Source organism: Sapajus apella, unplaced genomic scaffold, assembly GCF_009761245.1.
Source record: "Sapajus apella isolate SASKATOON/1434 unplaced genomic scaffold, GSC_monkey_1.0 scaffold107, whole genome shotgun sequence".
NCBI lineage: Eukaryota > Metazoa > Chordata > Mammalia > Primates > Cebidae > Sapajus > Sapajus apella.
Genome location: NW_022437047.1, coordinates 2191467 through 2316873, shown reverse-complemented (window position 1 = coordinate 2316873; position 125407 = coordinate 2191467). Strand labels below are relative to the sequence as shown.

General features: G+C 52.1%; 2 protein-coding genes and 1 long non-coding RNA gene across 4 annotated transcripts; 2 read left to right on the top strand and 1 right to left on the bottom strand.

Annotated features, from left to right (window-relative positions):
• Nucleotides 1-14426: 14426 nt before the first annotated feature.
• On the top strand, nucleotides 14427-78021 carry ZCCHC24 (zinc finger CCHC-type containing 24). 2 transcript variants are annotated; one of them, XM_032259213.1, is made up of 4 exons: nucleotides 14427-14852; nucleotides 27354-27554; nucleotides 65577-65741; nucleotides 73886-78021. In XM_032259213.1, the coding sequence occupies exons 1-4, from the start codon at nucleotides 14607-14609 to the stop codon at nucleotides 73997-73999; spliced, it is 726 nt and encodes a 241-aa protein (XP_032115104.1). In that variant the 5' UTR covers nucleotides 14427-14606; the 3' UTR covers nucleotides 74000-78021. The 2 variants fall into 2 exon arrangements, 1 of the variants encoding a protein (XP_032115104.1); XR_004263000.1 differs by lacking the exons at nucleotides 14427-14852; nucleotides 27354-27554; nucleotides 73886-78021 and adding an exon at nucleotides 57348-61165 and having other exon boundaries at nucleotides 65577-65659.
• Nucleotides 39532-56226, top strand: LOC116537173. The gene is made up of 3 exons (XR_004263001.1): nucleotides 39532-39930; nucleotides 39982-40173; nucleotides 40375-56226. It is a non-coding gene; the product is annotated as an uncharacterized LOC116537173 (long non-coding RNA).
• Nucleotides 78022-93824: 15803 nt separating the features above from the next.
• PPIF (peptidylprolyl isomerase F) lies at nucleotides 93825-101160 on the bottom strand. The gene is made up of 6 exons (XM_032259212.1): nucleotides 100838-101160; nucleotides 99387-99417; nucleotides 98733-98821; nucleotides 96924-97020; nucleotides 96126-96201; nucleotides 93825-94835 (listed from the first exon to the last, which is right to left on the bottom strand). Exons 1-6 carry the CDS (start codon nucleotides 101030-101032, stop codon nucleotides 94700-94702), a joined length of 624 nt encoding a protein of 207 aa, XP_032115103.1. The 5' UTR covers nucleotides 101033-101160; the 3' UTR covers nucleotides 93825-94699.
• Nucleotides 101161-125407: the final 24247 nt, after the last annotated feature.

Sequence of the window (125407 nt, the reverse complement as noted above, 5' to 3'; positions counted from 1 at the left end):
AAAAAAAAAAAAAAAAAAAACCTTCTATGTTGTTTAAGATATAATTAGTTTAAGGTTTTCTCCTACTTGCAAATGGACCTATTTATAATTGACAGGGGAGTTATAGTAGGCCCCTTCAAAAGATATCCACATAAAATCCCTGGAACCTTTCTGGCTGCCATCAAATCCCTGGAAAGGTTCTTTGTAGATATAATTAAGTTCAGGCTCTTAAGATGAGATCATCCTGGATTATCTGGGTGGGCCCTAAATCCAATAACAAATGTCCTTTTAAAAGACACATAAAGGAGAACAGACATACAGAGGAAGAGGTGACGTGGCTACAGAGGCAGACTGATGAGGTCACGAGGCCGCACGTCAAGTAATGTCAATGGCCACCAAGAATCTAGAAGGGACAAGGAATGGATTCTCCTCTGGAGCTTCTGCTGGGCAGCCCTGCCAACACCTTGGTTTCCATTTATTATAGCAGCTGCAGAACACCAATACAGGATTCACCAACACAAAGGTCATTGGGACAATGAAAGTGGATGAGGCACCTCTGAGAGACTTCAGCATCCTGGAGAACCATCATTTAAGGCTGGGAAGAACAGGGCCTGCAAACGATATTGCCAGGCAGTGGTCAGAGAGGAGGCAACTGTGTTAGTCTGTTTGCGTTGCTATAAAGTAACACTAGGGACTGGGTCATTTGTGAATAAAAGAGGTTTATTTGGCTCACAGTTCTGCAGGCTGTACAAGAAGCGCAAAGCCAGCATCTGCTTCTGGTGGGGCCTCAGGAAGCTCAAAATTATGGCGGAAGGCAAATGGGAGACAGTGTGTCACATGGGAAGAGAGAGAAGGGGAGGGAGCAAGAGAGTAGGGAAGGTGCTGGGCTTTTTGAAACCACCAGATCTCATGTAAACCAACTGAATGAGAACTCACTCATTAGCACAAAGATGGGACACAGCCATTCAGGAGGGATTCGCCCCCTTGGTCCAAAGGAGGCTCTGCCTCCAACATCAGGGATTATATTTCCACATGCAATTTGGAGGGGACAAACATTCAAACTGTATCAGAGGCCAAGGCAGTTCCAGGCTGAGTGAACAGCGGTGTCAAATGCTGCTCTGGTCGGAGCTGGTGTGGCCAGCGAACTGGGAAATTCAACATCAGAGAGGGCAATCCTGACTTTCATCAAAGCATCCTCAGTGGAGTGGTGGGAGTAGGAGTGAGGTCCAGAAGATCTGGGGATGAGTGAGTGGCTGAGATGGGAAAACAGCAAGTATAGAAAACTCGTATAAGTTTGGTTGTGAAGTGACAGAAAGAGTGCTAGAGAAGTGGAAGGATTTTCCTTAGCTGTTTGAGACCCGGGCATGTTTCACTGCTTACGAGGGGACAGGGAAGATAGGAGGGTTGAAGATATGGGATGATTGACAAGGAAGTAAAGGGAAGTAAGCACTCCCAAATGCAAGAGGAGGTCCCCTAGAATGGAGCCTGACACAGGTGAGTGGAAAGGTTTGTGGCAGAATGTTGAGAAACCATCCACTCAATGACTTCTCTTTAGTCGCTGATATGAAAGACAAGGTCACCTGCCCAGTTGGATGAAAAGATAGTGGGATAGAAAATTGTTTTAAAAGAAGTGAAAAAGGTTTGAAATCGCCTTTGAGAAGCATGAAGAGAGAGCTGGAGGCTTGCTTAACTCTGCTGAGAGCCAGTGGAAGCTGGAGACCAATAATTTAATGGCCCCAGCCTGCATGATTGGGCGAGGTTCTCCAGCATCCCTTGACAGTCAAGACCAGTGTGGAGAAGGCAGAGAATGGATAAGTCTACACTGGATGTTTTCTAAGCAAGCGGGGTGCTCTTCTAAGCCAGGCCAATGGGATTAATGAGATGCTGAGAAAAGTAATTGACAAAATGTACCAAGACACGTAAGATAAATGTGAAAACAATTTTTAAACGGAAATAAGAGGAGTTGGAAGGAGAGGAGTTATGATCAAAGAGAGATGTTTGCATTTTTCAGTGTCAGAGGTGGGGCAGTTCTCTGCGAGGCCAGGGACAGTTTGAGGACTGGAGTACAGTGGAAGTAACAGTCCCTAGAGATGAGGTAGTTAAGGAACTAAGAGGGCAAAGTGGCGATAGGTCATCATATAATTTATTGTCCACTTTTGAAAGTGAAAGCAGGCATTATTAATTTATCATCCACCCCAGAATAACAGGCATGAGTCTGGACTGTCCTAAACACGGTCATCCTAATGCTTAGCCATTCAGGCTGATTGCAAGCCTCAAGGTGGAAAACACAACAGTGCCCTTGTGCAGAACCATAAGAGACTGACAGGGCTTGCAGGCAGTTGAGTGCAGGGTGTATGAAAGTGGTGTGGCCAATGGCAAGAGGCTGGCCAAGCAGGGGTTCTTCAGGAGGACAGAGGAGCTTAGGTGGCAGCTTTGCTGGGGAGGGTGGAGGACACAGGTCCCATCTCCACATCTCTTGGGGGTTGTTAAACTGCAGAATGAGAGTTGCCCAACCTCATGCGTGTATCACATTTTTTCCTACTTTCCCAAGCACTTTTTTTTAGCCTCCTAACTTTCTTGAGCATTATCTACTGTGCTTCTTGTTTTCAGAAACTGAAATTAAGGCTGAGGATGGTTTAGGTGATGACCAAGGCAAACTGAGGAAACTTCAGAAGTAGGGCTGCGAGACCAAATACGGGACAGCCCGTTAAAATGTAATTTCAGATCAACAACAAATAACTTTTTTTTGTATAAGAGTATATTGCATGGGACATGCTTATACCAAAACGGTTGTCCGTTGTTGATCTGAAACTCACAGTTAGCTGGGCATCTTTGGTTTTTGCTTTTTGATTTGTTGTTGCTTTGCTAAATCTGACAATCCAAAAAGAAAGGGGACAGGTCAGAGTGGCTGAATAAATCAGAGTGCCTTCTTAGTGGCCTAGGAGGCTAGGAGGGCAGGGCCAGGTCTGAGCACAGCTGAGAGAAGCCTTGAATGGCTTTCTTTATTTTATTATTTTTTATGTTTTCTTTTTATGAGTCCATAGTTGACGTATATATTTGCCAGGTACATGAGATACTTCGCTATAGGCACACAGTGCATAATTATCACATCAGGGTAAATAGGGTATCCATCCCCTCAAGCATTTATCATGTCTTCGTGTTACAAACCTTCCAATTACGCTCTTTTAGTTATTTTTAAATGTACAATAAAGGATTATTGACTGTGGTCACTCTGTTGAGTTGTCAAATACTAGATTTTATTCATTCTAATTATAATTTTGTACCAATTAACCATCTCCATGCCCCCTAGCACGGCTTTCTGCTCATGGCCATGTGCACTTGCAGGTGGGCAGATAGAGCCTTACAGCCAACAACGAAAGTCCACATCCTCTATTTTAATTAGATACTCATTAAGCCCTGGGAAGTAGGCATAGCATAGACCCCTGTACCCAAAAGATCCGGGAGCGATTTGTTGAACTTCTAGAGTCAGAGCCTACCAAGGAAGGAGCCTTATGGAAGGACACCTGTTCATGCATGGTGGGTGAAGGTGCAAACCCTGGAGCCCACCCAGCAGGCCCCATGGAGCATGGTGCCAAGACTGAGCCCTGGCACGGGATCAGCAAGATTGGCCTTCTCCTTGGTAGTGAGAGTGATGGGGAGCTGCTGCAAATACAAATCAAGCTTCACTTGCTCTCCTGCCACTCCCCTCTTGCTGCGTGGCCCCGTTTCTAACAGGCCACTGATCGGTACTGGTCCATGGTTTGGGGGCTGGGGCCTCTGGCTTAAGAAATACATCTTATATTATGATCAGACATACTAAATATGCATACAAGTGAATATTTTTTAAAATGACACAAAAGTATCACAAAACAATACTTTGCATGATGTATTCTGATAGATTCAATTCTTCTACTTCATTCAAATAAAAATCGGATCATGACCCATTAAGTTGATTTCACAATCCACCAATCAGTCATAACCTACAGATGGTACTGCTTTAAAGATATTATTCTGGCTGTTGGGTATAAAATACATTGTGGGGGACGTGGGGGCAGTAGAAAGAAGAGGCATGAAGCTCAATGAGGAGGACATTGCACAAACTCGGGCACAAGCGGATAGTGGATTGGAGCAGGATATTGGTGGTGAGGGCAGAGGCCAGTGGGCACTGTGTATTTTAGAAGCAGAATATACAGGATTTGTGAATGAATCATATGTAAGGGAAGCAAGAAGGAGGAATTAGTGATGACTTCGTTTTTGTTTTGGGTTGCTGGGGGGAACAGCAGTGCTGATTACTGAAGTGGGTTAGCCTGAGGAAAGGAGTAGATTTGCAGGTAATTGAGAGTTCTGTTTGGGCTGTGTCAATTTCAGTGCAAGTTCATCCATTTTAATTGTTTCTGCTCTAATCTTAGAGTCAGCTGGAGAAAGTATATAGCAGGTAGAGAAAAGCCTCTCAGTGAAATGTAAAGGAGAACAGAAAACTTAGTTAACATCCACTCAGGGCTTACTATGTACCAGGCAGCGTTAAACGCATTACACATTTCATTTAATTCTCAGGATAATGCAATGAAATAGGTGCTATTGTTGTCTATGTTTTACAGAAGAAGCACAGAAAGGTTATTTTCCTTGTCTTCAGTCACTCAGCAAATACATGAGCTGAGACGTGAACCAAGTCTTCCTGATGACAAAATGATATTGCTCTGTCAGAGAAAGAGGTACTCAATCTCTTGGAGTAAGATGAATCTTTTCTTATGAATTTTAACGTGGAAAGATGTTCACATTATATTGCAGAATTGAAACACAAAAGCCAGATTCAAATCAGAAACAGTACATGCAGCTTCTGCTCTGTTTTTACAGTAAAAGTTAAAAATATGTCTATGCATAGATAAAAGATGGGAATTATATATATTACAAAGTTAACTTGGGTTCTCACTCACTGATGGGATTACGGGTAGTTTAAATGTTTGACAGTGATCATATATAGCCATTGTAAAATAATTTCTTTTAAGATAGAGGAAGAAATGGAAACAGTGTTCTGCATATCTAGCCTGTATGTGACACAGACTCATGATAAGAAAGTGCCTCAGAGGACAAGTGTGCATTGTGGTGGAGGCCTCCGAGGATGTGGGCTGTCATCCTGGTACTCCTTATCTGCAGATCACTGTGTGGCCTTGGGACCACAGGATCCTCAGAGGGGGATCTCAGGGAAAGTACGTGCAGCAGTGATGTCTTGGTAAATGTTTAACCACCAGCTCTCCAAAAAAGAAAACATCCTTGAGATTTCTACAGCATAAAAACTCCTAACAGTTTCAAACGCAAATTGAGAAAAGATGAACAGTACACAAGTATATGGTATTTCCACCATGTAAATACAACATGTAAATTCCTCCCAAGGATAGTTAACAGTAAAATGCAATAAAGGAAATAGGACACGATGAGTTGGGAGTGTTTTTTACCTTTTTAAAAACATAAATTATTTAGTTGCAATATCATATCATCTAATTTTTAATAATGACTGGGTTTAACAATTGGCTTACAAAATTCCCTGAAATTTAGCAATTGGCTCTAGTGAGTCAGTATGAGTCTGCTCTAGCACACAACAGCCTCGGAGCCCTTTGGGCTTCGTCCAAGATCAGAAGGAGCCATGTGCGTGCTGAGGCAACTGAAGGAGGGAACCTCACCCCCAGCTTCCTGGCCCCACAAGGCATCTCGGCTTGAATCTCAGTCCGGAAGGAGAGAGAGGAAGGAGCATAGGAGAGGACTTCAACCAGGAAGGCGAGTGGCAGGAAGGGCTGGCAGCGTCAATGTTATCATGGGAGCTGTTTATCTCTGTCTTATCAATGGCAGAGACCAGGGAAAACAATATCCCTGACTTGATATCACTGTGCAAGCCAACAGGAAAACCCCAGAAACATGGGTCTGTGATGGCTTGGCCAGTCTGGGTGGGCCAGGATTCCTTTCCCAGCTCTGAGCTCTTGCCTTCTGCCTGGCTCTGCTTTCTGTGTTCTAGTACGCTGATTACATAACTCCAAGCTCAGCTTCTCCTCTCTCAAATGGCCCAACTTGGCAGATCCCGGAGAATTCAGGGGCATAGCTGCCTGTCTCTCACTATGAAGACTGGCAGAAGCAGGGTAAACATTTCTGCTCCTTAGCTCTGTGTGACCAGCCTGGACATCACCCAGTCTCCATATCATCTTCACTTTGGGAGCTGTGTAGGCACTGAAAACATCATCCTCCATCAGCAGATTTGGAAACTGAGGTCCAGGGAGGTCAGGGAGCCTGTTAAAGTGGCAAAAGAACCAAGTGCACACACATTTCATAAAATTAAAAAGTGGGAGATCAGGTGTTGCAGAGGGTGTGGACCTATAGGATTTCTTGTGTGTTACTGGAGAACATTAGCAATATCTTAGAAAGGTGAATTCTACAATGTTGCACCTACCCTGAACAGCTGTTCTTGCAAACCGTAGGGTAATAAGAGTTATAGCAGCACCATTCACAGTTGCAAGAACCATCAACAGGAGAGTAGTTGAAAAAACAGTGGCTGAGTCACACAGTGGATGGAGTACAGAAAGCTAAATCTAAATGAATGAACGAATGAATTACAGTGGCATGCCTCAATATGACTACAATTTAGTAGCATGGCCAGTCATGGGGGTACATACCTATAGTCCCAGCTACTCAGGAAACAGGTGAGATTGCTTGAAGCCACGACGGTAGTGCACTGTGATTGTACTTGTGAATAGCCACTGCACTCCAGCCTGGGCAAGATCCTGTCTCTAATTTAAAAAAAAAAATAGCAATATAACATTAAGTGAAATAAGTAAGTCATAAAGATTTTATGCAGCATGATACTCTTTGAAGAAAGTTAAATAACAAATCGAAAGTATCTATTTTTAGAATACATTCAGATTAGATGCAATTAAATAAATATGAAAGCAGGAGAGTGAGTCGATATGGTGACTATGTCAGGTTGGGAGAACCTAGGAGATAGGCTAGGGATAGATCTCATACGTAGATATAAGTTACTGTCAGCGTTCTCATTTTTATGGTGGCTGGTTTGTACAGGGACTATAGGCAAACAATTAAATAAAAGATAATATTATGAAGGAAGGATTATGGTAAACTCCCTTCTGTGCCCCTGGGCAGTGGCGAAGAAGAAGGTTGGCATTGAGAATAGAAGACTTGGTTGCTGCCACTATCTGGTTTTGGGGGGAAAACTTTGAAAATCAGAGAACCAGAAGTCATGTGCTTCCCCCTCCAGCCCTCAGTTTTCACATCAGCAAAATCAGGTTTGGGGATCAGATCATCTTTGTGCTCCTCTATTAGCTGAGATAGAGCAGGCTCTGCTGCAGCAACAGATAAGCCTCCCTATCTCAGGGGCTGAACACATCACAGTCTGGGAGGCCACCCTGGTCAGCTCACCTACAACACTCATTTAGGGGTCTGGCCTCTTCTCTCTTAGAGGTTTTCACCTTATGGATGGGAGAGAGAAATCGTGGAGAGCCCACACCCACTCTTGCTGATGCCCAAGAGACACACTTCTCCTACTCACCTTCCTGCTGAGAAAACACGGCCCTCACCCCACTGCAAGGGAAGCTGAGTGAGAAGGGAGGAGGACATGCCTGATCAGGGAACACTGACCCTCCCTGCACAAGCTCCCTGCATGTCTGTAATCCTCAGAGTCTCCGGGATGTTCCAGCCCAGAGTCGACAATCTCCTGTTTCTGAGTCTACAAACCACAAACGCTTTCTGAGTTTATTCATTCTTTCCTTAAGTAAACAGAAGGCCTACTCTGATCCAGCACTGGGTTAGGCCAAGGAGCTATCACTTCTTAAGGAGCTCATAGTTCGGGGGTACGTGCTGATAGGAATGGAGGGAAAGGGAAGACTGAGCATTTTACAAATGTCATCCTATTGTGTGAACTCCCCATAGTCAAAGATATAAGACAGAATATCTAATGAGCGTGTGTGATGGGGAGGAGGTTGTGATCACAAAAGGCTTCTTTGAGAAAGTCAGTTTTTCAGCTGGGTGTCTAAGGGTGAGAGGAGACCGCCAGAAAGACTAAAAGAGGGGGGTCTTCTCAGTAGGGGAACAGCACGTGCAAAGGCATGGAGGCAAGGAAGGCCTTGCATGCTGGGGAAAGGCCAGTTATCGCATTTTGCCACAGATGGGGTAGACATGGTGTAAGGATTGGGGGGGAGGCCGTACCAGCCATTAGGGTAGAGGGGTGATCAGGAGTCAGATGCGGAAAGGCCACGAATGTCGTACCCAGCAGTAGGTGTTTGAATTTTATTCAGTGGGCTACCATGGAAAGGTTCCAAGTAGGCAAGGAAGGCCAAGGGGTGGCTGGAGTGGCAGCTTCAGCCCCTCCTAAAGTCTCCATTAGCCAACTTCCCTTCCATTGTTTGACGTAAACAATGCTTTTCTCAGAATAACGTAGACACTCAACTTCACAGCGAGTGTCTTGATCCCCATCTCCCAAACAGATGTTCCACTAACCTAAATACATAGAAATTCCAGAGCCCTTCTCCTCGTCACCCACAAGAGGACAAGCTCACATTGTGATCACTGGCTGTGACTCACTAGGCCTCACGTGGAGTGACCAGTTACCCCTGGAGGCCTGGGGTCTCTCTGCAGGTTGAAGTTTGGTCAGAGGCCACTGATAAAACGTACAGTAGTTCCCCCTTGTCTGTAGTTTTGCTTTTCGTGGTTTCAGTTCCCTACAGTCAACTGTGGTCCAAAAATATGAAATGGAAAATTCCAGAAATATACAATTCATGAGTTTGAAATTGTGCGCCATTCTGAGCAGTGTGATGAAACCTTGTGCCATTCCACCTGGGATGTGAATCATCCCTTTGTCCAGTGATCCACCACGTCCAGTGATGGACGCTGCCTGCTTGTAGACGTTGACCTCAACAGCGCTCAATGCTCCAGGGTCACCAGAAGCAGATAAGCCTCCTTCCGAAATGTAGTCAGAAGGTCAAGAGCAGCCTGATGCAATGTCCTAATGCCCATCGCTCCCCTCACTTCACCTCATCATGCAGGCGTTTCAACATCTCACAGCAGCACAAGAAGGGTGACACAGTACAATAAGACCTTTAGAGAAAGAGAGAACACGTTCACATAACTTTTATTACAGTATATTACTATAATTGTTCTATTTTATTATTGTTAATCTCTGCCCCCACTTTTTTTTAGATGGAGTCTCATTCTGTCACCTAGGCCAGAGTACAGTGGTGCAATCTCAACTCACTGCAACCTCCTGCTCCCAGGCTCGAGAGGTCCTTCCACCTCAGCCTTCTGAGTAGCTGGGACAACAGATGCACACCACCATGCCTGACTACTTTTTTGTATTTTTTGCAGAGACGGTGGTTTCACCATGTTGCCAGGCTGTTCTTGAACTCCTGGCCTCAAGCGGTCTTCCTGCCTCAGCCTCCCAAAGTGCTGAGATTACAGTTATGAGCCACCACATCCCACCTGTTAATCTCTTAATGTATCTAGCTTATCATTTCAACTTTATCGTGGGCATGTATGTAGGTATAGGCCAAAAATGTGTATGTGTGTGTGTGTGTGTGTGCGTGTGTGTGTGTGTGTGTGTGTGTGTGTGTGTGTGTGTTTCAGAGCTACCTGCAATTTCAGGCATCCACTGGGGGCCTTGGAATGTATCTCCCATGGATAACAGGGGACTACTGTGTGATTGCTGCCCATAGCTCCTATGTGACACTAGACACCACTTTTCTAAGGACAGTTCCTCTGGAAGCAGGAAGCCCAGTAACTTCTAGGAACCAGAGGTCCAGTGTGTTCTGCTCGTTTTCCCAGGCCACACACAAACCCTAGGCCCCTGACACCCAGGCTGGGACCCCTCACACCCACATCATACTGTCCAGCCATGAAACCAAGCAAGCACTCCCTTAGGGCTTCCAGAGGCCAGAGCCCTCAAAGCATCTCCTGCCTCCCTGTGTCATCTGGGATTCCAGCGGCAGTGGGAAGATTTAATACACTAGCAAATGGTCCAGAGGAGGAGACTCAACTTGCCAGTGTCACGCAGCCCAGGAAGTGACAGCCTCCAAAGCTCCAGGCACTTTCCACAACTCAGAACCTGCAAAGAGCCGTAGGCTGAGTTTAAGATTCAAGGACCTACCCACCCTCTGCTGCTCAAGATAATCTTAAAGGCTGCTCAGGAGCCTGAGGGTGGGGCCTGGAGTGGTCAGGCTGCCCTCATGGTTTTACCATCTGTGCATTGCACAGAGATGTAGGGGGCTATCGGGGGCTGAAATCTGGTTAGTGTAAACAGCAGGGCTGCATCCATGGAAGGAGAACGTAGTGTGTGTGTGTGTGTGTGTGTGTGTGTGTACGTAAAGGTGCCTTGAAACACAGATTTCAGCCCACTGGGCTGAAATGGCAACAATTACTATGGCAAAAGCAGCAATTACTTTTGCACCAACCTAATAATTCTACGCAGTCACCATAAGGATTAGAGAGTGGCCTGGAAGGGTGGATTTATAAAGTCAGCATGGCAAATAATTTGCATCTGCAGGGCCAATTCCAGCGTCTCATTAGTGGTGACATGGGGTGCTGTATTGAGCAGGAACCTGAAATCTTGCCTGGGAAGGGGATCTGCACTCAGCAAGGTCTGTCCTGGGTGGAGGATGGGACGGTGGTGCCTGTAAGGGGAGTGTTTGCCATTTTGCCATCTCTGCTGTAAACTGACACCTTCTGTGTCAACACACAGTCCAAAGGAACCCAGTGCCCAGCCCTGGCCTAGAGGAGAGGCAAATCTTAGCTTTGCCAGTGTGTGCTTTGCTGTTTATTCCTGGCACATGGAGTGTGGGAGAGTTGAAGAGGATTTGGGGTTCCTTCGCAGGATAAATCACCATGGGGTGTTTTTTTACAGAAATAAGAAGCATCGATATGCACAGGATTGTGATGCTCCATCTTCATCCCCTGCTCATCTCTTCTTGCCTCCTGGACCCAATTTGAAGGCTGACTCCCTCATAAAGATCAACTGCTTCCGCTTCCTGCCCAGGTTTCTCTGGCTTCTCTGAGCTCAGAGCTCTTGGTTTGAAGCTCCACCAAATCTTATCAGACCTGTTACCTGAGTAACTTTAGGAGCAGACTTTTTCTTACTTGTCCCCTCCTGCCCGCATTTCTCCAGATAAACTGAATATGACTGCTATTGAAATAATCAATGTCACCCTCCACTCCTGCATGACTGCCTCCTCACTCAAAGAACAGCAAAGCTCCTTCCTGTTTGCATCCTCCCTGGATTCTGTCAGTCACTGTAGAAGTTGGTAAGGATGGGATCAACATTCCCACTTGATACCTGGAAAAATTGAGGTTTATAGAGAGGGCAGGCCTAGCCAAGGACACTGGGCCAGGTTTCTTTCCTCCAAATCCTGTATTCACCCCACTGACCCATTCTAGAGACCCATTCTGGTGGCTGGAGCCACCAGATAGGAAGGGGACACAGATATGGGCCTCACCTGGGCATTCCCTCCTTCTTTCTGGTCTGAGGACAGTACATGGGGCCAGAGCTGCCACACCTGGATGCTGCCACATTGGGATAAATGAAGAGAGAACTAGGAGGTAGCAGTGGGTTAGGAGAAGGTGACTGAGCACCCAGGTTTACTGAATGACCCTGGGATGGTTCTTCCCTTCTCTGGGCCATGGTACCTCCTCCTCTGTAAAGTGAGGGCTTGGAACCTCTGACATTTTAAATGCAGGGCTCCTTAGTGTGCACATGTTAGGGTGAGGAGGTGCAGAGTTTGGCCATGGCCCAGTCTTCTGGCCTGGTACCTGGGCCTCTGATACCCATCTGGCCACTCACACCTATTACCCTCTCCCACAGTACGTGTTGTCCCAGGGGATCCTGGAGCATGCATTCCCAGCAGCTGGCTGAGGGCTGACCTTATGTCAATCAGTTGCCATCCAGGCAAACTGCCCATAGGGTGCTCATATTTATTAATCACCTGCTAGGTACAGAGCCCACATGTTGAGCAGGTGTCCGGTGGGCAAGGAGAGGGAGAAAAGTACAAAACCAACGAAGCCATTCAGACTTCAAAGAGGAGCAAAATCTGAGCATCCATCCATCCATCCATCCATCCATCTCTCCATCTCTCCATCCATCCATCCATCCATCCATCCATCCATCCATCTCTCCATCTCTCCATCCATCCATCCATCCATCCATCCATCTCTCCACCCATTCATCCAATCATCAACCCAGCAACAATTTCCTGATTATCCACTATCCATGCTCCAGGCTCTGGGTAGAAACTGTGTCTGAGAGAAAGAGGCAGAGGCCATCAGTGTGGTCACCGGGTGTGATAAACACCCTCTTGGCATCAAATCACTCTGAAGGACACAGGAAAGGGCCAGAGGTTTCTCTAAGCAGGTGTCGGATTCCTAGTTATGTCCCCTCCCTGAACAGCAGTTTTCTTTATATATATATATATATATCTTCAGCTGACTACAGCCTGAGATCATGGGCTCCTGGGCTCAAGTGATCCTCCCATCTCTGCCTCCTGAGTAACTGGGACCACAGGCATGCGCCACCATGCCCAGCTAATTTTTGTATTTTTTGTAGAGATGAGGTTTTGCCATGTTCTCAAGGCTGGTCTGGAACTCCTGGGCTCAAGCAATCTGTCCGCTTTGGCCTCCCAAGGTGCTGGGATTACAGGTGAGCCACCATACCCAGCTCCAAATATTTCTAAGAATAAAATGGTTATCACATGTATTTGCCACAACCGTATACCTACTCTTCGAACAAATAGATTTAATACTGTTTAAATATATAAAGGCTACTGTATGGATGTGTTCTTGATGAATGAAAATATTAAGATGTGATTGATATATGTGCTGTCCTTTGTATTAATAACTGCAAATTGATAGACAAGATGGAGATCGGAGATCCAAGGGGCTCTTGAGGTTGGTGAGAAAGGGCAGCATTCGGTCATCACTGAGGCCTTTCTGGTGCGAGCGTCCATAGATGTGCAAAGGTGCCCTGCAGGTGACCGGAGTAACTCGGTGAGTGGGTGGCAGGAAGAGCTGTCCTTTATGGAGTGTCTTCCGTTTACCAAGCCCAAGCTGGGAAGCACACAAACGTCTCCGGCGGCGGGGGGGTGACTGCTCCCATTTTACAGAGGAGAAAGCAGGCTTGCTCGCAGAGGTTAGGCATCACGCACAGGTCACTCCGCTGGACGGTGGCCGAGCTGTCACTCAACTCTGGGCGGAATGGCTCCAGAGCCAGACTGAAGGTGGGAGAGGTGACTCAGTCCCAGCCAGGTGGTGAGCTCCTCTGGGCCAGGTCCCGGGCGCTGCGCAGCGAAGCACCCCGAGAAGGAGACGGTAAAGGCCTCGGAGCTTCTTGGGGCGTCCGGCGGAGACGGAGGCGGGGGTCCCTCCAGGCAGTCTTGGACTAGCTGAGTTGTCCCAGGGAGATGGGTGACAGCCGCTTTCCCGAGCTCCCCCGGCCCAGGCTGGGGTCCTGGCGACTCGCCAAGGCACCAGGGCGGGCGGCTCCAGCCGGGGCGAGAAGAGGGGCGAGAAGCCAGGCGGGCCCAGAGCAGAAATAGGAGAAGGGAGAGGGGGAGGGGGCGGGGAGCCTTTCCTGGGGCAGGAACCCGGGCCCCCCTCGGCGCAGCCGGCCCGCAGAGTGATTCTGCAGATGGAAGGAATTAAGTAGGAGGGGAGGGTCTGACGGTGATAGCGAGAGGAGGGGGTTAGAAATGTGTGTCTGTGTCCGCGCGTCCGAGAGAGGAGGGGGAGAGACGGAGAGAAACATCAGACAGACGGAAATAGAAGAGAGGAGACAAGAGAGAGAAAGAGTGAGAGAAAGAGAGAGAGAAGGGGACACACACACACACACACACGCGCACACACACACACACACACACACACACGGAGCGCGCCGCACAGAACCACGACTGACACAAGAGACACTAGTCTAAGAGAAAGAGAAAGAAGGAGTATAGAAAGGACGGAAAACAGGAAAGGAAAAGTGAGTGAAAATTAAATAATTGCGGAGGATTTGGACAGAACAAGCCAGAAGAGAACTGACAGCAGAGGGAGACGAGATTGATTAGGCCGGGGCCGCCCTGAGCTCGCTACAGCTCAGGGAGCTGGGTTGGCGGGGCCGGGGCGAGGCGGGGCTAGGGCGGGGCGGTCCATATGCAGATAAGCCTCAGTCCCCTCTCGCCCCGCCCCTGACGGGTTTTATTAAACGAGACAGCCAATCCGGGGCGAGGACGGTGCCAGGCGGGGCAGGGGGTGGGCGGGGCATCGTCGACCCCACCCCCGGAGCCTCCGCCGGAGGGGCCAGCAGCGAGGCAGATAGCGGATCGCCGGGCGGGGCGGGACGCAATGGGCGGGGCGGAGGGGGCGGGGCCAAAAGTTTCCTGCCCAACTTTCGCTGCCTTCTTCCACCGCCCGCGCGCGCCGGGGCTGCAGTCGGGGGGAGGCGGCGGCGGTGGCAGCGGCTGGGGGCAGCGCTCGGGGCGCAGGGCGCGGGGCGATCGCCGTCGGGGCTCGGGAGGCGGGCAGTGGGCGCAGGCTCCCCGGTGCCCGCCCCTCCGCTGCGGAGGGGGGGCGCGAGCGGGCGGCCGGGGAGGGGCCGGCACCGCCGCCGCAAAATGAGCCTGCTGTCGGCCATCGACACGAGCGCCGCCTCGGTGTACCAGCCCGCCCAGCTGCTCAACTGGGTCTACCTGTCGCTGCAGGACACGCACCAGGCTAGCGCCTTCGATGCCTTCCGGCCCGAGCCGACCGCCGGCGCCGCGCCCCCGGAGCTGGCCTTCGGCAAGGGCCGCCCGGAGCAGCTGGGCTCTCCCCTGCACTCCAGCTATCTCAACAGCTTCTTCCAGCTGCAGCGCGGAGAGGTGGGTGCCCCCGCGCGCCCCAGCCTACCGCCCCCCGCGGCGGACCGTTCCCTGTTGCACCCGCACTTCCTGGCCTGGCGCAGCCCGGCTCCGCATTGCCCGGCCCGGCTTGGCTTGGCTTCGCTCAACTCTGCCAAACTCGCCGCCCGAAGTCCCCGGGGTGCCGGGAGCGCGTCACCTCCCGGCTGAGCCTGGGCTGGAGCAGCGCAGGCCGGGGCGGGGCTCTCCCGCCCCCTCTCCCAGCCCGGGCAGCCCTTCTCCAAGGGGTTGGGGGAGGGAGTTGAGGAGGGTTTGTCTCCGGATTCTGTCCAGACAGCTGGGGTGCGGCCTGGGCGGGGAGCCCCTTCCAAGTGTCCTTACGTCCAACCCTGTCCTCGTTCTGGACACGGCGGGCTGGGACCGAGAGTGCAGATTCTGTTCGGAGCTCCTCTGGAAGGGCCTAAAATCTCTCCTCCGACCTCTGTCGTCCCCGACCCGAAGGGCACCCTGGTAAGCAGTGACTGCCCAGAGGGCTTCTCCTGCTGTTCTCACACGGGGACCCCAGTTACGTCCCCCAGCTGCTGGCCCTCCCTCAGCCACATAGGAAGTGGTTTCTGAGGGCTTGACCCCACAGACTGCGCTGTCCCCAGCCCTCCCAGCCTGGAAGGAAATGAAAGGGAAATCCTCTTGAGCTCTGGAGAGGGGGGCTAGAAACGGGGAGAGGTTCCAGCTGCCCAGTGCCTTCTGCAGAAACCTGGGCCGTCTGTGTTGCATAGTCTGCCTGTTTGGTAGATTCAGTTACAAAGTCGACTGGGCAGCGCCTCTTTGCCAGCAAGATAAATACACAGATCGCCACCACCTCCCAGCCCCTTTTGAGGAGTCTCCAGGGCCTGCCCAGATGCCACTCCTCTCCGTAGGCTGGACTCCTCCCCTCCCTCCATTTACTCCTGCCTCATTTGAGAATTTCAGACACCCATCTGTGGCCTTCACTCCTTCCCCTTGTGGGGGCTTCCTCTGCAAAGATGCAAGAGGTGTGTTATGGGGAGGACACACATGGGGGTCACTTTCTTTCCAGACCTGGGCACACCTGTGAGTTTGAGGAGAGTCAGGGTCCGGAATGGGTTGGGGAAGAAAGCCGATGTATGCAAGGGTGTGCTGGAGATGAGCGAGGGAGGCAGAGGGTCACCCTTGAATTCAACTCTGACATTATTTACTGGGGCAACCATGGACATATAAAATGCTGGCCTAAGGCCAACACTACCCAGGCTGACCTATTGACCTGTGTGGGTAGAACAGGCATGGGAGGGTGCTGGGCAGGAGGAGGAAGATGAGTCTTGGTGCCAGGCAAAAGCATTTGTATGCCAAAGCTCTTTGTAAACTGTAAAGCATTCTCTCCACATGAGGAATTGCTCTTGGCTGGAGATCTTTCTTTCTTTCTTGTAAGAGACTTTTCTGCCTCTTCAGTGAACTGGCTTCAGGTGACCAGTGACTTTGGAGGACTATTTGTGGGGCGTTTCTTCAGTGCATGCGTCTTTTCAGTTGTTTGTTCTCTTACCAAACATTTGTTGTGCTCTGGCCAGGCCCTGGCGACTCATAGCCACAGGCTAGTGGGGACTACAGATGAGTAAACAGACAAGGTGATATAGGGTGTGAATGGTGGGTGATTTGATGGGGGCACTTGTGGGAGCCCCCAGGGAGCTTCTCACCCTGGAAGAAGGGTGAACATGACCCACAGGTCAAGTGTGGACCCCTAATCAGCCTTGTCCAGCCTCCCTCTGCTCCTCCCACCATGGTGGCCTTGTTCCCCATCTGTGGTCTCCCCTGACAGGAGTTTGGGGCCATCGAGAGTACCCTATGGGAATAGGATATCGTGCTGCTTTTGAAGATTTCTGGCATCCAGGATCCCAACTGGAGCTCAATGAGACCTGCCTTCTGTTCACTGCTATGTACCTCAGTTTCCCCATGAAGGGACGCAGTGTGGACGGAGCAGGAAAAGGGTATACCGTATCGTGCAGTGGTGGGGCAGAGTCTTTCATGACCTGGCTTCAGGGAACCCTGTCTCTCTCTGGGCCTCAGCTTACCCATCTGTTACATTTAGTCTCTGCTATGCCCAGGATGGTATATCTATAGTGTCCGAGACCTGTTCAAACAAGAGAGGGCTGGGGGAGGCAAGAGGGTCTTCTCTGATGTTCACAGGCCAGTGGCTTCCTCGGAGGTGATGGAGGCCTGTGCCTGCCTGCTGACTTCCAGAAGGCTCTCTTGGCTTCAGGCTCACTCATCCTCACCCCCCACCCACTTTGCCTCTTAAACCCTCTCAAAGCCTCAGCTGTGTTCCTGGGGACGGGCCTTTCCTGCACCCAGGGCTTAGCTGGTGACCTAATATGGCTCCAAAATAGCAACTGGCTGAGAAGGCAAGAAAAAACAACCCCCACCTCAATGCCACCAAGGGGCTGGTCAGAGAGGAAGCAAGTTGTGTGTGGGCCGGAGGGGACTCTTCGGAGGGACCCAGGGGGCCCAGGAGCATCGCCATTCTGTGCGAGGCCTGGCAGGCCCGGTGGCACTGCCTGTGGATGTGACTTGCATGCTGACCACTGACCACGGCCTGTCTACGCCAGCCCCTGTGCCAAGAGCCCACCCCCTCCTGCACCACCCCCAGGCTGCTCCCACCACAATAGCAAAACCGCATGAATGCAGCTGGGATTTGGGGGGGGGGGGTGAGGACAAGGGGGCACAGAAGCCTATTGTGCCCCTGGAACCTCAGCTCTGGAAGCTGAAGATAAGCCAACGGTTCTGAGTGGCACACTGGCCCTGAGAGCAGAGAGAGAGATGGCAGAGTTCACACCAGAGTTCCTGGTGCAAGAGCAAGCACCAGGAGGTGACTTGGATTCTTGTGGGGACTTCCCAGCTTGTAGTGAGGGTGCCAGGCCAAAGCGGTCACAGGCACCTGGCACAGTTTCTTAAAAGGCCTCTGGGTCTAAAATCTAGGCCCTGTGAAACCCAGTTTCAAAAACCTGATCTATGGCAACAATGATACATTTTTGGAAAGGGAATCCTAAGGCCCTTAGCTGAGCCCCTTCTCTCTCTCCAGATACCCAAGGAAGGCAGTTCTGAGATGGAGTGGGGGCTGGGATCCATGGGGTCTTCTCTGCCAAGTCTTGTTTGAAATTTCAATTCACAGCCGTGAAGGGGCTGTGAACGTCGTCTCTGGAAAAGCTGAGTTACCTCTTTGTGAAGATTACCTCTTGGGCCCCTTGGAGGGCTGCCCAGAGCCCCTCCTAGGTAGTCCCTGTGCTCCCCAACCCCAGAGGAGATGTGGCTGTCTCACTCCATTCAGGTTGAATTCTTAGAGCAGCTGTTCTCTTTCCCTCTTTCTCCAGGGACAGAGGTAGCTGGGAGCTGTGGCTACTGTCAAGAGACCCCTACTTTGTGAATGTTGGGGGAAGGACTTTGGGGTCAAATACATTTGGAAGACACAGTGTCCTGCCTTTCCCTTGGAGACACACAATGCCCACCATCACAGTAAAGGCTCTGAGAAGTCCTGCAGTGCAAAACCTGTTCACCTGTCTTCAGCCTGACAGTTCCCACACCTAGTTGAGCAGAGAACATTTTTGGCTCAGGACACCCGCCAGTGTTCTTTCAAACATCTCCAGGCCCAGGGATGCTCCTTCCTGAGAGACCTCTCCATTGTGGGATAGTTCCAACATTTAGGAAGCTCTTCCTGGAGCACTGTCCTCTGCATCCATGAACCTCCTCTTTGCTGCTCAGGTCTACCCACTGGAGGTTTGTCATGAGGCTTAACAGATGGCCTTTCCCTGGGCCACAGCCCTTCTTTACGGACACAGCCCTTCTGTTACTCCCTTAGAGGAGTAACTATAGTGTCCTGCTTTAAAAGGCCCCAGACTTGACAGTTTTCCATGAGTTTGGATGTGTCACCTGTGCCCTCAACAGGTGGGGAAGAGCCCACGGGCTGCCTGACCAGTGTGGATGTGGGGAACAAAGCCCCATTTCTGCCCAAAGATAGGAGGTGCCTATGGTCGAGAGTGGACTTAAGGAGCTCGAGTGTGTTCTCAGCAGCCTTTGTGGTCTGTGTGTGTTTAGGGGGCCACCCCTGGGCCTGGGAGAAATGGTCATTCTATTCCAGCCCAGAGTTTGGGAGGATGCTCCCAGCACTCTTGCCCACCCCTGGGAAGCTAAAGTGTGACTCAGGCAAGGAAGACCGTCATTTGAGAAGCTGTTGGCTGAGGCAGCCTGACCATCCCTCTTGCATGGGCTCAGAGGGAAGACCACACCTCGTGGACCTTCTGAGTCAGGTCGGTGGGAGGAAAGCAAATGGCATTAGTAATCAGTAAGTAGCAGTGGCAGGGAGCCAGGTGCTGTCACTATCCAGAGGAGGGCTTGAGGAAGAGATGGCCCTTATGGAACAGTTCCTGGGTCTTGAGTGGTGCTCAATTCATGGTGTCTCTTTCCTCATAGCTCCCATTTTTTTTTTTTTTTTTTTCTTAATTTTGTTTCAGAAGAGAGCACAGAGGCCTGGCAGGTCACCCAGCCAGTCAGTGGGAGAGCTAGGTCTAGAATTCCTCTGTGTTCTAGCTATGGGTCGCCTCTTTGACCCGTCCTGCAGTTGGTCCCCAGGCTTGCCCTTCCCTGGATCAGCCTCCAGGTCCCAATGAGGACAGGCAGCAATCCATCTGGACAGGGGCATCCTATCAAGCCTCAACACCTCCGACATTTTGTCCTTGATCCCCAAACTTTCTGGAGTTGCGGGGTACTGGTCATGGGTACCAGATTTCCTGTCATGTCCCTGTTCCAACCCCGCATGGGGGCATGGGTCCAAGGCTGCCTGGTTTAGGAGAAGCAGAGAAGATGGGGCTGAGCCCCTCCTCCTGCTTCTGCACCCATCCCCTCGCCTGTGTGCAGCATCCCCATCGTCTGGATGGGGAAGCTAAGGCTTTTCTAAAGGAAGATGATGCATTCAGGGAATCAGTGGCAGAACCAGGACTCCAGCCTAGGTATCAGTTTCTCGATCTGTTCTGTGTGTCTGTGCGTGTGTGTGTGTGTGTTTGTGTGAGTTTGTGTGTGTGTGTCTGTGTGTGTGTGTTTGTGTATCTGTGTGTGTGTATGTGTGTGTCTGTGTGTGTTTGCGTGTTTGTGTGTGTGTTTTTGTGTGTGTCTGTGCGTGTCTGTGTGTTTGTGTGTTTTTGTGTGACTGTGTGTCTGTATGTGTTTGCGTGTGTCTGTGTGTTTGTGTGTGTCTGTGTGTGTGTTTGTGTGTGTCTGTGTGTTTGTGTGTGTGTGTTTGTGTTTGTGTATCTGTGTGTGTCTGTGTCTGTGTGTGTTTGTGTGTGTGTGTGTGTGTGTGTGTGTGTGTGTGTGGTGGTGGTGGTGTTGGCATATGATTCTTTATTCAGCCCTCCTCTGGCCATACTGGTCTACTTGTGGTTTCTGAAAACATCAAGCAATCCCCCTCCTCCAAGCTCCTGCACTTGGTATTGCTCCTACCTAAAATGCCATCCCCTGCGCTTCTACATGGATACATTCCAACTGGCTTGTTTATGACACAAATGGACGTCCCTTCTCTGAGGTTTTACTTGGCTGCCATTGGGAGCAGGCCTCCCTCCAGCCGCTGTGAACCTGTGACAGATGAGTTGTCGGTGCTCCGGGAAAGCATGTCTTTTTTATTATTGTTGTTGTTAGATGGAGTTTGGCTCTGTCGCCCAGGCTGGAGTGAGGTGGCACGATCTCTGCTCACTGCAACCTCCACCTCCCGAGTTCAAGTGATTTTCCTGCCTCCGCCTCCCGCGTAGCTGGGATTACAGGCGCCCGCCACCACCCCCAGCGAATTTTTTGTAAAGCATGTCTCAATGATTGGTCTTGTCCTGTAATACCTATGTGTGTGTCTGTCTCAGTAGTTAGACTGTCAGCACCCTGAGAGTAGGAATCTTGTCTTTTCTACTTAGTAGTCCTGGCATCTAGTTCTTAGTCAGTGCCCAGGACATGCTAGCTGCTCAGTTAATGCTTGCTACAGGGTGGGTGTCTTGAATTGAAACCTCCCCTCCTCCCTTCCACCTCCAGACTTGTGAGCATGTAAGTACTCTCCTGAGCCTCTTAGCCTTTTGTTTTGTCTCACAGAAAAAAATATCGATGGATTGCTTGATTAATTGGAATGAGCTGACTTGGGAGACAGTGAAACCTTGTCCCCTACGAGTGTTTCAGCAGAGGCTGATGAATGGTCCTTGACCTTCCTTGGTTAGGGACCTCTTTGACAATCTGAAGACAGCTAGAGTTAATGCTGCCAGCACAATGCACAGAACGTAAGCATGTGTGCACATGCACGTACACGTTTGCATGTGATTTCACGAGGACCATGCACACCATGCTCACAGTGGATGTCAGATCAAGGCCCCCTGCCAGAGAGGCTGCAAGCCTCAGCGGTACTCCAGACTGAGAACAGTCTAGCTAAATATGCGGGTCCTTTCCAGCCCTGGGATTCTCATATTCTTGCTGTCTGCTTTCATTCAACAAATGTGCTCTAGCAGTAAGAGGCAGCCCGGTCCCCAGTGCTTACACACTAGCTGGGCAGAGGGCATATAGCTATGAATCGTGAATACCTGTCAGGTGAGTGGTGACCCTGGGCTGGAGCTGTTGGAACCAAGGAGGAAAGGGATCTCCCCAGGTCCTCTCTGGTGTGTCCTGCTGCCACTGTCTGCTCCCCCATTCCTGGGGCCTTTCCCTATTTCTCTCTGCCCACTCCCCCACCAAAAATAACCTGCAATGGTGATTTAAATAAGAATCTTTTACTAAGCACTGACTGTGTCCCGGGCACTGTGTTTTACATTTGCTGGGTGAAAGGGCCTCCAGGAGGCAGTGGTGCCCTCTGTGGTCCTGGGTGAGGGGTTGCCATGCCTGTCCTGGCCAGCCCAGCACTGTCCTGGCCCACAGGTCAGCTTGAGACCTGGGAAACAGAAGCACAGCCAGGGGCTGAGCACAGCGGCAAACCCTCAGCCAAGGTGTGGCCATCTTTTCCCGTTGGCCCACTTCCCACGGGCTGTCTCCTTCTCTCTGAGCTGGGCTGGTGTCCACCTCTCTGTGTATCGGACACGCATGTGTTTGATTCCGGGGAGCTGGAGCCCCAGGTAGAGGCCTGGAGTCGGGGAAGTACAGATCCCCTTGGGAGCAGGGGTGGATTCATCTGCGAGATGAATGGTCTCTTGTCCCAAACAGAGGAGTGTGGGTGCATGTGTGTGCACGCGTGTCTGTGGGGTGGAATAGGGGTGGTTTTGGGATAAGAAAGCCATTGTTCAACTGATGAAAGGAGCCCCTACAGGGCTGGGGACTCGAATCAGAGCTCCTCCTCTGGTGCCTTCGCAGGCCTGGGGAGCAGGACTTAGCAGTTGCTTCTGCCTTGCCTGGCGGCCTGGCCCAGACGCTACCTTCTCCATGGCCTCACCGCGGCCATGTCCTTCCCGGCGCCTGCTGCTCCCCATCCTGCCTGCTGTCACTGCCTCTCCTGTCTGTCTCTTGTGCTGTCTCTGTGCCCTCTCTTCTCCCTCTGGGTTGTCCTCTGCAGCTCCTGCCCCCTGCCCTAACTCCTGCTACCCCTCTCCCACTGTGCCTACCTACTCTCCTGCAGGGAGGGAAGAAAAGAGAAGTCCTGCTTGGCAGGCCTGCTCTAGGGAGAACTGGCATCAGCCTTGGAAATCTCTGCATCTGCACCCCCATTCCACAGCAGAGCCACCATCCCCAGGGTCCACACCCCTCACGCAGCCCAGAGACTCTGGTCCCTCATCTTGCCAGGGCTGAGGGGCCTAGCATATGATGTCACAGGGCCTCTGTGCCAAGAAGAGTGGTCCGCAACTGGCATTTTCCTCTGACTCCCTTCCTACAGGGGAAGTCAAGCCTTGGAGGCCGTGTAGAGGCTGAAATATAGTAGGGCAACAACCACTGGCTGTGTTACCTTGGGCAAATCGCTCAGCTTCTCTGAGCCTCAGTTTCTAGCTCTATAAAATGGGGCCAATAATGCCTATTTGAATAGTATTCTTGCCTGGTATGAGGGAACTAAGAAGGGTAAAGGTTCTAGTCAGATACATGACATGCTGCACAATCAGAGTCAACCACAGTCCGGGCACAGTGGCTCAAGCCTGTAATCCCAGCATTTTGGGAGGCTGAGGCAGGCAGATGCTTTCAGCCAGGAGTTTGTGACCTGCCTGTGCAACATGGTGAAATCTCATCTCTAGAAAGAATAAATACAAAAAGTCAGCCAGGGGTGGTGTCACACACCGGTAGTCTTAGCTACTCAAGTGACTGAGGTGGGAGAATCACCTGAGCGCAGGAAATCAAGGCCGTAGTAAGCCGTGATTGCGCCACTGCACTCCAGCCTGGGTGACAAAGTAAAAACAGCGGACCCTGTCTCAAAAAAAAGTAAACTATAGTCTCTTCCCACCTACCTTTCCCCAACAGCCAACCAAAAACCTTGGAGAAGTTCCAGAACTGGGCAGGCAGGAGTGTGATGCACGGCCCCCCAGATGCAGTGTGAGGGTCACATGCTTCCTGCTAGCTGCTGGGGTCCCTGACCCAGGGAGGAAAGAGAGGTGGCATCTTCCTAAGGCTGTTGATTTGGGCCTAGATGACCCAAGGCTTCCACTCACTGCATAAGTGGGTCTGCCTTGCACCAGTGCCGGGAGCAGCCTCATCTAAGGTGGGAGTGCCCCTCCACTCAGCCCATGGAAATGAGGGGACCGCTAGGGCATCTATTACCCTTCCCTGCCTTGACCATCTGCACCTAGGGCAGGCAGTGGGGCAACGGAGGGCTGCAGAACCTTTACCTTCAGGGATGTCCGGCCTTGTGGGAGAGATGAGGAGGCCTCATGCACAGAGAGATTAGAGAGCGACTTCAGAGCTCCACCGGTCGCTCAGGTGGGGCTGCGCTGTGGTCCCTACCCCTCACCCTGCCAACTGCATTACTGGACTGGGCTACAGTGGGGTGGGGGTCAGCGAGGCCTCTGGTGGGGGACAGGGCCTCTATGGGCAGTGGGGCTTCAGAAGCACCTGGATCTGTGCTTTCCGTACTTTTCCTTGGAGCCTGAGGCCTGAGTAAGCAGAAGGGATGGGGTCAAGGCCACAACCCTGGAGTTACAGCCCAATCTGGAGCCAGGCCCTGGAGGGGTTCTTGTTGGACATAGAGAAGGGCATTCCCACGTGAGGCAGCAAGGGCGGGCTGGCGGGAGAAAGGCAGAGCTGCTCGGGGGGCATGGTGAGAGGAGCAGGGTTAGCCCTGGCAGATGAGGCCTTCTGGGGCCGCCTTGCACTCCAGCCAGACAAGGAAGGCCATGGCACAGATGGTGCCAGTGTTGGCCTCTGCATTCCAGGCTCCAGGGGCATCTCTCAGGACCGGGTGTCTGGATCCTGAGAAAGCCAGACCTCAGGGATCAGCAGGTCGCCCTCCTTTCCCGCTCCATTTTACGCTGTACAGATGGGAAACTCAAGAGCAGGAGGGGATAGAGCTCTGTGTCCTGGCCTCTGTTCCATCTAATCCCCACAGGCCGTGAAAACAGCCAGGAGGCTGACTTGCCTTTCACCTCCCTGGCCCAAGCTCAAACAGGGCTTTGGAGAGGAAGCCACTCACTGCCCCACCCACCCTTCACACCGGCCCGCCAAGCAGGACTTCTGGCCCTGGGGCCTGGCTGGGTGCCCTGGTCTGTGTCCCTGTGCCCCTGTGGGCCTCAGTTTCCCCATCTGTCATGTGGGAATGAGGTGGGGTCAGCTGACAATCTCTGCTCTTTCAGCTCTGAGGTAGTGGAATTGGGGCTGGGAGAAGGAGCCTAATTCCCTGGAGACAGGCTGGAGGGCACTAGAGGTGGGAAGGCTATCAGGAGGGAAGCTCTGGCCTCGAGCTGCTGGGGCAGGGGCAAGGCTGCAGCCCTCCAGAGGGTGGGGTGTCAGCTGCCAGGGAGAGGGCACCCGCTCAGAGGCCTCTGGCTGCCCAGGGATGCCTGTGGGGCCGTCCGTGGGCAGGAGAGCGTGGCCACAAGATGGGGGAGAGGTTTTTCAGGGTGTGATTAGTGCACTTTCTGGCACAACTGAACTTCCCCTTCCTCTTGACAATTTGCTGCCAGAACAGCCTGATTCCTGTGGACTTGCTTAAATCTTATCCGGGGGGTTAAAAAAAAAAAAAAAGAAAGGAAGAAAAAGAAAAAAAAAATAAGAGGGTTGTTATTTGTGAAATTGTGTTTCCCAGCCATGAGGGTGAGTCACACCATTTGGGGCTTCAAGTTTCTTGTTTGGATGAACTTTTCTCTGGGAGGCTAGGGCGGATTTGGAGGGGGAGGGGGGCTGCTGGTCTGGGCAGAGTCTTAGAGTCAAGATAAGGCGACACCCCGATGGCTGGGAAGTCCAGGTGCTCCATGGCTGGGTGGGCAGGGCTGGTGGTACCTGAATTGCCTGGGGGAGCTTGAAAAATACTGATTGGGCTGTGGTGGGCGGAGGGTGGTGTTGTTTCTTGGTGACGGAGTTTCAGTTTGGGAAGATGAAAAAGCTCTGGACGGTGGTGATGAATGCTCTTAATCCCACTGAACTGTACACGCAAACATCACTAAAATAGTAAATTGTGTTGTGTATATTTTGCCACGCCCCTAAAAATACAGATTTCGGGTCCTCGATTCCAGGTGGCTGCTTTGGTAGGTCTGAGATGGGGCCCAGTTTGGGCACAGTCATGTAATCTGTTAAATGGGATAGTGACTCAGAGAGTTGTGGGGAGAATCAGCTATCTCAATAAGTGTAAAATTTCCAGTGCCGGAGTCACAGTAAGAGCTTGGTCTATGTCACTGTTATCCTCTGATCTGGTTTTCCTGGGAGCCCTCCCCACGCCCTGGAAGGCCGCCCTCCATTGGCTCCCACAGCTCCAGGGATGGGGGACCCTCTGCTTCTCAGGGTGGACTGCTCCATCTTGGGCTCGTCTGAGAGCCGGAGTGCCCCTCAGGCTGAACGCATGTCTGTGTGCAATCTTCCATTGGTCCTGGCTTTGGCAGTCGGGCGGAGCAGTGATGGAGAAGATACAGTCAGTAGGACCCATTGAGATCCTTCCCAGCCACTCTAGCACTCTAGGCGACTGGGTGCTGGGCTGGCCTGCCCCAGAGGTGGTGTCTGTGTCTTTCCTTCCACATCCCAGGTTCTGGTCCAGATGCACATGAGAGGGAACAGAGGCCCAGAAGGAAAGGGCTGTGGTCACACCAAGAACGGCAGTGGCACCCAGATGCTGAGGACTATGTCACTAGGAGGGGAGTGGCAGATGCTTGCAGATGGAAACAGTCGGGAGCTGCGACGCACACTTGTGCGGGTGGGATCTGTCTTGGCTGGGGGAGACAAGGCAGTGCTCTATGCCCTGGGCCAGCTCATAGCTCCCTGCTCCCTTTCCTATGCTCAGGGGACACAGAAAGGGCTGCCCCCAGCCTGGGCTCTGTCTGCCCCATCTTTGGAAGGGAGCCTGAGGCCCTCCTTTCAGGGGTCCTACTAGCCCATCAGCCTGGGGCTCCCCAAAACAAATTCCTATCTCCCCGTCAGATACAAGGGTCCCCAAGGTCTGTAGCTTATTCCTGCAGCTCTTGGGCACCTGAGCTAGGGTCGGGAGATAACCCAAGCCCAGATTTGTTGTTGAACCTCCTGAGGAGGCCGCCTCTTTCTAGCCCTGGCCTTGCTCCAGGAAAGGAGGACCCCTGGCTGCTCCCTGCCAGCCTCGCCACAGGCCCCACCTTCACTAAATTCCAGTGTACCAGGCAGCCTGGAGCCTGTGACTCCAATAAATAGAGGCTGTTATACCAGGAGGGATCCTGGGCCCTGTTGCTTTGAAGCTAAGCAAGATGTCTGGTTCCTGTCATCTGGAGGTGCGAGAGGTGGGCCACTTCCCTCCTCGGGCTTCCAGAGAGCTGGCTTGGCCGGGCTGAGGGCTCCCCACACACCGACTGCACAGGCCTCGGGCTGCAGGCCACCTGGCAAAGGGCTGGGCCTCAGCCTTCTCTAGTGTAAAGTGGGAGCAATGCCGCAAGCTGACGTTTCCCTTCCTTATGAGGTGGGGAAACTGAGTCAGCAGTGACTGGTTAAAGTCACCCCACCAGTTAGTGGCAGTGCCCCAAATCTGACAAGTTGCTTTCTACTCTGTGTTCTTACCTTGTGGCGGTATGTTAAGAACTAATGGAAATAATAATAAGAGCCATCATCATCATTGCCATTTACTGAGTGGTTCTGAAGGGCCAGGCATAGAGAAACTGCTCATTTTAGCCTCATTGAAACCCTAGGAGGAGCTGTTACTGGGCCCATTTTACAGACAGGGCCACCGAGGCCCAGGGTAGTTAACTGGCTTGTCGATGGAGACAAACTAGTTAGGATTTGAACTCAGGCTTCTGGCGGCCAGAGCCCTCGGGCAGCTGAAGGCTCAGTGTGAATCCATGCGTGTGTTTGTGTGTGGGGGGGGAGGGGGTGGAAACTCTCCCAGGGCCGCAGCTGCAGCGTGTGTGCCTCTGTCTCCCACAGGCGCTGAGCAACAGTGTGTACAAGGGTGCCTCACCCTACGGCTCCCTCAACAACATCGCCGACGGCCTCAGCTCCCTCACGGAGCACTTCTCAGACCTGACCCTCACCTCCGAGGCCCGCAAGCCCAGCAAGCGGCCCCCACCCAACTACCTGTGCCACCTGTGCTTCAACAAAGGACACTACATCAAGGACTGCCCCCAGGTGAGGCAGCCCTGGCCCCGGGGGTGCTCTGGGGCTCCCCTGCTGACCTGCAGACAGGCCCCCCTGGGTAGGGCAGGGCAGTGGCCTCCCCAGGGCCCTTTCCACCAATGGGTGGCCCCGTGGTCCTCTGGCCTCTACCCTTTTGTCCCTGCTGGGATTTCTGAGACAAGGCTGGCTAGTGTGGTCAGGACAGAGGCCCAGCTTGGGCCCACGCTGGTTAGTCAGCAATCTGGGTGGGGAATTTTTGGACCCAAACTGGGCCCCCAAAGGAGGTTCTGTGCCTTTGGGTCTCCACCAGTCTTTTTCGCAAGGCGGGGCCTGTTCCGAGGGGACAGCCTCCTCACAGCTTCCTGGAGGCCCCATCTCATCACACTCACGGGGAAAGAATGCAGGCTCTGGGCCAGGAATCCAGATGTGCACCCCCTCCCCCGGACCCCACCTCTGCCTCCTCAGCCTGTGAGGGAGGAGGGGAGGGGCCCTGCCTCGCACTCTGTGCCCCCAGGATGGGTCTGGGCGAAGGCTTCAGGCACTGCAGGGCGGAGCATCTCTTTCTTGGAGTGAGAAGGGGTGGGCAGATGGAGGCCTCCACCCCACCGATGCTTCAGGATGACAGAGCATGCCTGCCCACCCACAGGATGGTCCCTGACACACTGTAGACTGGTTTTGGGATCCTGGGAAGAGAGGGTAGCAGTCATTTTAAATACAGCATGAGATTATCAGCGATATTTTTTTCCTATTTTCCAACTTTTTTATAATGTGGCATTACTTTTATTTTACATTTGTAATGGAAATGGAATCCTGGAAACTCTGGAAATCCATGTAGTGTTCCCCTCCAGATGTTGGAAACCTACGTGTGGTTGGGTGGGGCTGGGTCCTTGCAGGACCAGTGGGAGGCCAGGATGTGCTTGTCATTCATTACATTCCCAAACTCTGCTCAGCAGCTGCCATGCCACGCTTCAGGTCCTTGCCGCTGAGGGTATGGTCCTGGCAGAGCTGCATCAGTGCCTCCAGGGAGCTATTAGAAATGCAGGGTCTCAGGCCTGCCCAGAGCAGCGTCTTAGCAGGTGATTCGTGTGCCGCCATCCCAGACTCCGCATAGTGGGAGCTGATCCACTGGCGACTTTCCTCCAGACCCCACATCCCCAGTGGGTCCTGTCTTCTCCCTCAATATATGCAGTAAGCAGGAGGCTGTTGGCACGAGTGGCTCCCAGCAGAGAGTGAGCACCCTCAGCCCCCCTGGGGTTCTCTGGTTAGAATGAAGGGCAAGCAGGTAACTGAGGATCTGGTTGGTCCTCAAGGGCAGGCTGATGGTCCATCCAGCCTATAGCATGTTGCAATCTGTCCAGCTGAGCCCCAGCACAGGGGCCCCCAGCTCATGTGCACACAGCCACCCACACAACCCTCCCTCCTCCCCTGCCTACAGCCTAGGAAGTGGGCAGAGCCGGACTGAGCTCCCTTAGGGAGACAGGCACCGTGCTGAGTGCTCCCCAAGCAGTATTTCATTTCATGAAACTACTCTGTGTTAAGTGCTCTATTTGCCTCATTTTCCATGGTGAAACAGATGCTTCAAGGGAGGAAGGGACTCATACAGGTTAACTGAGCTGTCAGTGGAAGAGCTGGGGTTTTAATCCAGGCAGACAGGTGACACTCAGACATCAACAGGGGCTTTGGGGCCTCAAAGAAGTGCATTCGCTCTGGGCTGGCAGCCTGAGAATGTCACCAGGTGAAAGGCTTGGGAGAAGGGTGGCAGGGCCTCCCCAGGGTGACCAGTCTCCAAAGGCAATGAATGTGAGCCAGAGGCCAGGGCCAGAGGCAGGTGTGTGTATGTGTGTGTGTATGTGTGCATGTGTGTGACTGTATGTGTGTATGTGTGTGTGTATGTGTGTATGTGTGTGGCTGTATGTGTGTATGTGTGTGTATGTGTATATGTATGTGTGTGTGTGTGTGTGTGCGTGCGTGCACATGCATACACTGTCCTCTCTCTTGACAGGGCCAGATCGCTTCTAAATGCTGGGACAGAGGGTCCCTGGCACTGTTCAGCACAGTGCTAACATGGGATCTTCCTTCATACACATCAGTCTCTTGTATAGGACTCTTAACTCTATGGCAGAAGGAGGAGTAGTGGCCTCATTTTAGTCTTGGGGAGGTGGAGAGGGCAGAACGTGTACGAGAACCCGTCTTGGGATCGCGTTTTTTGCCTCCTTGAGCTCCATGTCACTCCAAGCTAAGACCCGCATGTTCTGTGGGGCCGCAGTTTCTCCCTTGAGCTAATTGAGGCCTTCTCCTGGCCCCATCTCAAACTTGATTCTGTCCTGGACTTCTCTCCTCCCTTCATGAGTGTCAAGAGGACAGACAGAGGCTCACAGCCTCAGTCTCATCCCCTGTCTCATGAGGCTAAAGAGAGCACCGACACCCAGGGTATTGTGAGGGCACAGTGCAACTCTGCATGGAAGGTGCTTGCCACGGTGCCTGGCACACAGGAAGCACTTAATAAATATTGGCTAGCATTTTCTTCTTCTTTGGGTCACTGTGAAGAGCGCACCCTCCTGGCCAGGCACTAGGTTTTTGGGCAGGCTGGAGTCTAATTGGATGCAATCTAGGCCTCACCTGGCCATAGCTCCAGGAGCAGGTGTTGGGCTGGATTCATACCTGTGCTGTCACCATCTGACCACTCCGGCCCAAGGTACCTCACACATAGCGGGGCTCAGTGCAAAGCTCCCTGAAGGAAGGAGCGCGCTGATGGGGCTTTTATAAACTGCGGAAGGAAACCTGTGTCACAAATGACATAGTGTGTTAGGATCTAACTTACATAATATTTAAAATAAAATGATTTTCTTGGGAACAGTTTTGTGAGATATAATTCACTTACCATATAATTTCCCTATTTGAAGTGTACAATTCAGTGATTTTAGTATATGCATAGAGTTGTGCAACTGTCACCTTAATCAGAGAACATTGTCATCATTTAAGAAAGGGACTTCATATTCCATAGGTATCACCTCTTTTTTGTTGTTGTTATTGAGAAAGAGTCTGGCTCTATCGCCCAGGTTGGAGTGCAGTGGCATGATCTCGGCTCACTGCAACCTCCTGGGCTCAAGTGATTCTCGTGCCTCAGCCTCCTGAGTAGCTGGGATTACAGGCACTGCCACCATGCCTAGCTAATTTTTCTATTTTTAGTACAGATGGGGTTTCACCATGTTGGCCAGGCTGGTCTCGAACTCCTGGTCTCAAGTGATCCACCCGCCTCTGCCTCCCAAAGTGCTGGGATTACAGGCATGAGCCACCGTGCCCAGCCCAGGTATTGCCTCTTTATCATCCATCCCCTCGAATCCATAATCACTCATCAATTTGTCTCTCCATAGATCTGCCCATTCTGGACATTTCATATAACTGGAATCATGTAATGTGTGTTCTTTTATGACTGGCTTCTTTCACTTTGCATAATATTTTCAAGGTTCACCCATGTTATGATGGGTATCGATTCCCATAATTTAGGAGATGTTCCTTCTTGTGGTATTTTCTGGAAGAGTTTGTAAAGAATCAGGACCAGTCCTCTTTCAGATGTTTGAGAGAATTTACCTGTGATGCTATCTGAGCCCAGGCTTTCATTCGTGGGTAGACTTTTGATGACCGCTTTTAGCTCTTTACTCATTATAGACCTATTCTGATTTTTTTTTTCTTTTTGACTCAGTTACTAGAGTTTGCTTCCTCCTGGGCGTTTTCTCTAATTTGTCTGACTTACTGCCCCACAGGTGTGCACTGTATTCTCTCAGCATCCTTTCTGTTTCTGTCGGGTTGTTAATAACGTTCCTTCTTTCATTTCTGCTTCTTGTCATTCGAGTCCTCTCTTTTATCTTGGTCAATCTGGCTAAAGTTTTGTCAATCATTTTGAACTTTTTGAAGACAAACTTTTGGTTTATTTGATTTTTCTTGTTTTTCTATTCTTTATTTCATTACTTTCCACTTTAATCTTTATGTTTAAATTATGGTAAAATACATATGATATAAAATTTACCATCTTAATCATTTTTAGCTTATGGTTCAGTGGTATTAAATATTCACATTGTTGTATGACCATCACCACCTTCCAGCCACAGAACTCTTTTCATCTTGCAAAAGTGAAATGCTGTCCCCATTAAATAATAATTCTCCCTCCCTGCCCCCAGCAACTCCGTTCTATTTTCTGTCTCTACGAATTTGACTGCTCTAAGTACTTCATATAAGTGGAATCACATGGCATTTGTCCTTTTGCGACTGGCTTAGTTCATTTAGCATAATTTCCTCAAGATTCATCCACATTGTAGCATGTATCTGTTTTGTTCCTTTTTAAGGCTGAGTAATATTCCATTGTATGTACATACCATATTTTTTCATCAGTTCACCATCAATGGACAACTGGATTCCTTCCACCTTTTGGCTATTGCGAATATTGCTGCTGTGATCATGGGTTTATAAGTGTCTTTGCTTGCTTTCAATTCTTCACTCCAATCTTTGTTATTTCCTTCCTTCAGCTTGCCTTAGATTTAGTTTGCTCTTTTTCTAGTTTCTTAAGGTGGAAGGTTACATTACTGATTTTATATCCCTTCCTTCCTGCCTGCCTGCCTGCCTGCCTTCCTCCCTTCCTCTTTTTATGGAAACAGGATCCCACTCTGTCACCAAGGCTGGAGTGCAGTGATGTGATCAGAAATCATTGAAGACTCAAACTCCTGGGCTCAAGCAATCCTCCCGCCTCAGCCTCCACAAGCGCTGGGATTACAGGCATGAGCCATTGCGCCTTGGTCTTTCTCCGTTTCTTAATGTAGATGATTACAGCTATGAATTTTCCTCTGAGCCCCATCCCATAAGTTTTGGTATCCCATAAGTTTTGGTACATTGTGTCTTATTTTCATTTATCACAGCGTATTTTTTTATTTCCGTTGTGATTTCCTTTTTGACTCACTGGCTGTTTAGGAGTGTGTTGTTTAATATTCACATATTTGTGTGTTTCCCAAATATCTTTTAATGATGTCTGACCTTAATCCATTGTGATCATAGCACATATTTTATATGATATTAATCCTTCTAAATGTACTGCGGTTTGTTTCAGAACCTAGCGTTATGAGTTATTCTGGAGAATGTTTTGTGTGCACTTGAGAGAAATGTATTCTGCTGTTGTTTGGTGGAGTGTTTTATAGATGTCTGTTAGGTCTCGCTGGTTCACAGTGATGTCTATATCTGCTTTTGCTTTGCTGATATTCTGCCTAGTTCTTTTATTATGATTTTAAGTGGGGGCTATTTAAGTCTTCAGAAATTATTGTTTGTCTATTTCTTTCTTCAATTCTGTCAGTTTTTGCTTCATGCATTTGGCTGTTCTGTTATTAGGTGTACCTATGTTTATAGTTATTGTATCTTCTTGATGGATTAATCCTTTTATCATTATAAAATGTTCTTCTTTATCTCTAGTAACTTTTTTTTTTGTTTTAAAGTATGTTTTGTCTGATATTAGTATACCTAGCTTTCTAATAGTTGCTGATGATATGACAGATATTTTCCCACCCTTTTATTTTGAATCTATGCATATATTTGAATTTAAAGTGCATCGTCAGTGGATAGCATGTAATTGGATCTTCGTTTTTGTCATCCCATCTGAAAATCCTTGCCTTTTGATTGGATTGTTTAACCCACTCACATTTTATGCTATTTTTGATATAGTTAGAATTAGTCTGCCATTTTACTGCCATTTGCTTTCTAAATTACTCATGTCTTTTTTATTTCTCTATTCCTTCTAAAGAAGAATACAACAAATTGCTTTTTTGCATTAATTTTCTAAGTAACATTTTAATTTCTTTAACGATTTTTTTCCACTCTGTTTTTGAGGTATTTTCTTAGGGTTGCTCCAGGGCTTATCTTATACATCATGTCTTACCAGAATGCCTCAGATTTATAACTTAATTCTAGTAAGATGCAGAAATGTTAAGTCGCTCCTTGTTTTGGCTTTCAGCAGTTTTGCAATGCTATATCTGTTTTCGGATCTCTTTATGTTTATCCTGCTTAAAGTCTGTTGAACTGCTTAGATGTACTGTTTAAATCTTTGCATCAGATTTGGGAAGTTTTCAGCCATGATTTCTTCCAGTATTTTTCTGCCCCTTTATCTCCTCTCCGTCTGTGAGATGATTTTTAAATGATCTAAATGCTTTAAAAATCTTTAATGGTCTAATTGGGAATAGAATGTGCAGAACCCGAGGCCAACCCTGCTTAGGTCCTGAAGCTCCTCAGGGAGCCCCAGGGGTCTAGATGGGTGACAGTGAAAGCGAGCTTAAAGCATTCACTACCGCAGGAGCCAAAGGTTGGTCACTTATTAGTCGGCCCTTTCTCACTTTAAGAGTGGGATAAAGGTGTCCAGAGCTGAGCTCATCAGACTGATGGGGCCTCTCACATACCCTCAGGGCTGTGGGGGGGGATGGGCACTGGCAGGAAGACTGGGAACCCCCAGACCAGAGGCCAATGCCGAATGTCACCACAGGGCAGGCCTTCCTTGTGGGGTGAGGCTGTGCCTCGGCCGTGGTCCACCTCCAGCCAATGTCAGCGCCAAACCAAAAAGGATTAGGACTCAAGAGTGTCTATCATTTGCTTCTTGAAAAAACACCTGCTGTTGTCCCTATGCAGTGTCCCAGCCATCCAATCTAAGGGTAATGATAATATTATACCCCGTGCAATAGCAATAGCCTGTAAGCACTGAGTTTAGCACTGAGTTCCCACTGAGTTTAGGAGGTTGTATATATTAGCTAATTTAATGCTGTCAAAAATTCAGTAGGTTCTATACTGATCTCCAATTGCCAGATGATAAAACTGAGACCCAGAGAAGTTAAGTGACTTGCCCAAGGCCACACAGCTAGTGAATATCAAAGCTGGGATTGGAACTCAGGTGTTCCTGATTCTAAGCGCGTGCTTTTACAATATCATCCTGCATCAGCCTTGGCATCCAGACTGTGATCTCCACTGTCATTCCCAGAAAGTCAGGGTTCTTTAAAAAGAGAGATGATTGGAAGTAGAGAAGGACAAGGACAATGTGGGCAGAAGCCATCCCAGGCCTGGTCTGGCCAAGTTGGTGTGCCTGGTAGCTTCACCACCAGTCCACCATCAGGGTGTCTGCTGCCCCAGTGTAGTCAGGTAGGTCAGGAGTGGGTTGGGCTTGCCAGCTCTGGTGACAACAGAAAACCCACTGACGGCAGGGAGGCATGGCTGGTATCTGCTGGGCCTACCTGCAGGGTCGCCTGGTATCCCATGTTGGCCTCTGCACCTCTGCACTTGTCAGGACTAAGCAGCAGTGTCTTGCTCTGAGCCAGCTGCCCTTGCCTGCAGGGGTCTGTGGCGGGGGCCTGGCATAGTGCCACATCTGTGCCTAGGACACACAGTCTATCCAGGACAGAGCAGGGCTCAGGACATGCTCTCATCACCCAACCATTCCTGAGGGCCTCTCGTGTGCCAGGCCTGTGCTGGATAAGGCCCTTCGCCTGTCCTCAGTGGGACAGATAGAGCGTTGGCCACTCTGGGGGACCAAGGCTGTGGTGAGCCCAGCCCTGTGTGCCAGCCCAGCTCAGCCTGGAGCTTCGTGGGAGGCCTCAGAGAGGAGGAGCTTGGATTTGGAGTGGGGAAGGCTTCCAAGCGAGCGTGTAAATAACAGGAATATGCTTTCCGGGCACCGTGAGCCCTGGGCCACAGCAGGCGCTGCCGGGGGAGGAGCGGAGGTGTGGCTGGAACAGGTGATGAAGGGCTTGCGTGCCAGGCTGCACAAACTTGGACTTTATCTGGAGGCCAGGGAGAAGGGTTTTAGGTGACATGCTCAGATTGGCATTTTGAAAGATCCTGTTAGTAGCAGGTTGGAGGCCAGGCTGAGGAGGCAAGAGTGCTAAGGAAGCCAGCCCCTGAGCATGTTTAGGGGCCGATAAGACTGGACACAAGACAGCAGTGAGCAGAGGCTGAAGGGGAGGGAACGGATTCTGGAGACTATGGAAAAGTGCCATCTGTGGGGCCTGGTGCCCAGTGACGGGGAGAGGGGCAGGTGGCAAGGAGAGCTACCAGATCTTTAGGGTGGCTGCCTGGACAGATGGCTGCCAACTGAGATACAAATAAACATGCAGGAACAGGTAGACTCACCTTCATTTACCCATTCTGCAGTTATTTATTTAATGTCTACTATGCGTCAGATGCGTAGCCGGCATTAGAGGACACCACAGTGAGCAAAACAGGAAAGGCTCCCTCTGTCCAGGGACTTATGTTTCAGAGGGTGAAGTCAGGCAGTAAGTACAAATAAATGAGAACACAGGGAAATATCAGATCAGATGAAGAACACAGAAGAGTGCTTTTATGCGCACACCAGGCTGCCTTCTCCATGAGAAACAGTCGTTAGTAGCATGTATAGGCCCATGATACTTTTAGGGTCCACAGATACGTTTCTTTTTCTTTTTTTGAGATGGAATCTTGCTCTGTCACCCAGCATGGAGTGCAGTGGTGCGATTTTGGCTCACTGCAACCTCCACCTTTAGGGTTCAAGTGATTCTCCTGCCTCAGTATCCCAAGTAGCTGGGATTACAGGCATCCGCTACCACGCTCAGTTGATTTTTATATTTTTAGTAGAGACAGGCTTTCACCATGTTGGCTGAACTGGTTTCGAACTCCTGACCTCAAGTGATCTGCCTGCCTCGGCCTCCCAAAGTGCTGGAATTACAGGCGTGAGCAACCACACCCGGCCACAGATATGTTTCTATTTGTATTTATTTTATAAACAGAAGAGAAAATTAGTATAATAATGAATATATAATTATGAACTCAGCCTGGAGATTTGTGTTTACACCAATGCAGTCAGGAAAAAAAAAAAAAATATATATATATATATATATATATATTTGAGATGGAGTCTTACTCTGTCACCCAGGCTGTAGTCCAGTGGCACAATTTCAGCTCACTGTAACCTCTGCCTCCCAGGTTCAAGTATTCTCCTGCCTCAGCCTCCTGAGTAACTGGGATTACAGACGTGCACCACCACACCCAGCTAATTTTTGTATTTTTAGTAGAGACAGAGTTTCACCACATTGGCCAGGCTGGTCTCAAACTCCTGATCTCCAGTGATCTGCCTGCCTCGGCCTTCCAAAGTGTTAGAATTACAGGCATGAGACATCACACGCAGCCAGAAAATATAATTTTTAATAGGTTTTATGCAGAAAGGGGCCACAAAAGCAAAAGTGCCTAGCACCCACAGAAGTCATAACGCAGCCCTGGAGAGTGTCTGGGGGCAGCTTTCTATTGGGTGGCCACTGTAGGTCTCTCTGATGACAGGACATGAAAACTCTAGATACTACCACTCCACTAAAGCTCAGGCAGGGTGAGGGTCCTGATGCTGATGTGGGCAATACCTTGTTGAGGTCAAAGGACACAGCCTTGAATTTTTAATACGAAGACCAGAGTTCAAATTCTAGCTCTGCCATTTAACTACTGTGCAACCTTGGGCAAGCTGCCTAACCTCTCTGGGCCACCTTTTCTTATCTGTGATTTGAGGTTGCTGCCTTGATGATGTACTCAGTACCACTGTAGAAACGGAGTCTGGGGTAGTGGTGGGGGCTATGCGGCTTTTCCTAAGCTCTCCCTTTGCCCTTCACGGCTGTCAGGCCCAGCCACACCCAGCCTGGCAGCCACCCTTCAAGTGCTGACCTGGGAGCAGAAGCTCTCTAGAACCCGTTCCCATCACTTCTGAGACATTGTTGGGGGTACTAGTTACTCCTTTGAGGAGAGCTGAGGGGTGTTGTCACCTGTGCCTCTCATGTCCAACTAAGAGCCAGGCACCAAGAGAGGTCTGGGTGGGCCTGAGGGGAACTGCCATTCCTGAGTCAGCATGTCCAGGGCTGCTAATGAAATCCAGATGTCAGACAGAAAACAATCATCGCCCCCACCCATCTGGCAGCTCGGGTTTCTTGGAGATTGCAAAAGAAAAAGAAAAATAGAGCCGAGAGAGAATGGAATCCTAGAACAGCTGAGATCTTAGGGGCGGGATGTAAATAGTTTCAGGGTCTTGCTGGGGAAAAGGGCAGGAGACAAGGGAAAGAGGGGGCTGGCTCAATCCCCCTTCTCCCTCACCCAGGTCTCTGCAGCCCTCGAGGACCCCCACCCCCGCAGCCCTCTCCAGGCCAGAGCAGGCTGGTCCTTGAGGGGAGTGGGCTGTTGGAGGCAGCAGGCAGGGCCGAGGCCCCCAGCCCATGTCTGACCCTTGCCTGCAATGTCCAACCCCTCATTCCAGCCCTGACCTCACTGCAGGTCTGGGTGTCCTCTGGGGCCAGAGTGGCTAGAGCCCATAAAGGGGACAGGCTAAAAAGGACAGAGGGTAGGCAGAATTTCCCCTCCAGAACCTTGTGGGCTGACTAGAAGCTTCTCAGAGCCCCAGAGCTGGGCGGCATAGGGAGAGAGGATGAGGAGTGTGGTGGGCCAGTGGGGGACCTAGCCCCTTCCTCCCACCAGGGCTTCCTCGCACATGTCCACCTCACGTGTTAGCGCACATGGGAAGGAAAGGGCTGCCAGTCACAAAAAATGTACAGAGGCCGGCATGGTGGCTCACGCCTGTAATCCCTGCACTTTGGGACGCGGAGGTGGGCAGATCACCTGAGGCCAGGAGTTTGAGACCAGCCTGGCCAACATGGTAAAACCCCGTCTCTACTAAAAATACAAAAAAATTAGCCGGGTGTGGTGGCGCACACTTGTGATCCCAGCTACTAGGGAGGCTGAGGCAGAAGGGTCGCTTGAACTCAGGAGGTGAAGGTTGCAGTGAGCCGAGATTGCGCCACTGCACTCCAGCCTGGGCAACAAGAGCGAAAAACTCCGTCTTTAAATAAATAAATAGCATAGAGGGAGGGAGGAAGAGAAGGAGGGGCAGAAAGATAACACCACAGACAAAAAGCCCTTTAATGTTAGACAGTGGAATTAGCAAAGTGTTATACTGCCACCCACTACTCATTAACAAACATCCAGAAGGAAGGGAGAGAGGGAAGGAAAAGAAGGAAGGGAAGGGAAGGGAAGGAAGGAAGGGAGGGAGAGAGGAAGGGAAGGAAAAGAAGGAAGGGAAGGGAAGGGAAGGAGGAAAGAAGGAAGGAAGAAAGGAAGGAAGGGAGGGAGGGAGGAAGGGGGAGAAGAGGGAGGACAGACAGCATCATTCTGTGTTCCCATTGAGGAACAACTGGGCCCAGGGCAGGTGCATAGCAGGGGATGGGTGCTGCAGGTAGCCTTTCAGGGGGTTCTGGAGCCTGGGCCGGCTGGCCGAGGGGCCTCGGCTGAGGTTCTTCCAGCACTTGGCACAGAACCTGGAATGCCGTGAGCACTCAGAGAATGTCAGCTGGGATGGGTGTTGCTGGGGGTGTCATGCCTGCTGTTTGGCAGGTGGTGGCTTTGGCACAGATGCTGACTTTAGGGTAGTGCCCCAAACCCAGCATCCAGGCCTCGAGACCCCCCTCCTCCCCTGCCAAAGCCCCCTCCCTGCAGTGCTGAGCCTTCGAGCACAGTGCCGAAGCCAGCCTGCCTGCATTCTACCCCAGCGCCACCTGGTAGCAGCAGTGCTGTGTGCCTTCGGGAAAAATTCACTCAGTCTTTCTAGGCCTCAGTTTCCTCCTGTGTAAAATGACCATACTAAGACATCCTACTTCAAGAGATGTTGTGAGCCTGAGTTATTTTATCTGACGTGTTTATAAGAGTGCCTGGCACCTTGCTTGCACTGCAAGTAGGACTCTGTTAATTACTGTCATTATGATTATTATTATTTTTGAGACAGCCTTGCTCTGTCACCTAGACTAGAGTGCAGTGGCATGATCTTGGCTCACTACAGCCTCCACCTCCTGAGTTCAAGCGATTCTCCTGCCTCCTGAGTAGTTGGGACTACAGATGCGCACCACCACACTTGGCTAATTTTTGTACTTTTAGTAGAAACAGGGTTTCGCCATGTTGGCCAGGCTGGTCTCAAACTCCTGGCCTCATGTGATCCACCTGCCTCGGCCTCCCAAAGTGCTGGAATTACAGGCATGAGCCGCCAAGCCCAGGCGACTGTCATTATTATTATGCCTCAACTCCACTGTTTCAAACTCGCTTGAGACATGCCAGGGGTCTAAGAGACTGCTTCAGCACTGTGAGGATCCATAGAGGTGGCTGGAGTCCTCCCTTTCCACCTTCACCCCCTAAGAGAGGGGCTGCATCTGGGAGAGGCCACAGGGAGGCCAAGTGACAACTTTGTGTTTTCTCAGCGTCTTGGGGAGGGGATAGGGGAAATCCCAGATGACTTTGGCTTCAGGGACTGAGTCCTGGAGACTTTCCTGTGCCCAGGATGAGTGCTGTGGGAGAAGGTGATGAGGCACATCTGGAAGGTGTGGGAGGAGGCGATGAGGTACAGCTGGAAGGTGTGGGAGGAGGCGATGAGGCACAGCTGGAAGGTGTGGGAGGAGGCAATGAGGTACAGCTGGAAGGTGTGGGAGGAGGCGATGAGGCACAGCTGGAAGGTGTGGGAGAAGGTGATGAGGCACAGCTGGAAGGCGTGGGAGGAGGTGATGAGGCACAGCTGGAAGGTGTGGGAGGAGGGTGATGAGACACAGCTGGAAGGTGTGGGAGGAGGGTGATGAGACACATCTGGAAGGTGTAGGAGGAGAGTGATGGGCACAGCTGAAAGGTGAGGGAGGAGATGATGAGGCACAGCTGGAACGTGTGGGAGGAGGTGATAAGGCACAGCTGGAAGGTGTGGGGGGAGGTGATGAGGCACATCTGGAAGGTGCGGGAGGAGGATGATGAGGCACAGCTGGAAGGTGTGGGAGGAGAGTGATGAGGCACAGGTGGAAGGTGTGGGAGGAGGTGATGAGGCATAGCTGGAAGGTGTGGGAGGAGGGGTGATGTGGCACAGCTGGAATGTACCCAGTGCCACCTGTCAGTTTCCCTCTGGCCCAGGGAAGATGAATCTTTCTCCAAGTGCTTGCCCTTTCACAGACAAATGGGAGCAGCTGCTGGGGGTGGGGCAGGGGTGAGGGATTGGAGGGGTGGGTCCGGGAGTGTGAGGGTTCACGGGAAGCTACTTTTACATCCTTCCTGCTGCCTCTTGCCTGGCAGGAAAGAGCCTGGGAGGGCCAGTTTCACATCCTCAGCTGCCAGTTCTGCTTTTGGAAGAATCACAGATGATGATTAGAAGTCCCAGGAATCTTGATGTGTCCGTGGCCTCCCCTCCCCAGCCCGCTGCTTCTGAGCCTTAGGGACAGAGATGTTGGCAGAGCCTGGGAGCCAGGACCAGTCCTGGTCTTGAACTACCTGCAAGGCCTAGTGAATCAAACACTGCAGCACAGCAAGTGCATCCTTAAGCTGAATAGCTCCAAGTGTCACCTCCTTCGGGCAACCCTCTCTGATTTCTCCTTTTCTCCAAGTCCAGAGGGACTGGCCTCCTCTGAAGGCCGGAAAGACTCACTCACTCATTCACTCACTCATTTAGTCCTCACCTGCCAAGGACCTCCAGTGTGCCAGCCCCTTGGCCTGCCCCTTTCCCGTGGCTAACTTGTCTTGGAATAACTCAAGTGCCCTTTACTGTGAAGGCCCTGCGGAAGGTTCTAGCTGGGATATCTCTTGGTCCCTCAACGTCAGTAAGAACAGGAGAGCCCCAGGTACTGGAGTCTCACTGAGCTAGACTCAGAGTTCATTTCTGCTTTTTCCCAGCTGTGTGTCCTTCGCCATGTTACCCAACTTCTCCCAGGCATCTGTAAAATGGCTTCACCATCCTTGCAGGGTGTGTGGGGAAAGCGTCTGACACAGGGCCTGGCTTCCCACAAGCAGTAAGTGGCAGCCTTCGCTGTTGGGGCTTCCGGAGCCAGATCTGTCCTCATTTGTAAACTGAGGCTCATGTACCTGATGGGGGTTTGGTGTGAGGGAGATGAGAAGCAGCCTGGATGCCTGGGAAGCAACACGCACCGGACCCCTCTCCTCCTCCCTGACCCACCCCTGCAGCTGCTTAATCACAGGCACGCACATGCACACATGTGCACACATGCAAACGTGCATGCATGCACACACCCCAGGCTCTCCAGCCTCAAGGCCTTGCTCACACTGTCCCCGCGCTGCAATGCCTCCCCCAAATCTCTTTCCTCCTATCCCCCTTTCAGAGGCCAGCTTGAGCCCACCTCTCTCAGGGAGTCTTCCCCAATCATCCCAGCCCTTGGGGCTCTTCTCTGTGAACCCCAACTTGTCAGGACAGCACCCCCACCCCACAACCTGGTTTTAAGGCCCTCAAGAGGTAAGAAATCTCAGCCAGGTTTCTCACCATTCCCCCACCCCCATCTGGCCCCCAAGGACGGAGAATGCCCCTCTTTGGGTGGGCTTCACTCTGCCCTGCCCTACCTGGAATGTCTATTCCTGCCCACCCCAGGCCTTTTGACCTCTGCTCAGCCTTCTCCTCCCCACTCTGCCTAGCTATGGCCTCAGCCAGTGAATCGCTCTCATCTCGCCCAGGTTCAGCCCAAACACGTCCTCTTCCGTGGTGCAGCCCCCTATGCCCCTCTGTGCCCTGCCCCCTGGGCTGGCTCCTATCCCTGTGCTCCTGCTCTGTCTTGCTGAGCCCTGCCTAGCCCAGGGCCAATCCGGGCACAAGCCTGTCTTCTACTTCCCGAGGCCCCTTCCCAGGCAGGGTCTGTGTCTGCCTGGCTGGCAGAGGGAGCATGGCCTTGGGGTCAGAAGGCCCGAGCTCTCATCCCAGGGCCATCACTCAGTAGCTGTTCAACATTGACCAACTTGGCCTTGCCCTTGGGCACCCCCACCCCCGTGCCTGAAGTGGCATCAGCCATGAAGTCCGTCTCTCAGGGCTTCTGTGAGATCCAGAGGCGATTGGGCAGGCGAACGCACTTTGAGAACTGTGACATTGTACCATTTGCTGCGCTGCCCAGCAGGCAGCCACGCTTGCTGAGATGATCGGAGGGTGCCAGTCAGGGTCCTGAGGCTTTGGTGGCTGCTGTGAGCTGATCCCCGCCTCAGCTGCCATGGGGTCTTGGAGGCAGATTTGTGAGGGCAGCATTTTCCCTTTCCACTGTGTCTGGGGTGGCTGCCCAGGGTGGAGCCTGCATTGGGTGCCTCCTGCACCCAGTGGCTTTGTGTGGAGTGAGAGGTGGCCCAGCTGGGGCAAGTTGGCAGGTCCCAGCCTGTGGGTTAGAGGCCCTGGCACCACTGAGCTGGCCTGACTTGGAGAGTCACACAGCCCCTGGCCTGACACACAGTCCCCACCCATTCCAAGCTCAGGCCTCGGAGAAGTGGGGCAGCAGGTGCAGGGAAGAAGTGTGCATGGAATGGGGGTGAGGAGCCCGGGGACACCAGACCTCCCTCGTGCCTGGCCCATGGGGCGCCTTCATCTCATTTGCTGGCTGGGTTCTCACACTCACCTGGATGTCATCTGTGGCCCACATGCCCACTCTTCTTTCTTCGTCTGTCTGTCTCTCATCCTTTCTTCTTTTCATTTGTAACAGATGACATAACTTGCCCCTGGTCCCACAGCTGGTTAGGATCAGGCCAAGTCAGTCTGACCTCAGGCCCTGCTTTCCCACTGCCCCCTCTGCCCACAAGAACAGAGGGGGTCCGTCCTCTAGGACATGCTGAGCTCCGGCCCTGGCAGAAATCAGGCTGCAGGAGTCACCGTAAACCCAGGCCTTCCTCCCTGCTGGGCTTTCTGCAGGTTCCCTGGCTTTGTGGGAGCCCTGGGTCTCTCCCCCACAGGTTGGGGTGATGGTGAGGTGGAGGGGTGTCCCCAAGGCAGTAGGCATGATGACAAGGGGTAAAATCCAACAGAGGCCCATGCTCCTCCACGCCTTCCTGGGGACTGTGAAGCTCAAACAGGGCCTTGTGTCCCCACCTCCCACAGGCCCTCTGAGCCCTTCCCATGTGTCAGTCCTTCCTCTGTGTTCCCAAAACACCCTGCACAATCAGCTTAGTATTTTGTATTCTCCTTGACTGTGATCTCGGGGATGGAGGAAGGCTGGCAGAAAATCACTTAGCACAGCGCCGGGCACATAGTGAGTGCTCAGCAGGTGTGAGCCATTGCGTTGCTGTGGCTTCAGCGCTCCATCCAGTGTCTGCCGTGGTGCGCACTCTGAGTGGGGCCCCGGTCATCAAACAGCGCAGCAGCTATGGGCACAGGGAGCACTCGCTGTGTTCCGGGCACTGCTCTGAGCACTTTTCACCCATTGACTCATCTCTTCATGGCCCTTGTGCTGGACACTCTTCTTATCCCCATTGCACAGAGGAGGAAACTGAGGCACAGAGAGGATAAGTGACTTGCCCAGGGTCACACAGCTTGGATGTGTTTCCCAGCAGTCTTGCCTCAGAGACTGTGTTGTCATAACTATGTGCAGAGGAAAGGAAGAAATAGACAAGACTCACGATGTGGAGGTGGAAAGAAAGGCAGGGAGCTCATGTTGACTGAGCATCCTCCACGTACCAGGGATGGTGCATGTCACTGATGTCTTCAGAGACATCAGGGGATTCGCCCAGGGTCACACAGGAGCCAAGGGCATGGCTGGGATTTGAGCCCTGGCTGATTTCCAATCCCTTCCTCCCCATCCTGTCCCACCAGCTCAGGCCACAGGGAGCCAGCACCGTTCATTAAGGGCCCCCTAGCTGCCCCAGCAGCCTCATACCACATAGTTGAGTTGGAGGCAGGACAAGGAGTCGCTCAGTGAGGCCACTCATTACCAAGGCATTTGGTTCTAACCCGCCATAGAGGAGGAGTTTAGAGGAAGGAGCAGAGCCAAGTGGGTGACCTCGAATAAGCCCATTGCCCTTGGCACCCCTCAGTTTCCCCTTCTATCCCTCAGGGCTGCTGTGTAGGTCTCATGAGCTAACAAAGCTGGAAATGACGAAAGCCAAGCTGAACAAAAGTTAAGAGCTTTGTAGGAATAAAAATACTTTTACTGATGAACATCTAAAGGCTTGCCTAAAAGTGTGGACAGTGGACTGGCAGCAGTGGCGGTACCTGGAGCTTATCAGAAATGCACAGCCCGGGCCTCAGGCTCTGCCCCCGTCCTGCTGGGTCAGAATCTGCATTCTCCCAAGCTGCCCCCATCGCCCATGGGAAACTCTGGTCTGGGAATTTCTAGCTTCCAGTTCCCCATTCCTGGAGGCTGCCTCTTGGGCCTTCTCTCCATAGCCTACAAGGGGTTCTTGGCTGGAAATTCCCATCTCATTGGAGGAAACGCCGTGGCCCAGCCGGACCCCAGCCCTGCTTAACTGCTTAGGAGTTGTGAGTGCAACAGGGTTCAACTGAAGCTGGGCAGAAGCTCTGACAGCCTCTGTCCCTCCAGCAACCTCTGATGGGACCAACCTCATTTGTTGGGAATGAAACTCCCACCAGAATCAGCAAGGCCTGCCAGACCTGGGACAGGGTGTGGGGAGGAATGAGGGGGTACCCTCAGCCTGGGCTCAGGAGGGCTAGGGGTTTCTTCTGAACAAGTGAAGGGCGTTTGTACCAGGTAGTCTCCATCTTCACACAGGAGGGCTAAAGGTTGAGACCACAGTTGGAACGTTCCAGGTTAGAAATAAGCAACGTCCCAACTGATCAGGAGCAAGCCAGCCAAGGACACTGAAGCCTCCATCCCCTTAAACGTGTGGCCAGTGTGTGTGAGGTTGGTTGGGAGGTGGAACTGGAATGGATTCCTAGAGGTCCTCTTCCCCACATCCTGCCCTGAAACCATTTTAACCTCGGGAGGCCAAGGGACTCATCTAAGGTCACACAGCAAGGAGCCCTGGCTTCTGATTCTCTGTGCCTGGGGCCTGTCTTCATGTCAGGCCTCCCCGGAGGCTGGGGAATGACCTTGGTGACCTTAGTAACCTTTCTTGAAGCAGCCTGGAGGTTTGAGCACGTAAGTGGGAGGATGGGAGGGGCTGGCTTTGTGAGCCTAGCAACTCTGTGTGTCTCACTCTGTCTTAGCCTTCATGGTACTCAAGATCATTAGGAATACCGCAGGGGCAGAAGTCCTCTGAGACAGATGCAGTGAGTTAGGTCCAGAGGAAGCAAGCAGAGGCTTGGGAGGTGTGACATTGGTGAAGAGGCTAGGGACCAGCACGGCGTATCCCTGGGCCGGTTACTTGCAGTCTCTCTTTCCCTATGTGTAATGTGGAGCAGAGGTTAGACAAGATCGGTGATTCCACGCTGGGGCTTCGCGTTGGAACCAACTGAGTTTGTTTTGGTTTGGTTTTTGGTGCTAGAAATTCGGGTTCAGTAGATCCAGGGTGGGCCTGGCCACAGGCATTTTCCCAGCTCCCCAGGTGATTCTGACATGCAGCTGGGCAAAAGCACCATTACCAGGTCTGAAATGGCGGGGTGCTCTGGCAGATGTGGGGGTTGCAGGTGATCATAACCACAGTTCTCCTTCTGAGGTCCTGGGAATGCAAGATTACAAGGTTCCAGGAGACTCCCAAATGAACATTGCAGAGGTTCCCGCTTCTAACACTGTTTGATGTTCAGTCCCAGATTCCGTAGATCATATGACTGCAGCTTTGTTATTCTGGGAAGCGAGGCTTCCCAGGACGGAGGATTCTGACACTTACATGTTCTGGTTTTGCAACTTTAAGAGCATGAGACTCTCTAATAGCTCTATATACCTAAAGTACGCGCTTCTGAAACCTTCCACGTGTTTCTGTGTTCCAGCGTGCAGTATTATTCCTCTCCAAAATGAGGACTCTCCATGTCTGTAATTCTCACACTTTCATTATCCCAAATTCTAGAGACTCCAAGAACTTAAGCTATTGTGGCACTAATATTTTTTAAATTCTAAATTCAGCAGCTCTGTGACCTGTCGTTCCATCTGGGCAATTGGCTGCCAAGGCCTGGGGCCTGGCCTTTGTCTCCCTGAGACAAGGTGGTGATTGTATAAGCCTGGACGCATGCCCCCCTCACCTCCTTGGCCTGGAGGCCTGTCTTGGGGGAAGCGGGGAGGGTGGGGAGAGCAGAGACCCCACGGAGCTCTCACTTCTTTGGCTCTTCCTCCACACTGGCTGTACAGGAGTGGAAGGCAGAGCGAGTGCGAGGGGCACATGTAACCCTGCGGCAAGGAGGGCAGTGGGTGGACATGTAGCCGTGTCCCCAGATCGCTTCTTGCATCCTCCCATCTTACAGCAAAGCTGTCAATTCTGTGTCAGACTGGCTCAGACATTAGAGGCTATCACACCCAAAGCACCTCCCTAAACTTTCTCCCTCTCTCCCTCTCTCTCTCTCTCTCTCTCTCTCTCTCTCTCACACACACACACACACACACACACACACACACGGACATGCACATGCACATATATGCCTTTTCCAGACAGGAAAACTGAGGCCCAGAAGGAGGAGGTGACATGCCTGACAGAGCTGGCATCCAAACCCAGGGCCCTGACCTCCCAGCTGTCATTGTATGGTCCTTTCCAGCTAGTCCAGACCAGGTCTGGCTCTCTGCACAGAACCATCAGCTTTCTATAGCCAAACTTCGGGTCCCTCCAAGGGGACAGGGGACCAGTCCTACGACTCAGGATTACACATTTAAAGCCTGTAGCCTGGCGGATTTCAACAGGCCCAGGAGAAGCTCCCCCTGCCCCTGCATGACCTCCTGGCCGTTTCCTGCCTGCCTGACCACAGTCTTCTGTTCCACTCCCCGAGGACGGGTGCCCGCCTTGTGCCAGCACACATCAGGCTCAGAGGCCAGGAGGCAGAGGCTGGGCTGAAGAGTCAGGCATGGGGAGGGGTCCCGCCACTCGCTGTGTGACCTTGAGAAAGTTCCTCCACCTCTCCGGGCCTCTCCATGCTGGGGATCAGTGGATGGTAACTCACAGAGTTACTGTGAGGATTAAATGAGACCCCAGGGGAAATCCTGGCATGCTGGGAGGGCTGGTCACATCCACTGCTCTCACTCCGTACTGAATCCATTTCGGGCCAGCGGCTTGTGTTTGTTGAAGGTAGCTGGGTAGACTTCCTTGTAATCCTTCAGAGGGTAAAATGATGGATTTCAGAGTCTCCTGGGTTTTCAGAAGGTTGGCAGGTAGAGAAGAAAGAGTCTAAAAGCCGTAGACACCTGAAATGTAGGCAGGTATCCACATAATAATGATGATGATGGTGATGGTGGCTATTGTTAACTGAATTCCAGCCACATGCTTGGCACTCATGAGCTCCTTAAAGCTTTTTGACTGCCTGCCCAATCGACCTTATTATCCTTACTTACACGGGGAAACTAAGCCTCAGAGCATTTTAGAAACTTCCCCAAGCTGTTTCTGCCAGTAATGGCTAAGTCGGGATTTGAACCCAGGTCTCCAGGACCACACAGCCAGAGCTCTCTTTCAGTTTGAACTCAGCTAGAAGAGGGGATGCAGGGCCACATGATGGACAGTGGCATCTCCCTATGTGGCTGCAGGCAGTCCGTGGCCTTGGAAGCAGGAAGACATTTTCTAGAAGAGATGAGAGTGGTTGCATGTTCTCCTCCTTAGGTGGGATCCTCCCAATTTTCCATGTGGCTGTTTTTATCACTTTTAGAAATCTAGAGCTGCCTGTGGCAGCCCAGCCTCTGGAGATGGGTGTAGCGCACCGGGCTCTGCATGGCCACCCACACCGTGTACATACACAGGTCTGTTAAGGGGCAAGGGTGCACACGGGCATGTCTGCCCCTCACCGATATACCTATGCACACTCGCACAGAGGCCAGCCCAGGGGACCCGGGAACCTAGCAGGAAGCTCCTGAGCTGCCTCCCTTGGGGTTCTGCAGCCGTGGCTCTGCCTCGGCCACTCACTTCCTTGTCAGTTGACTTAAAACGGAGCTGGCAGGTCATGCCATGGTGCATGCCACTCTTTCCTTGTGTGCATGCATTCATGTGTGCGTGCGTGGCTGCAGACCTGTGTCCACCCAGGCCCAGTTCAGGGCACAGGCTCAGTGCCCCTGTGGAGGTAGAACAGGAAAGTCCTTGCTCCAGAGCTTCCACAAGCCAAGACTCCCCACGTGGTTCCTCCCACTCCCGAGATTCTGGCCTTCTGGACTGCTGGGAGCCAGGGAAGGGCAGGAGAGACAGCCCGGGCTCTGTACGGGGCACATGTGGGGGGCTCCAGGGACTGGGGACAGTGGACTTTCTGGGGGTACTGCCCTGGCACAGCAGGCCTCTGGGGCTGAGAAAGCTTCTCAGAGTGGTATGGCAGGGTCCCAGGGCTGAGCATGGCAGCTCCAAGAGGGGCCAGAGAGCCTTCTGGAAGTCTCCTGACCCTTCTTCTATCCCCACAGTTGATTCACACTCTCTCTGCACTGGCCTGAGATCCCAGCAGGCCTGAGCTTGGCCCAGCCACATGGGCTGTGTGGGCGGGAGTCACCTGGCCTCAGCCTCCTCCTCTGGAAAGTGCAGGGCCCGTGGGCAGTGGAACGAGACCGTGGCAGTCCTGCTCTCTGCTCATCACTTTTAGATTTCTAAAAGTGATAAAAATAGCCACACGGAAAATTGGAAGAATCGCACCAAAAGAGAACATGCAGCCACTCTCAACTCTTCTAGAAAATGTCTTTCTATGTCCCTGGTCATGGACTGCCCTCGTGCCCAGCACACTGAGCCCTGGGAGGCCGGGGCTGCCTTTCCCTCTAGACTCTGGTTCCATTCTCTCCCTCCTGGGTTTTCTTCTGCCATAGAGCCAACACCCCTTCCATTGAGTCTTCCTTTGTGGCTCTGAAGAATTGTTTTTGGGGCCCAGCAGGCAACTTAGAGCAGTGGGGAAAGCCCTGGGCTGCCACCGTGGCCTGTGTTCACGTGGTTCCTGCTCTGAGCCTATTCTCACCTGCAGGGGAGTGTGTGTGTTTAATTATGGAACCATGCCGGGGTGCCTGGCCATGCCTCCAAATCAGGTTTAAGGTGGACCGTACCCCCAGGGGCACCTTGAGCAGGCTCACGTGACAGGTTTATAGGCGACTCCTGAGGACAGGAGCCAGGGCAGACAGTTATCATGAGGCTGTGCCATCCAACACTGCTGCCTGCTGTCCAGTGACGGCCAGTCTCCTTTCATCCATCACTGCTGGTGCAGGACACAGTCATCACCTTCCCTTGCACCACCCCACCTTGTCCTCTAGTCAGAGCCAGGGCTGTCACAGCCCAAGAGGGTAGCACCTGGCTCAGCCCCCACAGCCACACGGATGATTGAGGCCACACACTTGGGAGTCGCTCTCAAGCCCTCACTCTCTTCCGCCAAGGCTAGCCTAAGTGCAGACTCAACCTCCTGTGGTCTCAGGGGTCTCTCACCCTTCTCCCTCTGCCACTCCTCAGCCCTGACAGCACCCTCACCGCCTCCCCCCAGCAATGTGGTGGCACCCCCTAACTGGTCTCCTCATGTCCAACCCCTCCCTCCACTCAACAGCCAAAGAGATCTCACCATGCCAGGCTGACTTTCACATTTTCAATGCTTCCCTGGCTCCCCATACTCCTGGGCTGACATCTAACTCTATGATATGGTCCAGGACTTTGAGGCTGGAGTGGCCTGGCCTCCAAGCCTCAATCCCTCCGTGCTTCCTGTGGTCCAGCCCTTTGCACAGGCTGCCCCAGCCCCATGGGGCCCTTTCCACTGTGATGTCACTCCTCCCTTGCCATGCTGGCCAGATGCCCCCAGCACACGGGGCTCCACGCATCCTGAGCACATCCCAGAAGGTCAGATCAGTGTTCAAGCATGCTACTTTTGTCTGCGCGGTTATTGTATGTTTATTGAGTACCTACTATGTGCCAGGCACTTCTCCAGGCACAGGACATTCCATAATGAACAAGAAAGATGGGGAAAGAATGAAGTTCTCAATCTTTTAGGATGACAAGTAGTAAAGAAATTGGCCCAATGGGTATGCTATGGTAGTAGGTCATGTTCCGAGAAGGTTGTCAGGGATGGTGTCTTTGAGGACATGACAGCTTGAGTAGGGACAAATTAAGCAGGAACAAATGGTGTGGGCAGCTGGGGGAAGGGTATTCCTGGCAGAGGGAACAGCAAATGCGAAGGCCCTCAGTGAGGCACCGATGTGCTTGGCCTGTTCGAGGAAGAGCAAGAGGGCCAGAGTGGGCCTCCTGACGGCTCCAGCTCAGAGGAGAGTTGGCTGGGAATGGAGGGGCTGAGGCATAGGGTTGAACCCATCCTCTGCCTTGCTCTCCCTTCTCCCGCCTCCTCCCCCAGCTGGGCAGCTCTTCTCTGGGGGACACAGATGGGTGCTTGTCTTGAGAGCCCCCCTTCTCCCCCTGCTCCTCCAAACACTCGCAGTGGGGACAGGAAGTGTCGGCCCTCGCCTTCCAGCTGCCCGGGTGGGACACCACTGAGCTGGGCTGGCCTGCTCAGGAAGGGACAGAGGCCCTATTGAGCCCGTTCTCTGGACCATCAGGGACAATAGCCACACTGAGGACCAGGAACAGCGACCAGCATGCTTGCCCAGGAAGTTGCCAGGCTGCTGCCTGCCCCATCCCCACCCTCCCCTGCCCTCTGGCTTTCTCCCCCCGCTACTTCTCCCAGGCTGATGGTCATGTCCAAATGTCCACTTGTCCTTCACCTGCTCCCCGGAGCCCCCTGTACTGTGCCAGATCCATGCTGGGCCCAGGGAATCAGAGGGGAGCCCTACAGGGTCTCTGTCCCTGAGGAGAGGGCAGGGAGGGAGGTGACAGACACACAGACTGAGAGGGGTGTATCCTAAGTGTTTCCTGCAGAGATCCACAAGGTACAGGGGGTCCCTGGAGGGCAGGGGAGGTGTCTGCTAGGAGTGCAGTTTGGGAAGGCTCCCTGGAGGAAGAGGCATACTTCTAAAGAGCTCCCGCAGCCAGGGTCATGCCTTGAAAGCACAGCACTGAAGTGGCCCAAGCCAGGTGAGAGCTAGCCTCTGTTTCAGGCCCAGAGGTGTGCAGAAGCAGGGGCAGGACTCAGACTCTGTCCAGCTCTCAAGCCTGTGTGCTGTCTGCTCGTGGAACTATTTGCATTGGAAGGATCTTTAGGGATCGTCTAGGCACACGTCATGTGTGCCTGCTGCCTCCGGCCATGGCAGGGCAGGCACCACGACAATCACCCCATGCTTGCCAGCTGAGCTTGGACGTAGCTGCAGAATCCTTCATACCACAGTGCTCTGGTGGCAAGTAACGGGCACACACACGGGGGGAAGTATTTGCCTTTCCTGATTTTACTTTAGCCCCCCATCATGGACAGATGGAGAAACTGAGGCCCAGGCAGGGAAAGGGCTTATCCCAGGTCACAGAGCTTGTTGCTGGCAGTGTGTTGGAGCTAGGTCAGGGGCAGGAGGAGGTGAGACACGCCCACCTTAAGGAGTTGAGGCTCTGAACCGTCAGAGACCGGGAATGGTTGACTGCCCTGAACAGAGCTGTGATGTGGCTTCCCACTCTGAAGAGGGGATCCCCTTTCTTCTCTGCCACGGCACCCCCTTTTTCATAGCTCTCATCACAGCTTTAATGATCTGAATGGGATACTTGCTTTTCTTTTCCTCCGTGCCTGGCTGTAAGTTCATGGGGGCTGGGGTTGCATCTGTCTTGTTAACCACCCTCCTCCAGCGCCTCGTGGGTGCCTAATTCATTGTTGTCACATGTGGAGGGGAAGTAAATGCACATGGTGATTGGTGCTTCAAAGCCTTCCCTGCTCCCTGGCTGGTGTTTGGCCTGCAAAGGATAAGCGGGATCCCTGGGGGCAGCTGGGATTCAGGCATCAGGCTACTCAGATATGTGCCAGTACGTGGTGAGCAGCTGGCCTTTAGCCTGGGTAGTCCCTGAGCTCCCTGCAGGGAAACTGAGGCCCAGAGTGCTACAATAATGAGCCAGGAGTCCCACAGGCAGAGCAGGGAGCTAAGCTGGGGTCACCTGGCTTCTGTCCAGGCTTCTGGGCACCCAACCTTTCCACCAGCCTCCAAGTCTGTAGCTCAGGGGCTGACTTTTCCCGACAGCTGGGCCCACTGGGAGCTATGTGTGGGTGCCAAGGCAAACATCAGTGGTGGAGGTGGGGGCAGGAGGTGCCTGCAGGCTCTGTGTTCCTTTGCCTTCCTGAACAGACGGGCCTGGAGCCCCTGAGCAGCCAGGCCTCCTGCTCCGTGATCATTGTTCCCAGTGATAGTTTCCAGATGCTGAGGAGTCACAGGTTTGGGGCTGGGCCAGGAGAGCCAGGCCAGCCCTCTCCAGCACCCCGCCGCCACCGACACCACCGTGGGTCCTGCTTTTCAAGCGATGGCTCAGGTTCTCAGGCCCTCCCCAGACCTATTGATTCTGAGCCTCTGGGGCTGGGGCAGCAGTGTGCAATGTACCAATGCCCCGATGGTCCTGTGTGTGCTCTTGAGCGTGAAGAACAGCGCATGCTCTAAAAGCAGGAGTTTGGGAGTCTGGAATCAGAAAGATGAGCACAGCTGTGTGGCTTCAGAGCAAGCCTTTGCTTCCTGCTGGGGAACGTGGACTGGCACTCCCAGCCCCGTGTGTGGTATGATTACTGTGTGACGGTCAGCCCAGCTCCCACGCCACTGAGTGCCCCTCTGGGACAGGCATTCCTTGGGGACAGGTCTGCACCCCAGCTGGTGCTCCACCCCATCAGCACTTTAAAGGCGCTGGCTCAGACCCTAGCAAAGAGGCCATGTGTGTGCATACAGGTTGCAGGGTGTGTGTCCACCTTGCCTTCAGCAGGTGTGGAGGGGGCCCTGGGGTGGCCTAAGGGCCCTGGGGCACAGAGAGTGACAAGATGAGCCCTGGGGTGAGCGGGCAGAGACCAGAAGGGTCCCTGCAGGCAGGGCAGTCAAGGAGGCTTCTAGAAGGAAGTGCAGCTTCCACTGGATTTGGTTGGGAGACAAGGTGTGCCAGGTGGTAAGACCGGGGTGTGCAAAGGTGGGTGTGAAAACAGCTACCACCAGCCAGCCCCTTCTCCTTCTCCGCCCTTCTCAGGGCACCAGCAGGATTATTGCCATGTGGGGCTGTCCACAGACAAGGGCAAGGAGAAGGTCAGAGCTCAAGGCCATGCCGGAGGCATGTGGTGTTGGCAGCAGTGGGCCAGGCCTGGGTTCGGATCCCAGCTCTGTTGTTTCCTGGCTATGTGACCTCGGGCAAATCTCTTAACCTCTCTGTGCCTTGGATTCCTCCTCTGTAGGGGTTCTAGGGAGGAAGGAATGGTTGGTGAAGGGAACCCCACACATAGCAGGAGCTGTGAGGGTTTTAGGGCCTGGGAACCTGGGGCTCAGGCAGGGGAAGTGACCATTTGAGGACACTCCATCATTCTGCTTCCTGCAGAGCTTCCTGCACAGAACAGCCTCGACTGTGGAGAAAGGTCAGTTTGGCAACATCTTTCCAGCCCCTTGGTGAAGAAGCAGGGTCAGCCAGGATGGGAAGTGTGAGGCTTCCTTCCTCCCTGTGATGCTCTGGAAAGTCACATAAGAGCAGCTCTTTCTCTGCAGAGGCCCCGCCCCCAGTTGAAGAACCCTGTGAGGTTAGTGCTGCAAGTATAGCAGCCCGCAGTGACCACAAGGGCCTCGCACATGTATGCACGTGCACAAACACATTATATGCACCTGCACCCCCTCCATACGGCTGGTTCTCTGATTTCCAACACCAACCGACAGCGTGGCACCACAGGAAGAGCTGGCAGATGCCTGCACTGGCCTCAGAAGCCCCTTAACTTCTGCTCTGCCTGGTTAAAGTTGCCACGGGTGTCCTTTGTACCTGTCCATGGCCTCCCTCAGCAATAAGGGAATTGGGTAACAGCGAGAAAGACCATGGTTCAAAGCCTGCTGCTCATTTGCTCTGTGACCTTGGACAGGTGGCTTAACCTCTCTGGGCCTCCATCTCCTCACTTGGAAGTGGGATCACAATGAAGCTACCTACAGGTTCTGTGGGTAGCCAGCCCCAGCATGGGGACACTCAGCACTCTCAGCCCCTGCCTGTGGTTGTGACCGTCTCCTAAGCACTGTGAGCTCCAGCGTTCACCCAGAGATGGAAAGTTTGCTTCTCTTTCTACCCCCAACTGGCCAGATGAGGAGATCGAACCCCAGAGAGAGGAGGTGGTTTATGTGAGGGTTTGACGAGGCTGGGAGTCAGGCCTGCAGCCTCTTGCCAGGCAGCCATGGGGGCCCCAGCCCCCGGGCTCCTGCCAGAGTGGCCCCAAACTGCTAACTTCAGCATTTCACTGGCCAGGGCAGATCAGATTTCTTTTCTGGCACTTGGCCACCCTGCACACCCTTCCCCCATCGCTATTTTGAGCTTAGCTCCCCTGTCCCCTCCTCCCAGGGTTGTGGCCCTCACACCCAAAGCCTCACTCCAGGCTGAGGCCTTCCCACCTCTTGACCCACCACTTTCCCTCCAGCCAGGAAAGGCCAGGCTGGTCATGGCCATGTTTAGCCAGGCCTTGCCAGGGACGGCTTCAGACATACAGCCAGGGGCCAGCTGCCCTATGCAAATGGCACTACAAGCTTAAGACAGGCACCCAGGATGCTCAGCACAGCCCGAGAGGACATCCTGGGAGCGGACAGAGTCCACAGCAGGATCAGCCCCGGCATTGCCACCTCCTACCCGTGCGACCTCCGCCCTGTCCTCAACTCCACTGTCCACCTGACACCTCACCCTTTGTAGGCACTGCCACTCCTGGTGTCCCCTCCACTGCTGATGGATTCTGAGCCCCAGCATGGGCCTGCTGCTCCCGGAGAAGTGAAAGGTGTACAGATCGCTCCTGACCATAGCACAGACAGGCTTGTGGGAAACAAGATGACAGTTTGGGGAATTTCTTTTAAATTTGGGATGAAATCTGAGTTTGGCAAGCTGGAGTCTGGGTCAAGGCAGGACATGGCCTAGGACAGATCATGTCTCTTGCCTCTCCTGGAGCCAAGCGAGTGGTGCAGGCCACAAAGCCCGCTGGAAGTTCGGGGAAGCGGGTCCCCTGGAAGCTTGAGGAGCAGGACGTCTCCAGGGCATGGGTTCTTGGCACCGCGCCAGCCAGCCTGCGACTCAGCAGTACGGTGAGCTCCTGAGGAGGACATTTGCCTTCTCTGGGCCAGGGAGACCAGAGTGCCCTGGAGCTTGCTCGTGAAGGGTGCATGGTCGTTCACCGGTGAAGCGTTGGGCACAGGGAGCAGCAGGATAAAGGCCCAGACAGGCAGCATGTCACTTGCAGGGAGTGACTTTTCTTTGAGTGTAAGTGCTGCTGGTGTAAGGTCAGCTGGGGCCAGAGGGGGAAGGGACCCGAATGCCTTGTGTGTTTTGTCTTAGCTCTGTGGTGAGGCCCAAATCTGAAGCAGGCCTTCCTTTAAGTATTTGGGGAGACTCCGCCTGGCCCACCTGGGGAGGTGACTGCAGCAGGAGAGAGGGGTGCAGTCAGAAGAAAGCCCTCACTGAACACATGGGACCCAAAGAGGGATGTGCCAGACCTGGCAACAAATGGTTTTCAGACTCAGGAGTCCCCTCCAGCAATGAGCGGACTACAGGCTACTTGCAAATCTTCCATCCACCCACCAGGGCAGCCAGCAATCCCTGTCTCTGCAGTGGCGGAGGAAACCTCTGTCTTTTGCAATCCCTGTGATTCGGAAGCTTTCCACCCCTCTGGACCGGCCCCTCTTCCCCTCCCGCCCCGCCGCTCTGATCCGTGTGGTTTGCTAAGGGAGGAAAGCCAGAGCAGGAAACAGATAACTTAGGGAGTGGCTGTTCATGTGATTAAAATGTCTTTGCTTTCCAAAAAGTTTTGCCTGAGATTACTTCAAATCGCCTGGCTGGGGTGAGATTTGGAGAGGGGGGTTCTGCTGCTTTTTGGGCAGCGGCTCCTCGGGGCCGGGCACAGGGCCTAGAGGCACAGGGTGTTGGGGGAACGGGTGTTGGGGGCACAGGTGTTGGGGGCACGGAGTGTGGGGGCACGGGGTGTTGGGGGGCTTGGCACCTCTCTGAGTCCTGGGGGCGCTCCTTGGTGCCTGTGGGTTCCATCACCCCACAGTTCTCTGTCCTCCCCCTTTTGGTTTGGTTCTCCATCGTGTCTGGCCTCTCCTGGGCACCCTGTTGCCCTCTCTTCCCTCATCTGCTTTGAGGGGCGCTCCCCGACTCCCCGCCCCTCATTCCTGACACCGCTCGCTCCATCTCTCCAGGGTCTCTCCTCATCCCTCTGTCCCCCGCTTGTTTTCTCCTATCTCCCTTCCCTCCTCCCCACACCCCCACTCCATGCCCCCCTCCCCAGGGTTTTCCTGAGGCCTTTTCCTGTCCCTGTGAAAGCTCCCATTGTTCCCTGCACTTTGACAAACCCTAGTGTTGTGGAATCAGGATGGCATTTTTGCGGTGGCTTTGGGCTCAGAACAGGGGTGGGAGGGGTGACAAGAGGCCAGGCCTTCTGGGCCCATGCTGGGCTGCGGCAGGAACCCAGAGGAGGGGAGGGGGCCCTGGGCAAGGAGGCCAGGACGGCTGTGCGCAGACAAGGAGGCCCTTGAGGCTCCAGAGGAAGCCCCGGGTGGCCTCTTGCCGCGTCCTTCCTCCCTCCCAGCATCCTGCAGGCCGCAGCCCAGCCCACCTGTCCCTCTGGCCGCCTGCTTCCTTTGGGGCCTCCATGGAGCCTGCAGCTGCCTGGACCAGGCTGCAGGGACACGGCCCTCCCACCTGCCTCCCCCGGCTGTGCATGTGGACATGTGAGTGTGGGGTCTTTGGCTGGTCCCTAAAGCAGTCCACAGAGCACGGAGGGGAAGGAAAGCCAGGGTCGGCACTTGGCAGACTTGCTGCCCCTGTCTCGAGCCTCAGTTTCCTCATCCGTCATGAGGGTTAAGGGTGTGCTGATTTCATGAGGCTGTGGCGATGATCAGAGATAATTTCACGTGTCGTGCGTAGGTCCCTTGCTTGTCACGTGGGAGGCCTGTAGCCTCTGCCTGAGGACATGAATCCAAGCGTGTTTTCACAGGTGTGAGTCCAACTTGGAGCCTGGGAGTGTGTGACCGGGGGAGTTCGTGACTGGTATGGGCCACAATTGGTGAAAGGGTCACAGGGCTGACCTCTTTGGAAAGCCTTGGACTGAGAGCTCCATGAAGACAGGGCATTCTTCATCTGTCTTGTTTCCACATTCCTGGAATTTTCCACAGAGCCTGGTGCAGAGTGGGTGCTCCATGAAAATTAGGTGAACAAATGAATATTGAGGTAGTGGCCGGAGTCAGAGGTCAGAGGTGGGGCTGTGTTCCTAGGAGCAGGCTTTTTCTTTAATTTTCTCTCCACCGTCTCATGGAGAGGCTGAGCTTTCAGTGGAAGGTGTCATTCTGGAATCAGCAGATTGGGTTTAAGTTTCGGCTCCACAGCTGTGTGGGCTTGAGCAGGTTGCTTGGCCTCTCTGTGCCTCAGTTTGCTCTCCTGTCAAATGAAAAGGCTCTGGAGAGTCAGGTCAGAAAGCGTGTGGTATATTATAGGTGCTCATTGAATGCTAGTGTCCCCACCTCCACCAGAACCATCCCCTCACATGGCAGATACAAAAACCGAGGCTCTGAGACAGGTGTGGGAGAGCCAGGGCCCATCCTGGGCCTCTGACCACTATCCCCAGTTTATTTCTGACTGCCCCAGGCTCAACGAAAGACACTAGGGAGAATGACAAGGGAGCTTCTGCCTCCTCTGGCAAGGGCCTCCAGGAAGGTCCTGGGCTGAGTCCGTGGTTACCCCTGTGCCCACTCTATGCACTAGTTGCCCTGCCCTGTGGCCTCTGTTTTTGCATCAGTGGAAAGTCCTTCTCGAACTCCCAGGGCCACCTCAGTGGCCAGGCTGCAGGAAAGCACTCAGACTGGGCAGACGGGGCAGGACAGGGGCCGGCAGGCAGCCCATCTGTTCTTTATTTCCTCCCCCTGCTCCTCTTGGCTCCAGCCAGAGCCTCTCAGCTGGACGCACGGTGGGGCCGGCCTTGTGCTGCATGGGAGGGTGGAGCGTGAGTGGGCTGCCAGGCACACGCTGAGTTATGGGCCTCCTGGGAGCCCAGTGACCCTGCCCAGTGGTCAGTCCCACCTCTTGTTCTGGAGATGGGAAAACTGAGGCCCAGAGATGGGGAGGGAGCCCCCAGCATGCCCGGACCCATGAGAGCAGCAGCTCCTTCCCATTTGTCTCCAGCCCAGCTTTGTGGATCTCTTCGTGCATAGCAGTTTAGAAAGAGGGCCGTTAGGTGGCTTGGGCTCAGATCTAGACTGCCCCATTTCCTGGCAGCGTAGCTTGGGCAAGCTGTGTAAGCTCTTCATGCGTCAGTGTCCTCGTCTGAAAGCTGGGACTAACCTTACTTAGCTCATGGGTGGTTGTCAGGACACAAAGCCTGCCTGACCCTGACCAGAAATGCCCAGTGATGGAGCAACAGTGATTTCTCCATCCCAGGGCTTGGCAAGACACAGGCCTGTGCCCCTGTGCAGATGGGGGTGGCAAGGCCAGGTGTGGGGGTGAGGCACATACCTGAGGCTGGGAGGCATGGAGGCCTACAGCTGGGCCCATATCCAGAGAGCAGAGTGCAGCCTGGAGTCGTGGCGTGTAGGGTACAGCCTCAGGCTCTCAGCAACCACCCTGCTCCCCTCCCGGTCCCTGTGATTCTCTGTCGCAACAACCAAAGGCCACAATGTCACCTCTGTGCAAAAGGGATTCATCGTCTGCAAGCGGTGGGGGGAATCAAACTTCACCCTAAGGGATCACTCCCTTGTGGTGGGACTTCAGGCAGCTGGGGAGGAGTGAGTCGTCGGGCTCTGGTGTCACGTGGCAGTGTATGGACACGTCTGACTTCCCTTGAAATGGAAGGAGCAGAAGGGACCCAGGGATGGGGAGTGCATTCCATGGTTGGGGGGCAGGGTAGCTCTATGGACATGAGCATGATCCAACAGAATCAGCAGCCTGTGGCCAGCCAGTGCCCAGGCCCCAGAGTCCACACCTGTAGGGGCAGGAGTGTGGCCAGAGCCACCATCTCCGTGGGGTTCCCACCACCTTGGGAAAACACAGTGCGCCCCCTAGGGGGAGGAGGGGCCTGCCGGCCAGAGAGTGGGCTGGCTACTATCTTCTTCCAAGTCATACCCATGCATTCATTAAGACAGAGCATGAGCTGCAGAAATAAGGTCATCAACAGTCCTGTCTCTGAGCCCTTGTGGCAGCTGTCCTGCCAGTCCCGTTCTTGTGCAGTGGCTGTCTTTGGTTGCTTATCCTGCTCTCTTTATAATTATTTTCCCAAACCCCTAACAAAAATCATCATAACTATTTCACTGGCTTTCTTGTCATTCCTCCAAAGGGCGCAACGTCATTTAGGGAGCCCTAAACGTAATTCATTGTCATTGAGTGTTTCACTCATTCCAGGTTTTCATTGTCCTAACTCATGCTGTAATGGACATCTTTGAACACCCCTTTGGTCCGCATGTCTGATAATTTCCTTGGGATGGTTGCCCAGAGATGGATTTGCTTTGGATAAGGAATGCACTTTTTTTTTTAAAGTTTGAAAGCTAATAGAAGTTTAAAGTTGTCCTGTAGAAGCAGTAGGAAAATATACCTGTTCAGCGCCCACCCCAGCAGCATCTCAGAGAGCCTGTCCCCACACCTGCCTGGTTGGCCTTGGCCAGCTGCAGGGCTCGGGAGAGCTGTAGAGTTACAGTTCCCCCGGAGTCACCACATCCACCTGCCTGACCAGGGCAAAGGTCCCCTCAGCAGCCTCCCTGACACTTGTTCACTTAGCCTCTGCTTGCATACCCCCAGGAAAAAGGAGCTCACCACCTCCCAGCCAACCTCAAGAGATCCCACGCAGGGATGGGAAGAAAACACTGAACCGTTCTGAAGAAACATCCAGAGAGTGTCAACCTCCTCCACATCTCTTCCGCAGCCCTTGGGTTGCCTGGGGGGCCCCTCCCACTTCCCCACAGGGCGCTGCCTTCTCTGCTCCTTGGCTTGGCTCCTCCTTCCCACCCCCACACTGCAGCTGCAGCTTCCCACTTCCCAGGCTGCCCTCCTGTGGTGGTGATCCCAGACCCAGTCTGAAAGTCAGAGGATCCATCCCTCCCCCCAGCTCAGTCAGATTTACCCTGTGTCCTTGAGTGAGTCCCCTTGCCTCTCTGGTCCCCAGAGGGCCTGTCTGTGCTACAAGGGGTGGTTTCTGAGCTCCAGTGAGCTTTGCCCAGGCTCCTGGCAGATGTGAGCCCCCAGAGGGGTACGTGCGGGGGACCTGGGTCAGGAGAGCCTGGTCAGGCCTGGCATCCTTCCCAGCCAGGCGGGTGGTGGCCCCTGCAGTGCTGTCAGCAGTTACCGTCTGTTTCTTGCTGAAGTTGATGAGAAGAGCCCGTGCCTTTCTGAGAGGACGCAGGGCGAGTGTGTGGGGGGTAGAGAAGCCTTTGTTCTGTTAGAAATTCCTTCTCCCCGTGGCCCTGCCCTCATTTGTAAGCATAAACAATGTTAGGACTGAGCCCTTCCAGGAAGTGTCTCCTCAGTGCTGAGAGCTGCCACAGTCCCCTCTCCTCCTCCATCCACTGCCCTTACCACTGCCCCGCAGGCCACCTCTACCCTCTGATCTGCAGGAGGTCACAGCCAACACCTGACACTGGACTGGGCTGAGCGGGAGGCCCTAGAGATTTTCTTATAAAATTCCTGCTAGGGGTGTCTCTCCCGACCAGCACAGGCCCCCATCATGGTGGGGACAACTTTGGGGGTGACAGACAGAAGAGGTGAGTCACATGTGGCCTTGTGGAAGGGCCTGCTGGGCCTAGCCTGCTGCCCTTCACACACTGAAGGCCTGGGAGGGATACTTTGGCAAGTCCTACCCCTTCCCTGTGCTTCGGTTTCACCATCTGTTAAATGGGTTAATAGTGTTCCCTGCCCCACAGGATTTTGGGAGAGTTGACAGGCTGTGAAGCCCTGAGCATAAAGCCCAGCACACAGGCGGTGCCATACGAATGCCATTTCTCTTTCCTCTTTCCTCTTGCCAGCAGTGCCCCCCCACCCAGAGCTTCCGCAGCGTGCTCCTTCCATGAGAATTCTAGAAAGCAAAGATGCCTAATGCTGTTTCTTCTTTTGCTTACCAGCCTGTTCCCCATTCCAGGGATAGAGAGCTACCCAGATGTCCCTCCCAGGCTTCCCTCCCATCTCTGGAACTTTCCTCCCGGGACTAATGCCCATTGACCTCAGCCCTAGCCACTGCAACACCTCAGACACCTCCCCTCCCTCTCCTAGTGCAGGCAAGGAAGGAGAGAATCATCCTGAAATAGCTAATGGTGACCGAGCACTTGCCATGTGCCAACCACTGAGCTGAGACATTTGCATGCATGAATGTGTCAAATCCCAACAGCCCCGGGACACAGGTCCTTTATCATCATCCTGGTTTCCAGATGAGGAAACCAAGGCACAGAGAGGTTGAGTAACGTGGCGAGGAACTCCCCTGGATAGTCACAGGAACTCCCCTGCAAGCATCTGGCTTTGGAGACCACAATTTGAGCCATATCCCATGTGATAGCGTGTTGGAGCCGGGCCCTCCCAGCGCCTGGCCTGACAGCAGCTGTGGGAATGGTGCTTTGAGGATGTCTGGTCCTGCAGGAGGCTGGGGCCCGTCCCTTGCCTGCCAAGCAGCTCACACGCCCTGACGGACAGTTCCAGACGGCTGCTTTTCTAATTACATGGTGTGTCCGTGCTTCCTGGCTCACCCCTTGCTCTTCTCTTTCATCTTCCTGTTCCCTTCGGTTCATACTCAGTGTCTCCTTTATCTGTGTGGGTTTCCTACCCGTTCATTTCTGAAGCAGGGGCTCTGGGAACAAATTCTCAGAGTTCACCCCACTCCCCATGCTTCGTTCTGCCCAGTGTCCTGGGTTGACTTGACCTTTGCCCCAACTGTGTGAGGCCAGGCACCAGGTCCTGTGAGCTCTCTGAGCTAAGAGGCCTGCAGAACCAGATGCAGAGTGGGCCTGGCTGGTGGCAGTCCCCAAGTTCCCGCCTTCAATCAAGGAGTGACAGACCTCAGCTTCGGGGAGGCACCCAAGCCTGACCCTCGACTCCTCTGAAGACATAGATGCTTCTGAGGATGGAGACATGGAGGAGTGAGTTCATCTGGTGCTTTATTTCAGATGATGGAAAATGGGGGGGGGTGATAGAGGGGGTGGCTTGGAAGCCACAGGCCCTAGGTGAAAGAGAAGGTGGCACCAGAAACAGTCAGAAGGACACCCACTAACTTGAGACCAACAGAGCTCAGCATGCCTTCGGAAGCACACATTGACCCCTGTTACAAACTGACCAGCCCCAGGCCCTGGCTGCCCACTGAGCCCTCCCCTGGATGTGGCTGACCCCTCTCTCTGATCTGACCAGGGCTAAGGGCAGCCCTGCCCTGGAGCTCAGGCTGAACCTTCTCCCAAGAATGTTACAGCTGCCAGGAAGGCCACCGAGGATCCAAAGACATGAGGCAGCGGGCCCAGGAGATCAGGGTGGTGTTGGTGTCCTTTCTAACTTTAGATTTGCACACTCAGCACATATGTCCCCTCTTGGTGTTTTGCCTGAAATTCTAGCAGGCTATCACCAAGTGGTAGTAATGCGCCTGGGAAAAGAGGCATGGTTGCTAAAGGAAGCAACTATGTACCAATTTCAGGTACCACTTTTTGTTCTACATTAATAATTAGTAATAATCGCACTAATATTCCTGTTTTGCCTTCTGCGTGCCAGGCACTGTTCTCAGTGTTTTGCATCTAATCCTCAGTTCGCTTAATCCTCAGAACAGTCTTATATGGTAGTTACTGTCATCATCCTTGTGAAGTAATAGGACCTGGATCCAGAGTGTGTGCCCTTAACCATTACGCACCACTTCATAAATGGGCAGTTCCCCAAGGAAAGTTACTATGGAAGCCCAGTGCTTCTTTAACGTAATGGCATATGAATTCCCTGGGGCTCTTGTTAAAATGCTGCTCTGATTCTGCAGATCCTAGGTGGGGCTTGAGACTCTACATTTCTAACAAGCTGGTGGTGCTGTCGCTGCTACGGTGACCATACTTTGAACAGCCACCATGGAGAGCTTACGTTTAAGCTTCTGCAACTCAAAGCCTGTGAGGGCCTAGGAGAGAACGTAAATTCAGCTGCAGCTGGTGGGAGCAGAGGCAACGTGGAGGAAGCACATGCACGCGAGCCCATGGGGTAGCCACTTCTCAACCTCAGCCAGCAAAGATTCCAGACCTGTGTGGTCACATTTCTGTGTGAATCTCCCATATACAAATATTAGGGTAACTCATTCAACTTTTAAAAACACTTGCAGCTTGTATGTGAATGTTCATAATAGCATTATTCATAATAGCCAAACTTGAGAAACAGCCCCAGTGTCTATCATCTGATAAAAGGGCTGAGAAAACATGGCATATCCATACAGTGGAATATTATTTGGCAATGAAAAGGAATAAAGTGCTGACATACACTGTACTGTGAACAAACCTTGAAAACATGACACTAAGTGAAGCCAGACACAGAAGGATAAATGTATGTTTCTACTTAGATGAAATACCTAGAATGGGGAAATCCAGACAGACAGTACGTTAGTGGCTGCCTAGGACTGTGTGAGGTAAGGAAGTGGGAGTAGGATGCAGAAGGACTATTACTGGGTATAGGGCTACTTTTGGGGGGCAATAAAAGTATTCTAAAATTAGACTGTGGTGATTGTAGAACTCTGTGAATATTCTTAAAACCAATTAATTTGTCCGCTTTAAATAGGCGAAATGTAGGAGGCATGAATTTTATCTCAGTAAAGCTGTTAAAATAGCACTGCATGGGAGACAGCTAGTTTCTTTCATATATAAAATGCAGTTACAAATCAACAAGAAAAATATTAGGCAACTCCAACAGGAAAAAGGAATCACAAAGAGTATGAACAAATAGTTCACAAAGGTAACACAAGTGATTCTTAAATGCATGGAAACTTCACCCTTGCTCATAATAAAAGACATACAAGTCAAAGCTTCTCTGAGATTTTCTAGCTTTTAGACTGGTAATAATGAAAACTCTGTTGATGCTGATATGGGATGTTAAGCTGGGATACCTGCAGCATGTGGGGAGGGGCACTGGCAATTTGATCTATAAAAATTAGTGGTGCCCACACTCGCTGACCCAGCAATTTCACTTTTATATTCACACATACACTCACACATGTGCAAAACGATACATGTATGAAGTTACTCATAGCATTGTTTGTAATAGTGGAAGAACAGAAACAACCTAGATGTTCTGAAATAGTGACTGGTCAGTGCACTATGGAGCTTGCATGGACTCATACTGTGTGCAGCTGTTAAACAGAATACAGTAGCTCTCTTTATATGGATGTAGGGAAAACTCGAAGATATATTATTCAGTAAAAAACAGTAGCCAGGCATGGCTGTATGCACCTGTAGTCCCCGCTACTCGGGAGGCTGAGGGAGGAGGATCCTTTGAGCCTGGGAGTTTGAGTCCAGCCTGGTCAATATATCAAGACCTTGTCTCACAACAATAAAATAAAATAAGATAATTTTTTAAAACAGAAGACGCAGAACCAGAAAGATGCAGAACCAGATGGATAATCTGTTTCCATTTTCATGAGGGAAAAGAATGTTTGTACAAATGTGTATGTCATGTGCATCTGTAAACGCAGGGCCCGCCCTGGGAGTGGTTTGAGGGAAATTGGATTGCCCCCTAGTAGGGGAGCTGGCTGCACGCGGGCAGGAGGAAGACTCATCTTCACTGCCACCAGTTTCCATGCTTGGATTGCCTCTTCAATGTCCTTTAAAGCACACTCCTAGGTGGGCCGGAGGGCCTGCGTGCAGGACCATGAGACCAGCTGCCCTTGAGGACGTGTGAGCTAAGGAAGTAATTTCCAGACTCCATTGAGTACTTTACTCCTTAAATCTAGAAGAGACGTGTGCCACCCACCACCTCCCCTGTTTTCCGTCCCCCATGTGTCTCCCAGCCTTGGGACTCCTGTCTGTGCTCTGGGTGCGACCCTAGTGTTATCTAGACTGGGGACAAAAGGTGCCTGCACACATGGACACAGGACATGAGGACAGAGGTGGAGGCCAGGGGAACCCTGTGCGGCATCATGTTGACCTCTGCACCCCAATCCTGTGTTTGCTTCCTGCCCTGTAGGCACGCCCCAAAGGTGAGGGCCTGACGCCCTACCAGGGCAAAAAACGCTGCTTCGGCGAGTACAAGTGTCCCAAGTGCAAGAGAAAATGGATGAGCGGGAACTCCTGGGCCAACATGGGGCAGGAGTGCATCAAGTGCCACATCAACGTGTACCCGCACAAGCAGGTGAGCCGGGCGGGCGGGCGGGGGCCTTCTCGGAGGGCGACTTTTCCCTTACCGGTAGGGCCTCGGTTTACTCCCTCCTACGAGGGAGATCTGTCTACATTGGCCCTTTCTTTCCCGGTCTCATCTGAAATGTGGGAGGGGGAGAGAAGGGAAGGAGGATAATGGGGAAACTGCACCAAAATCTTGAGACCGGAGAACCCCCAGGGAATTGTACAACTAGTGAACGGGGCGTGCTGTTGTGAGACAGAGATGCAAGGACAACAGGAAACAGCAGAAAACTCGAATTTCCTTCCTTGATGCATCCGGTCATCAGCCAGTGTCAACAGGGAAGCTGTGCGCACCAGGCCCGGGCTTGTGGGAGGGGCGGAGCCAGCTCCTCCTCCCTTGGGGCGGGGAAGATAGGCCTGTCACAAGTTGGGGGCTGGCCATCTTGGAAAGAGGGCACACGCTTGCCTGTAATCCCAGCTACTCAGGAGGCTGAGGCAGGAGAATTGCCTGAACCCAGGAGGCGGAGGTTGCGGTGAGCCGAGATCGCGCCATTGCACTGCAGCCTGGGTAACAAGAGCGAAACTCCGTTTCAAAAAAAAAAGAGGGCACAGCAGGTGCAAATGCCCCAAGGCTGTAAGGACTTGGGGTGCTCCAGGCCCACACTTCAGTGAAGGCACAGGGAAGGGCAGCGAGAGGCTTGGGATGCGGGCTAAACGGGGCTGCTGCAGAGCCCTGGGGGCACTGAGGGACCCAAGAGCAGCAGGGCTTTCAGATTTATTTTAAGTCAGTTACTCTGGTTGTGTGCAGAGGTTGAGTGGGGAGACCAGTGGAAAAGCCAAAACCAAGCCCCCATACGAGCTGGGAGGGGACTGAACTCCGTGGGTAACCCTGGAGCTGGATGTGACACCAAGCATCACTGGATTGGTGGTGGAAGAACAGGCCCACCCCAGCCAGGCTGGAGCACCCGAGTGGGTGGGGGAGGTCGTTCCTCAGCTGGGCGACCTGGATGGGACACAGGTATTGGAGATGAAAGCAGGTCCTCTGATACACAGCTCACGTTTGAGATGTTTGCAAAAATCCAGTTAGAGATGTCAAGAAGGCAGGTAGATGTGTAATTCTGAAGCTCATGCGAGAAGTCAAGATGGCCCATACGTAAGTGGGTGTCTTCAACCTAAAGGCAGTAGGGAGTGGATTTGAGTTCCCACAGAAAGCAAGTAGACAGAGCAGAGAAGGGATTCCCTAGACCCAGTGTTGCTGAATCCCAGTGTTTGGTGGTCAGATAGAGGAGGAAGACCCAGTAAGGAGAAGCAGAACCAGGAAGTGTGGAGTCCTGGAAGCTGGGGGTGGGGTCGGGGAGCGTTGTTGGAGGCTTGGCTGGTGGTTGGTACTCAAATGTCAGGTATAGAGGCCACAGAGGAGTGCCTTGGAAATTTAGCAATAAGGAGATGGTCCTCAAACTTTGGCAAAGCAGAACACAAGCACCACTTTTACCTGGGGAACTTGAACCACAACCAAGGTTTGAGAGACACAGAAGCCCGGCCAGCCAGGAATGAGGGCAAGAGTGGAGGCGCTGATTTGTAGTTGGCCAGGGGTCAGGGCAGTGTGCATGGAGCAGTGCCAGGGAAGGCTGCCGTGGATCTGGCTGCAGAGGGAATGCCTCATTGTCCACTCTCTTGATGGGAGTCTGATTGAGGAGAGAATCACAGCAGTAGCTGCAGCCGGGGGGAGCCCTTGGGCTGGGTGTTGTGGAGATGGGAAAGCCCGGAGCCAAGTGCAGGCTGGTGAAAATGTTCTAGAAGACAGTAAAAGTTGGCTGGGAGCGGTGGCTCATGCCTGTAATCCCAGCACTTTGAGGCTGAAGCGGGTGGATCATGAGGTCAGGAGTTCGAGACCAGCCTGGCCGAGATGGTAAAATCCGGCCTCTACTATAACTACAAAAATTAGCCAGGCACGGTGGCAGGCGACTGTAATCCCAGCTACTCGGGAGGCTGACGCAGGAGAATCGCTTGAACCTGGTCGGCAAAGGTTGCAGTGAGCTGAGATCCACGCCACTGCACTCTAGCCTGGGTGAGAGAGTGAGACTCCATCTCAGAAAACAAAAAGAAGACAGCAAAAGTCTGATGATACAGGGATAAAACAGGGGATGCTTCACCCATCAGCACAGGAGGGAGGGAGAAGAAGGGGTAATTAGGAAGGTTCATGGGTTGGATGGTGCAAAGAAGAACGTCACATCCAAGGCTTGTTTTCTCAGTAAATGGGAGACAAGGTTCTCAGGTAGAAGTGAGGCGGGCTGGGGTGGGCTTGAGGAAGGATGAGCAAGGAAGCAGCCTGCTAGGGAGAGCTGGCTGGACCACCCAGCCGCATCCCAAGCCCCGGGAGGGACGTGGTCCTAATGCAGTGGAAGGGGCCAGCCTAGTTCGGTGACTTGCTCCAGCGTAGCTCGAAGGGCGGGTGCAGGCCAGGCCCGGTGTACGGAGGGTCTGCAGGGCAGAGGTTGGCTGGGCAAGCACTCCAGAGGGCAGATGGGGGGTGGACATATTTGTAAAACTGTGATGACCGTGCTTCATCCTAGGGTGTCAGCAGGGAATAGAAGCCAGAGGGGCCCGGTGGAGAGGGAGGCCGGGTGGGGCTGTGGACTGGGTGGAGTCCGGGAGCCAGTGGAATGGAAGGAGAGGAGGAGGGGGCAGACGGGTGATTTCTGAAGAAGCCCAAGTCTAGGGTGTGGCTGAGGGGTGGTGGGAGGGAAAGATCACTGTCGATGAGGCAGTGGGGGACAGCGGAGCCAGGGGTGGGGTGGGCCTTCTGTGTGTGCTGAGTCATCACAAAGGACGGACAGACAGAGGAGGCAGGAGGGGAGGGGGCTCTAGGAGCCGTTGGGGGAAGGCTGCCCAGCGGGAGAGGTGGAGGCAGAGCTCTGAAGGGGTAGAAGTTCAGTAGACCGGAGGGCTGGAGGAGAGCTTGGAGGCTGGAAGGGCAGGTGAGTGGCCTGGGAGGGAGGAGGGGAGGAGGCAGGCAATGGTGGCTAGCTGGCTGGGGGCAGGAGTCAGGACAGCCCAGTTTCTGCAAGGTCTCAAATGTATGGGGATTGCTGGGGTCTGTGCTGACAGTCCCAGGGGCTGGGTCCTTATCATCCACTCTGTGACCTAAGCAGAGAGGCAGGGCCCAGCCCATGCACCCAACCCCACAGGAACCGAGTCTCTGCGGTGGCCCCAGCCCCTTGCCCCTGCCCCGATATTGCCCAGCATCTGGCTGGGCAGGGCTCCTCACCATGTCCCTTTCACAGTGCCAGGCCCATTCCTGGCTTCCGTCACCAGCCCCATGCTGGCAACGGCCCCACCTGCCTCACCATCTCCATCCCGCCAAGCTCAGCCCCAGCACAGCCTCCCTGACCATCCATCCCCCATCTCCACATCAGGATTGGCTCTCCCAGGCCCCAATCTAAAGGATCCTTCAAGAGCACGTGGCTGGGCCCTTCCCCTCTCCCAGTCTTTAGGCTACTGTTGAGCACCTACTGTGTGCACTGGGGACACTGAGGCCCTGAGGGAAGAAAGTACTTGAGTAGGGTGACCAGTCAGCTGTGTCAAGGGGACCCAGGTCTCCCAGCGCCCAGCACTCCATCTCCTCTCCTGTGCTTCCAAGCTGGGAGGGGGTGTGTGGGTGGTGCCTCTCCGTCCCCCAGTCATCGGGAGCCTTTGAAGAGCCCAGAGGCGGTGCTCCCCATGGTGCTTCCCATGGTGGTGGAGAGTGGGTGGTTTATTTCTCCTGCCCCGAGGAGCCTTGACCTGCATTCCCTGACCTGCACTGTGCTCCAAAGAACCCTCCACTTCCCCACTCTCCTGCCCAGCCACATCTGTTTCCTGTCAGGCTCCAGCTGCGGCTCCCCCTGCCAGCTCTGGTCCCTCAAGGAGAAAACACCACTGGGCCTTGCCTTGCTGCAGGGAGTGGGGGAGGCTCTCCACCATGGTCAGCCCCAGCTGCAGAGTGTTTTCTCTCCACAGAGGGGAGTGTCTTGACAGCTTCCCCAAGCTCCTCGCCCAGCGGCAGGCTGAGTGGGGCTGAGCAGTTGGGCCAGGGCACACAGGGAATTCACACCATGGGGTCATGGCCAAGGGAGGGGGCGCAGCCCAGATGAGCCCAGGAGGGCACTGGCAAGGATGTTTTGAGAGCACTTCACCCAGGACTTCGCTGTTACCCCTGCCCTCATGCTGCCCATAACCCTATATAACACATGATACCAATACTGGCCAACATTTTGAGTGCTCACTATGTGCCAGGCACTGTCTTAATCCCGTGGCATCGGATAACTTACTGTTCGCACCAACTCTATCATGTAGAGTTAGGCTACAGACTTGGCCCCCATTTAGTGGAGGAGAAAATTGAGTCCCAGGGAGGTTAAGTGATTTGTTAAAGGTCACACAGCAATCACTAAGTCTTGCAGAGCTTTTCGTGGTTATAAAATACTTTATGGCAGTCATCTCAGCTGAGTGCAGTGGCTTACACCTGTAGTCCCACCAGTTTGGGAGGCCGAGGTGAGAGGATCCCTTGAGCCCAGGAGTTCAAGACCAGCCTGGGCAATATAGTGAGACCTCGTCTCTATAAAAAGAAATTTTTTTTTAAACAATCAGCCAGGTGTGGTGATGCATGCCTGTGTTCCGAGCTACTTGGAAGGCTGAGGTGGGAGGATTCACTGCACCCCAGCCTGTGTGACAGCAGCCCTGCCTCTAAAATAAGACAGTCAGCAGGGCGCAGTGGCTCATGCCTGTAATCCCAGCGCTTTGGGAGGCCAAGGCGAGTGGATCACTTGAGGTCAGGAGTTTAAGACCAGCTTGACCAACACAGCGAAACCCCGTCTCTACTAAAAATACAAAAATTAGCTGGGTGTGGTGGTGTACACCTGCAATCCCAGCTACTCGGGAGGCTGAGGCAAGAGAATCACTTGAACCTGGGAGACAGAGGCTGCAATGAGTTGAGATAGTGCCACTGTACTCCAGCCTGGGCAACAGAATGAGACTCTGTCTCTAAATAAATAATAAAAATAAGATAGTCATATTATTTACTTCTCAATCACACACACACACACACACACACACACACACACACACACACACAACCTAGGAAAAAGACAGCGAATGTTATTAACCTTCCACCCAGGTCTCAAAAGGGCAAGTTGAGATTGTGGAGAAAGATCCTGCCCAATAGCCCTTGGCTGACAGGTGGCAGAGCTGGCATGCAAAGCTCTGTCTATCTGACTTTGGTGACACCATGTCATATGGAGACATTGCAGAAGACACCAGACAGAGGGTTTTCTAGGACAGTTTTCAAAACAGGCTGGCCATGATCCTTTCAGGCCCCATAGGGGCTCTGCCCTCAGTCAGCCCCAGGGATAAAGACTCAGAAGGCAGATGCCAGTCAAGATGGGTGCAGCTGAGCAGGCGCCAGTGAATTCCCAGGGGAGGGTGCTGTGCCTGTCCCTCCACCAAGCACAGGAGGGTGCTGCCCTGGGGACAGAAAGCCAGAGACCCAGACAGGCTGGGAGGGCGTGCTGCAGTCTGCGGTGGACACTGGCTGTAAGCTGGCCCTGAGCCCCCGGACAGTGCAGCCTGTGGGGCCAGCTGCAGGCAGTAGGCAGCAGCGAGTCCCTGCAGCGTGGGGCTTGGAAACAGCACGTGTGTCTGGAAGGCCACACACCTACCACCTCCTCGCTGCAGGCCCCAGGGATGTCCCTAACATCTTGGAGCCTCCGTGGCCTTATCTGTGGAACTCCCTTTCCCATACATCTGGGCCTGTTTCCTCCCTGTGCCACTCACAGAGAGGTGGGGATGTTAGGTGGCCTGACGTAGGTGGCAGTGCTCTGCCACATAATGTGTAAGCCTTGGGGAATGAGGGCTGCATGGGGGCTGCTGAGCCTGGCCTTTCTGGCCCTGGAAGACTGGGTCTAGGAGGCGGGCCTTGGCTAGTCGAGGGCATGGGGGCTGCAAACCAACTTGGATTTGGTGTTCTGGAGGGGACAGTTCACTACTATACTGATCAGACCGTCCTTTGGTCGCTGAGCAGAGAGTCTGTGTGACCACGATCTCCAGGATGAGGTGACAGGGACCCAGATTCTAGCTCAAGGTGGCGAGACTTCTTACAGTGCAGGCAGTACACTGAGCGGTGGGCTCTGCCAGCAGACAGTTCTCCAGCCCTGGGGGCACCCAAGTCCCAGATGGAGGAGGCTGTTGGAGGTCTCCATGGGACGTTGAGGAGAGCAGGGAGTGTTCCCTTCCTAGGTCCTTTCACCTTGGGACCTTGCTCAGTTTTGATCGCCCTCCACCAGCTGGTGCCCCCTCCCATCAATAAGACAGACCACAGACAGCTTCTGCCAGCCCAGCTCTTTGTATTCATTATCTCCATTGAATTGTCTGCTGAGAACAAGCCCATGAGAAAGCTGTTATCAGCAACCCTGTTCCGGATGGGAGCATGGAGGCCAGAGAGGGCAGGTGGCCTGCCCAAGGTCACACAGCTCTTAGGTAGGAGAGCTGGCATTCGAGCCCAGGTCTGACAGGAAGTCAAACTCTTCTCTTTTCTGGCCAGGACGAAGGCTGGACAAGGAAGCCGGTCATCTGAAACCCCCTTGCAATGCGGCTAACATGCCTGTCTTTCCCTCCAGGCCTTGGCTTTGGACTTTAAGCCTGGGAGCACAGGGATGGTTTTTATGACTCTGGGGCCAGAGGCAGGAGGGTGGTTCCTGGATCAGAACCCTCCCACCACAGTCTCCCCATCTGCTTCTAGAACCTTCTGACTCTTCTATTCCAGACCGCTCTGAGCGTCCTCCTGGGGTCCGGACTGTGGATTGGGTGGGGAAGCCAGTATACTACTTTTTAGCCATTCAGCCTGGCAGGGGGACACAGCGTACCCTCTGCTGCCCTCCCCTGACCATCCCGGGCCATGGTCTGCATCCCGCGTTCTCCTGCCCCCTCTCCTGGGCATGTGGCCTTCAGGTGGCCCTGACCAGCTTCCTGGAGCCCCCCATGTCCATGAAGGGGACCCTTTGGCAGGCAGGGGCTCCGGCTGGAGAGAAGGAAGCATCTCCATGAGCTGGCCAAGAAAGCGTCCGCTCAGGAGCTCCTCATGGCCTCCATAAATTCTCCAGGGAGTCAAGTCTTTGCCAGCTTTGGAGAGTCAGGAAGGGAGGAAAAGAGGGAGCGGGGAAGCTCACTATCTAAGAGAAATGTGCTCGTCTGTGCCTTCCGCTGTCCAGTTCACACACTCCCGGGCGTCTCTCTGGATCCTCCCAGTCCCCTGCAAATGAGGCCCTGGGAATGGTTCACTTCAAAGAAGTGGAAACAGAGGCTCCCTGCGATCACCCAGTGAGTGGGTGGCATGATAGGCCTGGCAAGTCACCTCCCTTCTCTGGGCCTCAGGTTCCCTGTTAGAAAACAGGTTTCATTCATGTAGCCTCAACCAATAGGGCACTGGGCCGGCTCTGAGGTGTGGGGCTCAGTCGACACCCCGGCTGAAGACGTCACAGAGCTGGCTGCTCACTTGCCACAAGCCCGAAGCACGTGACTGTGTCTGGGTTAAGCTTCCCTTGAGTCCCGAGGCCACACGAGCAGGGGTGGGAGTGGCGAGTGGCCAGCGAAGAGGCGCCAGATGCTGGGTCAGGAGATGTCAGTCCGGGTCAGATGTCGGTCCGGGCCTCCACTGCTGTGGACCTAAGTCTCCTCATCTGGACAGGCCGCACCAATGTCCTGCCTCTAACCTGGACTTTCATGAGCCTCAGTTCCCGGTTCCTCAGGGAGAACTCAGGGCAGAGCAGATACCCAGGATGGCGGGTCCAAGACCCCTCCACAGACCTGGCCCAGCCCAGGGCCACACCTGTGAGTCCCAGGATTCAGGCACCTGCATGCAGGCTCGGCAGGAGGGCTCCAGCACCATGGCCAAAATGACCTGGGACCACAGGCGTCCCCTCCCCGTCCCCCATCGGGTGTGTGTCTCTCCCTCTCTGTGTCCATCAGTCTCTGTCTCTGTGCATATGTGCATCTCTGCCTCTCTGGGCCCCTTCCTCTATACTGTCTCACCTGTCTGTCTCTGTGTCTCTCTCCCCGTGTGTCTCTCTGTGTCTCTGTCTTTCTCTCCCCTTACTCCCCCGGGCCCCTTCCTCCTTCTCTCTGCAGAGACCCCTGGAGAAGCCCGACGGCCTGGACGTGTCTGACCAGAGCAAGGAGCACCCGCAGCACCTCTGCGAGAAGTGCAAGGTCCTGGGTTACTACTGCCGTCGCGTGCAGTGACCGGCTGCCCACCCACGCCCAGAGCCACCCCTGACCCCTGCCAGCCTGAGGAGACCCTGCTTCCCTGTGCTGCCCTGAGGGGCCGCGTGTCGCCCTGTGCATGGGGTGCCCTCGCAGGCCTGCGGGGCTGGGCCGGCGGCTCTTAGTGTCCTTATCTTGTGTGTGCTGACAAACAGTGTTACTGACATAGCTGCATCCCCCGGCCAGGGGAAGCAGGGAGTCTGGGGCTCTTTGCAGGTGGGCCTGGGGTCTCTGTGGAGCAGACAAAAGCAAGCAACAGCCCATGTCCAGGAGCCCACAGAGTCCTGGGGGTCCCCACAGGCTCTCCTCTGAGAGCCCCTTTGGGGTGAGCAGCCTTGTATTGGCCACAAGTGCACTAAATTTACTGTGAATCCCAACCCCCCCCAGACCAGCCAGGCCACCTGCTCCCACCCAGAACCTCCAGTCCGCCCTGTATGGAAAGCCACTCTCAGAAATCCCTGTTTCTTTCCTGAGTCAGCAATCATGGCAAGGGGACATGTGTTCCAGCATCTGCTGGGGAGTGGGGCTCTCTGTCCCTTGCCCACCTTAAGCCCCAAATCCTGACCCCCTCTGACATCACTGGCATTGCACCTCAGTGCCCCCCCCCCACTCTATGGACCCTGCTAGGAGGGGTTAGGTGCAGGGGAGGCACAGAATGCTGGACAGATGTCTCCTGGGTAATGTGGGGCAGTCCCCCACCATGACCCCCACCAGACTGCCTTAGGTTTTGTCAGCCCACTCCCTTCCCTTACCCTCTGCCTCCCACCCATGCCAGGGGTCCACATCAAGGCATTTGGGCCCAGCATGGAAGCCACTCTAGCAGAAAGGACACAGGCCTGGCATTCTGGAGAACTTGGCTCAAGTCCTTGCCCTGCTGCGACACACTGTGTCACCTTGGGCAAGAACTTCGCATCTCTGGGCCTCAGTTTCCCCATTAGTTAAGTGAGAGCCTAACACTAGAGAGCATTGGGCCCATCTCAGCTCTCTTGTTCTGGGATTCAGGCTGGCTGGTGCCGTGTCCTGGAACAGAGAGACTTATTTGGGGAGTTTCACCCAGAATGGTGGGAGAAACTGCTCAGGTGCCAGGTACCCTGCACCAAGACCCTTCACTTGGTGTCTTAGGAAGTCAGGCTGAGGGATGCTGAGTCCTCCCCTGCTGGATCCGGCAGCCTCAGCCCTGCTTTTCATCCCCTACCCCTGCAAACATGGAGGAGCCGCCTCCTCCTCACCTCGGCCTCCTAGCCCCCCAAAATGGGGAACCCTGACATAAGCCACAGAACCCCTCTTTCTAAAATGGGGACAATAATTTCCTACCTCCCAAGGGAGCAGAGAGGCCTCGTGGCACGTCCCTGGTCAGGGAGCCCACTGTCCCAGCTGGTGTTGGGATGGTGCGCTCCTCTCTGCCCGATGAGAAATCCCGATTCCGGGGTCACGGCCCCTGCCTTTCTCCCGGCTGTCAGAACTGGGTCTCTTGATTTTGCCCCTACATTATGCCTCTGTGGGAAAAAAAAAAAAATCAGACCACGAAATGGGCCTGAAATTCAGTGTTTACCACGGCTCAAGGATGCCCACCTGGTGTCCAGTTGCCTTTTGTTTTTAAATGAAAATGCTTTGTACAACTGAGGAGTTACAGTGAAGTGTTAGCCAGGGGTCCAGGGAGTGAGTTGAAAAGATGGAGTGAGTGTATTTGCAGCCAGGGAGCTGCTGGGTGGATTCGAGGGGCCGTACCCTCTGAGCACTTACAAAGGTATATTTGCTCCAGGCCAGGCAGCAGGCTGAGAACACCCTAGCCACCACTGGGGACTGCCACTGAGGACTTCCCAAGCACGCTGTTCCCTACCTTCTCCAAGGTGTTGAGGTGAGCTGGGCTTGGCCCCAGCCCAGGCTTCTGTCCCCAAGGAGAAGCTGCCACTTACGGTCATCCTACCACACTGCTAAAGAGAATGTGGGCAGTGGTGGGCGGTGTGCCTGTGCCAACTCTTCCAGGGACCCACCCCACAGGGGGACCTTGCCTGGGGCTGCCAGTTGTGCTGCAAAGGTGGGGGAATCCACACCCTAAAAAGAACCCAGGCTCCAGACCTCTGGAGGCCAGGGCTTCCCTGCATGGGCTGAGGGGAGAGGGGCTATCACCCCAGGTGACCTTGCCAGTGAGCTGTTCAGTAGGTAGCCACTGCCCTGCCACCTGTGCAGAACCAGCCACCTTGGAGGCTGGGGTTCCCGCATTGAGGCCCCACTTCCACATTTCCCTTGACTCGGCTCTGGCTGAACTGGGGAACTCTCCGTGGTCAGCAAAGCCACTGCCATGCAGGCTTGGTGCTGTGAGAACTAAGTGCTCAGAGGGCCAGCAGCCCAGGGGACAGGAACGAGTGTGGTTTCAGTACGTTCAAAAGGGACAATCGCTTGCAGTTGGTAGATCTAGCGATCTAGTTGGAAGATAATGGTGTTTACCCCATATGAAGTATTCAATAGTTCTACTTGTGAATTTGTATTTATTTTGAGTTATACTTGACACAGAATTCCTTTTTTAAAAAAATACTATGTGTGTATTTTGGAAAAAAAAATTCATAGATGTTAAAATTTCTGCATGGTTACCAGTTTTTCTCACAACACTGAATTTGGTAGCTTTTCCCGAAAAAATCTTCACAGTGATTTTTTGTCTGTATATATTTGAGGGCCTTTTTTTAAAAAAAAGAAAAAGAAAAAAGAAAAGAAAAATATAATTGTTTGATTTTTGAGATTAAAACAAACAAAAAGAGAGGCATTTTCAAAACTTCAGAACTTTCAGGAGGGCAGGAGAATATCAGAGATTTCTGGAAGTATTTTGCAAACCTTCTGCTTGAGCTGCAAGAAAATATTTATGGTGAGAACTTTTCTGTTTCCCGTTACTGGGTTTTTGGTTGGTTTTTGTTTGTTTTTTACTATGCTTTGGTCTGTAAAAATATGCAACTGAACTACATTCAGAAGGAAATATTGTCTACGTAGAATATTATATGAAGTTGGTACATAATTCTGATGAGGAAAAAAAAAACCTTTGCAATTCTTTAAGCCATATTGTTGTTATTCTGTGTTGTTTTCCCTGGATGAAAACATCAGTATTAAGTAGCCAGCATATGATTCAAGTGTTTAGACTTATTAATATGTTCTTGTCCTGTATTTATACATATGTGTATTTTGGAAAGTATTGCCTTTTTAAAGGGAAGCTATCATTAGATACATAGTGGAAAAGGGAATAGTGACCCCTTTGTGCCTCTTCCGCAGAGGATAACAAACAGCATTGTAATCCATTCTCTTGCACCTTCTTCTTATTATCTTATTACGGTTTTATTAATTTTGTAGGGGGGCAGGGAGTGGGCAAGGGGAAGAAGCGGCTTATTTTCACTAGCCCCTCTGTGGTCCAGCAGCCCCTTGGCTTGGTGGGAGGGCTCTCGATCAGTGGGGCCCCGGAGGGAAGAAGAAGTGGGGCAAAGCCTGGCCCCACCACTCGGGAGCTTTGCCATCTGAGCCACGCCTCCTCCGGCCCACGCTCCTTGAACTTGGAAATGTCAACCGGAGCCCTTATGCCAGCCCTCCAGCATCTAATAGACTTGAATCTGCCCTAAATGAATACTTAATCCAACCTCACTACATTGTAGCCCAGTCCAACGACTAACCCTGAAATGGGGGTGGTCCAGCCTTCATTGAGGTGGCCGAGCAGCCCCCTGGGGGCTGTGGCAACAGGCTCATCCTTCTCTGTTGCCAGCCTCGCTGTCCGACCTCCTCCACCCCCGTGCGGTGACCCTGTCTGTGTCTGTGTCTGTCCATATGTGTGAGTCCAGCTAAAAAGACAAACAGAACCCGTGGGCCCAGCTCGGAGGGCGCGTGGAGAAGGCTCCAACGTCTCCGACGTGCAGCCCTTGGGATGGCATTCCGTTGTGTGCCTTATTCCTGGAGTATCTATATATGACTTGCCTATAGAAACATAGCCCCTTCATGCTGTATTAAAAGGACTTTTAAAAGCAAAAGAGTCTCACGGGTTTCCTTGTTCGCACAAGCGTGTGGGGAGGCTGGACTCTCAGGGGCAGGAGATGGGGCAGGCGTAGGAGAGACTTGGGGCTACCCTCGGCCCTCCTGGGTCTGGGTCATCTCGTCATTGCCCTGCCTCTATTCCACAGATTTGTCTTCTCCCAGCCTCTCTGCCCCCAATTGGACACTCTCCAGGGCAACGGTCCTCCCCAAGTTGGCCCCAGACTGGGAGAGATTGTCAGCAGATGAGGTCACGCGTTCACTCAGTGGGGGGACTCCCGGGTGACCATATATAGGAGTGAATTTTCCTCGGAGACGGCAGCCCTCGGCTGCTCCCGCTTGGCACACGCAGCCAAGATCAGGATTTGGGCCCCAGACACGCAGCATCACACAGTGGGCAGAGAGGTCCAGGGGAGACGGCACAGGGGCCCCTCTTCTGACCGAAGCCTGGGCTGGGCTGTCAAGGAGGTGGGGGGGGTCCTGCTGAGGGCCATGAGGAGCCACAGCAAAGCAAGACCGTCAGCAGCCACCGCCTGCAAAGCCCAGCACTGGCTCTTGTTCTCAACCTTGCTGCCCACCTGAGTCACCTGGGGGGCTTTAAGAATGTCATGCCTTGGCCCCAGCCCAGGGAGGCTGAGGAAGTGGTCCGGGGTGTCCTGAGCTTGGGAAGCCCCAGCTCAGTCTGTTGTGCAACCGAAGTTGAGCAGCTCTGGGCTTTCAGATGGTCCCTAGAGCTCCTGCGGGACCCATGGTGAAGGGGAGGAGGCGGGGGGCAGGGAGTCCCATCGAGGGGCCCTCTGTCCTCAGCTCCAGCCAGCTGTTGCTGTCTATGAATAAGGTTGCCTGCAGAGGGAGGGAGGGGCAGCATTGGAAAAACCGGAAATCCCAGTTGTTACATGAAATTGTCCATGTTTTAAGTTTTGGCAGTGAGTGAACTGGACTTTTGAATAGTGTGGAAGTCAAAGCATGTGATTGTGGGCTAGCCCTCGCCTCCTGACTGCAGCCTCTGAGACAGAGCAGAGAAAATACAATGCCAGTCCTTGGGGTCAGCGACCATGGATGTGAGGGCGAGGGACAGGCAGGAGCAGAGACCACCAAGGCCAGACCTCTCGTCTTATTTGGGGTGCCGAGCAAATCCCAGAACCAAGCCCTTTCCTGCTGAATGGCATCTAGAGAATTCCCCATGGGGTGCCTGCCCTCAGTGTGTGGAATGGCAGGCAGGGCCAGAGTCGGCCCGAATGAAGGTGTGCCCAGCAGTGGGGTGGAAAGGGGACCCACCTCTGCCAGGGTGAGAGGAGAACAAAGGACCCCTGCTCCGTAGCAGGCCCTCTGCCAGCTCACCGAGTCCTCCAGTAGCCTGGGTGGGGCTGTGGCTCTCCCTGGGCAGATCTGAGGTCTCAGAGCGGGTGTCTGACTCAGGGCCCTCCTGTCCCCTTCAGCACTGTGGCCAGGCCACCCCTGCTACCCAGCTGCATGACACTGGGTGGTTTTCCCTGTCTCTGAGCCCCAGCTCTCCCGGGAGTATCCTGTGGATAAGACAACCCACTGAACACAAGACAAAACGCACTGCTTGTACCGGGAGGCGCCCAGGGAGTGTGGGTCCCTGGCTCCCGTTGTCTGTAGCTCAGCCAGAAGCATCCTACCAGTGATGACACCGGGGAGTCCGCAGGGAGCCAGACCTCAAACCCAGGGCCCCAGGTGCTTCTGAGCACCCAGTAAGCATTGACTGGGACCCATGCGTGCCGCGCTGGGACTTCGGGCGTTGTGTGATGACATGCCCTTGTCTTTGAGTGTGTGGCAGTGTGCATGTGCCGGTGTGTTTGTTTTGTTTTCTGTGGAAAGAAAACAAACCCAAGGCAAACACGGCCTGCATTTCGACATCTCCTGGAGCCGTGGAAACCAGTAATTCCCCTGGACAGGAAGAATTTCCGGTCAGACTCAGTCCCCATGTTCAGAGACAGCTGGCTGCTGAGCACCCAGGAGAGAGAAGAGTCCACTAAAGAAAGGGCTGGCAAGGGATCAAGAGAAGCTGGCCGGGCTCTGGGCCGAAGCTGAGGTCCCCCAGGGGAAGGTCTCACCTGGCACCCTCACCCAGCAGGCAGGTGGCAGAACCAGCATTTGATTGAACTTGAAGTTCTCACCACCCAGTGCAGTGTGTCAGAGGCAGAGCTGGGAGTGAGTTGCAAACGTCAGACAAGGAGAGGGTCCAGGGGCTGGGTGGTCTTGAAGGGTGAGAGGCCAGGCAGGAGGAAGGGAGGTGGGGCAGGTCGGTGCCAAGGGGTAATGGCTGCAAGGTTGTGAGGCACCCCCTTGGCATCTGCCCCAGACACAGAGAGGGGAGACCAGGCCTGTGGATAGACGGCAGGAGCCCAACCACCTGAGCACCGGAGGTCGCCAGGAGCCCAGGGTCCCCCTGGCAAGACCCTGACAAGGCTCTGCTTCTTGGAACATGTGACACAGAGCCTCACATCCTTACCTGTAATCTGGGGGCAATCGGGACTCACTGAGTGTGGCAGGGGACACCCGGGCAGCTCCTGCGCACAGCTCTGGGCTGGTCACCTCTCTCCCACCAGCCCCTCACTGTGGTGCCAAAGCTTCCAGGCCCAGGCCACCAGTTGGCTTCTGCGCTGGACCCCAGCCATAGGCTGGAGTCCCTCCGGTTTTCTGGCCTCACGTCGCCTCCTAATAGTCCTGGCAGGAGCCAGGGCAGGAAACAACATGCCAGTATGGCAGATGGAGAAACTGAGGCCTGGGAAGCCCTCCTGCCCCACATTGCCAAGCAGGGTCCTCCACCACACCCTCCAGCCTCCACTGTCTGCACTGTTTCTGACCCTGACCAGGGCCGCCGAGCAGATTCCCACCAGCCTGTCCAGTCCATCAGCAAATGGCTGTCCGTCAGTGTGTCCTGGGGCCCAGCCCGGAGCTCTGAGCGAGGCCTGGGACCCACGATGCACTGGGGAGTCAGCCCCCCATCTGCCCTCTGACACCCTGGTCCTCCTCCCCACAGCCTGGTAAACCCAGGGCAAGGCATCGGAATGCCACCCTTCCAGTAGCTGCCTCCTGTGAGCCTGAACCCGGCTCCTGCCAGGTGCTTGGAAATGGGGAGAAGGGGCAGGGAACACCCCAGGTGAAGGGAATTAGGGTCGAGGAGGGCTTGCCATCTCTCCAGAGACAGGTGTCTTGGCTCTTCCCCTAGAGTGCTGGCTGGAGCAGGGAACGGGCCACCCTTGGGTGCAAAGGCCCCTCTCCACACTTCCCCCGCTGTGTGTCCTGAGGCTGGATCCCAAGGAGATTTCAGGGTCACTTGCTCCCCGTGCCCACACACACACGCACTCACACGTACACGCACACACACTCGCAAACTCACACACATCTCACACTCACACACATCTCACACTCACACACACACATCTCACACACACACACACACACACACAAACACATCTCATGAGCACTCACACACCCATCTCACATGCGCACTCACACACACACACATCTCACACGTGCACTCACACACACCACACACACATACATCTCACACGTGCACTCACACACACCACACACACATCTCACATGTGCACACACATCTCACACGCACACTCATGCACACAAACACATCTCACACGTGCACTCACACCTCACGCACACACACACCTCACGCACACACACACCTCACACGTGCACATACATCTTACATGTGCACTCACACACAAACATATCTCATACGTGCACACACATCTCACATGCACATACACACACCTCACATGCACACACACATCTCATGCGCACTCACACACACACACCTCACACGTGCACTCACACATCTCACATGCACACACATCTCACACGCACACACACAAACACACATCTCACACACACACTCACACACACAAACACATATCACATGCAACACATTTGACACAGTCTCACACACTCTGTTCATATCCTCATATACACAACCATTTGCAAACTCAAGCCGGCACATATTCACACATGCACAGCCCACAAACACACACGGCCGCGGCACATTGGGAGTTCCTTAGGGGCAGCGGTCCTGGGGCCCTTCTCTAGCTGGAAGGGTGATGCAGCAGGGTGGGGCCCCTCCTGCCCAGCAAGGCAATGAACGCAGTGTGAATCTGCCCGTCTCCTTCCCCGCAGGCCCTGAGTCCTTCCCAGGGGCTGAGGACCCGAGGTCGGCAGGCAACGTCACGCCCCGCCCTTGGCCCAGCTCAGTCAGCAAAAGTCCATTCTCACAGTTGACGCAGTTGAATTTACATTTTGTTCAATGTCATAATGGCATCAGGATCATGTAAAAAATGTTCTGTCTCTTACATTCTGGAGAAGTTATGGGTGAAATGAGGCAGTGCCTGGGCTTTGCTCTCAAAAAACCTGGAATAGGGGCTGGAGAGGGACCTGGGATTGGCTGTACTGCTCTCTCTGCTTTTGTGTCTGTTTTTGCTCCTGGCAGGAGATGAGCCCAAAGGTGAGCCAGGCCAAGGAGATGTCCCAAGGCAGAGCAGGAGCCGGGTCCCCCCACGTCCTCACCCCATGCAGCGCCCTCCGCCCTCCTGGCTACCTCCTCTAGAGGGGCTGCTCGTGCTTGCTTCATCACCAGTCTCCTGTGCCCAGTGTGGCCTGGCACACCGTCAGGTTAAATGTGGAGTAAACAAGCGCATGAGTCGATGAGTCGTCATCAGCATCCAGCCAGCAGCTGCTGTGGCAGCCACGGTGCTAGTGATTCGCACACACCGGTTTTGATCCTTGCAATAGCTCTGAGAGGTGGGTACTACAAGGAGTCCCATTTTACAGATGGGGAAGTCGAGGTCCAGAGAGGTTGAGTGACTTGTCGAAGATCATAGAGGTAGTAAGTAGCAGAGCCCCCTGCCCCTCCCAGAACCTCTCCCCAACCCCCTAATCCAGGGGTATTTTAGGCCCAGGCCTAACCCCTGCATCCTGCTGCTTACTGCTGCTATACTGCCTCCCAGACAGCCAGGCAGCCACTGGCCTGCCCTCAGCCCCCTCTCTCTGTCTTGGGCCTCTCCCCACTGCCCAACCTGGCCTGCCAACCTCCCCGTAGTAGCTCAGATGCATGAACCATCTAGGGCCAGCCCCATGGTTGTTGGAGGCCTACGTGGAAGCCAGAACCCAAGGGAGCACCCAACCGCCCCTCCAATTCTTTCCTTGGTAACTTCTCAGGAGCTCCAGGGGCTGGGGGCAGCTCTGATCCTGCCCCCACTTTGTCCAGTGTGATCGAGCCAGGCCAGGCCCCTGTGCCCTCTCCCTGGACACTTGCTCCTCCTTCCCTTCCATGCCTGGCCCTACAGCCTCCTGGAGCCCGGTTCTAAGGCCAGTTACCCTCCCCCTGCCCCATCTCAGAAGCACTCAAAGCTGGGAGCTGAGATTCCTCTCTACCACCTTCTCAGCAACCCCCACCATCTCCCTGGTCACTAGCAGGGGCCCTGCAGCCCTCCACACTCAGCTCCTGCAGATCAGTGGGGCAACCTGGGGTCCAAGTCCTGCCTTGTAAGTCGAGAACCACGGCACCTGCTTAGACCTCCATCTCCCTTCCCGCTCTCATCCTGGGCAAGGCCTCTGGGGTCAGAGGGGCTGGCATCTAGGTGACACCTTCACTACTTATCAGCCACCATCACTCAAGCCACGTCATGCACCTGCTGCCTTGCCTCTCCGAGCCTCAGTTTCCTCCCTTGTAAAATGGAGACACTAATGTCTTTCTACCTACCCGAGGGTCACTGTTGAGATGAGCTGAGATACAGTGGCTGAGCCCCTGGCACACGGGGTGCGCTCAGGAATTGTTAGCTATGGCACTGGTCACGGGGCGAGATGACCACTTCTGTGAATGGGCCCTGAGATCCCTCTGTCTCTGCCTCCACTTGACAGCCCTTGAGCCATGCTTTCTGGAATCTTCACCTTGACAGGATGGCAAAGAGAAGCCATGGAGGGACTTGGGTCTGTTGGCTCTCTCTGTCCTGTGGGACATTCACCTCCCCTTCCCAGGCACCCACACCCTGTTAGTCCAGTTCCAACTGGCCTTCTGCTTCAGTTTCCCTATTGTGCTGAGGCAAAGGACCCTTGCCCAGCATGTAATTGGTTATTCTCTCCCTGGGAACCTGACCACAGCCCCGCACAATGGTGGTGGAGATGGGTCTCCCTGCCCCACCCCAACAAACTTGCCCACTCTGAAATCTCCAGCGTTCAAGCCTCTTGCAGCAATCAGCTAGTTCCCTGCTGCCCCCTGGTGGCCGAAACTGAGAACTTCAACTTTCTGCTGGCAGGCAACCAGTGCAGGGGACAGAAAAGGCCTTTTTTTTTTCCTCCCAAGTCCTAGGTAAGCCCTGACCTCCCCAGTACAGGGCTACCTGGGCCTCATGAACCTGCCAAGTGGTAAGATTAGGATTTTCGCCCTTGGTTATAAAAATAATGCCTGCACAATATGAAAAGGAAACAGAAAGACAGTAAGCAGCGTGTGAGATTCCCAGTAGCCCAACATCCCCCAGACCAGCACTGTCCAGAGCTTGGCCATATCCTGGCATAGTCTTTTGCTTATAAAAATGTGCATGTGAGGGCCGGGCGCGGTGGCTCACGCCTGTAATCCCAGCACTTTGGGAGACCGAGGTGGGTGGATCACGAGGTCAAGAGCTCGAGACCATCCCGGTCAACATGGTGAAATCCCGTCTCTACTAAAAATACAAAAATTAGCTGGGCATGGTGGCGCATGCCTGTAATCCCAGCTACTCAGGAGGCTGAGGCAGGAGAATTGCCTGAACCCAGGAGGCGGAGGTTGCGGTGAGCCGAGATCGCGCCATTGCACCCCACCCGGGGAAAAAAGAGAAAACCCCGCTTCAAAAAAAAAAAAAAAAAAAAAAAAAGTGCATGTGTGCGTGTGCACGTATGTGTACGTGTGTGTACACATGTGTACGTTAATGGATTATGCTTGACAGGCTGTTCCATATCCTGCTTTGACTCATCATCATCTTTCCCTGTTAACACAGAGACCTTTCCTATTTGTCTAATAGCTGTATTCCTCTGTATTCCTTTGTTGGTTAACATACTTATCAATTCCTTATTAAAGGGTTTGAAGCATTCTTGTTTTTACAAGTCAATCGTTTTTCTTTTCTTTTCTTCATTATGAGACAGAGTCTCATTCTGCTGCCCAGGCTGGGTGGAGTCTCCTGACTCCAGATCTGGAGTCAGGAGAACCAGGCTTTAATTCAGATCTCAGGCCACTGGGTTTAAAACATTTTTTATTTTTAATTGACACATATTAATGATACATATATATGGGAGACAGTATAATGTTTTGATACATGCATACATTGTGTAATGATCAAATCGGGGTGATTAGCTTATTCATCACCTCAAACATTTATCATTTCTTTTTAGTGAGAACACTGAAAATCCTCTATTCTGGTTATTTTGAAACATACAATATAATGTCCTTAGCTATGGTCACACTACTGCACAAGCGAACACCAGAACTGATTCCTCCTATCTCACTATACTTTTGTACCTGTTGGCCAATCTCCCCCATTCCCCATTCCTTCCCCAGCACATGGTAACCACTATTATACTCTCTACTTCTAGGACATCAGCTTTTTAAAGTCCACAAATGAGTGAGATCGTGTGGTATTTGTCTTTCTATTTTTTTCTATTTGTCTTCCTATTCCTGTTACCTTTGATCACTTCCCTGTGCTCTTCCAGGCCTCAATGTAGCAATGTCCCAGTGTAGCAAACTCAGGCATTGAACTCCATCTCGAATCCTTTGCACTGACAACCCCCCAACTCCATTATTCCATGTTGAGTTAATAGAGCCTACAGGCTGCCCTGGGATCATCAATACAATTATTAGGCTAGTGCTAGAAAGGGGCACGGAGGACCACACAGCTCTCTGGGGCCTGCGGTCCCGTAAGCACTTGCAGAATTGTGGGGAGGAACAGTCTGAAATTCTCCTGCTAGACCTAGGAGGGCCTGGTGAGGGAAACTGAAGCTGAGAAGAAGGCTGAGGCCAGACCTGCCTTCCTCCTCTGGTGCTCTTGCAGGGCACCTGGACTGGCAGCTTTCTCTTGGAAAGGGAATGTGGGTATCTGATCACACTTCAGGCTGGAGTTCTTAGAGCCTGTTCTGGTTCTGAAGGCTGTCCATAAGAGAAAGATATCCAAATCTCTCCACAAAGGAACTTTTATTTTATTTTTGAAGTAGTGTGTGGGAGCCTAAAGTGCTTTTGAAAACAAAAATAAATTGGACTTCATCCAAATTTAAAATTTTTGTGCTTCAAGGGACACCATCAAGAAAGTGAAGAGACACCCTACATAATGAGAGAATATATATGAAAATCATATATCTGATAAGGGACTTGTATTTAGAATACGTAAAGAGCTCTGACAATTCAACAGTACAAACACAAATAGCCCAATTTAAAAAGTCAAAGGATCTGAACAGATATATCTCCAAAGAAAATATGCAACTGACCAGTAAGTAAGTACATGAGAAGATGCTCGGCCCCATTAGTCATCAGATGCAAGTCAGGAATAAATGGAATAGTACTTCATACTCACTAGGATGGCTAGAATAAAAAAAGATAGGTAATACCAAGTATTGGTGAGGATGTGGAGAAACTGGAACACGCATACATTGTTGGTGGAAATGTAAAATGTCACAGCCATTTTGGAAAACAGTTTGGCAATTCCTTAAAAAAGTTAACATGTAATCACTTGATTCAGCAATATATACACAATATGTAAGGTGGTATAATACTATTTGCAGTTAGCCTGTGACATGTTAAACAATATATAGTAAATCCTAGAAAAAAAACACTAAAAATACAGACTGAATAATTAGGCTGAGCATGGTGGCTCACATTTGTAATTCCAACACTTTGGGAAGCTAAGGCAAGAGGATCTCTTCAGGCTAGGAGTTCAAGATGGCAGTCAACTATGATTGTGCTGCCCGGGTGACAGAGTGAGACCCCAGCTCTCAAACTATGTATATATATCCACGACATTTTCTACTTCCACCAACAATGTATGAGGGTCCCAGTTTCTCCACATCCTCATCAACACTTGCTATTTTATATATATACATAAACAAATAGCCAACAATGGTGATAAAAATGAAATCATTTGGGAGAAAAATCTCAATCCAAAAGAAGGCAAGAAGAGAACAAAAGTCAGATGGGACAAACAAAATGAGTAACAAGATGGTTGGTTTAAATTTAACCATATTGAGAATTGCATTAAATACAAATGATAAACATTTAATTGAATGGCAGAGATTATCAGATTGGATGAGAAAGCAATGCTCAATGCACCATTATCAGTCCATTGTCTCTTAGTTCTAAGTCCTCTCTACATTGTCCTGTTTGTAACACTGTGACTGTTCTCCCTTGCCATCTAGAATTATATGAAGCTTTATCACCGGAGGGCACTGAAGAGATACTTTAGTCTTCAGTATTCTTTTTCCTTTAGTTGGTAAACTCCTGTTATACTTAATAATTTTTTTTACACATTCCCTGTTAAAACTACTGTGTTGTTTCTGTCTCCTGTTTGGACCCTGACTATATAGAATTGATACCAGGAGTGGTCCCAGAAGATAACCCCACCAAGATGAGATTTGGAGATGTATTTTGCTGTGCTTTTGGACTCCAAAATATCTACCAGTGGGAAATATTTATGTTAGTAATAATGGAAATAAATATGTTAGTAATCCATGGCATGCAGTGATGTCATAGTTAATTCTGACATCACCTGCAATTAAGTGACAAGAGAAGCATGTGCCTTGGGAGAGCAGGTGATAGCAGCACTTGACCAGTACAGCCGTAATCATGACCATAAAGACAGGGATGTGGGAAAATTCCTTTGAAGCTGCTTGATTGCTTGCCAAAAGAAAATTTAAAACTTGTGTTCTTTAATTCTTGGCATAATCCAGAGAAGCAGAAACCTGATAAGTGATTTGCAAATATTTTCTCCCATCATGTGGGAGACCCACAAAAGTTTTAGATTTTGATGAAGGTTTAATCTATCTTTCTCTATTTCTGTTCCTTTCTGTTGCTCATGCTTTGGTGTCACATCTATGAATCATTTGGCAAATCTGAAAGACTGGATGCTTTCCTCTTAAGATCAGGAGTAAGATATGATGTTTGCATATGTCACAAAAATGTATCCCTATATTTTCTTTAAAAAGTTGTGTAGTTATGCTCTTATTTTTAGGCCTTTGGTCCATTTTTGTTGTTGACATTTTAGAAAGGGCCTTGCTCTGTGGCCCAAGCTGAGTGCAGTGGTGCCATCATGGCTCATGGCAGCCTCAAAATGCTGGGCTCAAGTGATCCTCCTGCCACAGACTCCTGAGTAGCTGGTACGTCACCACACACGGCTAAGTTTTAATTTTTTTGTGGAGATGGAGTCTTGCTTTGTTTTCCAGGCTTCTTTGATTCATTTTGAGTTAATTTTTGTTTGTGATGTGAGGTAAGGGTTCAAATTTACACTTTTCTACGTGATTACCCAGTTGTCCCAGCACCACCTGTTAAGATTATTCTTCTCCCACTGAATGCTCTTGGCACCTTTGTTGAAAATCAGCTGACCATAGATGTATCAGTTTATTTCTGTAATTTCAATCCTACTCTGCTGAGCTATATATCTCTCCTTCTGCCGATACCGCACTGTCTTTATTGAAATCAGGAAGTGTGAGCACTCCTATTTTATTCTTGTTTTTAGGATTGTTTTAGTCAGTCTGGTCCCTTATAATTTTGTATGAATTTTAGAATCAGCTTGTCAATTTGTACAAGGAAGTCATCTGATATTCTGATAAGGATTACATTGAATCTGTAGATCAAATTGAGGAGTGTTGCCATCTTAACTATATTAAATTTTCCAATTCATGAATATGGAATGTTTTTTCATTTGTTTAGGTCTTTTTTATTTTTTTCAACCACGTTTCGTAGTTTTCAGAATATTTTTTGCACTTTTGTTGCTAAATTTATTCCTAGGTATTCTATTGTGGATAGAATTATCTTAATTCCATTTTTGGGTTTATCCTTGCAAGTGTATAAAAATACAACTGATTTTTGTTGTATGTTGAGCCTATATCTGTGATTGTGATAAACTTTTTTACTAGTTTATTTTGTAATAATTTATAGTGGGTTGCGTAAGCTTTTCTATATAAATTATTATGTCATCTGACAGTAGAGACAGTTCTTCCTTTACAAACTAGATGCCTCTTTGTTTTTCCTAATTGCACCAACTACAGGCTCCAGTACAATTTTAAAAAGAAGTTCCAAAAGCAAGCTGGGTGCGGTGGCTCATGCCTGTAATCCCAGCCCTTTGAGAAGCCAAAGGGATAGACTGCTTGAGTCCAGGAGTTTCAGACCAGCCTGGGCAACATGACGAAATCCCATCTCTACCAAAAACAAAAACAAAAAATTAGCCAGGCGTAGTGGTGTGTGCTTGTGGTTCCATCTACTCAGGAGGCTGAGGTGGGACGATCACCTAAGCCTGGAAGTTCAAGGTTGAACTGAGCCATGATTGCACCACTGCACTCACTCCAACCTGAGCAACACAGTAAGACCGTATGTCCAAAAAAAAAAGTTCCAAAAGCAAAAGCATATAACATGTCTTATTCCTGATCTTAAGCAGAAAGCATCCAGTCTTTCACCATTAACTATGATGTTCGCTCTAGGTTTATCATAGATGCCCTTTACGGATTGAGAAAGATTTTTTCTATTACTAGCTCATTCAGTGTTGTTTTTTTTGTTTTTTTTTTTTTTTAATAATGAAAGGGTTTTGGATTTTGTTGAATGCTTCTTCTGCCTCTATTCAGATAATTATATGATTTCAGTTTTATTCTATTGAAACTGTATTATATGCCTTTATATATTATGCAATTATAATACATATTATATTAGTAAATTTTCAGATGTTAACCTTACATCCTTGGGATAAATCACATTTGGTCAAGATGTAGAATTCTTTTTATATGTTGCTGTATTCATTTGCTAGTATTTTGTTGGGGATTTTTGTGGCCATATTCGTAAGAGATATTGGTCCATAGTTTTCTTCTCTTGTGATGTCTTTGGTTTTTACATCAAGGTAATACTGGTCTCATAGAGTAACAGGAAAACTGTTCCCTTGTCTTCCATTTTTTGGGAGAGTTTGTAAAAAGAAAAAAAAACTGGTAGTATCTTCTTTGAGTGTTTGGTAGAATGCAGCTCAGAGGCCATCTGGACCTGGGTTTTTCTTTGCAGGTAGATTTTGATTACTGCTTTAATCTCTTCGCTTACTAGGGGTCTATTCAGATTGTTTGTTTATTCTTGAGGCAGTTTTTTAAGTCTGTGTCTTACAGAGTCCAGAGTGCTAACCATTACACTATGCAAGTCTGTGGCTTTCTAGGCATTTGTGCATTTCATGTAAGTTATCTAATTTGTTGCAATACAATTGTTCATACTATTTCTCTCTAATCCTTTTTCTTTCTGAAAGGTGGATAATAATATTCACTCTTTAATTTGTAATTCTACTAAGTTGAGTCTTCTTTCTTCTCTCTTCATCAAACTGACTAAAGGTTTGTCAGTTTCGTTGATGTTTCTACGAAAAACTGTCTTTCGGGTCATTGATTTTTCTCTATAGTTTTCCCATCTCTATTTTATTAAGTTCTGCCTTAATCTTTATTTCCTTCCTTTTTCTTGCTCTGGATTTATTTTGGCTTCTTTTCCCAGTGTTTTAAGGTGAAAGATTAGGTTACTCATTTGAAACCTTTCTTCTTCATTAATGTAGGCATTTACAGTTATAAGTTTCCCTCTAATCACTGCTTTAGCTGCATCCCAGAAGGTTTGGTATGCTTGATTTTTTCATTCATGTCAAGTATTTTTTTTTATTTCCCTTCTGATTTTTTTCTCTGACTCATTGCTTATCCAGGAATGTATTGTTTAATTGTTGATGTCTACTTATTTATGGGTTCCCTCAAATTTTCCCTGCAATTGACTTTTAATTTCATTCCATTGTGCTTAGAAAACATGCTTCACATTATTCCTGTCCTTTAAGTGTATAGAGGTTTGTTTATAGTTTAGCCAGATGACCTGCCCTAGACAAAGTTCCACGCGTGCTTGAGAAGAAGGTACGCTTTGTTGTTGTTAGGCAGAGAGTTCTATTGATGTCTGTTACATCTGGATCATGTACAGTTTTGTTCTAGTCCTCTGTTTCCCTGTTAATCTTCTGTCTAGTTGTTCTAAGTCATTATTGAAGTCTCCAACTATTATTGTTAAATTGTTATTTCTCCTTTTATTTCTGTCAGGTTTTGCTCTGGGTGTTTTGGTATTTTTTTACTGGTTGCCTTTCTGGTGAGCTCAAGAAAAGTTAGGATTTTATAGTTTATTGAGCTTCTTCTTCACTGTTAGGAAAGGACCGATGGTCTTTGCAGCTAAGCAAATGCAGAAACCTATACCAGCTATTACTGTGAAAGAATTGTAGGCAATGCCCACTCTCTATATTATGTAATTATGCAACATTTGAATCTTTACAAGTGTGTTTTGGTTTTATGAATAGAAAAAAAGACAAAATGTGTAAGAGAAACAGAATCAATAGAAGATATATGTGTGAGCATGTGTATGTATTTATACCATATACATAAGATATATATGATATAAAAATATAAGGAATTGGCTCATGTGATCATAGGGGCTGAGAAGATCCCAAGATCTGCAGTTGGCGGGCTGGAGACCCAGGAGAGCTGATGGTGTAAGTCCAGTCTGAGCCTGAAGGCCTGAGAACCAGAAGAGCTGATGTAGGTTCAAGTCTGAAGGCTGGCAGGCTTAAGATACTGATGGAGCCAACATTTCAGTTTGAGTCCAATGTTCCATTTCAGGACAGTCAGGCAGGAGGAGTTCTCTCTTAGCCTTTTGTTCTATTCAGGTCTTCAGTTAATTGGATGAGGTCCACCCATACTAGGGAGGATTGCCTGCTTTACTCAGTCTAACTATGCAAATATTAATCTCAAACAGAAACACCCTTACAGACACACCCAGAATAGTGTCTAACCCAATGTGTAAGCACCTTGTGACCCAGTTAGATTGACACATAAGGCCTGGTGTGGTGGCTCACACCTATAATCCCAACATTTTGGGAGGCTGAAGCTGGGGGACCACTTGAGGCCAGGAGTTTGAGACCAGCATGGGAAATATAGCAAGACCCCCATCTCTTAAAAAATAAATTAGCCAGGCATGGTGGCATGTGCCTGTAGTCCCAGCTACTCAGGGTGCTGAGGTGGGTGGACTGCTTGAGCCTAGGAGTTCAAGGTTACAGTGAGCTATGATTATGCCACTGCACTCCAGCATGAGTGACAGAGTGGGACCCTGTCTCCAAAAAAAAAAAAAAAAAAAAAATGACCCATAAAACTTAACTATCACAATATGATACAATAGCAATAATGTTAGCAGCATAATTCCAGACAGCCTCTGCAGGCTGAGTGATCTGGGAGGCAGAGTAGAATCAAGACTTTCTCTCTCTGCCATGTTCTGGGGAATCTTGGTCACAGAGCTGACTTCTGGCCTCTGCAATCCACTCACTGAGAAATGCTCTCCATCTGAGGCCCACCCAAGGCAGCCTCTCCTCCTGGATGGCAAAAGGAGAGCTGGCACCTCTACCCCTCAAGGAGCTTCTTCCTTCACAGGTTCCTGCATAGGGCAAAGCAGGGGAAGCAACTTTTTCTTTTCACCCAGACTGGAGTGCAGTGGCATGATCACCTCTCACTGCAGCCTTGACCTCCCAGGCTCAGGTGATCCTCTGGCCTTAACCTCCCACAAGCACATGTCACCAAGCCCAGCTAAATTAATTTTTTTTTTTTTTTTTTTTTTTTTTTTGTAGCAATGAGGTCTCACTATGTTGCCCAGGCTTGTCCTGAACTCCTGGGCTCCAGCGATCTGCTCACCTCAGCCTCCCAAAGTGCTGGGATTACAGGCATGAGCCACCTGCCTGGCTGGCCACTTTTACCAGCACTATAGAGGTACACCCCTGCCCACTGTCCCCCACAGAGTTTGAGTAGAATAGGATGTGCCCCACGCAGTCATCCAAGAGCTGTCGGTCCCACTCCTTAAGTGAGGCTTCTTTTCTAAGTAGAGAGTATCACTCTGGAGTCCCAGAAAGTCCATTTCTACAGATGACCCAATCCCAGCCACCATGACCTCAGAGTGACTCCGTCAACCTGAGACCACATGTAACCTCGCTCAGGGAACCCCAGTGAGAAATAATTCTATTAGACACCCCCAAAAGAGCTCAGATTTCCTCTGAGAACTGCCTGCCTGACCAACCACTCAGCTGCCTCAGGAAGCTTACGACCATGGCCAAAGGTGAAGGGGGATCAGGCATGTCACACGGCGAAAGCGGTGCAAGAGGTGGGTAGGGGGAGGTGCCACACTTTTAAATAGCCAGATCTTACAAGAACTCGCTATCAAGAAAATAGCACCAAGCCATGAGAGACCCGTCCCCATGATCCAAACACCTCTCGCCAGGCCCCACCTCCAGCACTGGGGATTACATGAGATTCGGGCTTCAACATGAGATTTGGCTGGGGACAAATATTCCACCTATGCAGCACCAAGGGGAGGCTGGGATGCAGGGTGGAGCCAGTGTTCACGGCATAGGCTGTGGATGCTAAGGTCGCTTGTCAGAGTCTCATCTCTAAGGCAGGGCCAGCACAATGACATGAAACCAGCCACATGAACATCCTGAGCACGGCACCTGCCACAGCGCGCTCAGTAAAGCTCAGCTCCAAGCTACAGACACCTCTTCCGAAACCAGGTACCAGTCTTTCATAGAAAATAGGATTTATTTTCACATTTAAGGTGAACACAAATACATGGTCTAGAAATGTTTTGTGTACATCATCAGAAGACTGAATTTTTTTAACACACAGAAAAATCAAAGCCTACCAGGAAATGCTTCCCTCCAGAGCACAGGAGCCTGCAGTCCACTCCTGTTAGCAACACAGGAATTCACATTGTCTAGGCACAGCTCAAGTGAGGTTTGTTCCCAGGTTCAACTGCTCCTACCGCCATGGGCCCCCCTCAAAAATGACAGCAGCAAACCAACGGGCTTCACAGTAACCGGGAGGAAGAACCTCAGCTGGAGGAACCTTCACAAAAGCCCTGAGTTGTGTTTCAAAAGCTAAGCTCTGGGGTCTGTGGCCCGTGCCACCAACTCAGGTCGCACCACAGCATGGGGAAGTTAGTGTTGCAGCTTCACTTCAAGTCAGTCTTGTTAATTAAATTATCCCAATTAGGAAGACAACATTAAACAGGTATTAGAGCCCTTTGGCAAAACTGACTGTCCCCCTTGGCCAAGGAAAAGACCTTCACTTGGGTGCTAACCCATCACCACCACCGTGTCCAAGGCACAGGTGATCTGGGCTGGGCAATCACAGGCAATGCTTGACAAGGGGTGGGTGGCATCACGTAAACAAGGATGCCCAGAAATGAGGTCGTGAGGAAGGGTAGGCATTAGGAAGAAGTGTGATGGGTCCTGGCCGAGGTCCGACACCCCTGAGCAGCCGTCCTCAGTCACACGGCGACGGTGCAGTGAGCACAGGCAGTGTTTCGGGCACCGTGGCTGAGAGTCTGAGGTGGCTTCCTGGGAGCATGGACATTTGCAGCTGCCACCGTCCCAGGACCCTGGCCACAGGTTAGCTCAGCTGGCCACAGTCTGTGATGACAATCTTCTTGGATGTCTTCCCACTCTTAGAGCCGAAAGATTCTATTTTCTTCACAACGTCCATGCCCTCTTTGACATGACCGAATACAACATGCTTGCCATCCAACCTGTGAGGACGGGTGAGCCGGGGGGCAACAGTGTGGTGCAGTGTCATCCAATGCCATGGAATTAGTTACCAAAAATAGCAATTCGGAAAGGAATCCCCACTGAATAGCTAGATCCACCCCCAAAGCTTGATCAAGCCTTGCTGAGTGCCCCAAATACACCCTAGAGGACGACACATGGCTTCCAGGACACATTCTGCCACTCATGTGACCTTGCCTCAGGCCATGTAGCCTGAATCCTGATAACCCCATCTATCAAAAGTGGAGTATTCTTGTTCCTCACAGGGAGGTAACAGGATGCTGAAATGCTCTGAAGAAAGAAGTCTGTACAAATAAAACCACATTAATGGTCATGAATGATGAGGCAAGAGGCCAAGGGAACGAGGGTGGTGAAACTACAGGAGTCCTGGGCAGCCCTTGGCTCCAGAGAGTCCAAGAATGTAAAAGGCGGCTCAGTCCAGCTCCAGTGAAGCTGGAGTGCTTCCAGCCAAGAGCAGAACTGCAGGATCCACTGGGGTCCCATGACAGAGCCCAGGGCAGGAGCCAGCAAGGACGTGCCCAGCCCTGCCGGCCACATCTCTCAGGTTGGAGGCTGGAGACTCTAGTGTCCGCCCCACCTAGGTCTCCCTGAAATCCTCGGAAATGGGCTTTACCAAGTCAGCTCCCAGCCAGCTCATCCCCAGGTGCCCCAGGGCTAGGACATTTGGGACTCTGGGCAGAAAAATGTATCCCTTAAAGGAAAATGTACCAGGAAAGAGACATCCCTAAAATCCATGAGCATTGAAAAAGGGGCCCTGTGGCTATCTGCAGGCCCATGATAATACAGGGCCTTCATACACATCTGCTGATATCCAAATGTCTGGCTCAATATCAGCAGCATTGCCAAGGCTCAGCCCACGGTCAAGGTAAGCCTGGGAAACTCTAGGTTAAAACCACACAAGTGAGCTTCTACTCAGTCCCTCCAGAGGCCTCAAAATGTATTTTGCAACATTTCCCAAATGTGTCTGGTAGAGAAACCCTTTCGTGTATGCGTGTGAGCAGAACACATTGAGAAAATTCCAGATGACAGCAACAATGGGCAGCCGAACCATGACAGAGGAGAAAGATGAACCCTGATTCTCCCTGGATCCTTCCACTAACTTCCTCTTTCTCATACAAACACCCAGCCAGGGAGAGAGCAATTGACCCAGAGCAGATGGTCTGGCTGTAAACTGCCTGCCCCTCAAAGTGCACGAACCCTGCTCCAGTGCAAGGTTGCCCGCTTTCCCCGAGGGCCTGGGGCGGGGAACTCACCAGTCTGTCTTTATGGTGCAGATGAAGAACTGGGAGCCATTGGTGTTAGGACCAGCGTTAGCCATGGACAGGACACCTGCAAAAACAAGCAGGGCTGAGCCACACTGCCCCCGGAGGCACCTGCCTGGGAGGGCATTTGAAAGGGCAGACGGCACACACCACACCAGGGACATTCCAGTCTGCAGATCCTGGGACCCAGAAGAGGAGAACCAGGGCCCAATATCAACCCCCACGGTGTGTCTGCCTTTGCTGCCCGCTAGGTCTCCGTAGGGTGGCCTGAGAGACAGGGCCTTGTGGAAACCCTCGGTGGTAGGGCTGGGGTGGGACCCAGGGCAGGACACCCGGCCTTGACCTCTAGACTTCTCCACATTCTACCTTGGGTCTCATAAGTGACACGATGCTGCCACAATAACCACCCTGGCTTCCAAATAATTTGCTTTTAGTCTAAGCAAGATTTTAAAGAATCTTCAAAGGACCATTCTGCAACAATTCTAAGTGACCTAGATTTTCAACCCGAAACTCAGAGGACAAACAGGGAAGTGGCCAGGGCCTCCATTCTTCTTAAAGGTTCTCCTGCAAGGTTCCCAAAGGAAATCCTGCTTTTTAAACTGAGAGACCAGAAAACTCTAGGGGAACTCAACAAGCCAGAAATGCTGAGATGGCCTGCAGTGCTGCAGGAAGGAAGGAGCCTCATCAGATACTGGGCGGTGACTGCATGTGGCCTCCCAGGGCCTGCTGGGGCTTCCAGGCCAGGTGGGAGCTGCAGGGACCCTCACCCTAGAGGCAGCCCCCACTCACCCGGCCCCACGTGCTTCAGTGTGAAGTTCTCATCAGGAAAGCGGCTTCCATAGATGGACTTTCCACCTGTGCCGTTGTGGTTGGTGAAGTCTCCTGCCTGTGAGCACACAGAACCTTCTGAATGGCTGCCATGGAGCAGGCTGGGGCCACGCCCCCGGCCCCGGCAGCAGCTCCCAGCCCACCCAAGCCCACCCAGTTGGCACCCCTCAGATGAAGGGGTCAATAAGAGCTAATGAAATAAGAGCTAATAATAAGAATGAAATAACAGCTAATAATAAGGAAAATAAGCAAAAAACAAGGCAAAACTTAAATATCTTTTGTCACAGTAACTAACTTTGTTTCCAAATGACTTACTTTTTGACTGAGCAAATTTTTAGGTAATCTTCAAAGGACTTAATGTCCATTCTGAGATAATTCTTAATGACCCTGAATTTAACCCACTCCCCTTGAAGGGCAACAGGGAAGTGACCAGAAGACCACCACCACCCGGCCCCCGGTTCCCGAATCTAGTCTGTGGGAGCACCAGCAGCTGATCCAGACCAGCTCCCCATGCCTAGTCCCTTCACTGTCCCCACACTGCCCCTTACCCAGCCCAGCAGCTTCCCTGTCCCTTGCAGACCCAGAACAGAGGCTGCCCAGGGCTGGCATCCTTCCTCAGCCTCAGCTAAGGCGCGGGTAGCCCAAGCCAAACTTGCATGGGGCACCCAGGGCCAGAAGAGCCCGGTAGCAGCCCCTATGCCTAGCGACGCCCAGCCCAGGCCATGGCTGGCTGCTATTTTCCTGAGATGGGATCCTTGGGTGAGAGAGGGGACCTGACCAGCCCAGATGAAGCATCCATAAGTATCCATCAGGTGCTCCCAGACACGGATGACTCAAGAGCCTGGCCTGGCCTCCCAGTGCCACCGCCTTGTACCAAGGAGCCCTTCAGCTCTGGAGTTCCCAGCCTGGCTCAGGAATTCTGCCTCAGCTCCTGCTTTGCCATCAGCCTCAGGGCTGGGCCAGGCCTGCCCTCCCTGCATTCGCCCCGGATCCAGGCTTCCCTGTACACCAGAGGTCCAGCCCCAACCATGACAGCCACCTGGTCAGGTGGAGGAAACAGGAAGAGAATTCCAGGCGGAAGGGTCTTGAAAGAAGTCACGATAGCCATGCCCCTGCCCCCAGGCTCTGCCTGCCCAGGAAACCCAATCCCTCATCCTAAAGGTCTACGATAATACAGGACCACCCCCAACACCACCTGAGTCCTGACCCCCAGGAAGTTCTTGCTGCCAACACCTAGCCCCAAACCTCTGACACAGCAATACCAATGCTTGTGAAAACCAAGCGTGACACATGACTGAAAAACACATTCACTTCCCAAGAATAATGCCTTTCTCTCGGAAGGGACACTCCAAGTCCTGGCATGTGTGTTCCTGCCCAGGACTCGTCTTCTTCCTCCGCCTCCTCCTCTTCTCTCCCTCTCTTATCTCCCACACCAGTGCTCGGGGCATGCAGGGGACAAGGTCAGAGACCACTGGAATATGCGTGCTCCTCAAAGCCTTCAGGGCCACCCCCAGGCACATCCATCCCCCAGCCCAGCTCTCTCTTCATAGGCTCTACCTCCCAGCGTCCTGGCCTGGAATGGCGGCGGATTGGGGCTGGGCCTCTGTGTGCGGTGAAGCCTGGATCCAGGGCGAATACAGGGAGGGTAGCCTGGCCTAAAGAGCGACTGTAGCTGCCTGGCTCAGCACCTTCCTCATACCAGGCATCTTCACACACCCACAAGGCAGCTCCTGCGCTCATGCCCTCTTATAGAAGAAGAAACCACCTTACCTGGCACATGAAGGAGGGGATCACCCTGTGGAAGGTGGAGCCTTTGTAGCCGAAGCCCTTCTCACCAGTGCACAAGACTCTGAAGTTCTCTGAGAGTGGAAGGGAGACACAGGTCAACAGGGCCAGGCCCCAATTCCAGGGTCATACCTGTTCCAGCCAAAATCCCTGCTACACCCCCAGCAGTGAACAAGGGGATAAAGACCCTGGCCCACCTCTTGGGTTGGCTCTGCCCAACTCGCTATATAACTGAACAAGTCAAAGTCACTCCCTTTCCCTGACCTCAGTGCCTGAGCACTGTGACAAGAGTATAGTTTATGGCTGCACTAGCACCAGTGGAGCAGGGACTCAAGGGCTGATTGTGCATCACCCTGCCTCATCGGGTACCAGGAGGGGGGAAGTTTCCGGGAAATGTATTACACGTGCCTTCCACCAGCTCTGAGGCTCCCAGCTACTACGAAAGAGGAGGGCAGAGCCAACGATGACGCCCAGATGGGGACATAAGGGCTGCCCCAGGGCACCCAGTGTCTGAGCCACACATGGAGCTCCCATCTGTCAGGGGTCTCTGAGCCCCGACTCTTCTCACCACTCTACCCAACTTGCCCTGCCTGGCCCCCTTCCTTCTAGACCCATCTCAAGGCCCAGGCCCTGTCTTACCAGCTGTCTTTGGGACGACATCTGCCTTCAGCTGTGGGAAGAGAAGAGGGACAAAAGAGGATGGTCATTGGAGAGGCAGAAGGTGGGTATCTCTCAGCACCCACCGCAGCTGCCAAGAGGCTGAGGTGGAAGCCTGTGGCCATTCCATTTCTGTTACTGTCAACTCCCGTGGGAGGCAGCCCTATCATTTCTGTGAGCCATTTCCTGAACCCAGCGCTGGAGGACGTGGCCTTGGTTCCCTAATCTGTCAGAAGGGATGACAATGCTATCTTGGCCTACTTCTGGGAACACAGCTGGCAGTGCTCCCACACTGGGCCCAAAACATCAGAAACTCGGGGGCAACAGAGTGGGTCCAAGGTAGGATCCGGTCCAGCTCCTCGGTTTGGGGATGGTAAACTGAGGCCCAGGGAAAGGAAGTGCTCCCACAGCACAAAACATCAGAAACTCAGGGGCAACAAGGGGGGTCTTAGGTAGAAGCCAGTTCAGCTCCTCAGTTGGGGGATGGGAAACTGAGGCACAGGGAGGGGCATGAAGGTGTGGGGGGGGAAGGCTGAAGCCCCATCCCAGCCAGCCTCTAGCCTCAAAGCAGCAAGAGCCACCCTTGAACCAAATGGAAGCAGGAAGGGTGTCCTTATTTTCCAGAAGTAACTGAGACTCAACAAGAAATATCAAGGGCTCCCTCGGAAACGGGCCAGTCAACACGAACTGTCCCCTGCTGTCAATGTGGGGCCGGCCCGAAGCCTCCACTAAGGCTTCCCCTCTAAAGTTACCCCGGTGACTGTTTCTTATTTTGCTTTAGAACCGGCCCAAAGAGTCAGGGCAGGTGCTGAGTGTGGCCCCCAAGGACGGTGGCAGGGTTTGAGGCTCGGGAGCACCCTGTGTGAGTGTGTCCCGAGTTGCAGGAGGGGCATTCTGGGGTCCACCAGGTGGCCGAGGCCTGAGGCCTGCTGGGCCTGCACTACTGCTGGAAACACCTCTAGTTTCATTTCCCAGCCCCCCAGTGTAAGCCTGACCGGGTGGTGGGGCCAGGGTCAGGGCGTGCTCCACGTTGTGCAAGAGCTGCCACGTGTGTGCCCGCTGAGCCACAACGCTCACCCCAAGACCCCCGACACCCACCTCAGAGCTTCAGGTCTAGGCTGAGCCCCTGAAGGCTCCTGGAGCCCCTCACTTTTCCCGGGGCCGGCGCGGGGGTGCTGGGCCCTCCCGTCTGCGATCTGACCTTGAGCTTTCTTCTCCACACCTTCCCTCCCTGTCTCCTCCGCGCCAGTGCTCCGAGGGAGGCCGGAAGAGACCAATCTGACGCCCCTTCTCAGAAACAGGGAAAATGAGGCCCAGAACCCGGCAAGGGGGGATCCAAGGTCACCCAGCACGCCCGGCACCGCGCCGCCCGGGGCCCAGGGCTCTCCCGGGCCGGTGCCCCGCGCCCACGCCGGTCCTGCGAGCGGTCTCACCTCCAACACCACGCGGCCGAGGGGCTGCCCGTCGGCGCCCACGTCTAGGTACACGAGCGGGTTCCCGGGGGAGGAGGAAGAGGACGGGTCGCCGGCGCCCTTGCTGCAGGCCCGGGCCGCGGGGAGGCGCAGCGGCACAGAGCGCGGGACGGAGAGCAGGCCGAGCCGGCGGGAACCGCAGCGCAGCGCCAGCATCGTGGGCGCGGATCCGGCGGGACACCAGCGGGGAGCACACAGAACTCGGAAACGAAGGTCGCGCACGACCAGAAGGCCGAGTCCCGGGCGGCCGCTCGCCGCCGCCTTTATTGGCCTGACTGGGTTCGCGGCCCCGCCCCAGTCCCGCCTCCTCCGGGCCTGTCCGTGGGCGACCCCTGCCGGTCGTGGCGGGCAGCGCAGCCAGCCGGTGGGGCCGCGAGGCGTGAATTGCTTTGGAACACTCCCGCCTCCAGGCCGGGAGAACCCAGAGCACGGACTCCAACCCGCAAAAGGATGCTAGTTCCATGTTTATGAAGGTACCAGCAGATGTTTTTAAAAAGGAAAAAATGCTAACACATAATTAGCTCCCAAATATGAGCATCCACATGCTGCAATTTGAATATAATAACAAAAGTCTTCCTTTGAGCCCTTTATAGGTAAGGCTCAGGCCAAATAGCTTCCCTGCCGCCCTAGGTCCTGCAGTCGGAGAGGGTTAGAGAAAGGTGAGAGGCGGGATTAGTGAGCCAGAGGCGCAGGGGGGAGGAGGTAAGCTGAGACCTCCCATGATGCCCCGCAGCCTGCTTGTCCCGGCCTGGGCCTGTGTCTAGTTGTTTCTAGGGACCAGATCCGCTTCCAGCAAGACTGAAAACGCAGCCTGGGCCTGCCATGCTCATGCCAGGCCCCCAGCCCTCCCCAGGACTGGGTCTGACTCCCTCCTCCTAGGACTCACGCTGACAGCTCCCCCCCAACCCCACGGCTCTGCCAGATGCAAATTCAGACCGCCGCCTGCCCTCTCCCATCAGCATGCACCCTGGGAGGGGACTCAGTGGGGAGATCCACAGCAGGAGCATTTAAACCCCACGTGCCCAAAGTGGGCTTCCCAGCAGCCTGAGCCACCCTGATTACGAGGTGGTGGGAAGCCTGCAATAAGTGGACACCAGGCAGGGACCTGAGAGAGCATCCGGCCCAACACTTGTACTGTGCCCAGGGGAAGCTGAGGCCTGGACACAGGAGGGCACTGGCTAGGGCTAGGGAGCCCTGGAGTCCTGCTGCCAGCTCGCACAGTGTTCCCAGGCCTCTCTGGGCCTCAGTTTCCCATCTGGAAGGTGTGATCACGCTCCTCACCCTGCCTTTTCCCCAGGTCTATTCTTAGGATAAAATGAACTAGAGAGAGATGGATTTGTCAACGAAGTACTGTGCCTGTGGGCATCTGTGATGGACAGAGTCTGGACTATCTTTCTCAGGGTTTGAGATTCAGAGAGCAGTGGCCTCGGAGGCCTGAGTGGCCAGAGAAAGGGGTGGGGCTGAGCCTTGGAGGCAGGTGGGCTTGAGCAGGGACTAGCTCTGGACTGACCTGCCCCAGATCCTGAACTGGCTCATAGGAACCGGTAGGGCAGCAAAATGCTAGCCAAGCTAATTCATGAGGTCAGAGCAGTGTCCTAGCTTCATGAGACTGCTAGCTTGGCCTCTGGAAGTTTGGCAGTTTGGCTAGCTTGGCTTCTGGAAGTTCATATTCCCCTTCTCTGCTTCCCGGCCTTGGAGGGGCCTAGGCACCCAGTGAAGCCCAGGTGGGATGCATTCCAGGTCCCAGCCCAGAATGGGGCCTCACTCTGCTCTAGGGAGCAGCCCCTCCTTTCTTGTGACTGTGCCCTGAGGTGAGCAGACCTGAAGTGGGGAGCCTGCCTGAGCCCTCAGCACATGTCCCAGACCGTCCTCTACCAGTGCATCCTGTGGATTTGAGAGCGGAGGAGAGGAATCACCCCATGTGCTTTGCCATGAGGTTTCCATAAGGCCCCAGGCTTCCCTGCGGCCAGTTCCAGGCCCCGAGCTTACAGGGCCTTCAGCCACAGCAGGCAGCTCAGCATGCCCTGTTGTTTCTCAAGCTTGTTCCTGGGGGAACTCAGTTTATGCTCCATCCTGGTGAAGCATGAGCAGCCCTACCCCAGGGGAGTGCCGCCTTCATTCACTTGACCATTTCAGTTCTCAGAGTCCTTTCCCAGCCGTGAACTCATCTGGCTGAGAGGCAGCTCCGTTTTGCAAATGGGGAAGCCTGCCCCCAAGAAATGGGGAGTGAATTGCCCAAGACCAGGCTGTTGAAGCTGGGACCAGTGTGTCTGACTTCACGATCAGGGTTATTGCATGTCAAACCCTTCTCATTCTCACCATGACGATGGTCCTTGGACAGGGTAGGGAGGCAATAGAGATAAGCCTGGGCAAACGACACAGTAAGACAGAAACTGCAGGGTTAGCCGGGGGGCTGTGGTGCTCAGGGACTAGGGAGGTGGTTTAGGTGGCTTTAATAGTGCGCATCAGCTGAAAGTCCCGTGGGGACCCCATCTCAGAGGACTCTGACGGCCCAGCTGAGGTCGGACATTGTTGGATAGCACTGGGGAGCCATCAGTAGTGCAAAGACTCCCTGCTTAGGACTTGGAACTGGGAACCAGCTTCTTTCACTCATGTTACTTCTTCCACTCTCTTTGGAAAATCAGACATCATCACTACCTCCTGTCTGAGCTACAGAAAAGTCCACCTTCCCCAAAGGCTCAGCTATGATGTCATCCCTTCCTGTGTCATTCTCAGTGGCATTAGGAGGAGGGACAGTCCATAGGCTAAGCCAGGAGCTGAACACATGCCCAGCTCTTGAGGGCTCCGGGCCCAGGTGACATCAGGCAGGTGTTAGCACTCACCTGGCTCTGAGGCTATTTATAGACTGTGTCATCGTCAGAAACAGCAGTGTTTCTCCCCACTCAGCTCATGCAGTGTTTTATCCTGGGTGCTGATGGGTTTTGTCACCTAGGAATCCTGTAACACCACCTCTAGGCCTCACAAACCCAAAAAACAAGAAGTTTGCGCTAAGCTCAGAATCTCAATCAGGGGTTGCAAACTCAGATGCCTGCAGGGACCAGGCAGGTGATACACATGAGTGTTGAAAGCTGGTAAGGACATAGTGAGGGGAGGTGGCTCTGTACCCAAATAGCTAATGGATGTCTCAGGTAAAGAGGCAGTTGCTGCCCAGGCCAGCCAGTTGTTGTCTACGGGACTATGGGTCCGCACAGCCACCCAGGTTTTCTTATCTTTCAATAAAAACTGAAGACTTTAAGTTTTATAAAACCTAGTTTTCAAATTTTGAAAATTAATTTTAAAATAAAATTAAACACTGAATGAGCTGTAAACAACATATCCGAACTAGATGAGGACTCTGGGCCGTTAGTTTAGAAGCTCTGATTTCCACCGTACAGGTGAGAGGACTGACACTCAGAGATGGATGGAGAGTGGCCCAAGGCCACGCAGCCGGGCAGTACCAGGACTGTGGTCAGACCCTCTCTTCACTCTCGCCAGGGCCCTTTCTGCAGAGTTCACTCAACAGACATGTTTTCAGAGCACTTACTGTGTGCTGGGCCCTGAGCCTCACCCCGGGGATTCAGAAGGACAAAGTCAGGGGCAGGAGGTTACAGTGCTCTGAGATGGTGGAGCTGCTGAACGAACCTCTCCCCGGTGGTTCTGTGCTTGGCAGGAGTGAACGCGGTGGCTGTCGTGAGTACAAAGTTATAGTTGTTCTGGAGAGGCTCTCCAGGAGGGGCTGGGGTCAGGTAGCCCCGCTGTGGGCATGAGGTGGGGTTTCTATAACATTAAACATCATGAAGGCTGAGATCATTGTCAGTGCCAGTCGCTGGGTCATACAACCTGTGCTGCCAGCCTAGACACTGGTCCTTAGGTAGGATGAGGCCATGGACTTCATCTGTCTGGTTCCATTTGGAGGGTTTCCGGTCCAGGATAGCGTCAGTCATGGGCAGGGAAACTGAGAGAGGTTCCCTACAACTCAGAAAGCCATCAGACCCTGCTAATGGGCTGCTGTGGGACCCTTTGGGGATGGGGCATCCCCGTGGTTTTTGTGAAGTCACTACATGCATCAGCTTCTCTCTGCTGGCTTCTAAGAACCAGACCATGACGGGGAGGCAGAGGCAGCGAAGAGAGGTTCCACTGAGGCCCAGGGAGGTGGTGGGCAGAGTGATCAGAGAGACACTCGCAAGGGGAAGATGGGGGAAAGTTCTCCTCTGGAGTCTAGCTGGGCTTTGAAAGTCACTCGTACCAGGCGCGGTGGCTCATGTCTGTAATCCCAGTACTTCGGGAGGCTGAGGCAGGCAGATCACGAGGTCGGGAGTTCAAGACCAGCTTGGCCAACATGGCGAAACCCTGTCTCTACTAAAAATACAAAAATTAGCCGAGTGTGGTGGCAGGTGCTTGTAGTCCCAGCTGCTCGGGAGGCTGAAGCAGGAGACTCAAGCTGAGGCAGGAGAATTGCTTGATTCTCTCTGCAACCTCACCCCTGGGAGGGGGAGGTTGTGGTGAGTTGAAATCTCACCAATGCACTCCAGCCTGGGCAATAAGAGTGAAACTTGGTCTCAAAAAAAAAAAAAAGTCACTTGTGTGATTTGGGTCACTGCAGGCCCCTGAGCCAGCATGGCAGGGTGGAGCTCGGCAGGGTGTGGCTTACCCTCAGCTGCTGTGCTCTCACACAACCTGCCTGGCCACAGTCCCCCGCAACTCACGACTCCACAGAACTTGCCTTCTGGGGGAATCTCCAAGATAATCCTTGGTTGTTATTTGAAGCCACTAAGTGTTGGGTCATTGGCCATGTGCAGTAGATAACTCATACCCATAGCACCCCACCCTGGCCAGGGCTCCCGGAAGATCCCAGGTCTCCTTGCACAGCGAGTCCTGGATCTGCTGTGTCAGCAAGCTTGTGTCACCAGCTTTTGGCAAGGATTTCATAGGCACAGTCAGAGAGAAATGGCCCGAGAGACTGGACTTCCTCGTCTTTGTAAAGACGTGGAGTGGGCTGGCTATTTCTGTCTCATGCCTCTGAGGCAGAATGAATGAAGCTTGGGAGAGTAGAGGAGCTGAGAGAAAGTCGTCTTCGGGAGGGCCTGAGCTGGGTCTGGCCGTGGCATCCTATTGGCCTCTGGGAAGGGGACGGGGCCTTACTTTATGCCTCCGTGCTGGGCTCTGCACTTTGTAGGTGTCATTCTGAGCCTCAGGGTGACCCTGCAAAGTGGAGCTTGTTATCCCTGCCTTACAAATGAAGGAATGGAGGCCACGACAGGTGACCGATGTGCCCAAGGTCACACTAGAGCCAAGTGGAGAGTGGAATTCTTCCCCACTCACCTGGCTATGTGTCTCCAGCAGCAGGTGGGCTCCCAGTGGCACCTTGGAGCTGGATTGTGCCAGTCATCATCCCCTCCACGCCGCCTTTTCTTCCAGCTAGCCTGACGCTATGTTTCGTGATTGAGAGCTGTGATCCTATGTAGTCCTCACAAGAACTCTGCAGGGGAGACTCTGTTGTCCCCACCTGATGGACACCAGGTGGCTGAGCTGGATTCGAACCCAGGACTGGCTGACTCCACGTCTGTGTCCTCTCCCACTGACTAGGTCTTCTCACCCTAGAGAATCTTCCGTTGGCTGAGCCCTGCAGGATGACACCCAACAGTATAGCTGAGTGACATAGAAACACACACTGAGTTCATTTACACAGTCCCCACCCAGAGTCAACATATAACTACCTGGTCAGCAGGACCCAGGAGGTTGCCAAGTCCAGCCCAGATTTGTCCTTGCTGCATGCCCCATAGCCACCTTTATTTACTGTTTACTGATCTGCAGTGGCTTTTCTCAATGTATCGTTATCCTCAGGAGAGGGTCCTACTGCCTGCTGTCTAGGAGTGGGGCCCGGGACTTTGCTGAGCCTAAAATGCTGCTCAGTCAGACTTCGCCTGAGCTCTGGGCTCTCTGCCTTGTGGGTGCAAGGAAGCAAGCAGCCTCCACCTCTGCAGTTTCCCTTTTTCATCTGTTGTTTTTGTCTATGCAATTTTCATAAACGTACTGAGTTGATCCTCTTAGCCTGTACTGACTAACTCACATTGGTAATCTCTCCTTGCTCCGTGAGACTAAATCTTCTGGTCAGCAATGCTTACCTTGTGATCCATATGTCTGCCTTCCAATCAATATGGCCCACCCTTGATGACAAATGTTTGTCTTTTCTTCCAATTAAGATAAGCGCCAAGATGAAACTCCCCTCTACTAAAAAATACAAAAATTAGCGGGGCACAGTGGTGGGCACCTGTAATCCCAGCTACTCAGGAGACTGAAGCAGAGAGAATTGTTTGAACCTGGGAGGTGGAGGTTGCAGTGAGCTGAGATTGAGCTACTGCACTCCAGCCTGGGCGACAGAGCAAGACTCTGACTCAAAAAAAAAAAAAAAAAAAAAAAAAAGATAAGTAGCAATAAGAAGAATAGCTACCCTTTGCTGTGCTTAATACACTGCACATGGTAAAGATTTATAACTATTTCTTAATCCCTGCAAGGCCCTTGAGAACAAGTACTAGTATTAACTACTTTTTATAAATAGAGCCTCCAAAGTAGACAGAAGCCATAAGCCGTCCATGGGCCTTCCCTCATGTTAAGTGAGTGGCGGAACAGCCTGTGTAAGGCCTTGCTCTGCTTACGCCCAGAGCGTGGCTCCTGCCTCTAATGCTATCTCTGCTACTGTTGAATTTTAGTACAAAAGGTCAGCAGGTCAGGCTGGGAGAGGCCTCAATTTATGTGACGAAGATCTCAGATTGCAGATGAGCAGAGAGGCTCAAACAGTTGACCAACTCGCAGGCTATGTTCCGAGGACAGAGGGTCTGTATCCCAGGCCCTGGGGCTGGGTGAGTCCAAGCAAATCCAGGTATCACTGCAGAAGCTTCAGCTCCAGGGGGACAGGCCCAGCCCATTCAGCAGAGAATCTAGGAGCAGGGGACCCTGCCAATCAAGGGTTTTCAGAGAAGCTCCAACTAAGGCTGATCACGAGAGAAGTGGTGCGGTGGACACAGCGCCACCTCTAGAGAGATGAGGGCCGCACTGGGGCAGAGGCCACAGTGGGGCTTCATAGGCCTGACCAGGATAAGCAGGAGACAGATCTGGGTTCATTTAGACAGAAAGCTTTCTACCAGTCAGTGATATTGCAGAATGATGCTTTGAAGTAAGACTCTCTCCATGGCTGGAGCTGTGCAAGATACCAAGCCGGGATGCCACAGAAGATGCCTGCTTGGAGTAAGTGCAGGGGGGCAGGCGACCTGTCCGGCTCCTTCTCGTTCAGAGACTGCAATTTAGACCCTTTAAGTCGAGGCTGCTTGGAGGAACAGAAAGTGCAGGGTGCAACCTCAGAGTTTTGGGTTTTTTGTTTTTATTTTTTGGAGACAGGGTCTTGCTCTGTTGCCCAGGCTGGAGTGCAGTGGCGCTATCTTGGCTCACTGCAACCTCCGCCTCCCGGGTTGAAGCAATCCTCAGACCTCAGCTTCCCGAGTAGCTGGGATTACAGGTGCATGCCACCACTCCTGGCTAATTTTTGTATTTTTAGTAGAGACGAGGTTTCACCATGTTGGCCAGGCTGGTCTTGAACTCCTGACCTCAGGTGATCTAACTGCCTCAGCCTCCAGAGTTATTTACCAGCATATCAGTGAAATAAATGCAACATGAAATCATACAAGCCAGGAGAGAATACTGGTATATGGTTACTGCTTCTAAAGTGGTCAAACTTTTCTAAGCATAGAATCAAATGCAAGGAAGTGTAAGGAAGAGTAGGCAACGATCTGGTGGCATACCTGGCTCGAACCTCTGCATTTCAAAGGCGCCACAGGCACAGCTGGGCAGAGCAAGCTATGTTTCTCTAGTTCTCGCAGCCCTTTCCCTCCATGCTTTGGGGTTGGCAGGCTTGGGAAATAAGGACAAAGATGTCAGTACTTGGCTTTAAGTTTTCAAAAAAAAAAAAAAGTTAGGATACTTGCCAATTGGTTTAGAAAATACAAATGATCACTCAGCCAGTCTTCCCTCTCAGACTCGACCTTCATTTACCCCCAACCTGCAAGAGACCCTCGTGGTTGGAGGAAGAAGGGAGTGGAGGGGAAGCAAGGGAGTAAGACCCATCAGGGGATGTGAGAAGCCCCAGATGAGCTCCAGGAACCCAAAAGCAGAGGCATCCTGAGCTGTGTTTCTCAGTAGAGCCAAGGAAAGGGGTCAGAACCCAGAGCCAGGCCCTTCCCTGCTGGGGAATGCATTTCTTTCTTTTTTTTTTTTTTGAGTTGGAGTCTTGCTCTGTGGTCCAGGCTGGAGTGCAGTGGCACTATCTTGGTTCACTGCAACCTCCGCCTCCCAGGTTCAAGCAATTCTCCTGCCTCAGCCTCCCGAGTAGCTGGGATTACAGGCACCCGCTGCCACTCCTGGCTAATTTTTTGTATTTTTAGTAGAGACAGGTTTTCACCAGGTTGGTCAGGTTGGTCTCGAACCCCTGACCTCAAGTGATCCGCTTGCCTCAGCTTCCGAAAGTGCTGGGATTACAGGCATGAGCCACTGCACCCAGCCAGCTCTCCTTATTTCTATCACTGCTCTTACTTGAACATTTCCCTAGCAGCAGGCCCTGGGTCTCATTTGCTTCCTGCCCTGATGGCGCACAGTGAATAGTGGGAAAAACTGAGGGCTCTGAGTCTGGAAGTTCTCAGGGCATCCATGGCCCCCTCTAACGATAAGCAGTATGGCAAGGGCCTCTCAGGACTTGGAGACCTCACACCCTTCTCTGACACGAGGCCCGGTGGCTGCTGTTACAGGATCAGAGAGGGAGTTTAGCAGCTTGGTACCTGTTCTGGAGAAATGCCCACACAGCTGGGATTGTTCTGGGTGTGATTTCACCAACTGGAAATGCCTCCCAGGTCCTCTGCCTTTGAAAGTCATGGTTCCCAGGCTGCACAGCTTATGGGCAGGCTCTGAGGTCACAACTGAGGTACCAGCGCGCACCTCCTCAGCGTCCTCACCGCCACTCCCTCCTCAGCTCCCTGCCCTCTGCGCCCACCATCCTCGCCCCCAGCCCTTTGCCATCACAGCTCCTGGGGGTGGCTGCTCTCCCCACACTGGCTCTCCTTGGGCCGTGCCTCTAAGTCTCCCACTGACCCCTCTGCCCTTTTTCCATCTTCTCAGTCCCCTCCTTTGGAGCAGCCCTTTCATGTAGTCTTTCCCTTTGCCCTAGCTCTTCTCAGCCCAAGCTGTCTCACCCAATCCCAGCACATCTCTGAGCTCAGCGCTCCCAACTCTTCCAGGCACAGGAGGGGAGGTCTGGGAAAGGCCTTGGGATGGACCAGCTTCAAGAAGGCTTGACCGGAGCCCCATAGGCAGGAGGTGCTCATCCATATGGGGTTTCCAATAGTAGGAACCCAAGCCTGGGGCAGAGGACAGGGTCAAATTCCAGAAAAATCGAGACAGGTCTCCATCCTAGAGACTGAACGGGCAGAGTCCGAATGCAGAAGGCTGAGGGGACCAGGCAAGGTCCAAGTTTGAGAGCTGGATGCTGGCCAGGCCCTGATTACTCTCCCTTACTCACGAATTAACTCACACTTCTTCATGGAGCAGCTACTATTAAGACTCAGCTATGGCCAGATATGGTGGTTCACACCTGTAATCCCAGTACTGTGGGAGGCTGAGGCAGGATTGGTTGAGGCCAGGAGTTCAAGACCAGCCTGGGCAACACAGCAAGACCCCATCTTTACAAAAATTTTAAAAATCAGGGGATGGCGGTGCACACCTCTAGTGTCAGTTACTTGGGAGGCTGAGATGGGAGGATTGCTTGAGCCCAGGAGATGGACTCAACTCTGTACCACAGATGCCAAGGTATTTGGCCATGCCAATTGTCACTTGAGCTTCTAAACTGTCCCCATTAGAGTCAGGGCTCATCCTAGAGTCTGAAGGGGCTGTGCTTCCAGTGTCCCCTGGTGCAGTGATTTTAAAACATGCAATTTCTTTTCCACTCCTGGTGTTAAGAGGTGGAGTTTTATTCCTCTTCCCTTGAATATGGGCTGGTCTCTGTGACTTCCTTCTAACCAGCAGCATGTGGCGGAAGTAAGGCCATGTGTCTCCTGGCAGCAGGTCGTGAAAGCAACAGCTTCTGCCAGCTCTTGTTCTTGGGCTCTAGTTCTTGATAACTAGCTCCCACAGCATGAGGAAGCCTGGGCCACATGGAGAGGACACAGCCTGCGTTCCAGCCGACAGCCCAGCTGCGGTCTCAGCTGTCAGACACGCAAGTGAGGAGGCCTTGAGAGGACCCCGACCCAGCCACCATCTGACTGCGGCCACCTGAGAGCCCAGGGTAAGAACCGCCCAGCTGAGCCCAGTCAGTGCTAAGAACTGTGAGAAAGGATGATGATAAATGAGTGAGGTTGTTTCACACCACTTGGTCTGGGGTGATTTGTTACACAGCTGGAGATAATCAGAACTGTTGAGGGTGTGCGGTGGATTCCTGATGGGGTTGACAGGAGTCTGGCTTCAGCCTGGGCTCTGTCCATGTGGCGGGTCTACAGAACCCTCAAACACCATAGCCCTGTGGAAAGTCATTATCCCTCCCCATCTACCCCACCTCTCCTTCTAGACACCCATGTCAGACAACGGCATGACCACCCACCCAGGCGCCCCAGTACAAACTGGGTGTCATCTTGCCATATTTGGCTGGTACATCCCCATGTAACTTTTTTTTTTTTTTGAGATGAGGTCTCCTTATGTTGCCTAGGTCGGTCTTGAACTCCTGGCCTTAAGCAGTCCTCCTGCCTCAGTCTCCCAAAGTGCTGGGATTACAGGCATGAGCCACTGTGCATGGCCCCCCATCTAATTTACTCCTATCCTTTAACAAACCTTCATGGAGCACTCACTGGGGTCAAGCTTGGTGCCAAATGGACCTGCTTGGTCTCTGTTCTCAAGCAGCTTACAGTAAAGCAAAGAAAAACATGTCAAACTATTCAGTACAAATGCAGCCAAAAGTCTCAATAACTGTCTACATTAATTAACCTCAGTACTGTGCTGAGCTCTTCACATTCATTCAATCATTGAGTACCCATAGTAATCACACGAGGAGGAGATTATTATCCAGAGATCATTAGCTTTATTTTACGAGGAGGAAACTGAGTCACCCAGAGGTTGAGCGAGGTTATGCCATTAGTGGGCGGTAGCACAGAGGTGAAGTTTCCTTCCCATCCCTTCCTTCTGCCGCTGCAGTAGCTGAGGTTCTGTCCTAGGGTCCTGTAGGAAGCACAGGCTGAGACATAGCTGAGAGCCCACGTGGTTTACAGGGCAGTCGTGCCTGGGGAAGACCAGTGGCGAAGCAGGGCTGGGCAGGAACAGCCTAGACAGCAATACAGATTTTCCCAGGCCTGGGCCAACCCAGCAGGAGTTCCTGAGCACAGGCGGCTGTGATGGGCGTCCCCACTGAGCTCAGATGGCCAGGCCTGCTGCGCTCAGTGTTTGCTGGGCTGCTCAGTATTTGCTGGTCTCTTCTTGATGGTTGAGGCCACTCCCAAAGGGGCTGCACTCTTTGCAGATGAGCAGCAAATTCTTTCCTAAAGGGAGACCCGTGGGCTACCCCCACGGCTGCTACCCAGACTGTCAAACAGCCTTCTCTCTCGTCTCTCCACCTCTGGGCACAGCCCTCTGCCCAAATTCTGTCTGGAGTGATGGCTCCAAAATGCACACCCTCCCTGTGAGATCCACCAGCCGGTCCCCATCTCCATCAGAAAGAGGAACAGGCTCCCTCTTCCCCCAACACCTCTCCTTGCTGTGGGGACTCCGGGGATCAGAGAGCCTGGGCTCACACCTGGGCTCCCCACTGATATATGCTGTTAATACCGGTACCTCCTCTAGAAGCTGCTATGTGGTCCAATGAGATGCCACAGGGAAAACACTTAGTGTTAGCCTGCCACAGAGCAAGACCAGAAATCACCTCCTTTAGGCCAAGACCTGCCTCTGGGTCAACTCGGCCACTGAGCCCAGGAAGGGCTGACTTCCAGCCAGGGTGTCTTTGTTACCCCTAAGTTCAGAGGGAAGAGGCTCTCTGCCTGGTGGAGGGACCAGAAAGGTGGGTCCAGTCACCCTGGCAGGAGTGGGTGTGGTTCCCCAGGGCTGGAGCTGGCAGAGTGACCGTAGGGAGAGGGACTGAGCTCAGAGGAGGGAGGGGGAGGGAGAGAGGAAGGACTCCGCATGTGGGGGGTGCAGGCCCTGCTCACCCTCCCTGGTCCTGACCCTGGCTGCAGGCCCATCAGACTCAGCAGTCGAACCGTTGCTCCAGGACTGGTCTTGCCCCTGCCAGGCCACTGTATAGAAGGCTTTGTGTGCTGAGGCTCCTGGTCTCGCCTGGCGCCAGCCTGGCCTGCTCAGCTCGGCCCCTCCTCAAGGCTGTCCCCACAAGCCGTCTCTTCCAACAAAGGGTCTGTGTCCTCAGGAGGTCAGGTGCTGCCAGGCAGGACCGCAGCCAGGCCTGCTGGGGCATTCTGGGCAGTCGAATCTCAGTGGAGTGACCAGGGCCTGGCTATGCTGAGGACAGGGCTGGCAGCATCTCTGCTGTTTTTGTTGGTTTTGAGCCACTGCCCCTAGGAAGAGGTCAAGGTGAGGTAGACAGAGGCTAGGCCTGGGGAGCTGGGGTACATTTGCCCAGTCTGTGGCTAGAGTCCAGAGGGGGGCCTCCCAAGGAGGGGTACACGCCTCCTGACCTCCCTGCCACTATCCCCAGGCCCCACCTCAAGGCCGGAGGCCCCCGCTTGACCTGAGACCCAGCAACGAAGAGCCAGCATCCACCCCATTTTCAAGCCAGGAAGGAGACTACCCTTTAGTGTGATGGCTTATACCCACCCCCATTTCCCTCTCTGCCCACTCTGCCAGCCTGTTGAAACTCCTGCTGAGGCCCACTGCCTGCCTCTGGGCTGCCAGACTCTGGGCTGCCTGCCAGTCCCACAATGCCAGCCTTCAAACGCCCACAGCTGGTCAGTCAGCCCTGGGGGAGGTGGTCCCCCCACTGGGGCACACCTCTCTAAATACAGGCTGCTCACAAGCGAAATTTAAGCCGTTGATGGACCAGGGCCGGCAACCCTCTCAGGCCACATCAGTAAAGGCCAAGTCTCCATAACAAGGAAGGTTAGGTTTTCTCTTTGCAGCTCAGGCCTGTGGAACTCAGACTATCTACACATACTGGAAGGAGTGTCACAGAACAAGTACAAATAGATGGAGGTTTCAGAGAGTCATGAACGAAAGCTACAGACTTCAGAACAACCTAAGGGTAGATAAAAATCTGTCGAGGATTTGTGTATACTGTGCTTTTCCCATCAGATCCTAAGCTCCTTGGAGGTCTTGTTCATCTCAGTAACTCCTCCACCATCTCAGTCTCTTAATACCTGTCATCACTCAGCTCACAGTGATGGCAATAAATATTGGTAGATCAGTGGGTGGATGGATGGGTGAATGTATGAATGGTGATAGAGTATGGTTGGAGGTGAGTGGGTGGGCAGATGCATAGGCAGGCAGATAACTTGATGGACACATGGCTAGGAGAGTGAATAACAGACTGAATTCTACATTGGAGCAAGGACAGGATGGAAGCTGGCATAACCCTTGCCAGCACAAAACTTAGGTTCTCAAAGATGTCTTACAGAGACTGCAAAAGGCTTGAAATGTAAGAGAAAAGGCAGATCATCCAGACTTCATTAGCGTCAGCAACCTGTATCCATCAAAAGACACCATTAACAAAACGGAAGTAAGAAATGAAGCTACAGGCTGGGTGCAGTGGCTCATGTCTATAAACCTAGTGTTTTGGGAGGCCAAGTCAGGAGGATCCCATGAAACCAGGAGTTCAAGACCAGCCTGGGAAACATAGCAAAACTCTGTCTATAATAAAAACTTTAAAATGAGCTGGACATGGTGGCATATGCCTATATATAGTCCTGGCTACTTGGGAGACTGAGGCTGGAGGATTGCTTGTGTCCAGGAATTCCAGGTTGCAGTGAGCTAGGATCACACCACTGCATTCCAACCTGAGCCACAGAGTGAGACTCTGACTCAAAAGAAAGAAAAGGAAGGGGCCGGTCGCAGTGGCTCATGCCTGTAATCCCAGCACTTTGGGAGGCCGAGGCGGGCGGATCATGAAGTCAGGAGTTCAAGACCAGCCTGGCCAACATAGTAAAACCTCATCTCTACTAAAAATATAAAAATTAGCAGGGCATGGTGGCACATGCCTGTAGACCCAGCTACTTGGGAGGCTGAGGCAGGAGAATCACTTGAACGTGGGAGGCAGAGGTTGCAGTGAGCTGAGATCGTGCCACTCCACTCTAGCTTGGGTGACAGAGCAAGACTTATTCTCAAAAGAAAGAAAAGGAAGGAAGGAAGGGAGGGAGGAAGGAAGGGGAAAAAAGCTACAAAGACAAGATAATCACCATACATCTGACTAAAATTCATGTTCAGTACATACAGAAAACTTACATCAATCAATAAGAAAAGGGAAACAGCCCAATAGACAGTGGTCAAAAGACTTGAGCAAGCATTTCACACACACACACACACACACAAAGGTATCTAAATGACCAATAAGCATGTGAGAAGGTAGACAGATAGCATCTTTAGTCATCAGGAGAAAGTGAATTAAAGCCCCAGTGAGGTACTATTATATACCCACTAGAATGGCTAAAATTAAAAAGCGTGGCTGAGGATATGGCATAGCTGGAACTTTCATACATTGTTAGTGGGAGTGTCAGCTGGTACAATCACTTTAGAAAACTGTTTGACAGTTATCTACTAAAGCTCAAAATATGCTTACCTATGACCCAGAAATTCCACTCCTAGGCATATATTTAAAAGAAATGAGGGCCAGTCATGGTGGCTCATCCCTGTAATCCTAGCACTTCCTCGGGAGGCTGAGGAAGGAGGATCACTTGAGCTCAGGAGTGTGAGACCAGCCTGGGCAACACAGTGAGACCCCGTCTCTATTTAAAAAAAATTAAAATTAAAAAAAGAGAAATGAGTATATATGTGCACACAAATACTTCATATGAATATTCATAGGTGCCTCAAACTGGAAACAACCCAAGTGCCCATAAGCAGTAGGGTGGATACATGCATTGTGGTACATCCATACAGTGGAATACTACTCAGAAATAAAAAAGAACAGCTACTCATGCAGGCAGCAACACGGATGAATCTCACAGACATTATATTGAGAAGAAACAAAAATCTTGTGGATATGCTGTATGATTATGGAAAGTACAAGAGTAGGTGAAATTAATCCATAATGAGAGAAGTCAGAATAGGGGCAACTTTGGGGGAGGGGGTCACTGAAAGGGACTACAAGGGAGCCAGCCTTCTAAAGTCCTGGAAATGCTCTAAATCTTGATCCACATGGTGTTCATATGTGTATATTTACCAAACTCTACATTGATGATTTCTGTATTCATTATATTTTTGTTATACTTCAATAAAGCATTTTTAAAACACACATTTCCTTTATACTAGAAGAGTTCAGTGTGCTGGCATGGAAGTGGAGCCCAGAAGATGCGTTATCTCATCGCCTTCAAAGAAGCTTGGTTCTCAGGGCTCAGCATAAGACATCTCAGGGGAATTGAGAAGGGGCTTCTTGTCTGAGACAAGTGGCCTGGGCCAGATGACAAGGAGAAGATGCTCATATGGGGAGGTCCCCAGGGTGGGATAGATGACAACAGGATGACACCCGCCTGGGACTTTCCCACCAGCTCTGGCCAAGGCCACTGCACACTTGAGCTGCTGAGGCACTCTGAGCCGGCCGAGGGTGTCTGTGCCTCCCCACCCTAGTGCACTGTATTCAGATGGGGCATGACTCCTGGGGACTTCCCACCACTGCCCTCCTATGGTCTCCAGTGTGGGCCACTGTGTCAGCTGCAGAGCTGAACTCAGAGGGGAAGAGGGAGAAGATGGGAAGAGAGAGGGCCTGGAGCTACTTCCTGCCCTCTTGGGCCTTAGTCTTCTCCTCTGTAACTCAGAGAGGTTGTGCTACACTTCCAAGGCTGTTCTCAATGCAGGATCTGAAGGTTCCCTGGGTACCCCAAGCCACCCATGAGCTGAGGTGGCTTGCCAAGCACATCTAGAGAACCAGAGGGCTCTGTCCGCTGACTGCACAAAGCCCAAGTCATCCAAGCTTCTCATCCCATGAGTCAGAAAGCATCACACGACGCTGACACAGGTGAACCTGTGAGGTCGGCCAACCAGGGCAGGGCACACCTACCTGATGGTCAGAGGTGAGTCAGCCGGGGCCTGGCTTCACTCAGCCAGGAAGCCCACAGGATGGAGCTGGACCAGGCTGAGGACTAACCCATCAAAGGTGCCAATAGAGGAAACTGAGTCACCCTTGCCTGCTCTCTCTCCCACTGACCCCACCCCTGCCCATCAGGCACCCACCCTTTCCTCTATACCTCCTTAGCATCCCCCTAGTCCATCCTTCCTCCCCATTCTGCGGCCCCCTACCTTAGAGACTTCAGTAGCCCCTCCCTGTCTTCCAGTCCTAGCCCCAAAGTCCAATCTCCTTCATTCTTCCAGATGGATCATTTCCCCCTCCTTTATTCAGGCATAATTGACATTCAATACAATGTATGGATCTTAAGAATGGAGTTTAAAGAGTTTTGACAAATGCCGGCCCGTCGTGGTGGCTCATGCCTATAATCCCAGCACTTTGGGAGGCTGAGGCGGGCGGATCATGAGCTCAGGAGATCAGGACCATCCTGGCTAACACAGTGAAACCCCATCTCTACCAAAAATACAACAACAATGAAAAAATTAGCTGGGTGTGGTGGCAGATGCCTATAGTCACAGTTACTCAGGAGGCTGAGGCAGGAGAATCACTTGAACCTAGGAGGCAGAGGTTGCAGTGAGCAGAGATCACACCACTGAACTCCAGCCTGGGCAAAAGAGCAAGACTCCATCTCAAAAAAAAAAGGTTTTGATAAATGCATACCCCTGTGCAACCAATACCCAGTCACATCAAGGCATAGAATATTTCAATCACCTTGGAAAGTTTTCTGTACCCCTGCCTCCAATCACCCAGCCTACACCCAAAAAACCTCTGTGCTGACTCCTGCCACCCAGAAATGAGCTTTGTGGGTTCTTAAGCTTCATATAAAATAGAATTTTCTAATAATTACACAGTAATACTCTTTTACGTCTGGATTCTTTCACCCACTGTGCTTTTCGTCTTCATCCATCTTTTGTGACTTCCATTGTTGGAAAAGTTTTGATTTCATAAACATAACTCAATTTGTTTATTCATTCTCATGTTGACGGACAACTAGACTTGTTTCCAGATTTTACCGTGATGGATAATGCTGCCCTGACCACTGTGTACATGTTTTTGTGTGGATATGTCTTCATTTCTCTTGGCTAAATTCCTATAAGTTAAATCTCTGGGATATATAATAAATATCCGTTTGTCTTTATAAGAAGCTGCCAGATTTTTCCAAAGTGGTCGTACCATCGTGACGCCCAGCACTAATGTATGAGAGTTCCGGTTGCTCCACGTCCACACCAGCACTTGGTATTTTTAATCTTGTTAATTTTAACTACCTGAGGATCTTTTTAAAAACCACTTCTAAACATCCCAAATGTTCACCGGCTGGCAAATGGACAGACAAAAGGTAGTAAATCCACACAATGGAATACTAATTGGCAATAAAAAGAAATGAGGTACTGTTACACGACAGGAATGAACCCCGAAAATGTTAGGCCTGCTGAAAGAAGCTCGTCACAGAAGACCACCTTGCATATGATTTCATTAATATAAAATGTCCAAAACAGGGAAATTCATGCAGACAGAGAATATATTGCTGCTTTTCTAGGGCTGAGGGGATGGGAGGTTGGGGGAGGGGAGGCTGGGGGATGGGAGGTTGGGGATGATACCCACTGGGTGTGGGATTTCTATTTGGGTGATAAAAATGTTCTAAAATTTGCTTCTAATCATCTAGTCCTTTTAATTTAAAAAAGATTTAAAAAACATTCTAAAATTTATTGTGGTGGTTCACAAGTCTGAGTACACTAAAAACCATTGAATTGGACACTATCTGAAAAACCAAACCCATCACATCTAATTAGCAGGCTACCCCCTATAGCTCCCTAGTGTCCTCAGAGTAAAGACCCAGATCCCCAAACCCAGATTCCCCCACATCGTCTTCCTCTCCTGCAGGAGAGGAACAAAACTTACCTGGGGCCCCTATTTATGGTTTTACATGCTTTGGGCTGCTACATCAACCCTCTCAGGTTGGTGTAATGGTAAGACCATGAGCTTTAGATTCAGACCTAGCTTTGAACTTTGGATCTGCTTTATCAGTTTGTGTGTGACTTCCTTGGAGAGAAGACTGCATCTGTTTTGGATATCAGCACCCCAAAGTACCAATATGCCATTGATGAATATTACCGGATGAAGGAGGAGGAAGAAGAAGAAGAAGAAGAGGAAAACAGGATCTCTGAAGAAGCAGAAAGACAATACCAACAGAATAAATTGCAGACTGATTCCACTGTTCAGACAGATCAACCAGAGACAGTGGTATCCAGCTCATTTGTGAATCTCAATTTTGAAACGGAGGGAGACAGTGAAGTAATCATGGAAAGCAAGCAAAATCCAGCCTCTGTCCCACCATAAAATAAAATGACTATCAAGCTTCAAACTCTTTTTTTTAATACCAGAAACTTTCACATTCTTTATTCAGTGGGACTTAATACAATTATTTATATTTTAAATTATTAAAATATCTGGAAATGGAAAAAAAAAACCACGGTGGTTTTCCCGTGGAAACCACCACTTCCAGATACACTCTCTGCCGTGGAGCTCAAGTGCCTGCGCCTCCTGTTCCTGCATCCTAGACTGTCGGTCCCACCTCACCTCTGACTTACCCTTCATGGTTCAGCTCACCTGACAGCCTTCCGTCCCTCTCTTTTGTTCATTCATCCATTCATTCATACAACAAGCAATTATTAGGCACCTGTTGTATGCCATGCTCTATTCTAGGCACTAGGGACACAGCAGCAAACAAAACAGACTCAATCCCTCGTGGCGTACAGGAACAAGTAATGAGTACTCAGTCAACCTGAAGTGTGGTGCCCCAGCCCCTGCCTGCTGGCCTTCTCCACATTCCCACAGTGCTTTGTATGCACTTCCGTTTCAACACTAACCCATCTGGACTTCCGCAGGTCAACAGTGGGTCTCCCTGACGAGGCTGGGACTTCGTGAGGGTAAGGGCCAAGCCTACCTCTCCTGGGCATCAGAGCAAAGACGGTGCATCCTCTGTACACACGGTCCCCCACAGTCCATAGAGCCCTCTCACAGCCCTGGTCTCATCTGCTGGCTCACCTGCTCTGTTCAGCAAGTGGGGATTGTGGAGAGGAGATGTGAAGGCAGGATGCCCACTGCCCCAGTGAGGCAATGAGGCCCTGAGAATGCATGAGGCCACATGGCTACAGAAGCATGGCAGCTGGCTTCTCTCACTTCCTGCCCTGGGCAGGCTCTAAGGGCCCAGGATTGATGTCACCATACCAGGAAGCGATTCCAGGCCCAGCAGGAACCACATGGTCCACCACTTCGGGGCGTTACCTGAGTTTCCATCCCTTGGGCTGGGCAGCATGTGGCGGATGGTCAAGGAGCAGCAGCACGTCTCCCCAACCTCCTTCCCTGCCCTCGGCCCAGCTCAGGGGAGTCACCAGCACCTGAGCATGAAGTCATCCTCGGAGCTCCCTCTCTCAGGAGGTGTGCCGTCACATGGGAAGTGCGGGAGGGGGACCTGCGAGGCCTCCTTAATGGTATGATTAATACTCTCGGGGTGATGGTGGCTCAAAAGCCCTTGAGGTGATACTTTCCTCCAAGGCCTGACACACAAGTGGCTCCTCTTTGCACTGTATCCTTCTGATCTAGTCTGACAGCAGCAGAGGCGGGGGCTGATCTTCAGCAGGCAGCATGGGGCTTCTGGGGCCTCTCTGGCACCTACATCCTCAGGCCTTTCCAGCTTCTTTCTTCGTGAAGTCCCTGAGGGCTGATGAGATTGCCCACCTGGGGTTCCTTTTCCTGTCTCCGGCTTTTGGCAATGGCCAGAGGGGAGGGCGCCCCATCATCTAAATGGCCCCAGTGGCTGCTGGTGCTCTTCCCCTTCCAGCAGTACCAAGCCCTCGGCCCTCCAGACAGAAGGGGCCCTAGTATCCTTCCAGGCCCCTCTGCCCCTGGAGTCAAGGCGGTCGAAGGACATGTTCTCATTTGTCCATCTGCATGACACTGGGGACAAGAGGCCTGCTCAGCTCAGAGGCCACAGCAAAGGAGAGGCTGCCCCCTTTCTGGACCCAACAGACCCTCTCCTCGACTTATAGCTCCAGACTCTCTCCTATCTTTCCCCAGGATGATAGGGAAAGATATCATCCTTTCATGCCACCATGCCCAGTTTTTTTAAAAAAATGTTTTGTAGAGACAGGGTCTCACTATATTGCCCAGGCTAGTCTTGAACTCTTTCTTGGGCTCAAGCCATCCTCCCACCTCGACCTCCCAAAGTGCTGGGATTATAGGTATGAGCCACCATGCTCAGGCTTGGGTGATGGTTTTAAAGTCTCAGAGACTTCGGGGCTAGGAGGAATTGGGCAAGGTGCCCATCCTAGCACCAGAATGCTCTCCTCACAAACAGGAGGGTTGTGTCCTCTGCCAGGGGGATGGTGGGGACCTTGTCACACCCTCGGAAAGCTCTCCACAGTTCCCTCCCGCTGCTTCCATCTCTTCCCACCATCCATCTTTCTTCTCTTCCCTGGGACACCCCACCATTCCCTGAAGCCGTGATGAAAGCCTGGGCCCTTCTGGGTCCTCACACGATCACTGAGCCCAGTCATCCTGTTTGGATGATCCTGGGGCTTCCCAGGAGAGGATGGAGAGGGTTCACCCGCATCCCTCCGTTCCCTGAGCCTGTGCTCTTGACAAATGTCTGCAGATGCAGCACATCCTGCACAGCAGAGACGCATTTCCTCCAGGGTGGTGGTTTGGGTTTCTATTGCTGCATGGCAAGCTAGCCCAGAAGGGATCTGGAGCTTGACTGGACTCAGCAATATGAGTCTTCCTCGAGGTGGCACACAGCCAGATGGTGGCTGGGCTGGGGTCATCTTGGAGGTTTCTTCCCTTGCAGGTCTGAGGCCCAGGCTGGAAAGACTCAGCCCGCAGGGCCCATTGAGCATCTCTCCCTTTCCCTGTGGTCACTCCATGAGATCTTTCTACATGGCTGCTTCAGAGAGTAGGACTTCCCACATGGTGGATGAAGGTGACCAGATCTATAAGAGATATTCATATTCTCCATTTTACATCAACGTGACCCTTTTCCTGATGGTAACTCTGACTTTCTGCATTTACAAAGCTCCCACTCCTTCCTGCTCTGAATTGCACAGCAAAGCATTGCTTCCATTAACCGGAAAACGACAATGAAGAGCATCCTGTCCAAATCATGTCACCTTAATTCCTGGGTTTCCTCCTGGATGGCAGAGCTGGTGGGGAGACATCTCAGTTTGAAGACACACACACAGACACACACACACACACACACACACACACACAGATACAGAAACAGACACACACAGAGACACACGTGCACAGATACACATAGACACACTCACACCGACACACAGAAAACAGACACACACATATACACACAGACACACACACACATGGACACAGACACACACATAGAGACACATACACAGACACACATAGAGATGCACCCACAGAGACATACAGGTACACATGGAGACACAGACACACATAAACAGACACACACACAGACACACACAGAGAGAAACACAGATACACAGAAAGATACACAGAGATACACACAGACATACAGATGCAGGCACACACAGACACACAGAGATACACTTACAGAAACTCACAGACACAGAGACACATACACAGATACACACAGATACAGAAAAACAAAGACACACAGAGACACACCCACAGACACACAGATATACGCAGAACCACACACAGATACACACACAGACCCAGATACACACAGACACACAAACACACAGATACACACACACGTAGAGACACACACACAGACACACAGAGACACACACAGACACAGATACAGAGACACACAGACACACACATAGAGACACATGCAGACTCACACACACACAGAGAGACATACACAACCACACAGACACACACAGGGAGCCCTCCTGACACACACAGACACATATAGAGACACAGACACACGCACAGGGCACACACAGATATAGACACACACAGACCGCAGATACAGAAACAGACAGACATGCAGATACACACATGGAAATACACACAGACACACACAAGCACACAAATACACACACACAAACTCACACAGTCTCCGCCACGTCTGGCTTCCCTTCCTGTCTTCCTGGATCAATGTACTCAGATGACGAAGCCCTAGTGTATAAGCCAGGGGTCTACACACTTTTTCTTAAAGGGCCAAATAATCAATACTTTAGGTTTTGTGGACCAAGAGGCAAAATTGAGGCTATGATGTAGGTACTTATACTATCATTTAAAGTGTAATCACTTAAAAATATGAAATTGATTCTTAGTCCAGGGGCCATAAGAACAGGAGCTTGGCTGGCTTTGGACCCCAAAATTATAGTTCGCTAATCCTTGGAATAAACCAAAGGGTCCTTGAGGCACCTTCCACCAGCCCCTTTTCTCTCACCACCAGTGAAGAAAAGGTCTATGGGGAGGGAGGCAGTGTATCTATGCCCTCAGCTTGACCAACCAGATGCTCTCTGGCAGGATGTGACACCCAGAAGGGGAAAAAGGTGGAATTAGTTCATTCTTTCCTATATCAGCGCCAGGTAAGACCATCAGATCCTGCTGCTAAGCCTGTCTGGGGCAGGCTCCTGCCCGTTCTGAGCTTGTTTTCCATTCTTCCCTCCACCTCTCCACTCACCCACATCCTACAAACAAATACCCTTTCTCCTTTCCTTAAGGTGGTCAGGATTGATTTCTGTTGCTGGCACCCAAAACTCCCTGACTGACTGTTACACTGGTGGTCTCACTCCATCCAGCCACAGTGGAATCTTCTGAGCATGCATTCTAGGGGGCAGGGGACCCCAAACCACTCAAGATTCTGGGTCCCCATCACCAACATCCCTGGGATGGGTGCTGTGGTCCCAGGCCCTGACCCTGCCCAGTTTGATCCCACAGTCTCTGAGTCCCAGGGTGGACACCAGGCAACTCACCCCTCTTCTTGGAGTGGGATGGCCTGGCAGGGAGAAGGGCCAGCTGGCACTAGGCCTGTCCGTGTCCATATCTCTCTCATGGCCCTTGCATGAATCCATCCCGTGTCCGTCAGTCTATCAATTGCACCTTAGGCTTGCCAACCAAACAGTAAGGAGCTGCATTTGTCAGATGTTTCTCCAGAGGCTAAAGCAGTCGTGGTAGAAACCCAAGTCAAAGGTGGGTCTCTGTGAAAGGGGATTCACTGGCTCATGTCACTGAGAAAGACACAGGTGTGACTGGGATAGACTAGCCCCAGGATGGAAAATGCTAGGGACTGGTGTGCACCTCCGCAGACCAGTCACTGTGGGCTGGAAGGCAGGGCTGTGTTGGCTCCCAGGGGACTAGGTGGCAGAGACTGGTTGTGACAGGTTGCAATTGTCTACCCTGCATTTTTCTTCCCTTTATTCACGCTCCTTGCAACGTGATGCTGTAGCTCTCCCTATCAAGAGAAGTCTGTTTTCCCAGGCCTTGAATCTCGGCTTGTCTTGGGACTTGTTTTGACCAATGAAATGAGGTGGAAGTGACGCCGTCTGATCCTGAGCCAACCGTCTGAACGAGCCCAGGCTAGCCTGATGGCTGATGAGAGACAGATGGCTTGGTTACCACATCTCTCCAGTTAACTGCAAGCCAGCTACCAAATATGCGAGCGAGGCCATTCTAAACTAGCCTGCCTGCTGGCCGCAGACACACGAGTGAGCCCAACTGAGATTGTACGAGCCTGGCCCAGATTGACAGAACCACCTATTCAACACACAGACTCAGAGGAAATAAATGAATAGCTGTTTTAGGCTATTAATAATAAATAGCTGTTTGTTTTGCAGCAAAACCTAACTGATACACTGGCTAAATGTTCACTGAATCCACGGGAGCTGATACAACTCTGCCTTCCAGTTCAAAATGACTGGCCAGGGAGTGGACACAGAACCCAGCTGGACCAAACAGCATCTTTCTCCCTAGGACTCTGTCTCCTGTCTAGGCACAAAGCTGGCCTGTCTTTCCCTGGATCTTTGCCTTCTCTCTGAAGGCTTTCCCTGCTACCTTTGCAGTTAGGTGTAGCTAACGGTGAAATTGTAGGTCAATCACGTCATGAGATTGAACTCTAGCCAATAAACGTGGGCCTGGCCCATAAACTTACTCCCTGTGGGATACTCACTCCTCTGGTTTTCCTCATCTTCCAGCCGAATGCAGACAATTTTAAGGAGGGCAGAGCTCCCAGATGAGAAGGGCTTGGGTTAGCGAGTGACCAACCAGGG

Bases quoted from the DNA above. Each gene is read 5' to 3' on its own strand.
- ZCCHC24 (XM_032259213.1), top strand. From the start codon at position 14,607: ATGAGCCTGCTGTCGGCCATCGACACGAGCGCCGCCTCGGTGTACCAG. The intron at 27,555-65,576 runs GTGAGGCAGCCC...CCTGCCCTGTAG, and splicing joins ACATCAAGGACTGCCCCCAG to GCACGCCCCAAAGGTGAGGG. The intron at 65,742-73,885 runs GTGAGCCGGGCG...TTCTCTCTGCAG, and splicing joins ACGTGTACCCGCACAAGCAG to AGACCCCTGGAGAAGCCCGA.
- PPIF (XM_032259212.1), bottom strand. From the start codon at position 101,032: ATGCTGGCGCTGCGCTGCGGTTCCCGCCGGCTCGGCCTGCTCTCCGTC. The intron at 97,021-98,732 runs GTAAGGTGGTTT...GTGTGCTCACAG, and splicing joins TCCCCTCCTTCATGTGCCAG to GCAGGAGACTTCACCAACCA. The intron at 96,202-96,923 runs GTGAGTGGGGGC...TTGTTTTTGCAG, and splicing joins ACTGAAGCACGTGGGGCCGG to GTGTCCTGTCCATGGCTAAC.